Raw genomic sequence first — 144179 nt, 5'->3', positions numbered from 1 at the left:
TTCTAATACAAACCTCTAAAAATCTAATCATTGATACACTGACATTCAAGAATCATTTCTCTCCTGGCTATTTTTCTTGTGATTAGCAATGAAGCTATGAAAAGAATCACTCCTGCTCTATCTCATTTTGCAATATAAATTAATCTCTAAATCTCGATCTGCAATATATATTAACCTCTGAAGACAGAGACTACAATATAGACAAGATATAAGTCAGACGGTATATAATGATTATGATTAATATGATAATGTCAATTTTTTGTTGAATATATTGAGCATTTTATTAATTTCAATGTTGATACAACAATCATCAATGCACATATATATAGATTCCAATGGATTCCTTCCAAGATAGGTCACAATCCTTCAATATCAATCATCACGAGTTTCCAATTTGATTAGTTAGTATTAACTAATTAATTTGATCTTCTATAGGATTGAATTAGTTAGTACTAACTAATTTGTGACTGATATGTTATTCATAAAGAGACATATTGGATCGATCAAGACCATCATATTTTTGGTATCGAATGTAAATATATATATGTATAGGTTTCATTTTAGTTTGATATGAAGTTCTTGATCAGATTTAAGATATATATAATTAGACTAAGATTATTTATATATGTAAGTGTATGTAAAACATACACACACATACATGTACAATCTATAGTGTCTAACTAACGATATTCAATAACAATGGCCCTTGACATGGTTTGAGCTTGTGATTCTGATGCGGATGCTAGTGCCCTATGGATGCAGATGTTGGTGCCCTACAGATGTTGGTGCCCTATGGATGGTCTTGAAATATGCTTTCAATCATGGAAACCTTCCTTCTCAATTACCAAACTCTTCATTATAACTCACAAATCCCCTTTAAACTTCTTACTCAACATGCCTAGCCCTTGGGTGATCCTATTCATCATGTCAAGGTACCCTACACATCTCACCCCTATGAGGTCTATTTTCCTCACCCCTATGAGGCCAACAAATTGAGAAAAAAAATGCCTAAGATGTGGACATTCCTAACTATGGTAGAGAATAGCATGCCCTTGGCTCTACAAGACTTGACAACCCCTTGAATAATGATATCTCAATGTGAAGTCATGGGAGGAAAAACAATATTTAACCATATGAACTAACTAGAACACAAATTGACAATGAACTTACATTAACATGTAATTCTGGTCTGATTGTTGATACTGAAAAATTAGTGAACAAGAAGTGTGTGGACAATACTTTTAGATTGGGGAGATGGTATTCAAAAAAATTGTGATCACTCAAGGACTTAATTGGTAGTATCAAGGAAATTCACAACTCCTCTTCAATCACAATAATCAGTATAAGATCAAATCAAAGTAGACCTTGGACAATCATGAGTTGTTTTAGATATTGAACATGACAAAAAAATAGACTTGCCAATCTTGGATACTAGCATTGGACTTTTCGATTAAGATACATACCACTATGTCTTTCACTATGTAACCTTGGAAATATTTAGTTGAAGACATTCAACGCACTATTGTATGTGTGATCTCCTGTCCAATTTTTATAGAAACATCTTGCAATTCTTCCTTGATAAAAACCATCACTCAAATGCTTCATTCAATCTATTATGGCCAGAAACCTTGAAAAGACTCTGTCATAGTCAAGTTTTTCTTCAGATTCTCATGCTAGGGCTTACCATTTTTCCTTGCACACAAATCTAATCAATATGAAACAAAAAAAATAGTAAATTATATTGAAACTACTAAAAAAATACTATAAAACTAAAAATTTAGGATAGTTAAATAAAGGGATTTTAAAGAATTTGTATTAAAACCTTTAAAGGTGAGGGTTTGAAAGTGGATTTTGGAAAGAATGGATGGATCTCTCTTCCTAGATCACATCAGGACATGATACTTTGACTTGTTAGGAAGATAATTCACCAATCTACCTTCTCCAGTTGAATTTGTAAAGAAATCAAACCATCAATACAAGATCCATGTGACTATTATTAAAAGTTTGCAGAAAAATGATATAAAAATAATGTTGTTCTTATTCAAACTTTTACTCAATCACCAATGTTTCTAGTCCCAAATAATAGGAGTTATTTTTCCAAGAGTTTAAGACAATTTCAAACCATTTTAATCAATGTTGGACTTGGATGTTGGTTGTAAACAAACTAATTGTTAATGCAAAAATTGCAAAATTGTTATTGACAACTTTTGCAATATTTGAACAACTTTTACTCTTTTATATCAAATGACCTTTGAAGCCTTACAAATATGTGTAATATGGTGAGGAAAAACCTATCTAAGACTATCTAGATGCCTTATTAGCCTAATTTGAACAAGTTGACCTCTTTGACCGGTCTTTGATCAATTGGATTCAATAGGCCAATTGAGTACATTGTTGGCTCTACTGCTAAACATGGCCTTTACATGGCCTTATTACAAAGATTTGCATGGCTTTGACTTATAGGCCTCTACGAAGTTCTGAAGCTCGTGCATGAACTTTATTTTGTATATAAACTATTAAATTTTCAAATATATAGCTATTTAACATTTCTATCTTAATGGTTCAAATTCATCTTATATTATAGCTTTTTTATACATCTTCTATTATGTTGTTTGAATTTTTTTTAAGTAGTTAAAACCCATTCTACTCTATTCAATTTAGTAGTCAGTATTAGATTGATGAATCTCATTTAGTATTATTGAAATTGATTGTTTACTTGGCTGGAGTCTGATGTTGATTGTGTATCTTGAAAGTGGTTGTGTGTATTTTTAAAGATACCTCCATTATAGATATGTACAAGGTGTTGGTAAATCTTAGATGGAAATATCCAATGAATTTGTTCATTTTTTGTACAAATAATTTTGGGTATAATACTTGTAAGTTTGGAAAAATGCTTGTAAAAGTTGAGATATCATGATGAATCCAATTATTCTATTTATAGTGAATGTTATGTGTTTGTTGTGCTTTTTCTCTGCCTCCTTTGCCACAACAATGGCACTGCTACAAAGGATTTCAAGCATTATTAGCAAACATCTAGTAATGGTTCATTGGTGCTAGAGAATGAAGTGAAGGCTATAGCGAAATGTGACTTGTTCAGGGGAATGAGTCTAATGATTTCTAAGTCATCAATAAAATCCTTGAATTTTCTTAATTTAATTTCTTGGTTTCACGATTGCTCTTTCTTTAATTTTTCAAAAGGGAAATGGGAATAAAATTCTAGTTAGAATAAAATTTAGTTCATGCATATATCATGGTGAATCAAATTATTCTATTTATTTTGAACATTATGTGTTTCTTGTGCTTTTGTTCTACCTCCTCTACCAAAACAATGACACTGTTACCAAGGATTTTGAGTAGTATCAATGAACATCTGGTAATGGTTCATTGGCCATGGAGAATGAAGTGAAGGCTACAAGGGAATGTAACTTGTTTAGGGGATTATGGGTGGATGATGATTCCTATCCTATTTACGACGTTGTCCAATGCCCTTACATTGATTTGAAGTTTAACTATATAAAAAATGGGAGGCCAAGTTTTGACTATCAAAAATGGAGATGGTAGCCATATGGAATGGTTTTTTGTATGTTCATCTTTCTCTCTTCATCTTTTAGGTTGGTTACAAAATAGATATATCATATTCTATCAACATATGTAGGGCACTCTTTTGGGCCATTTTATAATGACATTATTTAAATGCACTCTCCATGATAGTATGCATTCATAGCTTATGGCTGGTAAAATTTGTTCACACATTTAAATCCAGATGCTATCAAAATAGCAATATTAATCTAGGGTTTCGCCATAGTAGTCCCATCTGAAGATGAGATTTGAATATTGAATCATAACATAATCCATAGTTCCATTTGACATTCTTAATATGATCTATTGGTGTTTTTTTAGTTATAGATTCAATGCAAGGGTTATGCTAGAAAGATTGAGAGGAAAGAGATTAATGTTTGTTGGGAACTCAACAAGCCAAAATCAATGGAAATCAATGGCAATCCATGGTCTGCCTACTAAGCACAGTGATTCCAAATGACAAGAGATCTTTCACTGGTGGACAAAATTTACAAGTAAGAAGTCTTGAGCTCCTCACATTGGTGGATTCATAACGACTCCCATAAGGTGTAAGGAACCCAAGATTATGAAATTGGTGATTGAAGGTTTACATAGTAGATATTTGTTGTTATATATATATATATATATATATATATATATATATATATATATATATATATATATTTGGGTAAGATTGTGTTAAAATTTCTAGCCATCGGTTTCTCTATATAACATTCCATCTTTCTGGATTAGGAAAGTCAAAACAAAGCTAACTAGATCTTTTTGTAGACTTCATGGATTGAGAGATAAAACTAACTGTGTCTAAAATTGTAAATCCTTTTGTCCACTTAATGAGTGTGTCTAAGGAAAGAAATAACTGCTTTGTTGGAAAAGAAAAAGTAAAGCCAAGTTCCAAGGCAGATGCACTCAACTTCGAAGTGTAGGGCCAGGCGGAGGTGTCCATATAATAGTAGTAGTTTTGGAAGGGGGATAGGGAGGAGGTAGAATGGGAGAAGGGAGACAAGAGATGGAGAGAGGGAAGAAAAGAACAACCCTTGATAGTCAAAGTTTCATATAGCCTTAAAAGCTCAACTGGCCTACCAGAACCATTGGATTGCATCTACCTCCCTATACACAACCTCCTACCCTTGCTATATTTAGATACTCCAAAATTTTTGAAATGATTAAAAAATACATGCCAATCCCAACATGTTTAGAATACAATCCCAATATGCAAACTATACAAAACCTAACATTCTCTCACCTAAATAATCCTCTATATTAGCCTTCACAATGCGTCCATTAGGGCCAATACCTTTTATGCTTGAAATAGGAACCTACACAGTGGTATCAAGGAGGAAGTACCCACAATAAGAAATACAAACATTAATAAGAAGTGCACATAACTTATTCTAAAATCTCAGACAATTAATACTAAATAGTATAGAACCGAATTGTGTTACTTGAGTAGCTACAACACTTAGACAACCAACCTTATGATCTTCTAACACGATGTCTCTATATATTATGCTACCTTCTCTCCTACTGCCCTAGATGTCATTACCTTTGTTGCATCTATATTTTCTAGATGCCTTCCATGAAGAGGCTATAAACTATCATGTTCACTTAGCACAAATGCCTCTGATTTCTCTGCAATGAAATCAAAAAGTTCTTGCACACATTTAACAAATTAATAGAATTAAATGAGTAGCTAAATGCAAGATATTTCAGAATATAGAACTAGGAAATCTGCTGAAGTGTGAAGTGTGAAGGTATGATGCACAAGAGAGTTAGGAATCACGTCATTTTCTAAGGCATATTTTCAATTTTCCACTCAGCGTATGCTAGCTCTGCAAAGCGAAAATGGGAGGAAAAAGGCAATGCTTGTGGTCTTTCACCATTGAAGGAAAGGGAACTTAGATACTTTCAGACCATGCCCCTTGCCCATGCCTTGCAAAATCAAAATTTTGGAGGACTTCTCCTAAGTCTCCAGCGATATGAAAATAAATTACTATTTCACACGAATGAAGCCCCTCATGCTTTTACAAAGCTTTAGAAATATATTGCTTCATAGCATTATAAAAGTTTTTCTTTTTTTGTTATTATAACATAATGTCATTTTGAAGTTGGTCGAAATGAATACATATGTTGGTCAAAAATTTCAACCAAAAAGGGTATAATTTTTTATTTTCGACCAACGCAGGAATGAAAACCAAAAAAAAAGAAGGAATCATAGCTTTGGTTGAAAACTTTGGTAGAAAAACAAGTGAAAATGTACTAGTGTGATGTGATAGAGGAATATGCTATTGAGGAAATGTATTAGAATAATTCTTGTCATTAAGTGAAACCCAAGCATTGTTGGAGATGTCGAGAGCCTGAGGAAAGATAGTGCCTTGCTGCATAGTAGGAGCTTGTAGATTTTAGGGCACTAATGTATGACCTGTGTCGGGACCAATCTCAACATGAATAGGTTGTCTAGTATTGTGCATGTCACTGGGTGAAGGTATTTGTAGTGAGTGATTTGAAGGTGCTCGTGGATGAAGTATGGATTGCATACCTTTGTAATATTCTTCATCATAAGGGGTGAGAGCTAAAGTCCTTGTCTGAACACCCCTCTCTGTCATTGGGGCATCCTATCAAGTAATGTCAAGGATGCATGAGCCGTGGGTAAGCTCCTGTCTACTTGCTTTTAATTTTGCATAACTAGTCTGACTGTCGGAGAGCTTCTCATGTGATGATGTTTTGAACTGTTGTTGCATCCTATCGGCTCATGTCATGGGTAAGCTACTAACCCAATTCATGCTATGTAACATGATCCAAGGGAAGGCTTAGTTCATTTGTTTGAACATGCTCTGTGTGACTTGTTAGATTTCTATGGTGGTGAATATGGGGATGGAGGGTAGTATTAGTAATGATATCCTATGAAACATGATGGGGAGTTGGAGAACCATGGGTGGGCAAGCCGTCATGTTGGGCATGTTGTCTGCCAACATTTTCTCCTACATCGCAGGCTACAGTGGTGATTAGGACACTTTGAGGGAGTCTTTTCCCATGCATAGTGCGGTGTAAGGTAGACGACGGGTGAGGCTCCTATGTGGAGTCCACCTCATTCGTGAATGTAAGGTTTGTTGATGTGTGTTTTATGACTCACCAAACAGTAGAACAAAATACCAAAATATCTTATCCTCTCTTGAATAAAGTCTTGTGTATGCTAAGATCGCTAGAACATCATACAATCACTTCAAGGTTCCTTTAATGCTAGGTCTTGACTATGGATAAGATCGATGGTTGATGTGATTTGTTGATGATCACAAGAGGCCTTACATGTTTATTTAGATTCATTTCAAGCCATACTGGATGTGGGAGCTATCTTAAGGTTTTGCAATGAAGTGCTTTTTTGGAGTTTTCACAAAATATGCAAAAATTTAATAAGATAGGGTTCAGGAACTCTATTCTAATCCTAAGGGTAGTGATAACAACAAATAGTATTCTAGTGGACAAATTCCTCAATTTACCAAATTTTGCTTCGCCAAGTTATACTACAACTACGTGTGAATAGGTGCAATCTTCAAGGGTTATGCTAAAGATTTTCACATCACCGCATATGCCATCATAAAGAACAATGCATACGAATGATAGAAGTTAAGCATATGCATGAAAGGGGTTCAGACTAACTTTGCACGATGAGTTAGAATCACCAAAATGTCAAAAGTATGAACCAAAGGAATTCATCAATACACCATCATATTCTTCATTGTAATCACCACACGTTAACTAGGCTAAACTTAATCTAATTGAAGAAAGTTAGGAGAACAAGCAAGCACTAAGAAACTTCAAGTATTCACCAAACTCCAATGAAAACTTTATTATCTCAGTAACTCATAACAACAATCTCATAAAAAATCTCCCTTTACAAATGAGAAATGAGGCCTTTATATAGGTCCTCGATTACAATAGGTGGTCGGGATGATCACAATAACCGATGGCCAAGATTGTACAACATCAGCCCTAATTAGGGTTAGGTAAAAGGAAAGGAATCTACATTAATGCAACAATGATTCCATTACTGTAGTGGGTAATAAATGCCCACTATGCATGCACATTTAGGAAGGAGTGGGGTGCAATAAATATCCACCATGCATGTTCATTACTCAATAAATGCTCAGTCTTCCTTGAATAAATTATTCTTGATTCCATTCTCTGAATGCATAGAAGTTTGACTTGGAGACCTCAGTTCTTCATCAAAGATAATTGGATGCCATGAAATGATGATGGAGGTCATGTAAGCTCGATTCTTTTTCAACTGCATCATTTTAACTAAGATCCAACTTTGACTGACTTTTCAGAAAATCTCTCTTCGAACATTCTTGTCTTCCATGTACTTGCTTGGAAATTTATCTCCCTAAAATGGATTGGAATCCCTTGCTGATGATTATGTTACTCTAGAATTTCTTCATATTGAACCCCCTTCACCATGTTCTTGGATTTTTGGATTTGAACTTTGATCTTTGAACCTTGAATGTCTGGGACCGGATCACTTAGTACTTTGATCTTGGTACTAGAATTTTGGATTTGAGTGTCTTTCTTGAATTTCTAGAACTAGAGCTTTCTCCTTCTTTTTCTTCAAATGCTTTCAATTCATTGTTATGCCTTTTCTTACATTTTGAAGAATTCCCCCTTTTTTAATCATCATCAATCATTTTTCCAATCTTGCATACACACTTGAGGAGGGCGAAATTCAAGATCTAGAGGAGAAATTTCTAGCACTTAATCCTTTTTCATTTTTCCATGAAGGAGAAAGTTTCCAACACTTAGCCATTTATTCTTCCATGAAGGAGGAATTGCCAACACTTAGCCAATTTTTCTTCCATGAAGGAAAAACTTCCAACGCTAGCATTTTTTCTTCCATGAAGGATAAATTTCCAACACTTCACCATTTTCTGCTTCTATGAAGGAAAAATCTCCAACACTTAGCCAATTTTGCTTCCATGAAGGCGAAATTTCCAACACTTAGCCATTTTTGCTTCCATGATTTCTAATTCTCCTGCTCGTGGAAATTTTGAGTGGTCATGGATTTTGTCCATGACGGAAGAATTCCGTAACAACCATTTTTCTCCAAGGCAGGATTTTTTGAGTGATCGTGGATTTTGTCCATGATGGAAGAATTTTGCAACAACCATTTTTCTCCAAGGCGGGACTTTTTGAGAGATCGTGGATTTTGTTCATGATGGAAGAATTCTACAACAAGCATTTTTCTCCAAGGTAGGATTTTTGAGTGATCTTGGATTTTTGTCCATGATGGAAGAATTTTGCAACAACCATTTCTTTCCAAGGCTGGATTTTTTGAATGATCGTGAGTTTTGTCCAAGATGGAAGAATTCCGCAACAACCATTTTTCTTGATATTTTCATGCCTTTCTACTTTTGGATATTTCATGGGTTATTCCAAACTTAACCATTTTTTTCTTGATTAACTGTCATGCTTCCTCATTCTTTTTGATATAGACACATGTACCATTTTGTCTCTTTATCAACCATAGCTCACTTGTTGCAAAAATAGACCTGCCAAAAATAGACATTCTAAAAATAGTAAGTTGTCCCAAAGTCAAAATAAGGCCAATCTAAGAGGTAGTGAAATTTACTAAAAATAGACTTACTAAAAATAGACTTTCTAAAAATAGTAAGTTGTCCCAAAGGCAAAATAAGGTCAATCCGAGAGGTAGTGACATTTACTAAAAATAGACTTACTAAAAATAGACTTTCTAAAAATAGTAAGTCAAGACAATCAATTCTTAAACAAGCAAACAATTTTCATTCTCAGAGCCACATGCGCAACACTTTCCAGATTTGGCCAATTTTACCAATTCTCATTTGAAAGAGGGAACTTTAGAAGATCGATCCCAATACTACCAAGAACTAAAGCCAAAAGGACAAGACCAAGAGACAAAAGGGGCCCCCCCATTTGTAATGGGGCGATGGTGTGAAAAGCCCACAACAAGGTTCTCATCAAAAGAATTCCTATAACCAAATGTATTGGCAGGGGGAGTGCCTTGCTCAGTATGGTTTTGAGTTTTCCTATACTCAAATAGAGAATTATCATCTCTATTTTGACTATCTAATCCATCAATACTCTGTTCACCAGTAGTATTTGAATGATTCCACATGCTAGTACAAGAAGAGGATAGAGAGGTAGGGGCTAAGATTGAATTGGGAGATAAAACACTTAAAGGAATATTGTTTTCAATACTATTAACATTAGAGTTTTTATCAAAAGTAGAGAAAGGGGCATTTTAACATACCATTTTTTCTTCATTGTGTAATGCTAGAAATACCTTCTCATTGAAGACGACAAATCTCTACTTCTGATGATTTTCCTCCTAACTGGATCCCATATTCTGAAACTGAATTGGTCTTCACCATAGCCCACAAAAATGTCTTTTTGTGATTTTGGATCAAGCTTCTTTCTTTTCTCCTTTGGAACATGTACATAAGCTTTGCATCTAAACACCCAGATGTGTGAATATAAGATTTTTTTTTCATTCCATTCTTCCTCTAGTATGCCAAAGTCCAACCGAGAAGAGGGACTTTGGTTGATTAAGTATACCGTTGTATTACATGCCTCTACCTAAAACTCCTTGCCTAAGCCAACATTAGAAAGCATACAACAAGATTTCTCAAGGATTGTTCTATTCGACCTCTCCCTACTCCATTTTATTGCAAGCTGAATGGAACAATCTTAATTCAATGGATGCCATTGTCTGCACAAAATTAATCAAACTCCAATGAGAAAAACTCTCTACCATTATCTATTTGCTAGCACTTTATTTTGTGGCCAGTATGATTCTCAACTAAAGCCTTAAAATTTTTAGACTTGCTAAAAACATCAGATTTCTTATGTAATATCTAAGTCCATACCTTTCTTGTGCAATCATCAAGGAGGGTGACAACGAATTTTTCTCCTCCAATAGAACTTTCCTTGGTGGGTCCGAACACATTGAAATAAACAAGAGCCAAAGGAGTACCTTTCTTTTCATGTCCGATCCTCAAGAAGCTAACCCACTTTTATTTTCCATAGAGACAATGTTCACAAAATTGTAAGTCAACTGATTTCAGCCCTGGTAATTGCTCCCTTTTATGCATAATGACAAGGCCCTTTTTGCTCGTGTGACCAAACCTATGATGTCATAATTCTAAATTGCCATCTTCAACTGACATGGTAGCCCCCACTTCACTGATATTTTATACAATATACAAACTCCCAATCTTGTCTCTTTTTGCAACTAACATGGATCCTTTTGTGAATTTCCATGAATTGGTTGGAGAAGTGACAAAACCCTATGCATATAGTTGACTTATAGAAATCAAATTTCTCTTTGGTTTTGGAACATGACACACGTCTTTTAATAGCCATTTAACACCTCCTTTCAAAGATAATAAAATATCTCTTTTTCCTACTATTTCACATGCTTTATTATCACTCAAGTATACTTCACCAAACTTACCTTCTTGATAATTTAAGAAGTATTTTGTCATGAGGCTAAAGTAGTCTTGGTTGTAGATAAAATTAACAAACTATCATCTTTGTCATAGATGGTGTTGGCTTGACTTTCCCACACTCATTCTTGTGCTCTCTTGTAACCTCTACAATCCTTTTTCATATGACAACTTTTGCCACAAAATCAATAGTCTCCTCCTTTCCTTTCCCTTGACTTCGAGCACCTTGCTAATTTTGATCTTCTATGATGATTGTTCCTTCCTCTATTTTCAGTGTTGACTATTGTCAAGGCTTTTCCATATGAGGATTCCTTGTTGCTTCTCCACATATCTTCACTAAGTAGAGTTGTCATAACTTCAACATAGACCGGGTTTCTCTTTGAGGAGTTAGAAGTACTAACTGTTGTAACAATGAGATCTTAGCTATTAGGTAATGAACACAACAAGATGATAGCTTTAGATTCATCATCTTGTGTCATGCCAACCGAGGTTGTTTGACATAGCAAAGTGTTCAAGTCATTTATGTGATTTGACATCACAGTCCCATTCTTCATTTTTAGCTTGTAGTAATTTGAAGTTTATCCTAAACTTCCTTGGTCGAAGATTCATTATGAACATTGAATAAAACATTCTATGATAGAGATAGAAATATTGTTGCCTTTGTTTTCTCATTAGTTTTATCCAACTCTTCATCCTTCATTGCAGCCGATTTCTTTGCTTTTCCATCAATTGCTATCACCAAGTCTTGCTTGACTAGCAACAAATGCATCTGAACTTTCCACAAACTGACATTTTGTCTTGAGAATTTCTGCACTCGCAAATCTTCCATGACCCTGGATTTTCAAACACCGAAATCATTTCCAGTATCTATGCCACACTCTGATACCAATTGTAAAGTTCGTTGAAAGTGCACACTGGAAAGAATAGAATAGAAAAAAGAAATAGAAAATGTAAACACATGATTTTGTCATGGTTCACTACAAATTGTGGCTACGCCCACACATGGAAGATCTCTATTATTGTAAATATTTGAACTTTACATCACAGCTATAGCTTCAGCTCTTCGAATACAATGCAATATAATGAACCTCCAATACATATTTATAGTGTCTCAAAGGAAATGAAAAGATGGACAATTTGGAAGAAAACAATAATAAAATGTGTATGATAAAAGAAAGACTGTTGGGCTTCACATATACACCCAACAGTATAGAAGAATTGAAAGGACTGAAGGAGATGATTTTTTCCGATGCTCCTTCAATATGTTCCACTGAAAAGTTGTAGGTTTTAAAACAGATATGTATATTTTCTCATTAACTTGTCCATTATTTCCATTTAGTTTAGTTGCTCTTTTGCCATATCTTGTAATTTTTGAAACGGTTGCATCTGTATAAAGTCTGTCAGAATAATGCTGAAAATATTTTAGTATTTCAGAGATTGCCGTGGAAGATTACAATTCTGGTGGGGAGAACGGCTAGAGAAGATGAAGATGAAGACTCATTACCCATTCTATTCTTAAATGTAGATAAAATTTATAGCACATTGTTAATGGTGGATGATATCTATGAAATAGATCTGAGTACGGAAGAAGTAGAGGAGATGATCCATTCGTTTCATATAAAAACCCAACATTCCTTCAGTACGTTTATCTTTTGTGCTATCCTTTGGGGACCCATTTTAATGAAGAGAGACATTTGTAATGGAACTGAGATTATCTTTGATGGGGATTTTCGGTTGAAAGAAATAGAACTCTGCAGTTATCATGCAGATTGGGTATACATTTGCGTTGTAAATGAGGAAAGGTTCTTAAAATATGACTCTTGGATGGAGAAGAGGTTTTTGATGGGAGTGAAGGAAAGTGAGGAAAGGAAAGCCCTCGACATGATACAGAGTTTATTTACTCAACTATGCATTAGCAATGGCGACTATCATGGAAATTTTGACGAAGCCCATAGCGGGCATTATGCTGACTGTGAGGATGTCATTGACATTGATGATTTGCATGAGTATGATGACAAGGATGATGACTATGATTGCAGTGATGATGGTCATGATGATGATGTAAGTTATAAGTGAAATTTTCTTGTAAATAAGACTAGATATTAAAAATTGAAAACATTTATTTTTAATTGTAGAGATTATATGGAATCATTATTAATATTTATGAAATATAATACTTAAAATTTTATGTATATCATTTGATTATTATTAAATAGGATATATTTAATAATTATAAGTAATATTGTAATTACAATCAAGGTAGTAAGGTAGTTTTGCAATTAAACTATTTAAATTTAATGTTTATATATATATATGTTATTTTAAACTTTGAAAAAGTTATTAAATATCTTGAAAAATGAAATTTATTTGTCTAAATGTTTATCTATTGTGAACACAAATAACTTACTTTTATATTGATCTACAATTACCCAAATAAATGTATTTTATGTTTTATTATTATATTTTAACATACTATAATTTGATGTGTTGTTAGGGTTAATGTTACATCATTGTTAGTGTTATCGTTGGGTGTGGATTAGGTAAGGAGTTACATCATAGTTATTATTATGCTTAGGCTTAACATTTTGATTATAGTGAGAGTTGAAGTTAAGATTAAGGTTAGATTAAAAAATATGATCAGTTTTATGGCTCTAATTATTATTTTTATTAAATTAAGGGTTAGGATAAGGGTTTATTTTTAGGTTAGAAGCAGAGTTAGGTTGTATTTATGATTATAATTTTATGGCTATAGTTATTATTTTTATTAAAGTAAGGGTTATGAAAGGGCTTAGTTTTAGGTTAGAAGTGGAGTTAGGTTGTATTTATGATTAGAATTATGTTTATTATTGTAGTTTTAAATGCTTTGATAAAATTTTAGGTTAAGGTTTATAAAAATGCAACAAAATTATCTTCTTAATTGACAAATTTTTCAAAATTATTTGTGTAGCTATCACTACTCTATTCAAACCTATCTTGTGCAAGCATCATCAAATTTATTTGTGTAGCTATCACTACTCTATCAAACCTATCTCGTGCAAACATCATTCACCAATAACCAAGGTTATAAAAAAATTCCTCTCTTTGACCTTCAATTTCCCAAGTTAAATGGTAAGAAATGTTCTCTTCTAAGAGTCTTGTTGGTCTAGGAATAAGTAAATAATTTTTTCTTTAATCAATCTCTCAATTTCAATATGGGATGGATGCTCATGGACAATAGTAAATATTGGGTTAACTTAATGAAGACTAAGTACCTTCGTAATAGGGTGGGAAACTCCTCCTTATCTGATTCCACCTCTACATTGATTTTCTCTCTTTAGAAAGTATTCTCATAACTCAACATATTTTAAGACTAGAAAGTACCAAAAAAATTAGAAATATAAGTACTATCATCTTTAGGGAGGAAATATGGCATCTCAAAAAACCTTTAGGAGATCACAATAACCTTAGTATGGTTAAAATATGACTCATAAGAAATAATAGAAATCAACTTAGAAGTTACATTATCTAGGAAAATGGAAAGGATTACTATTACTATTTTTCAAATAGGTAGAGAAATGTGCTAACATTTCCCCTTCATACCAACAATAGTCTCAAGGAATGCTTTTTTCCATGAGCCCCCACCTTCCAGAACACTGCCTCTTCTCTCAGACAAGTAAAAATATGTGGATATGGATATTTTTTGCTTGAGTATTGGTTGAGTTAAAGTTTATTTGGTGAAGATTGGTAGTAGACCAATATATAGGAAATATCATCAGAGACAGATGTTGGAAAATTAGGTTGAACTTATCAATGAAGTGCAATTAAAGATAGTGATCTTGGATTGTAGTTGAAGACATATTCGTAGAGATATGTTTGTGTTACCAAGTCTTATAGATCATTTTTCTAATTTCTTAGCTCTCTCTTTAACATCCTGATGGTGGATCATAGAGTATGATCCGAAATGTTGATGCTAAAAAATCTTACACAATCTTGCCCAGAAGCTCGAATACAAACGTCAATAAAGTAAAACATGTGATATATTCTATTTTGCTTGTGTATTTATATTTATCCTTATTGAAGATTGTGTTAATAATATTGTAACATGTGGAAACTTTATTATAATAATTATAATTATGCTTTAGAAAGTGTGTATGCCTTAATAGACCAACCTAATTAGTTATTTGGGTAGGGTATAAAGGAAAGGCATTTTTCCTGGATGTAATCATCATATCACATGTAATATTATGGATGTGACCAGCATGCAAGTTTTTTCAGAGCATAAAAAAGATTGAGTTGATTGATGGTCTTGAGCTTCAATGGAACTATATTAGCAATTTAGTTTCAATTTTGGCTAATTCAATTGATGTAGGAGCATCTTGGGTCAATAAGCAATCTTGCATTGACAAAAATATTTCTTTATTTTATATACTAGTTTTTTGTTCAAGGAGTAGTCATTGTTGATCATGTTTTGAAGTTATGTGAAGTTGGCATCTTACCGTGGCATCTTATTTAAAGGACCAATAGTTTCTCACTTGTACATGTTTTTTGATATGACATGTAGTTTGTACCCACTTACATAAAGTGGCACTCTATAAACATACTTTTTAGAAAAATAATATAATTACTTTACTTGTGAAACTAGCCATGTGTATTAATCAAATGAGGACCAAATGTGGTTCATTTTTTTATCAAATACTTAATGCAATATTGAACATGTGTTAGGGGTCTAATTTTTCTTTTTAGCTTAATTATGTATTGCTATCCACAATTAATTATTATGGGTGGTTACTAAAGAAAAAAATGAATTTAGTTATTAGACCTTAGTTTACTATTGGGTATCTTCCCCTATTACTAGGAAATAATTTTTAAATACCATGTACCAATTGTGCAATCTTTGTTACACTTGGCAAATTATGAGTATGTTATACAACACAAAATCAATGTTTTCTTTTTAATGTATATTAATTACAAATTTAAAAAATTGTAAAACACAATGAATTATTTGGAAGAGGAACTCTAGAAACCCTCAATCTCAAAGGACGTAAGGATTGTGATGCTCCTTTATTGTGAAAAAACTTCACCAAATGAATTCCATTATTCTAGTGTGAGTATTTACTTTATCTTTTGCTTTTCATGCATAATATAACATGATCTTCCACCAAACAAATGTCATAAATAAATACAATAACCACTCTATCAAACAATGTATATATTTTATTAGCTCCTTCCTATTTTGCATATCAATCTATAGAGCTTTTGCAACCTTAGAAAAAATTTCTTTTCATTATTCTTTTTGTGATGTCCATGCCATATTCCGGAGTTCCTAATTAGCCTAGGTGAGAAGGATACAATAAAAAAAGGTCATAGAAATTGGCTTTATGCTATAATTAAATTTTCAAAAAAAAAAATTGAAGTCTACTTAACAAATCCATTGTGCAAATAACTTGCAATCATTGCAAACCATGAGATTGTATTTGTTAATGGTATGTTTTCAAACATCCAAGTGCATTTTATGTTCTAAATTATGCATGCATGTCCACTTACAATAATATAAGGTCATCATACAAGTATTTTATTTTAACTTGCAAATTTTATATCCTCTCAAAATTGACTGAAGTGTTGAGAAACCTTCACATAGTTCAAATATTAAATTTATTCAATTGACTTATCAATACAATGATTCTAAATAAAAGGAAATAGAATTTAGTCTTATTATCTTTTATATAAAAACAAGAACTTCTGAAGTATAATTTTTTATCATAGAAATCAACGAAGAATGATCTTATTATTAGGTGAAAAAAGAAAGCAACTTTTTCATTACTCTATGACTAAAACAGATTTAGTATTAATATTTCTTATTTAAATCTACTCATATTCACTATGTTATATAGCTCTCTGACATTAGACTACTTCACTTACAACTACAATCTACAACAAAATTTGTTTATTATTTGCATTTAATGGATGTCCGTGCCGTATTCGAAAGTTCGCATTTTAAAACACAAGTAGAATTACGCTAGTTATGCTAATTAACAGAGCTGGGATCTTCAGAAATAGGCTCAAGGCTAGGTTTCCACTCAGAAAACCTTTGTTGCTGCCTCTCCATTGTCGACAAGGAGAAAGAAGGCACAAGCCCCTTCATTATTACCTCTTTCCCATCGATACCCAAAAGAGATGCGGCCTCTTTTTGGCTCAGTCTAATTGTCAAAAGCACAATCGATCCATTCTCACACGCCGAAACAATCTTGGATGAAACAATACTTGATTTCAGCTTGTCGGCCATTTCTTCCTCACACAAGTCTTCATTTTCTCCAGAGACGAGAGGAATAAGAAGATCGAGGTCAACAGTTCGCAGCTCCGCGGTGTGAGGAAGAGGCCGACTGAGATGAACCGGTCGACGAACAGAACCCGGATGATTTGGATAATCACAGACTACTTCCTTCACATACGAAGGACTCCGCAGATTCATCACCGTTCCGTCGACTTTCTTGATCTTTATAAGTCGACGCCCTCCTTTTGAAAGTCCTCCTAGAAAATTACCCATCACGGACTTACAGATCTTCTCTGCTTGCTCTCCTGCAATTGAAAACAAAAACTGTGATCTTGTGCTCAAAGCCAGAAATGGCTTGAAAGAATATAAAAAATTGGAATTTTTTTCTATGCAAGAAACGGGCAAGTCTGAAAAAAGCAAGCCCAAACTCATTAATTTTTGCTTTTCGAATGGCGGGACGTTTAAACTTAATTCAAGGACATAATTTATTTTCGTGGAATTCAACGGGTTGTTGGGAAGTGACAAATGCGGTCTGGGTTCATTGCTACCCGACGACCAATGTTTCTATCCACACATGGCGATTGACTAAGCAGGTGGAAACTTACACAATTAAATGGGTTTGGTGGGGCAGTAAATGCGAGAAGTCGAGTAACATATAGCTTTCTTTCGCCAAGTGAAGTTTTATGATGAGTAGGTGAAGTGTATTAATTTCCAAACTCGAGTGGTTGACAGTAGGAAATTTCGCGGTTCGTCATTCGCTCAATTGAAATGTCCCAATTGAAATTCTGGTTTGATGTGGGAGAGATAAATCAGAGAATGCCGTACGTATGTTTTGTTGTGGATATTAATTTAGTATGATACGCACTTGCGCCGATTCTTATCGACTCCTCGACCATTTGTATCAACTGCGGAGAATTCACTAGTTCGGCATTTAATTTTTATGATAATGGATTAAATGAGTGGTATCTGTTTTCATGGGTTAAAATTTTATTACAAAACTAAAATACAAAATATAGACATTTTAACTTAAATTGATGTTAACTAACATGTTAAATGTTAAATTAATGGACATATTTATAGCTCTAGAGAACAATTTAAACCAACAGAATTTGCTTTAAAATATCTTCATTTTGCAGGTCGAGAAATGATGATAGTCATTTCCGATAATGAAAAAATATCCCACCTTGCTTTATACAACCCGTCACTAGTAAGCTTATTCAAAAAATTATTTCAATTTTTTAAAATTCAATATATTGATTTCATTGGTTTTATTATTTTAAAAAAAATGGAATATTTTGGCTACTCTATGACTAAAACAATTAAATATTAAAATTTTGTATTTAAATCTACTGATTTTCACTATGTTGCATAGCTCTCTAACATTAGGCTACTTCTCTACTTCCAACTACAACCTACAACAAAATTTGTTTATTATTTACATTTAATGGATGGCGATGCCATATTCCAAAGTTCCCATTTAACACACAAGTAGGAAGGATGTTGGATTGTAGAATTTGGTTTTATGTCTACCAATAGAATCTGTTTTAAAATATCTACATTTTGCAGGTTGAGAAATGAGGACAATCATTGTCAATAAGGAAAAACCATCTCTTCTTGCTTGGTACAACTCTTAACTAGCAAGCTTATTCAAACATTCATTTCATTTTTTTTTTAAAGTATAATCTATTAGTTTAGTTGGTCCACTTGGAAATTCTATAAGTACAATACAACTTCAGATCTCTTCTTCTTTGATTTCATCCAAATATAATTAATTAAATGAAAACCAATAAAAAATAATATAAAAGGGCATTCGCTAATCTCCATAGAAAATTCAATAAAAAAAATTATAAATACTAAAGACATTATTTTTAACACAGTTTTTGGTGAATTAATAATACAGGGAGGGCATGCCATAGAGATCATATGCTGATAATAAATAAATAAATTATCCAAAATATATTTTGTATAAAAGGTAACCACATTATAAATACCTTGGCATCGATTTCAACAAAAAACTAAGCTGGTCTAGTTGCAGGTATAAAAGGACATTAGGTGGATGGAAGGCTTTCTACGCTCTTCAGAATAGCTGCCGTGAAGCAGAGTTGTGGGATTGAAAAACTATTCAAACCTTGTTTGGTCTTCTTGTGCTGCCAGTTGTTCTTTATGGGTGTGAATTATGGGCCAGCAACACTACTATAGCACAATGGAAACAAATCGAAGGAATCCAAAAGCGCTTGATTACAAGCAAGTTTAAAATTAAAAGCACTGTTCCATATGACATCATGCTAAGTGAAATGGGGGCTGCGCCTATTGAGGCACTTGCTATGGTTCGCCTTTTAAGCTATCTAAAAAGAATCGAAAAAATGGAAGAGGATAGATGGCCGAAAGTTGTCTTTAGTGACACACTATGTAAGCGAAAAAGGACATGGATGCAACAAAACACCAAGTGGATGAGTAAATGGAATATTCATTTCAATATGTGCCCCACAAGTAATAAAGAAATAAAGGTCTTTGTTATGGAGAAATTCTACAAGAGAAATTGGGGAAGCGAGATTAGGAGGAAGAAACTATATTATATAAATGAGTTCAACCCCACTTGTGATCAACTCGAAAAAGTGTACATAGGAGCCAACATTTCTTGGAGAGCTAAAATTCTTATTGCTCAGCTGAGAACCAACTCTCACCAACTTCGTTGTGAGACCGGGCGTTGGAAGAGGCCAAAGGAGGCTTGGGAAGAGAGAATTTGTAGATTTTGCAATTCTGGGAAAGTGGAAACTGAACAGCACTTTATTCTAGAATGTGAGGCCTACAAGGATAGCAGGGATAAGTTTGCGGATACTATATGTGACAGTTCTTGGCATAACCTGTTCAACGAAGAGTACATTGAGCAATTGGGGGGGCTCATCATTAGTCTACACAAGAGGCGAACAGCGCTACTTAAGTTTGCTTGAGTTGTCTTGCTGTCCCATAAGCTATTTTTGGCCTCGTGGACGTTAAAATTTTATCTATCTATCTATCTTATGTAGAAACTAATTATCCAAAATATAGTTTTTATAAAAGATAACCACATTATATAGAAACTTCTAACATAAGGAATATTCTTTATTTCCAAAAAGCTTAACTATTGTAGGGTCCCCAGGCACATTAATTTCTTCTTCTTTTCATATACTATATTCCATGATTTTCCACAGAATAGATGTGATGAAGGGCCATATGTTTTTCCTTTTCGTACAGAGAGTTTATTGATTGCACAGCCGTGCCCACTTTTCTTGGTCATTGCAACATAATAATGTGAAAGCACAGCCAATACAACTCTACTTCTTTTATTTGTGGAGTTCTTCCCAGGCAAGACCGTGGAAACAACGAAAAACATCTCACCAACTACATACTCTGTTTGAAAGACTCGATTGCACTAGTGCGCACACAGAGCATCAAATTCTTTGCCGACTTTGAAATATTGGAAAACAGTAATCGAAACCCTCGAAGCAAGAAAGAAATATCATGATTTTCCTCTTTTGTGAAAAAGCCGAAACAAACGAAGGGCCATTGTGATAGAGTGGGTATCTTTCATGACTTTCCACTAAATGGAAAAGACTGGGCCTACTCGCGGTATTTTCTTCGTTATTGCAAGGCCATCACAACAGCCTACACGAATTTTCTTGGTCATTGCAAGCTAATAACGCGGAATCACCGAATTCACTTTTGAATTCTGTCGTGATGAGGAACGTGCAAAGAGCCCTATTTGATTATCGGCTCTTTTTATCTCCATGCTTGTTACCCTTCGAAGCACTGCATTCCTTGTTTTCAATTAGAGGGTTTTTCATATGCATTCTAGATTTGTTTGCTTTTTCACCTTAGCATCAATTTCTTTTACTGTTAATGGCCTCCACTTCCACATCTGGTCGAGAAGACCAGGCAACCGATCCATTTGTGGTTCTTGAACCTCCCAAGAAAAAGATGAAGTCCTCCTTGCCTGTTAAACACTTTGATGTTTTCATCAACCATCGAGGCCCAGACACCAAAGCAAATCTGGCTCTGCAGATCTACAATTCTCTGACGAAATCTGGGGTACAGGCGTATCTTGATTGTGAAGAGACTCAACTGGGAGACTCAATTTCTTCCGCCATAAAGAACGCCATTTTCTCTGCCACAGTGCACATTGCCATCTTCTCACCGAGATATGCAGAGTCTCCCTGGTGTTTAGCCGAGCTTGCTTTAATGTTCGAAACCAAAGCCAGAATTATTCCCCTGTTTTACCATGTTGAGCCTTCAGACTTCCGCCACATCAAAGGAAGAGTTGCAGATGCGTTTTCCAAACACGAAGAGAAGGGTAGATACCCGGATCATGAAATTCAACGGTGGAAAGATTGCCTGCAGAACGTCTCGGGGATCAAGGGAGACGAAATCAAAGGGCAGAATTAGTAAGATTGTTAAATGCCTTTCTTAATGTATTTCTTTTATTGACAAAATGTTTTTTTTTTTGGTATTTAGAATATTATATTTTATACTTTAGAACAAGGGAAATTTGGGAAAAATTTGGGGAAGTGAGACGAAATTACCTTAAATACTCGCAGCCCTTTTGAAATTCGATCTTTTGTTTCTGCTTTTCCCATTTTCAGCGATCTGAATAATCTCTGTTGCAAAGTCGTGTCCGCGGTGGTTACAGAGAAGGGAAAGAGGAATATTCCTCGCCAAGTTACAAAGTATGCTGTGGGACTTGATGAGCTTGTGAAAGATTTCCAGTATCATTGCCAGAGTAATGGGGAGATGAGAGACACGATAGTTGGCATCTATGGAATGGGAGGGTCTGGGAAGACCACTCTCGCCAAAGATTTTTTCAATCGCAAACATTCAGAGTTCAGCAGATCAACTATCCTCTTTGATGTGCGGGAAAATGATGTCAAAGGTGCCCTTACTTCTTTGCAAAGTAAACTTCTCCGTGATCTATTTTCTGAAAATCATCATTCATTTAATAGTATAGAAGATGGAGTTTCTGTGATCGAGGATAAGCTTCAAAAGAGCCGCGAATCAAGTTTCCTCATAGTCATAGATGACGCTGATCATCGGAAGCAGTTGGACGCCCTGGTAGCAATGGATGCCCTGAATCCCAAAAGTTTGGTGATCGTCACAACCCGTGACGAGAGGCTTCTTACTCAGGCAGGAGTAAGAGTCCGCTATAAGATGAAACAAATGAATGAACAGCATAGCAAAGAGCTCTTCTGTTGGTACGCGTTTCATAGAAAATCTTGTAAGAATGGATTTGAAATTTTGGTAGACAGCTTTGTAAAAGCGTGTGCAGGTTTACCTCTTGCTCTTCAAGTATTGGGCGGCCATGTTTTCGACAGTGACAAGGCTTATTGGAAGTTGCAACTAGATGCTGTTAAAGAAAGACCAGACAGAGACATCAAAGAAAGGCTTAAAATAAGCTATGATGCTCTGGAAGAGGATCAGAAACAGATCTTCATGGACATAGCGTGCTTTTTCATAGGGAAAGAGGTGAGCAAGGCCATGAGCGTATGGAAGGCTTCCAAGTGGAGAGCTGAACATGCACTTCAGACCCTCCAGGACAAGTGCCTCCTTGAACTGCAACTTCGTTTCGATTATTTTCTTGATTTTGATCATGATGAACCTCATGAGCCGGGATCTGTTTTGAGAATGCATGACCACCTCCGTGACTTGGGCAGAGATATGGCAGACAATGCCAATCCTTGTCGGCTGTGGCGTCGTACAGATCCTGTATGTGTTTGAGTGCCCTCAATTTCATGCTTATCAAAATGATTTCTTTTCTATACGATGTTAAAACATTTACATTTGACTTATTCTAACTCCATAGAAATTTAAATGCAGACTGAAATGCAAAGCATTATAACGGCAGCCAAAGAAAAGAATTTCAGATATTTTAATGATTATTCTCGAGAACTTGGATACCTTCTGGAGATTTCAAACACATCCACAGATTTACAATGGCTTCGAATTACAGATAAACCTGGTAGCAGTGAGAAGGATATTCCTGACTGGATTCCTCTGCAAAATTTGCAGTCTTTAAGACTTAATGAAGTATCACCTGCGAGATTGTGGCAAAGGGACGACCAGGTATATTCTTTTTCTTGATAAAAAACTGCCTTCTAGTAGAATCCGCTTAAAGTCCGTTCTCCTAAGACTTTTTACCATTCAAAAGCATTAGTTTGAACCAATGTAGTGATTGTAAATTTCAGATTCCACTCAAGCTTAAAGAGCTATATATGGTTGACAGTCCTTCCACCAATCTGCTGAGCTTGATTGGAATGCTAAAACATCTTGAAACTTTGCACGTGAAATTTTGGAATACAGGGCCTTTTCATTGGAATTGCTTGCTAAGATCTCTAAGAAAACTGACCCATCTGAAGACTTTAAGGTTGAGACTTTCAAGCGAGGAATTCACATTTAGTGATGATCTGTCCCGTATGATATGCCTTGAAGCCATAACTCTGTCCTCTGATGGATTATCTACAAGGAAGGTCTCAATAAGTGGACAGGTTTGTCCAGCCCTTAAATCTCTGAAGCTTTATTCTATGAAGGATGTAATTACAGTGGATTTAACAGAGGTAACTACACTGGAATGTCTGGTGTTGCTCGGTTGTAAAAAGTTAAGAAAAGTATTGTGCAGTGATTTGGTGCAGCTTGAAATGGTCCGCATAAGAGGCTGCCATGCTATGAGTAAGTTGCCTAATTTTGGGGGTTTCAGGTGTCTCAAGAGGATCTATATTAAACATTGTCAGAACCTGCAGGATATGTCAGCTATTGAAAGATTTAAGGGGTTGAAGAAGATCTCAATTTCAAATTGTCCACAGCTGAAGGATATAAAAGCTATTGAACAATTGAAGGGATTGAACAGAATCTGGATTGAGTGGTGTGACCAGCTAAAGGGAGTAATTGGTTTTAAAGAATTGAAAGGGCTGAAGAGAGTTTTCATTGGCCAGTGCCCAAGGCTGCAAGACATACAAGGCATTGAATCTTTAATATGCCTGGAGAGCTTTATCATTGCTGGATGTCCGAATCTGCAGAACATAACGGGTATAGAAGAATTGGAAGGACTGAAGGAGATGGTTGTTTCAGATGCTCCTTCAATAAATTGCATTGAGAAATTGCAGGTACCAAACCAGATACGTGTATTTTCTCACTTTTCCATTATTTCAGTTGCTCTTTTGCCATTTCTTATAATCTTTGGAACGGTTCATTTGTATAAAATATTTCTTAGTGTTTCACTATCAATTTACTGCTGAATGAAAATAATTTAGTGAGAGCACTATGATTTCAGAGATTGCCGTCGGAGCTTACAATTCTGGTGGGAAGACCGGTCAAGTCAGATCTAATAGTAGACGGAGATAATGAAGATGAAGATGAAGACGGAGATGATGAAGATGAAGATGAAGACTCCGTGCCATTTTTAAATGCACATAAAATTGGCAAAACATTGCGTATGGCGGATGATTTCTGTGAAACAGAGCCTGGGTATCCAAGCCGACAAGTAGTGGAGATGATCCATTCGTTTCATATAAAACCCCAACATTCCTTCAGTACGTTCATCTTTTGCGCTATGTATGAAATGCCTGTTTGTATGGGAAGAGACATTTGTAATGGAACTGAGATTGACCTTGAAGGGTGTTATGGGCTGAGAGAAATATACCTCTGCAGTGATTGTTGTGTTGGAAATAGGTGGATATACATGTGCGCTGTCAATGAAGAAAGGCTCTCAAAATATGACTCCTGGATGCCAACTAATGGGGTATTAAAGGCGTATTTTATGGGAGTCGAGAAAGGCGAGGAGTGGAAAACCCTCTGCATATTGCAAAGCTTATTCACTCAACTAGGCCTCGGCAAATATCGTGAAATAACTGAAGTCATTGACTGCGTTGATTTGGAGATTGGTGAGGTTGATATTGATGATTTGCATGAGTACGATCGCGAGGATAATGACGACGATGAGTATGGTGATGATGATGCAATTTAATTTTAATTTGCATGAGTACGATCGTGAGGATAATGACGAGGATGATGATGATGAGTATGATGTATGATGATGCAATTTAATTTTAATTGAAATTTCAGTTGTAAATAAGATTATGGTTATTAAAAAAAGTTATTTATTTCTAAGAGTTCATAAAAAATCATTATTAATATATTTTATTGTGTGAGCTATTAATAAATTGATTAACTTTTATTTTAATAGAACATTTTCAAATATGAAAATAATTAAATATGAATTGTTTAAATAGGTTATTTTTAAAGTACATAAATATGGTATTATTATATTTTATAAGTCAAAAATATTATAAAGAATGTAAGTTAATAAAATATAGATTGAAGAAAGTCATTAATAGAACTAAAACATGTGCAAAGTCGCATAAAGTTTTACTGATTTATTGAAAGGGTAAACTTGAATTTTAGTCATGCAACATTTGAAAGCACTTGAGCATTGATGATTTTAGATTCACATCCTCTTTGTCTAGTAATGTAAGGTCTATTAGGACCATTACTCTTAAGATGGTGAAACGTTGGGGAGATTGTGGGGAAATAGGGTAAAATATTATAGTGAATAATCAAACAAATAGTGAACAAATTTGATTTGACTATTAAAGTAGAACATGACCAATCATTGATGAAATAAGAAACAATGTTATTAAAATTAGCCAAAAAGTATGAAAGGAAACATTATAATCATGTGGTGAAACAAATAATCAAAGCTTTACCTCACATATCCAATTCAAAAAGGAAAAATGAGAAAAAACGTGAATTCTTTCATAAAATCATGTGCCATCAAAACAATGATCCAACACACAGAAAGAGAGAGAAATAGAGAGAGAGAAGAGTGACGAGGAGATATATGCGATGGATAATTAGGGGTCAAAATAGATAATGATATTGATCCCATAGAAGGGAGATGTGAGAGAGACAAATAAATAAGAATCAAGAATGTATACCAATATATATACATATATCTATAGAAATATATATTTGCATATTTACAAACGTAGACATGTATTATATACATAAATCTATATATATAGTGTAAGCTTAATTTAGAAGCATGTATTTTTATGTCTTCATATCTAATATGAGTTATTAAGAATTTGAAAATATATATTTTTTCATTTCAAAACTTGAGTAGGTTATAAAGAATTTGAAAATGTACTTTAAAAAAAAACCTACATGGGTTATTTTGCACATTAAAATTCGTACAAGTTTTGGATTGCTAAGAGGGTTCAAAAATGATCCTAAGAATTCGTAAGCCCATTTTCCATCCATCTTTGTCTCTTTACACATTTTTATTACCTTTCAACATGATTTCTCAACTTCATCACCATGTTTACAAATGATCAAGTGAGCATCTTTAAAACTACCATCGTAATCTCACACATATCATCTTTTTGACCATATATAAGTTTTTCCATTTGTGGACAACATTAGCAAAGCAAACTTTAATTTTACTTACCAGTGTCTTGATAGTCCTCACAGATATATGTCTAGCATTTTTTTAATAATTTTTGTTATACTTGATCAAATTCAAACCAAATTACATACTACAATTCTATAGTAGATAGTAAACAATTTAAAAAAAAATAAAGTTAAGACTTTTGTTTATTTTGATACACGTTATGTCCAACACATGATCAGATACCAAAGTTCGAACATACCCTCAATTTGAAAAATTAAATTGAAAAAATACTTAATGAAAAATTATAAAAGTATCCAAAAATTCTATATATCACTCTTAACTATCGTCCTACCAAAAGGTTTTTCAAATTATTAAATCCAACTACATATTTTCTGAAGTGCATAGAAACAACTATGTGATGTTTTTCCCTTAAAACATCAAGAATAGTTTTTAGTGAGAAAGAGGTTTTTCCACCTCTTAATCTTATCCATTTTTTAAAATAATAATACTTTAGAAACTAGATTTTGAGTAGTATAATTTATATTCTTTCCAATAGTTTGAGTTTTAGTGTATGGCCCTCAAATATCTCTTTGAAGTTTAAGTTTACTTGACTTCAAAAAAAAAAAAGTAGCCACTTATAAGTAAAAGCACAAACCTGTGTCACCTTTTATAAAGAAAAAGGATCCTAGAATGTGAACTATTCAACTTTAATGACATACAATTGTATTTGTGTTTATAATTTGAAGATGCTATCAACTGATGAAATGTGTGAAATTGGATGAATTTTATGCCTATATAATTTAATTTTAAAACTTTTTTGAGTAAGAATGTATTGATTTTTTAATTTTTTTTAAATTGAAGTCATTTTTTGAACTCCAAAAATTTTAGGATGCAGTTCCCATCAAACAAGTATATGCAAATCCCTTTTATTTTCTATGATTCAAAAATATGTTATAGATGATAGATAGGACACAAAAAAATATTGGGTTTTTTTTGTATATTTTATTTGTTCTAAGTATTTGAGGTCGACCTTATCAATAACCAATAGATTTTTCCTCCCGTCAAAACTTCTATATCAAATCTACACACTTTTAAAAGTAAATTACATATTCTTGAAGAGGACTCTCTCCTCTAGGGATAAATTAGTTAATTAGTTAATATGATTTACTATTTTTTCCCTTTTTTGCGGAAGCATCTTTCAAAATGATAAAATATCCACCTATAATATTTTGAAATTATAACATATTATAACTAAACAAAATATAATGAAAGTTATATAATGATGATATTAACTCTAAGACCTATAAAATGGTATTTTAAGTTTTTCCTTCTTCTTTTTTAATGTAGAGATTTGATAAAGAAATGAGATTTGACCAAAATAGGTTTAGAGGTCCTAAAAGGTGGCACAGACCTATGCTTTTACCCTTATACCCACTATTTGCGCACCATCTTGAAGAACTTACTCCCCATTTTTTTCTTAAAAGTCAAATTCATTTAGTGTATTACTTCTCATGGTAAAACTTTAATTTTTTATATTTAAAATAGAAGGGGGTAAACCTTGGTTAATAGGTGTGTGCTTTTCTACATAGATTGTGAATTTATTCAATACTTTTGGTTTACATTGGTCCCATATTAGGAAGTTGTGGGATTCATTATTAGCATGGACTAGGTTATGTAAAACACTATTAGAAATATATAATACTGAGAGGGGAGTGTGAATCAATATTTTTAATCTTTTTGCCTACAACTGGATATTATTATTTACTTTACCACATGCATAAGAAAGTAAACCAATAATACTGAATAGTATAAACAACCATACACAAAGAGAGATCATAACGCCATATTTTGTTAACTAGGGAAACCCTAGCCAAGGGAAAACCTCGGTGGGGATGAAACCCACTAGATGATTCACTATATAAAGGATCTGGTTAAGGATATTGACCCTATTAGGAGTCTATGAAGAATGTATTGTGTTTTGAGTCCCTATTAGGAGACTAGGCCTTGTTAGAAGCCTCAACCCTATTAGGAGTTGCTTCAACCCTGTTAGGAGTTGAAGGATCATATTCAAATGTATGCAAGAAGAGCCCACTGCCCTAACATGCAACTATACAATAAGATCTTTAAGAAATAAGTATACATACAATACTGAGATAATTGTTGTGCTTCACAAATCTTTTGGTTGAAAATTCTTCATACAAGAGTGACTGCATACATATCAATCTACATCATATCTCACATAACAATTCTTCACATCATATGTCATAATATTGCATTCACTTATTACTTTAATTTCACAAGATCATATCGTAGACCCTTAAAATCGTCCCAAAACACTATATTAATTTATTTAATATTTCCCTTGACATTATAATTACTAATTAATTAATTAATATTCATTTTCCTAAGATATTTAAATTTAATTTAAATAATTCCATCCCTAATGTGTTAAATTTATTTAATACATGACCCTCCAAAAATCCCCTTTTAAACAAATCTTATTTATTTAATCCCATCCATCTCATTAATTTCTTTAAACCTATGAGAGAGAGAGAGAGAGAGAGAGAGAGAGAGAGAGAGAGAGAGAGAGAGAGAGTTGAAGTTTTGTCATGTGCATTGTGTGTTGGGTATCTTTTGTCGTGTCATAAAATCATGTGCCATCAAAACAATGATCCAACACCCAGAGAGAGAGAGAGAGAGAGAGAGAGAGAGAGAGAGAGAGAGAGAGAGAGAGAGAGAGAGAAGTGAGGGGGAGATATATGTGATGGATAATTAGGGGTCAAAATAGATAATGATATTGATCCCATAAAAGGGAGATGTGAGAGAGCAAAAAAAATAAGAATCAAGAATGTATACCAATATATATACATATATCTATAGAAATATATATTTGCATATTTACAAACGTAGACATATATTATATACATAAATCTATATATATAGTGTATGCTTAATTTAGAAGCATGTGTTTTTATTCTTCATAACTAATACGAGTTATTAAGAATTTGAAATTTTTTTTTTTTTATTTCAAAACTCGAGTAGGTTATAAAGAATTTGAAAATGTACTCTTTTAAAAAAACCTACGTGGGTTATTTTGCACATTAAAATTTGTACAAGTTTTGACTTGTTAAGAGGGTTAAAAAATGATCCTAAGAAAAAATGAGGTGGCTCTAATATAGACTATAATATACAAGGAGAATGAGAAGCAAAGGTGCGACTAATATAGCACAATCAAATGGTTGAATAAGAAAGTAGTGTCACAATATAAATGACATAAGAAATGGAGTTAATAATAATATAAAGCACAAGAAAGAAGTGAAATGAACAAAAAGATAGTATCAAAGTCACTTATCTAAATATGCACCATCAAATTTGTATTTGCATAATCCACATGGTAACAATGAACATGCAAACATGAAGTTCAGAAAGAAAAAGTATATCAAATGGTTTCTATTTTTTATGTCATGTGCAATGTTAAAATATGGTATATGATAGTTAACAAGATTTATATCTTTATGTGCATGCATATATTATATATTATCTACCTCATCAAATGATAGAGTTTGTGTATTTTGATTATGGTCAATGTTTTATCTTCTCTTTATCTATAGGTTCTTGTATTATATTGCCATGTTTGGCTTATTAGTAACATTATGACAACTTCACATATTTTAGCAATTACATTGATTTTCTTGCATTTACTATACAACTTATGACTTAATGACCTCATAAAACCTACCTAGGATCCAAATACACCCCATGGACTATTGCATTACATGAAATGACTTCCTTATCCCATATTTTAACTTTTTAGCCATTTAGGCCTCTTTATGGCAATTTGTTACATTATTTGTACTTTTTAACATTTCAATGGCTCAAAGGCCATGATACAACATTAAATTCCTTCATGGATCCTTACTAGGTCTTCATTCCTCCTCTGTATGCATATGCCACCTCCTTGGGTCTTGGTAGGGAACTTGTGTCATTCATCCTCGTGGATGCCTCTACATCAGCACTTGATTCATGAGCCCATTCTTTTGGTCCTCCTTTGAAAACCAAGCCTTTTAGGGACCTATTAGGTCTGTGTACTTTGGTGGATCCTTGGAGTGTTAGAATGGAACAAGTTTTGGTCTTGGGATATGTTGTTAGGGATATTAAACTCTTATGATCCCAAATTAATAACAATAATAGATACTTGGGATCCTTAGTACTTCATAACATTCAAGTGCTCAACATGATGAGAAGAGGTTGGGGCTAGTGTTTACCTAGCCACCCAAAGCTAATAGAATAGGCAATTTGATCCCAGGATGAAAGGTGAGATAGATTTAGCAGTTGGCAACTTTGTATCGGCTAACACTACAAGTTTTAGCATCACCTAAGATGGCATCAAAAAATAAAAATGAAGTAAGATCTCCAAAAAGTGAGAGAGCCTAGTATAGGTCTCTACAACACAGTCCTATAGGAACTCAAATCCCATCTATACCTCACACGAGCTCCGAGATATGCCATGTCAAAGATCACAACCCTATGGCATTTAGTGACCCTTAGTGACGTTCCAGTTCGGCGTGCTCGAGAATGTTCAAGAACTGAAGGGGATAGGATGAGGTTGGGGATAGGGTTTACCTTGCCCCCTGAAGCTAACAAAGCAAAGTTGTCATCCATTTTGCAATTTTGCTTTGACAACTTTTGCAATTTTTGACATCTTAACTCCTAGACATGTAAAACTTAACCTAATGACCCTAGGGACCTTTATAAGCTTCTAAGAAAAAAATAATTTCTTTGAAAATCACCTATATTGCTCATTTTTATGACTAAAAAGTGGCCCATAGTGTAACAGCAGAGACTTGGCCCAAAACAATGATACCTCATCTTTTGATATGTTATAGAAGAGCGAAATGGGTATCCTAATCTTCAAAAAAAAAATTGATGTTATGTAAAAATTTGGAAGAAAAAAAAAAAAAAAAAAGCAAAAGGACAACATTTTACGCATTTTTCTCCATTCTCAACAGTGCCATGAAACTTGTGTTTAACATATTGTTTGATCCTAATTCTTGGGTTTTACTAACATATTGAATCCCTTATCATGTTGTTCAACTCTATTTGTGAGGATCCACCATTTTTGGGGAGTTCAGTCAATTTTGAAGTTACATGGATTAATGCTAAGTGCTGCATTGTTTGGACAAAACTATGAAATCTGAGTTTTGGTTGTTGTTGGGCCTTGATTATTGGGTTTTGGTGCTATCTTGAACCCCCTTAACATGCTAGGAGTCCTAAATTGTGAAAATCCATCATCCATGGGGTGTTGGTTCAAGTTGCTAAGTGTCTAGTTGTATGAATTAATGCTAATCCATTTGCATTGTCATTGTATCACAGTGTAGAAGTTGGGTGCATGGTCTATCCTTGTGGATTGAAACCAGCATTTTTCTTCTTCTCAAAATTGTAATATATTAATGTAAATAAATTTTATTTCATTTCAACTATTAAAATAAGTCCATTAGTACTTATGGTTTTGTGTTTTTATTTAGGAACTGGTTGACTAGGATAGATGAGTATAGATTACTAGATGGAAAATATTAAAGTGGATACGTATGATCTTTCAAATGCTATCAGAATGCTCTAGATAAACCCATAATCATCTTTCGAAATGAAGAAAAAGGATAGTTCTCCATTGTATTAAGTATATGGATGGACATACCACTATGTTTGAATCTTTAAAATTTACAGTTTGGTCAACTAGAATTGCATATCAAATGGGTTGATCTAGCCTATTTATCCCCTTGTTTATCTTTTTAAGAAATAATACCTCTTTATTAGATGGTAGTTTATGATGTTGGGAGGAAGATCTAGGGTTATATAATAATAAATGGATCATCCCACATCAATATGTTATGCATAATCAAAGGATGCTTTAACTATTTAACACCTTATTTATAATAAGGAGAGGTCATATATAGTTGTTACAAATGGTGTATTTGTTAATAACTAGTCATTGTGAAGGTTGAGTTTCTACATTTTACTATAGCTAATGCATTTATACAAGTACCAATGATTGCAATATTTTATATGCATCATTATTATAAGTGGTTGTGTCATCAATAAGAAATAACTTGATGCAGAGCACCTAATTAAAGTGTTTGTTTTGTTCAATGTAATAAGGCCTTGGGACTGATTAAGAAATCTCCTTAAGGCCATCCACCCATCTAATGGATTTAAGACCCCAAGGTGTCAATATAAACCTATGCATCATTTGGTCCAAAAGGTGGAATTTTGGTTTATTTTATGTTTTTTAGGGTAGTTTAGGTGTTTTCAATATTAGAACAATATTTTAGTCAAAATGGAAAAAAGTGAAAAAAATTGCAAAAGTTGCATTAGCAACTTTTTCAAAACAACCACTCCCAACGGCTAAAACTGCCATGAGATGGTTCTACCCATTTGTAATGGCCTATAAAGGCTCTAGAAACCTGAGTGGAGAGATAACATGAAGAAACATATGTACTTGCTCTTCATAATCAATAAAATATGTTATTTCAGGATGAGTTTTACTAATTTTCCCATACAGCATGGCCCAACATGATTGGGAAGTGAACTTTTTTGTACTGGATAGCTAGACCTACTAATTTGTGAAGCATTGGAATTGGTTTCAAGTTTTTAGCAATCAAGAAACTCAAGATATTGAATTTTCTTGACCAATGCCTTGTGAAACCCTCAAAATTAGGGTTTGGCCAAATAAATGGCCCTAACTTGAGATCCTTCCATTGGAATTTGTGCGAAATGGGTAGGGAGCAAGTTAAGGTGATTTACTTTCATACTTCAAAAGTGTTAAAGCAAGAGGTTTTAGCAAATATTTTTAGGAGCAAACCCTAGGTCTAATATCCCTCATGTATTAGACCAAATTTTATGCAAATTGATGAAGTAATTTCTTTAAAGGAAGTAGGGGACTTGGTGTGAAGGAAAAACATATTTTTTTTGGTTAGAAGAACACTCTAAAGTTGGTGGCTTGATTCCATGAACCCATCTCTTGGCCATTTCCTTGTAGACCATGCCTACAGTTGCTAATTAGGCGTGAGTACATGGTTTCAGTTAAGTTATGCTGGAGGGAGTGGAGCCTTAAGAATTTGAAGTCTCTTAATAATTTTAAAAGGGTATCTAAAACTATACTTTGATTTCCTAGTCCTTTGGAAGAGTTTTGAGTTATTGCTGAAAAATCGAACTAAGAGACCTAATTGCCTAGTAGGTCAAATGTTGCATTCTATTTTTTGGGTTGTTAGCAGTAGGTTAAATCAATGATTTTCCTTGTTTTGGTCATGTTGAGATTTCCTCAAGACATCATTGGTGTTAGAAAGGTTGGGAACACCATAATCACACTTTTTACTAAGTTGGGGGTAGTATGCCATTGTTGAACCGAGTAGGAAGAAGTTGGATTCTTGTCTTTTTTTGGAGAGTTGGGTTTGTAAACCTATTGAAGAGTTGTAATATCAAATTATTATCCTTTTTTAAGTGAATCATAACCCTCACTTAACCCTTTGTGGATTTTGGAGGTTTGGGTGGTAGAAGGTTGTTTAATTTTTGATTCCTTGTGCTTACTCTACATCAGAACCGGTCTAGCACACAAGAAACAAAAGTAAAACTATCCCACATGCACACAAGAGAGCTATGTTCAATATATCTACACTTCATAGTTTATTTTTTTTTCTATGAGAAGATTTGGTATTTTAATCTCTATTTTGCACCTCTTTTTAAATATCATTTTATTATTTAACTACGTGGTCACCTCAAGAAGTTGGTTTTAATATCTTTTTGAATTCTTAACTAAATGGTAAATTCTTTTTTAATATAATTTTATCTCTATTTTTCACATTTTGAAGTTGGTTTAATAGACTGATTACAAGAACAATGCTAACTGTCCTGAGTAACACAGTGATTTCTTCACAATTTTGATCTAATATAATGGAAAGATCATCACTCCATGAATGATAAAAAATTTATTCTCATGGAATGATTTATCCTTGATATGTAAAATTTAATTTCTAAATTTTAATGTGTAGATGAAAGGTATTTGGTTGATGATCACCGAGAAGAGTAGTGGAAGGGTTAATGGAAGTGGATGGTTGGGAGTAGCAGCGAGAGATCTTCTCGAAGGTGGTGCACTATTTATGGTTTGAAATGTCTAGAAACATAAAATTAATGGTGTATCCACCCTCAATTTATCCTAGAAAGGTGCAAAAAGTAGTTTATTGAGAGGCCCTAGTTTTGAGGCTTGTTTATGACCAATTTGGAGCTTTTTTACTTGGAAGCATCCAAGACCCCAATTGGTGAAATATTTGGAGGATTTTGATCATCTTTGGAGACTTTCTAGAGTCTTGAGATCAGGGAGTAAAAATAAATTGCATTTCCTTTGTAAAGTGACATCTTTGTGTCTTTAAAGACAGCGCTATTGTGTAGAATGACCATATCGGTCCAAAACAACCACCCTTAAGTTTTATATATGTTATGTATCTTTGAAAAGGGTATCCAAATCTGGTTTTTATTTTCTAAGTCCTTTGGAAAGTGTTGGAGTTAAGGGCTAAAAATTGTTGCTCCTCTTATGATTTGAGGTTAAGGCCTAGAAAGGCCAGTTTTCAGTTTGCCATCATCTCACTTCATATGAAATTTTTGCAATCTAGTTGATCTTAGTTTTTGCTTATAGAAATTCCCCAATAAACCTTCTATGCACAACTTGGGGTTAAATGAGTCCCTTGCTTCAAATGCATATAGTGTCACTTAAGCCATTTCAATCTATTTAGCATTTGCAACATGAAGAGTACAGCAAACATGTTGGAAAATATTGTCATTGATATTGAAGGGTAGAGTTATGAGGCAAGTTAAATATAGTAACTTGCATAATTATCTTTGCATGGGCCAAACCATGCCTGGAAGGAATTATAATAAAAGCATGTTGGCTACCCATTGGCTTTTGGCAATCCCTCTTAATATACCCCACCCAACTCCCCCCCCACACCCAAAAAAAGAAAATGAAGAAACCTCAATTTGAGTGCCTTATTGGGCGAATGTAAAAAGTGAATAATAATGCACTTGGACGACCTCATTAAGGTGGCATGATTGTTAAGTGAAAGGGTACCAATGACTACAATATTTTATATGCGTAATTATTATAAGTACACTTCATAATTCATTATTATCATTATTGTCAATATATCTACACTTCATAGTTCTTGTTTTTTCTATGAGAAGATATGGTATTTGAATCTCTATTTTGCACCTCTTTTTTAATACCATTTTATTGCTTAACTGAATGGTCACCTCAAAATCATAGTATGGAATAATTTCAAAAAATCCGACATGGACATATTTAATGTGCACAATCTAAGAAACCTCTTTAAATGTATTTTTCATTGACTATTTTTAGGGATCTAGACATGCTTAAACAAAACTACTAAGTTCAACTCATAATATTTGGTTTCATCAAGTGTTGACATTATTGCAAATAACATCCCAAAAATATCAAAATATTGAAAGTCTTTTGGTTCTATCAACTTATACATTAGCTGATCAACATTATCCTTAGAGAGAACTATATTTTTTACTGCCCCATTATCATCAGATCCAGACCTATTTTCCTTCTTACTTTTTGATGATTGTGATCTTCCACAATCCCAGGAATAAGATGATTAACACGCAATGGTACTTGAACAAAAAGCACTAATAGACATTGAGGATGTGAATTGATCATACCATTTCACATATGATTTTGGCCTCTCACCCTTTATCACTAGTGCTTCGACTTTATTCGCCCTCTTCTTTCGTGACCTGAAAATGAAGAATTAGCACAGTAAAAAATATAAGATAAGATTAGTCCACTAAAATTAGAGAATGACAAAAATTGAATCTAGCTTATCATTAAGAATTATCCATTTGTATAAATCCTTGCTTTCTGAGTTTTATGATAACCCTTGCTTGATGAGTATTGAAAACTTCTCCCATTGTATCCTTGCTTTCGCCAGTTTGAAGTTACTAGTTACATGTACACAATCATGACTTTACATCACAAAGCATTCACATTCTAACAATTTTCATGTTCTTTCATTACATTTTGATCTAAATCACAAATTCTAAACTTTCACTTATTCAAATGACTAATCTAAAAATGGGTCCTATTAAAGAATCTAATATAAATTCAAATAATGTATGTAGATCCTAAACAAATCAAAACATAAAATCTATGATTTAAACTTATCTCATCACTTACACATAATAACAATACCCACCTTGTCAAGTGGATAGTCTTGGGGGAGAGGTTGGAACATTGTATTTGGATCCTGGAATTGATCACTCTTTCTCTCTCTTCCTCTCTCCCTATTCAATCTAATGAGCCAACTAGATCTGCTCGACATTTCTATGTCTCAAGTACTGCCTCGTGGTCTAACTCAAAAACTTTCCAAAGAATCTTACTGTGTGATTTTCCACCACATTATAGCAAGTGGACCTTTGATGTGACAACAAGGTTTGAATAATGAAGAATCTTCCTCTTTGTTTACCAATCCTCGAATAACCACAAGTTAGGGTTAGACTTCATAGAATATCATCTAAGCCATGTGTCGGTTACAACCATCACACCGACATGCTACTCTAAATCTTCACCATTTATAACTGAATGATCAAATTTTTTTTTGTCTTAGAAACAACGACACAAATAATAATATGTGTCTTCTTCATTGTCTTTAGGTGCAATAATAGCAAAAACATGGCCTGCAATGACAAATGTACAAAATGCGGTCATTAATTTAGAAAATACTTAGGTAAAAGCTATAAAGGTACATATTGATATTACAAATATATATATATATATATATATACATACATATATACATACATATATACATACATATACATATATATATATATATATATATATATATATATATATATATATATATATATATATATATATATATATATATATATATATATATATATATATATATATATATATATATATATATATATATATATATATATATATATATATATATATATTATCAGGTTGCACTAGATCTGACGAGTGGTCAAAGTCAATAGACGAATCCATCTCTACCATTTCTAGTGCTTGTGGGGGAAGATAGGTGTCAATTGGGTCCAAAACCTATATATCCCATTTGTCCACCCATTCAGTTGACTCAAAATCATCCCAATTTTTCTCTACAAATGATGAACAATAGCATGCCCTTTTTCATGTGTGGATGCTCCATGAACCTACATTAGAGCTTCTAAAAGAGTGCAACTCACTAGATCCTATTAGTGTGCAACAATACTGATATGGTGCAATGTTAGTATTATCTATCAACCAAAAAAATCTACGAACCATAGATTCACCTTCCTTACTTGGCCCCATTGTATCGTCACACCATTGGACGATGGATTTTGCATATATAAATATTGTTCCATCTTTTTACTTTAGTTCTTCATGAGCTAGGGCTCTTTTCATGCATGCGCTTGCACCATCATTTTATCCCTTTCCATGACTAGCTTCTATGAAATTCCACATATATTAAATTCTACACAACCTGTGCATCCTGCTCAACTAATAGAATATCTGTACATTCTTGAATTAAGATGCATAATTGTCTGACCAAATAATGTGTTGATGATATGTTATGCCCCCATTATCCAAATCTCCATAAAATAGTTGAAAAAAACCATGTACGAAATTCGTAGAATGTGATTGATCACCACTGATGTAAACATGGTACTCCCTCAAATTCTTCCTATCATCCTTTGTACTTGTAGGTGAATGCATGAATGTTATGTGAACAAACATGGAAACCTATTGAAAAGTATAATACTTTTCTTGCACCTCATTTTGTGGTTGTAGTGTGTAGTTCTCTGTGAAATCTACAATCAAAATAATGGTATCCAGTGGAAACGTATCCTTGCACAACTTGAATTGCAAATCTAGCCATCTAGCTCTATGGGTATGCCTTGCATACTCGTAAATAATCTTTTCATGAAAAATCTTCATGAGCTCATACACTGGAATCTTTTCAATGAATAAATCACATCTTTTATTCTATTTCTCATCTTTTAGAGCATATGTCACTGTCTTAAATTTTCCATAATCTACTATTTCATTTCCAATTGAATGTGTACTATCCATATGTTGACAAGTTGATAAAAGTTCCAAAGAACCACAAAATAAGCACATACCATCCAAGCATGATGTCTTGTAAAATTGTTGGTCATCCCCTATTTCATATAAAATGTTGGATATGAATTCCCTTGAAGATGTTGGTGGCTCATTCATGTCACAATCTTGCAAAACAAACTAAGAATGCAAAAACATGCATATATGCCTAAAAACATCAAAATGGTTAGAAAATTTAATATGTATGCATTATAGCATGTACACACTATAAATCACGTACGCACTATAGTGTGTACGCACTACATCAAAACACATCACTCTCTATCATCCCTAGCCTCTCTCTCCCTACTCTCTCTCCCCTCTTCTATCCCCTATACTCCCTCTCTCCCTACTCTCTCTCCCCTCTCCCATCCCCTACTCTCTCTCTCTCTCTCTCTCTCTCTCTCTCTATTTCTCTCTCTCTCTCTCTCTCCCTCTCCCTCTACCTCCTCTCCCTCTCTCACCCTCCCTCCTCTCCCATCCCCTACTCTTTAGATCTCTCACACACTCCCATCCTCCCTCTCCCACTACCTACTATCTCTCTCTCTCCTCCCCATTCCCCTACTCTCTCTCACACTCTCTCCCATCCCCTACTCTCACTCACAATCTCTCCCATCCTGTTCTCTCTCTCTCTCTCTCTCTATCTCTCTCTCTCTCTCTCTACCACCTCCTACTGTCTCTCACACTCTCTCTCATCCCCTACTATCTCTTACACACACTCCCATCCCCCATCTCTCTCTCCCTCTCCCACCACCTACTTTCTCTCTCCCATCTGCTTCTCTCTCTCTCTCTCTCTCTCTCTCTCTCTCTCTCTCTCTCTCTCTCTCACATCCCCTAAACTCTCTCTTTTATAAATACACACTCCCATCCCCCCTCTCTCTCCTATCCCATCCCCTACTCTCTAGATCTCTCACACACACTCTCATTCCCCCTCTCTCTTCCCCTCTCCCACTCCCTCTCCCACCACCTACTATCTCTCTCTCTCTCAAATTCTCTTTCTCCCTCTCTACTCTCTCTCTCTCTCTCTCTCTTCCCCCATTCCCTACTCATTATTTCTCTTTCCCATCCCCAACTCTCTCTCTCTCACACTCTCTTCCATCCCCTACTCTCTCTCACACTCTCTCCCATCCTTTCACTCTGTATCTCCCATCCTGTACTCTCTCTCTACCACCCCTACTCTCTGACACAATCTTTCCTATCCTTTCACTCTATTTCTCCCATCCAATACTCTCTCTCTCTCCCACCCCCTACTCCCTCTCACACTCTCACACTCCCTCCCATCCCCTACTCTCTCTCTCTTTCATAGACACACACACACACACACACTCCCATCCCCCCTCTCTTCTCTCCCATCCCCTACTCTCTCTCTCTCTCTCTCTCTCCCCTCCTATTCTCTCTCTCTTCCACTCCCTCTTCCACCACCTAGTCTCTCTCTCCCATCTGCTACTCTCTCTCTCTCTCTCTCTCTCTCTCTCTCTCTCTCTCTCTCTCTCTCTGACACATTTACATTCCCCCTCTCTCTCTCCCTCTCCCACTCCCTTTCCCATCACCTACTCTCTCTACCATCCCCTACTCTGTCTTCCCCCTCTCCCATTCCCTACTCTCTCTTTCACACACATGCACTCCCATCCTCCTCTCTCTCACTCTCTCTCTCCTACTCCATTCCCCACCACCTACTCCCTCTCTCTCCCCCATCCCCTACTCTCAATCTCTCTCTCCCACCCTATAATCTCTCTCTACTACCCCTACTCTCTCTCACACTTCCTCTCTCTCCCATCCCCTACTTTCAATCTCTCTCCCCCATTTTGTACTCTCTCTTTGCCACCCCTACTCTCTCTCTCACTTACTCTATCCCCCCTCCCTTACTTTCAATCTCTCTCCCCCATCCTGTACTCTCTCTTTGCCACCCCTACTCTCTCACACACTTCCTCTCTCTCCCATCATGTACTCTCTCTTCAACCCCTACTCTCTCACACTTCCTCTCTCTCCCATCTCGTACTCTCTCTTCCACCCCTACTCTTTCTCACTTCCTTTCTCCCATCACGTACTCTCTTTGCCACCCCTACTCTTTCTCAATTCCTCTCTCTCGAATCCCCTACACTCTCCCCTCTCCCATCCCTTACTTTCTCTCTATCTCTCTCTCTCTCACATACACACATAGCCATTCCCCCCCCCCAACTCTCTCTTTCTCTTGCATTGAATCTCTTCAATTTTCCCTCGTAGAGAAAAGGGTGTTCTACATTACTAGATTCTCCTAGTTGGGTGGTCTTCATGAGTAATATAATGTCAAAGATGGAGACTTTTTTTAGCTTCCAAAATATGTTAATGATCATTTAACAATGATATTGAATCATGTTAGTTGGAACAAAGGGAGGGAAAACTAACATATGAATAAAAGTCTCATTTATGTAAATATAACAATCAATACTTTGAAAAAAGTTGAAGATTTTATTCAAAAAATAGTTAAATTGGTGTATTACAGATAATTGCAACATACCTATTGCACACTAAGGTGCACTTGCTAGTTGTATATTTCTTTTAGTAGGAGCTCACATGTGATGTCCCCAATATTATTAAATAATAGTATTTTGTTATGTGGCCAAAAATGAATGTTTTTAGTCTCTTGGTCTACTATTTATTTTAGTTTAGTACTTGTTGGCCTATTGACATTTTTGTGATCCTTCAAGAAGCTTCCCTGAAGTCCTTTATAAGGCCTTCTTGTATGTTGTTTTAGGCATGCGATTTGGATTATTTTATTGTATGTGAATTCTTTTTGGAGTTCTATGTTATTTTTCATTTCAAAAGTGAAATATCTTCCCTCCTTAGCTTTCTAGTTTTGGTGGTATTCAAATCCACCCTATTCCATCCTTTACTCTAGTTGTTTGGATCTAGCAAGTCCAAGTGTCATCTTTTTTTGCAATATAATATTGAGAATTGTCTATAATTTATTACATCTCTATATGTGTCTTACTTTTGGTATCTAGTTAATATCTAGCATTGCATATCTTCTTTCCCCATGGACTTCACTTTCCTTTTTATCGCCTTCAGATTCCTATCGTATGATCTCAAGTTCCCTTTCATGTGGCCCTTGGCTCCCTCTCATGTGGCCTCAGCTAGTTCTAGTGGTTTTCCTCGAGCACTTGTTCCTTGGGTGGTTTACCTTGAGTGGTTTCCCTTAGACACTTGCTCAATGGGTGGTTTCCCTCAAGTGGTTTCCCTTGAGTTGTTTCCTTCAAGAAGTTGTTCCTCAGGTGGTTTCCCTTAGGTGATTTCCCTCGGAACTTATCCCTCAAGTGATTTCATTGAGGTCATTTCCCTTGGGAACTTTTCCCTCAAGTGGTTTCCATTAGGTACTTACTCTCAAGTGCATCATCGAGAACATTATAATAGTATCAAAGATGGTGATCTTGCCAACCTATTCAATGACATTGGATGCTGCCAAGATCCCGTCCAATAGGAAGAATGGGTGAATCAAGCATAGATATGATTCAACCTCTAAGGGAGCTAACAAGAGGACAACAAAAAATAAGTGTAACCTTTTTGAAAAGACAATGACAACTTGGTGAGACCTTAGCGAAGGGACAAGATCAAATTGGTGAGACCCTTCAAATTTTGGTAGAAGGAGTGACAAATGGAGGACACAATGAGCGTGGTGATAATTTTTTCAATGAGAGGCTTCACATAGAACATTCCCACACAAAACCCCTAGCAGTTGGAACAACCCAGGGAAAAAGATCCTACTTTCCTTGAGATGCAAGATCAATTTTGTCAAAGATTGATTTGATGACAAATTTTGTGCAAAATTGTCCTTCAAGGCCTGATTATGTGGATTTGCAAATGAGCTATTCTAGGAGGTAGAGAAATTATAATGAAGACATTAAATGAAGGATTGGAAAGATAAACTTATCATGATTTGATGGATTTAGGTATACATCAGCATGAGCATGGGTTCACAAGCCTGATACACACTTCTAGCTCAACCCCATGCCTAGAGAAGAGGCAGTCAATTTTATGACACTCTACTTGGACAAAATTTCTCATGAATGGTGGCACCATGGGATGGTCACCCTCAGACATAATCAAATCACTTCATATGTTGATTTCAAGGAGATATTTATTGATCACTTTGATGAAAAGGATTTGGAGCTCAACTTCAAGGAGTTGGCACAACTAAAGAAAATTCAAGCAATAGAGAGCTACATTGTAGAATTTCAAAGGCTATCAGTACTAATGAAAAACATTTTAGGGAGAAAACTTGTTATCTTATTCATGCATGCATTGACCGAACCCTTAAAGGTTTGGGTGAAGGGTTTTAACCCTAACACACTTGTGTTAGGGATCAAGATGGCACGAGACATGGCAACATCCTCTTCTTCCTCTAAAAGTTATTCACATGTTGGGTTACCCATCTCTCCAAAGGAAAAAGACAACAAGCTCCCTCCAAAGAAGAAATCAATGGATGAATCTAAAAGACAAAATTTGATTAGGAGGAAGCTATTTTTTAATTGTAAGGAATCATGGGAACTAGGAAACTGATCCTTAGGAAAGGGGAAGATCCATTACATAGAGGTAATGTCAAACAATAAAGGGGATGAGGAAACAAAAGTCAAAGAAGATGATCAACAAGTTTCCAAAGAGGTTAATATAAATCGTGTAGAGAGCAGTGTTGCACTAGTACATTGAGGATCCACCATTTCTCTTGTGGGTACTCTAAGGTGTATTGTATTTCATGTATGAGGAAATATCTAAGAACAATGGGCTATAGTCATGCTGGACAGTGGGGCCACATTCAATTTCATCAATTCATCACTTGTGAAATGAAGAGGTTTATCTACGAAAGCATATGCAAGATTCCAAGTAAAGGTGGTAGGAGGAAACCTCCTATCATGTACCCATTTGGTCCCACAACTTAGCTTTACCATGGGAAACCATATGGTGGCCAAAGATTTCTTTGTAAGTCATTCTTGGCATCCAATGGGTGGAAACTTTGGACGAATAGACACAAAGCTTCAAATGAATGTAGTTTTTATTTTAAGTGGATGGAAAAAAGGTGGTTCTTAGGGGACTGTCAAATGGAGGGCCAAAGGAAATTTAAACACAATCAATAGAATCCATTCTTTGACATGATGGCATTGTTTAGGCAACACAATGTTTGATCTCAATGAAACCAATGAAGGGACAATAGACTAACTACTAGGATGATGACCTTCACACAGTATTGGATAAGCATATTATGATCTTTTTTGACATCCCTCTGGGAATCCCTCCATGCAGAGGATTTGAGCACACCATTGATTTGGAGGAAGGAGCCAAACCCATCAGCATTACATCCTACCACTATCCTAAAAAGTTTAAGAATGAGATAGAAAAAATAATTCAAAAACTCCTAGAGAAAGGATGGATTACGCCTAGTTCAAGTCCTTTTGCATTGTCAACAATTTCTGTTAATAAGAAGGATGGAACCCTCTAAATGTGTGTGGACTACCATCTACTAAACAAGGAAACCATTAAAAATAGGTACCCCATTCCCAGGATTGATGAATTATTGGATGAGTTATGTGCGGTGCACTATATTTTTCCAAAATATATATTTTTCCAAAATATATATTTTTCCAAAATATATATTTTTTCTTGATACCATTAGATCCACATGAGGGATGCAGATGTGGAGAAGGCTGCCTTTTTTTGCCATTATAGCCATTGTGAGTTCATGGTCATTGTCATTTGGTGTGACCAATGCTCTAGCTATTTTCCAGTCATGCCTGTGTTAGATTGTGGTGACTGATCAGGAAAGTACTGTACATACTTCATAAATAGTAGCCGACATATTATGGCCGACATATGGCCGACATGTTATAACCCTAAAGCGGTTTAATGCTTGTATAAAAGGGGCTTAGGGTTGGGTATTTTTTGTGTGGTGATACGAAATTGGTTCTTGCAGCAGTATTGAGCTATAAGGGATTATGGATTGTAATCAGGTTGTAATCACTAGATTGTAATAAGATCGGACTTGCTGTTTGGTGGACGTAGCCCAAGGATTGGGTGAACCACGTTAAATCTTGGTGCCTTGTGTTCATTTCTGTGTGTTCTATTATTTTTGTTATTGGTTATATTTGCATGTAGTTTTTTTCTTTCTGTCCGTGGTTTATCCTAACAAGTGGTATCAGAGCCTAGTTGTTTCTCAGTTATCCTCTGCAGGAAAGTCTCACGGTTAAGTGGGAGTCTCACGGTTGAGTGGGAGCAATGGCAGATGATGGTGAGCTGAGGGTTGATAGGTTTAATGGGCAGAACTTCCAGTTATGGAAGATGCAAATGGAAGACTATTTATATCAGAAGGATTTATGGAAGCCGTTGGAAGGAAAAGCCAAGAATCAGGGAACTATGTCAGAGGCTGAATGGGATCTTTTGGACAGAAAGGCACTCGGAAGCATTCGGTTATGCTTAGCACCATCAGTGGCATTTAATATTACAAAAGCAAAGATGACAGAAGATTTGATGAAAACCCTAGCGACACTGTATGAAAAGCCCTCCGCTTCAAATAAGGTATTTCTCATGAAGCGTTTATTTAATATGAAAATGGCAGAAGGTCGATCTGTTGCAGATCATTTAAATGAGTTTAATACTATTACTAGTCAATTATCTTCTGTGGGTATCAATTTTGATGAAGAAATTAGGGCTCTCTTGATTTTGTGTTCTTTGCCTGAAAGCTGGAATGGCTTGGTAATGGCGGTGAGTAATTCTGTTCCTAGATCAAGTACCCTAAAATAAGATGATGTGATCGGTGTTATTTTAAGTGAGGAAACTCGTAGAAAATCCTCAGGTGGATCTACATCAGGAAGTGCTTTAAATGCACAAAGCAGGGGCAGAACGACTGAAAGAGGAAGTAACTCTGGAAATCGTGGGAAATCAAGAGGAAAGTCAAAGGGGAGGAGGTCTCAATCGAGAGGACCAAATGATTGCTGGTACTGTGGGAAACCAGGGCACAAAAAGAAAGATTGCTGGACTCGAAAGAAAAATGAAGGTGATAAATCAGATGGACACAAAGAGGCAAATGTGGTAAGTAATAAATCCGAAGAGGATGCTTTGCTTCTGTCTTTAGAGAGTGTTGATGATTCATGGGTTTTAGATTCTGGTGCTTCTTTTCATGCTACACCTCATAGAGGTTATTTCATTGATTATGTCCAAGGGGATTTTGGGCTTGTTTATTTGGGGGATAATGAACCCTGTCAGATTGTTGGAAAGGGAAAAATTAAGATTAAGTTGCAGAATGGGAATCATTGGCTACTACATGAGGTAAGACATGTTCCAAAGCTGAGTAGGAATTTAATTTCAGCAGGGCAACTCGGTGATGAGGGTTGTGTAATTACTTTTAATGATAAAAATTGGAAGGTTTCAAAAGGTTCCCTTGTAGTAGCAAAAGGTGTGAAAGTAGGCACCTTATATCTTTGTACAGGTCATATTGTTCCTTCTACTTTGATTGTTTCAGAGAAAAATGAATATTCAGGAACAATTACTGCAGTTGAGCAGGGAGAACAAATAGCTGCTGTAGATTCTGATACAGCACTGTGGCACAATAGACTTGGGCACATGAGTGAGAAAGGTATGAAAGTACTTCATTCAAGGAAAGTTTTACCAGGTCTAAAATGTGTGAATATGGATTTCTGTGAAAGTTGTGTCTATGGAAAACAAAAGAGAGTGAGTTTTGTAAAGACAGGGAAGGAAAACAAAAAGGAGAAATTAGAGCTTGTGCATACAGATGTATGGGGACCGGCTCAGGTATCTTCCCTTTGTGGCTCTCATTATTATGTTACATTTATTGATGACGCAACTAGAAAAGTATGGGTTTATTTCCTTAGACAGAAATCTGATGTATTTCAAACTTTTAAGAAATGAAAATGCTTGGTTGAAAATGAGACTGGTAAGAAATTAAAATGTCTCAGATCTGATAATGGTGGTGAGTATTGCAGTCATTAATTTGAAGATTATTGCTCCACTAATGGTATTCATAGACAAAAAACTGTTCCAAGGACTCCACAGGAAAATGGAGTGGCTGAACGCATGAACAGGACTATAATGGAGCGTGCAAGGAGCATGAGGTTGCATGCTGGGTTGCCCTTACACATGTGGGTGGAGGCTGTCAATATTGCAGTATATTTGATTAATAGAGGTCCCTCTACTCCTTTGGGCTGTGGTATTCTAGAGGAAGCATGGACTGGTAAGAAGGTGAGTTATTCTTTTCTCAAGACCTTCGGTTGTGAAGCTTTTGCTCATATAGACTCTGAAAATAGAACCAAGCTAGAAGCGAAATCAAAGAAATGTGTCTTTGTTGGATATGGCATTAATGAATTTGGCTATAGGCTTTGGGATTTTGAAAATCATAAAATTATAAGAAGTCGGGATGTCATATTCAATGAAAAAGTGTTGTACAAAGATCTGTTGCAGCAACATGAGAAGAAAGAAGATGATTATGTAGTGCTGGATGATATTCCAAAAGCTGATGTTCCAGCCATTCCTCATGATGTGCAACAACTGCAACAACAAATACCACACACACCAGTGAATGTTAGACGGTCAACAAGGCCAATTAGACCTCCACAACGGTTTTCTCCCTCTTTGTATTCTATTTTACTTACTGATGCTGGTGAACCTGAAAGTTATGATGAAGCTGTGCAGGTGGATACTAAGATTCAGTGGGAGTCTGCAATGAAAGATGAAATGGACTCTTTGCTGAAAAATAAGACATGGGATTTGTGCAAGTTGCCTGCAGGTAAAAAGGCTTTACAGAATAAATGGGTTTACAGGTTGAAAGAAGAGGAAGGAGGTAAGAAAAGATTTAAGGCCAGGTTAGTTGTAAAAGGATTTGCACAGAAAAAGGGAATTGATTTTGATGAGATATTTTCTCCTGTTGTTAAAATGACTTCTATTCGTACTGTTTTAAGTCTTGTGGCTACTGAAGATTTGCATTTAGAGCAGATGGATGTTAAAACAGCCTTTCTTCATGGTGATTTGGATGAAGAAATATATATGGCTCAGCCACAGGGTTTTGAGGTCAAAGGTAAGGAGAACTTAGTGTGCAAATTGAAGAAAAGTTTATATGGCCTGAAGCAAGCACCTCGGCAATGGTATCTGAAATTTGACAGTTTTATGCATGAGCATGGATATAATAGGTGTCATTCATATTACTGTGTTTATTTTAAGAGGTTGGATGATGATAGCTACATTATTTTATGTCTATATGTTGATGATATGCTTATAGCTGGGTCTAACATGCATCATATTAAGGGGCTAAAATGTCAGTTAGCACATGCATTTTCTATGAAGGATTTGGGGGCAGCAAAAAAAATCCTTGGTATGAAGATTTGCAGAGATAGGAAGAACAGAACATTGACGCTATCTCAAGCTGATTATGTTGAGAAGGTGTTGCAACGTTTCTCTATGGAGAATGCTAAAGCTATCAGCACACCTTTACCTGGTCATTTGAAATTGACTAAGGAGATGTGTCCTGAGACATAGGAAGAGGAGGATAAGATGTCCAAGGTACCCTATGCTTCAGCTGTAGGAAGTTTGATGTATGCTATGGTATGCACTAGGCCAGATATTGCACATGCAGTAGGAGTCGTTAGCAGGTATATGAGTCATCCAGGTTTTGAGCATTGGAATGCTGTCAAGTGGATTCTCAGATATTTGAGAGGAACATCCAATAAGTGTTTACACTTTGGGGGCTCTACTACTGATTTACAGGGCTATGTTGACTCAGATTTGGCTGGGGATCTTGATACCAGGCGGAGTACTACAGGTTATGTCTTTACTGTTGGTGGGGCAGCCGTTAGCTGGGTTTCTAGGCTATAGAAGATTAATGCTCTCTCCACTACAGAGGCAGAGTATGTTGCTGCTACAGAGGTAGCCAAAGAGATGATATGGCTTCAGTTCTTCTTAGAAGAATTGGGACATCCTCAGAAGGATAATTATTTTTTCACAGACAGTCAGAGTGCCATTCATCTTGCTAAGAATTCAGCTCTGCATTCTAAGACCAAACACATACAGTTGCGGTACCATTTCATTCGGTCAGTTTTGGAGGATGGACAGTTAAAGCTGGAGAAGATACATACCAATGAAAATCCAGCAGATATGTTGACAAAGGTTGTCACAAGGGAGAAGCTGAACTCCTCTTCAGCTTCAGTTGGTCTTTTAGACTAAATGTGAATAAAAGAACAGCAGAGTCCAGGGTGGTTTGATCCAGTGGGAGCCCCATGCGGTAGTTGTATTGCTACAGGATCAGTCTCCAAGTGAGAGATTGTTGTTTAGTGTGGAGCCTGATCAGTCCCCAAGTGGGAGATTGTTAGATTGTGGTGACTGATCAGGAAAGTACTGTACATACTTCATAAATAGTGGGAATTTTTTATTTTTTTTGGAAGTAGCCGACATGGTAGCCAACATGGTAGCCAACATATTATGGCCGACATATGGCCGACATGTTATAATCCTAAAGCGGTTTAATACTTGTATAAAAGGGGCTTAGGGTTGGGTATTTTTTATGTGTGGTGATACGAAATTGGTTCTTGCGGCGGTATTGAGCTGTAAGGGATTATGGATTGTAATCAGGTTGTAATCACTGGATTGTAATAAGATCGGACTTGCTGTTTGGTGGACGTAGCCCAGGGATTGGGTGAACCACGTTAAATCTTGGTGCCTTGTGTTCATTTCTGTGTGTTCTATTATTTTTTTTATTGGTTATATTTGCATGTAGTTTTTTTCTTTCTGTCCGTGGTTTATCCTAACAGCATGAACCACATCTTCAACAAGAAACTGCAAAAGTACCTACTAGTGTTTTTTTGATGACATACTTATTTACAGTAGGACATGGGATGAACATTTGAGGCATTTGGATGAAGAAATTGAGATCATGGAGTCATAATCATTGTTTGCAAAGAGATCTAAATGAAAGCTTTGACAAACACAAATATTGTAACTGGGGCATATAATTAGTGCTCACAGGGTTTAGGTGCACTACGAAAAGATACAAGTCATCATGGATTGGCTACCTCCCAATACTTTCTCTAAGCTATGTGGATTCCTTGGATTGTGCAGTTATTACAGGAGGTTCGTGAAGGGGTTCTCACAACTTAGTGCACCACTGACAAATCTGCGAATTTTCATTGGGATGTGAAGGCACACCACATTAGTGAAAAGTTGAAGGAATTCATGAGTTCTTGCTAGTTGTTGGCACTACCTAATTTCAATATACCCTTGGTGATCCCATAATAACGGGTTCCACTTTTTGACCTATGTTGACACTGAAATCAATATTTTTCAAACAAACCTCACATTCAAGTGACTATATCTCTAAAAATATAAATTATATTGAAGATGATGTAAACTAATGATTGTTAGTACTTTGTTCCTACTTTGTAATCATATTTATTAATTAAAATATATATATTTAAGTCAATTTTTTCTTCTCCTTCGAAAAGTGGTACATATAAAAAATCAAAATTTTTAAAGAGTGGCACTAGGCTTGACAAGCATAACTTTTTTTTTCTATAAATGATAATGAGGTAATTCTTTCAATGTTGTATTTGTAATATCAATATCTAGAGGTTATATTTTGTTTGATTCAGTTTGGTTGAATTTTGTATATTTTATGAAGGTTTGAAGTGACATCAATTATAATTTAAACATAAATTCATTTTGACTAGGATAACTTGAAATCAATATATCATAAACCATTTTTTTTAAAATAAAAAGTTATCTCAGTAACCTATTTCATAGATATTTTTCAAAAAATAAATTGACCTAATTCACAATTTTTTGCAAATTTTCAAAGTCAGTTGATGTTCAATCATTAATAAACCGTTAATGAGTTAAACTCGTTTTTGAAAATCTTAACAAATATAATACCTATTAAAATTATAGGCATTGGAAAGCTTGCTCCAAAAAGCACAATTTGATATTAATTGACTTACAGTAGGAGATCATTTGATCCCAAATTTGAGGATCAAAACACCTTTTTTTCTTTCTTTTCAAAAGAATATAGAAATTTTTTTAAAAAATATGAACATATGTTTTGATAAAATGGCAAGTTTATGATGAAAATAGTAACTTTTGTATGTTCACATGAACATTTATAGCACTTATGTTGGCACAAACGTGCCCATTTATATTTATTTATGTTTGCACAAACACAAATGTAGGGAATGTTCAAGTGAACATTTCCTTAATGTTTGCATGAACAATTAAAAATTGGAAATAGCACTTATGTTGGCTCCTTTATTGTGAAAAAACTTCAACAAAAAAATTTCATTGTTCTAGTGTGAGAATTTTGTTGTTCTTTTTCTTTTCGTGCATAATATATCATGATTTTCCACCCAAAAAATGTCATAAATAAATACAAAACCACTCTATCAAATAATGCATATATTTTATTAGCTCCTTCCTATTTTGCATATCAATCTATAGAGTTTTTACAACCTCTAAAAAAAATTCTTTTATTATTCTTTTTGTGATGTCCATACCATATTCTGAAGTTCCTAATTGGCCTAGCTGAGAAGGATACAATTAAAAAAGTTCATAGAAATTCACTTTATGCCATAATTGAATTTTCCTCCAAAAAAAAAAAGTCTACTTAACAAATCCATTGTGCAAATAACTTGCAATCATTGCAAACCATGAGATTGTATTTGTTGATGGTATGTTTTCAAACATCCAAGTGCACTGTATGCTCTACATTATGCATGTATGTCCACTTGCAATAATATAAGGTCATCATACAAGTATTTTGTTTTAACTTGCAAATTTTATATCCTCTCAAAATTGACTAAAGTGCCAAGAAACCTTTACATAATTCAAATATTAAATTTATTCAATTGACTTATCAATACAGTGATTCCAAATAAAAAGAAATAGAATTTTGTCTTATTATCTTTTATATAAAAACAAGAACTTCTAAAGTATGGTTTTTTTATCATAGAAATCATTTAGGAATGAAGAATAATCTTATTATTAGGAGAGGGAAAAAAAAAACACAACTTTTTCTTTACTCTATGACTAAAATAGATTTACTATTAATATTTCTTATTTAAATCTACTCATATTCACTATGTTATATAGCTCTCTGACATCAGAATACTTCTCTACTTGCAACTACAACCTACAACACATTTTTATTATTATTTGCATTTGATGGATGTCCATGCCATATTCAAAAGTTCCCATTTTAAAACACAAGTAGGAAGGATATTGGCAAAGATTGCCTACCAATAGAATTTTCTTTAAAATATCTACATTTTGCAAGCTAAGAAATGATGATAGTCATTGCTAACAATGAAAGAATATCCCTCCTTGCTTGATACAACCCGTCAATAGCAAGCTTATTCAAAAATTCATTTCAATTTTTTAAAAGTTCAATCTATTGGTTTCATTGGTCTTATTATTTAAAAAAATATGGAATATTTATGCTACTCTATGACTAAAACATATTTAATATTAAAATGTTGATTTAGATCTACTAATTTTCACTATGTTATATAGCTCTCTAACATTAGGCTACTTCTCTACTTCCAACTACAACCTACAACAAAATATGTTTATTATTTACATTTGATGGATGGCCATGCCATATTCCAAAGTTCCCATTTTAACACACAAGTTGGAAGGATGTTGGCAAAGGTTGTAGAATTTAGTTTTATGCCTGCCAATAGAAATTGTTTTAAAATATCTACATTTTGAAGGTCGAGAAATGAGGATAATCGTTGTCAATAAGGAAAAACCATCTCTCCTTTCTTGATACAAAATGTAACTAGTAAGCTTATTCAAAAATTCATTTCAATTTTTTAAAGTATAATCTATTAGTTTAGTTGGTCCACTTAGAAATTCTATAAGTACAATACAACTTCAGATCTCTTCTTCTTTGATTTCATCCAAATAACATTAATTAAATGAAAGCGGATAAAAAATAGTATAAAGAGACATTTACTAATCTCAATAGAGAATTCAATTTTTCAAAAAATTATAAATACTAAAGACACTATTTTTAACATAGTTTTTGTGGGAATTAATAACACAGGAAGGGCATGCCATAGAGATCATATGCCGCTAATAATAATAAATTATCCAAAATATATTTTGTATAAAAGATAACCAATTATGTAGAAACTTCTAACATAAGGAATACTCTTTATTTCCAAAAAGCTTTAACTATTGTAGGAGGGTTGCTAGGCACAGTAATTATTTCTATGATGAAGGGCCATATGTTTTTGTCCTTTTTGTACAGAGAGTTTATTGATTGCACAACCATTCCCACTTTTCTTGGTCATTGCAACGTAACAATGTGAAAGCACAACCAATACAAACTTCACTTCTTTTATTTGTGGACTTATTTTATTTGTGGACTTCTTCACAGGCAAGACCGTCGACTGCAAGCTAATAACGCAGAATCGCCGAGTTCACTTTTGAAGTCTGTCGTGATGTTGCGATGAAGGGCCTTATGTTTTTGTCCTTTTCTTTATTTGTGGACTTCTGATTAATAGTTGAATTTGTTAAAAAGGTTAAGATAATCTAAGGACTCAGTTGAATTGATTGAACATATTTATTTATTTATTTTATATTATTGAAAAAAATGTATTTCAAAAAGTATAGATTGAAAATAAAATTCTATAAGAAATTGGACATAAAATCTTATAATATTAACTAAAATTTAAATTCAAAATATATAATAAATACAAAATTTTATAGACATGATAATGCTAATAAGAAAATAACTTTACATTTTTTATCATTTTTTAAAAATTACTAAAATTTCTAAATATTACTAAAAAATGATTTAATAGAAATTATATTTACATAAATATTCTTTAAAATTCTACATGTATTTTTCATGTTCATTATGTTTCATATTTTCATTGGTTTGTAATAGATAATTATTTTATATATTCCTTCAACATTTTTTTAAGATTTCACTTATCTTCAATAAATATCATTCCCTTTTCTATGATCGACTATTAGTATGATCATTTATTGGATTAGTTGGAAAGAAAATGCGTACTATAATATTAGTTTATTATGTATAATTTATCAATTCACATTTCAAATAGACATGATCTCTTGATGTTAGACATCTATTGGCTGATAAAAGAATTAAATCTGAATGCCACGTATCTAACAAAAATTTGAAATTTTAATGGCATAATATGTATAAAGATCTAAAAATTTGAGTCACTTTATTAAATATTACAACTCAATGAAAAGAGGATTCAAGCAAGTACTTGTGCATCTAGAATCAAAATTCTTGTAAGTCAACAAATCTATCTTCCTTCTTCTACAAAAGGCAGGGACTCTAGCTTCATCAGAGCTCTTGTTTTAATAGTCTAGATATTTTAATAAATGTAAATTAATAAAACATAGATTGAATGAAGTCAATGATATAACTAAAACATGTGCAATAAGTCATATGGAGTCTTTGATATTTCTTGAAAGAGTAAGGTTTAAAATTGTGGTCATTTAACTACTAAAAACACTTGAGCATTGATAATTTTACATCCACATTAGGATGTGTAATGGGGAATTAAAATTAGCCAAAAACTATGAAAGTCAACATTATATTATGTGGTGAAACACTTTTGAGAAAACAATTAGCATTAAAGGGAGAAAAAGTAAATAAGATTATGAATATCAAAAAATGAAATAAAATTTTTTAATTGAAGATGTCATATGAATTCATTATTAATATATTTTAATATGTGAATTATTAATGAAATGGATTGACTTTTATTTAATAGAGTTTATTAAAAAAGAAAAATAATTAACGCTAATTATTTAAACATGTCATACGTACAGTATATTAATAAAGTATTATTTTATCTTATCAGTCAAAATATTTTATGGAATGTGAGTTAATAAAAAAATAGATTGAACCAAGACATTGATAGAATTAAAACATGTGCAATAAGTCATGTGAAGTCTAGGTCTGTTTGATGGGAATATGAGTGGAATAGGCATATGTAAATTCTTAAAATTTCAAATTCTTTGTTTGGGTGCACCAAATCGCAATTGTGAATAGGAATACGTATTCTAATTTTGGCCCAAAAATGAACATTTTCAATTCCATGTAAATAGGTGTAATTGGAATATGCATTCATATTCCAGTTTTATTTCTTAGAAAACATAAATTTCAAAGTCTATGAATTCCCCATCAAATTTTGACTGAACCAAACAAGAATAGGAATACATTGTCCTATTTCCTATTCTAGAATATGTATTCCTATTCCCATATTCTTATTCCCACAACCAAACAACAGATTTCTTGAAAGGGTAAGATTTGTGAATTGTAGTCATGCAACTATTGAAAGTACTTAAGTATTGATGATTTTAAATTCACATCTGTGTCTGCCTATGTAAGGTGTGCTAGGACCAATACTCCTAAGATATTGAAAATTTAAGGAGATTGTGGAGAAATAGGGTAATCATGTAGCCCAAACCCCTTTCAAAGTAATACTTAGAAAATAATAGCACAACATAGATTTTCAAAATACCAGATTCTTCATTGAACTTTTGCAACACGATTTTACCTTACAATGAAAGAAAACACCTACTTATTACATTTCTGAAAATTACCTTATTTGGCAAATTTTTTGGAAAAAATAAAAAATTTCATTTTTGGTAATTTCCAAAATCCATCCTACGAATCTCAATTTTTCCCAAGAAAAGCCCCCAACTAAGGCAAGATGAATTGCCAACTAATCTACAAAATCAAGAGTATGGATTTTGGATTTATTAAAAAAATAACTTTCTAAAATACTGGAAGAAAAAAAACCCAAAACCTTAATTTCGGAGGTCAAGATGAAATTTCAAGGTTCTGGATAAATGTTGAAACAAACATCTATCAAGCTAAGCTCATTGACACTCCAAATAACTCCTCCTTTCACATCTGCCTACAAAATTTCAGCCAAAACCTATATCTGAGTCAAAAGTTATGGCTCCTGGAAGTTGATGCATCAGGCACAATTTTATAAATATAATCAACTAATAGCTAACAAATTTTATTTGACTATCAAGGTAAAATGTTACCAACCATTGATGAAATAAGAAAAGGTACTATTAAAATTAGCCAAAAAGAATGAAAGGAAGCATTATACTTATGTGGCAAAATACTTTTGAGGAAAAAATTGACCGTTAAAGAAATTTTAGGATGATTATTTCTTTTTAAAGTATATTAATCACAAATTTAAAAAATTGTAAAACACATTGAATTATTTGGAAGAAGAACTCAAGAAACCCTCAATCTCAAAGGACGCAAGGACTATCATGCTCCTTTACTATGAAAAAAATTTACCAAACAAATTCCACTATTCTAGTGTGAGAATTTACTTTTTCTTTTTCTTTTCATGCATAGTATATCATGATCTTCCACCAAATAGATGGCATAAATAAACACAATAGCCACTCTATCAAACAATGTATATATTTTATTAGCTCCTTCCTATTTTGCATATCAATCTATAGAGCTTTTGCAACCTAAGAAAAAATTTCTTTTCATTATTCTTTTTGTGATGTCCATGTCATATTTTGGAGTTCCTAATTGGCCTAGGTTGTAATGCCCCGCCAAGGGATCCAAAGAATTAACCTAGAATTTCACTAAGTTTGGTAGCAATTTTTTTTTTTTTTTTAAAACATGAAAGCAAATATCATATATAACTAATGCACAATAACAGAAGCAATAGCAATGTCCATCTGAAAGTAAACATAACATACATAATAGATTACATTCTTTATGGATCTCTTAACGTTGAATTACATCTAAGTCAACTAAAATTATTGAATCCATCTAATATAACAGCCACATGCAATAATAACGATAAGTCCAATGTTTATACATTGCATTTCCAAATGCTCAATCATCCAATGTACATGTCATAGGGTATTAAAAGCTTAAGAGAATATACATATGTAAAATAAAGTACATCATCCTATTCTAATCCATGATACATCAAAGTAAAGATAATCACATGATACACATGATACATGATCATAGAAGATATACATCCATCATAAAAATCAAACATAATAAACTAAGTGCATGGTTCCTCCCAACCATTAATAGTATCATTAGACCATCGTGGGCCCTAGCCATCCCTCTGTGCGTAACATTCCAAATCACTAAAGAGATCATCGGTATTATCATAGTAGGAATGTCACTCCTAACATATACTATATCATATGCAGAAAGTAATCTAACATGCAAATATAAGCATAAGATAACATCATCTAACATATGCTAATCATCAATGAAAGGATACATATCCACCATCATGAAGGACGCATCAACCACGATGTCTCAATAGATCTCAAATGATAAGAGTGAAAAAAAACTACCACCCGATCGCGTGGTACCTAAGTGGTCCACTCCCACCGTGCTGAGGAGATAATCTCAAGTCCCAAATAGGCTATCCAAACACATAGCATAAATCTCTGTAAGTCTAGGAATCCTAAAAGTATACTAACTCAAAGGTTCCATCACAAAATCGACATCTAATTTCCAGAGGCACACAATGACATGTAGGAACCTACTATGCAAGCGAAAAAGTGTCATCGCATATATCATGTACAAGTTACCTTGGCAATTAGCTAAACTCTATGGGTCCATACTAATCTCATGTGGCCACTTGTATCCTCTCATACTGACAAGGCATACTATGGAATGCAAGGTTGCAACCATGCGTTCTCTCTACTCCCATCCTAGTCTATACAAGCACTCAAGGCATGGGCGAGAACAAAACACTTATCTTTTTAGGTTCATTTAGTTAGTATTAGGTGTGAATGTTTTCACTTATTAATCCAACTTACAATGAGTTACCCTGGCAGCCTCTTAGGGCCCCGGCCCCCATTGCAAGCCACTTCCCAACACTACATGAAGATATCCTACCCTAAGCTCATGGAATCATAAATCTCAAAATCACAAAAGATAATCCATAACAAAATCATCAAATATGCATAAAAGCATCAAATCTCCATGAGCAAGCATCCATAGAAAATCATGACCACAATAGCTCTCTATTGGCAACTGAAGTGTCACTGATAATCAAAAGTATCTAATGGTTCTCAATAACCAAAATATATCTCAATCATACTGATCGAAGACTCCAAAATGGTTGAGTCAATACATGTCACAACATGACATCATCAAGAAATAAATTAACATTTTAGTCCCATCATGGCGACTAGAAAATAACCAAGGATAATTGATCGATGAACCAAAAATGGTTAAGTCAAGTGTCTCGTAACAATCAGTAATTACACACATTTCATAGAGCATTCCATCACATAACCATGGTTGGGTTCATAAAGATCAAGATTAAAAACATCATCATGACATAACAATCACATAACCCCCAAGCCTCTGGTAGACGTCCTGTAACTGGTCAACACTAGTCAACCCAAAAACTCAAAATAGTAGCATAAAGAATACACAATGCAAACACATGTTTTGATTTTGCTAAATTTACAAACTTGAATTTAAATGTAGAGGTCTCAGTTTACGTTTTCAAGTTGGAGGAACATTTTGAATGTTTTTCCCAACCCATGTATCTATATTGAAGGATAAAGGTTTTTCCCTCTAACTCTTAGAACTCAATTTTCTAAATGTTCTAAATGTCTTTTATATACACATTTTGTTGATAATAACCCCCATCATTTTGAAATATACATCTTTCCAAATTAAAAAGATTCAACTATAACATTATAAAATAATTTGTTATTAAAAGAAATAGTCTCTTAATACAAACCATTTATTATTTATTATTATTAATGTTTATACATACATACATATATATATATATATATATATATATAAGTAATATAAAACCTTGCATATAAGAAAAAATTGAATGTTTCAATAACAACCAATGGTGGACTCAATACCGTACGGCGATCTTAAATGAATCGCATTGCCGTGCATAGTTTTTAAATAACCGCGTGACCTCATACCTAACGTCGCAGGCCTGCGACGTTAGTCACAGTACCTGCGACTGTAGGTGTGTCGTCATACGACATATAGAGGGTGTGGGGTGGGTATAACCCGCCCCTCCCTTAATTAATTATTATTTTTTTTTTTCCCAAATACGATTTCAATAACGTTTATAATAAAACGTTTACAGTTTGCGGTTCGAAATTTTTATTAAAGTTTCGACACTGCGATTTATCAATATGATTTTTCAATATATGTGTGTGTGTGTGTGTGTGTGTGTGTGTGTGTGTGTGTGTGTGTGTGTGTGTGTGTGTGTGTATGTGTATTTATATATATATGTACTTGCAAAATTTAATCGAATATCACAGCATATATATATACACATGTATGTAGATGCGTAAATTATAAACATGTATATTTTACAATGAGCAAATACACATTTTATTTAAAAATTCTAATTTTTAGAATTTTCCTATAAACTATTTGATCTCTAAATTTACCCAATACTTCATCTAACGGGTTTGGCTACAATTTAAACCCTAGCCCCATGTTCTTTTCAAATCTATGCATATAATGATTCTCAAATAAATATTAACTTCCCATATTGAGAATGCATATAATTAAAAATAGGAAAAACCCTCAAAAGACATATGGAAGACACGAAGAAGACAAGGAATGCAAGATGCGAAAATGGCATAAATAAAATCACAAGAATCTACCCAGATTCTGATGCTAATTTGCTCTTCCTCAGATAACCCGCAGAGCAAGCTCCTCCCTTCTTCAGAGTTCCTGAGTCCTCCAATGCTCCAAAATGCTCTCCACGCTATATCTAAGCTTCTAGGAATGCCTAAATATAATGAGCTCTCAGGAAACACCTAGAATGTCTTTAGAAACAGCTAGAAGGTGTCACCAACTAAGCATGTGTCTTTTCCAACCTTCTAGATGATTCATAGAGTTGTAGACACCATGTGCTTAATTGATGCACTAACCCCCGTGTTGTTGACATATGAGAAATGAAAAGGTGTGTTAACTCGTAGACAAGCTTATAACTCCAATTTACTTTTTATATAATTTCTATTTAAATTTTTAATAACTTTCATTTTAATTTTTATAACTTTTATTATTATTATTTATTTATTACTTTATTATTATTTTATAATTATTATTAATTTTAATTTCTAATTTTCTTTTATTTAATTCTTAATTAATCCTCATTTAATTAATTATAATCAAATTATCAAAGATCATGATATTTTATATTAATTTACTCAAATAATTAATTTATTAATTAAATCTATTTATTAAGACTTAATTAATAGAAAATTCACCATAGACCTCCAAGATAAAATATGAAAACCCATCATAGAACAATTCACACAAAATCAGTCTTAAGGGTTAAAAATCATGAATTATGTCATCCGACACATTTGGTGGGTAACATATCCAAATACTTGTCCTACCTCACTAGGACAATTGGTTTAAGGGTTTGGGATTTGGACTTGAGAATTTATCTCCCTTCTCTTATCATTGAGATAGCATAATAGGGTACGCTCATCCTGGCAAATTCAGGGAACTCGATACCCGATACCTGCAACCTGCAGAAAAACCATGCATGTACATACAATATATATATAATGCTAAGCTAAACATGCAATGGCAGGAAGTGGTGCATCGTGTAGATCTCGACTAAGAAGGTGACTGCGACTCCCTTCCTTAACCATATCAGGAATGCCATACAATAAGAAAACACACACACCATACACATGCAAGTATGGGGTAAGTATCCATAATAAAACACATGAGACAATAAACCACCTAACTAATCATCAACAATAACTGAAAGCAATGTAATGATCATCATGCATACATGAAATGTAAAGTCTAAATGATCTCATCATATACCAACTGAATCCATAACATAATGTCTGATAATCTCAAAACAATACCACTAATCCATCATCATAAGGCTAGTCTAACATAGTCTGATAATAATAGCAACAATGTCCAGAAAAGATGTGAACGAGGGTAGGCACTACATAGGTGGGAAGGATACAATAGAAAAAGGTCATAGAAATTGGCTTTATGCCATAATTGAATTTTCAATAAAAAATTAAAGTCTACTTAACAAATACATTGTGCAAATAACTTGTAATCATTGCAAACCATGCGATTGTATTTGTTAATGGTATGTTTTCAAACATCTAGGTGCATTGTATGTTCTACATTATGCATGCATGTCCACTTGCAATAATATAAGGTCATCACACAAGTATTTTATTTTAACTTGCAAATTTTATATCCTCTCAAAATTGACTAAAGTGCTAAGAAACCTTCACACAGTTCAAATATTAAATTTATTCAATTGACTTATCAATACAATGATTCCAAATAAGAAGAAATAGAATTTAGTCTTATTATCTGTTATATAAAAAAAAGAACTTCTAAAGTAAGTTTTTAATCATAGAAATCATTTTCAAACTAAGAATAATCATATTATTAAAGAAAAAGCAACTTTTTTGCTACTCTATGAGTAAAATAGATTCACTATTAATATTTCTTATTTAAATCTACTCATATTCACTATGTTATACAGCTCTCTGACATCAGGCTACTTCTCTACTTGTAACTACAACCTACAAAAAAATTGTTTATTATTTGCATATGATGGATGTTCGTGCCATATTCCAAAGTTCCCATTAGAAAAAAGTAGGAAGGATGTTGGAAAAGATTGTAGAATTTGGTGTTATGCCTGTCAATAGAATTTTCTTTAAACTATTTACATTTTGCAGGCCAAGAAATGATGATAGTTATTGCCAATAATGAAAAAATATCCCTCCTTGCTTGATACAACCCATCACTAGTAAGCTTATTCAAAAATCCATTTCAATTTTTTTAAATTTCAGTCTATTGATTTAGCTGGTCCACTTGAGAATTCTATAAGTGAAATACAACTCGAGATCTCTTCTCCTTTAATTTCATCCAAATAAAATTAATTAAATGAAAACCAATAAAAAAATAGTAGAAAGGGACATTCACTAATCTTCATAGAGAATTCATTAAAAAAATTGTGTGAAAAAACCATAAATGCTAAAGAAGCTATTTTTAACATAGTTTTTGGTGAATTAATAACACAGGGAGGGCATACTATGGAGATCATATGCTGATAATAATTTTTTTTAATCTAAAATATATTTTGTATAAAAGATAACCACATTATGTAGAAAGTACTGTTAGAAAAATTTCTAAGGAATATTTGTTATTTCCAAAAAACTTAACTATTGTAGTGGGGTCGCTAGGGACATTAATTTCTTCTTCTTTTCGTATACAATATTCCATGATTTTCCACAGGATAGATGTTGTGATGAAGGGCCATATGTTTTGTCCTTTTCTTGGTCATTACATATGTTGTGATGAAGGGCCATAATAATGTGAAAGCACAGCCAATAATTCACTTCTTTTATTTGTAGAGTTCTTCCCAGGCAAGACCGTGGAAACAATGAAAAATAAATAAAGGAAAAGAACATGAAAACATATCACCAACTACATACCCTGATTGAAAGACTTGATTGCACTAGTGGGCACACACTGCATCAAATTCCTCTCGAAACCCTCGGAGTAAGAAAGAAATATTATGATTTTCCTCTTTTGTGAAAAAACCGAACCAAACATTGGGCCATTGTGATAGAGTGGGTAGCTTTCATGACTTTCCACTAAATGGAAAAGACTGGACTATCGACTTCACAGCCCACTCGCGGTATTTTCTTCGTTATTGCAAGGCCATTACAACGAATTTTCTTGGTTCTTGCAAGGCCATCACAAGAGGCTACACGAATTTTCTTGGTTATTGCAAGCTAATAACGCGGAATCGCCGAGTTCACTTTAACGCGGAGTCGCCGAGTTCACGAATTTTCTTGGTTATTGCAAGCTAATAACGTGGAAACAGCCCCCAACTTGCGCCCTCTTTGATTATCGGCTCTTTTTATTTCCATCCTTGTTACCCTTCCAAGCACTGCATTCCTTGTTCTCAATTAGAGGGTTTTTCATATCCATTCTAGATCTGTTTGCTTTTTCAGCTTGGCATCAATTTATTTTACTGTTAATGGCCTCCGCTTCCACATCTGATCGAGAAGACCAGGCAACCGATCCATTTGTGGTTCTTGAACCTCCCAACAAAATGATGAAGTCCTCCTTGTCTGTTAAACACTTTGATGTTTTCATCAACCATCGAGGCCCAGACACCAAAGAAAATCTGGCTCTGCAGATCTACAATTCTCTGAAGAACGCTGGGATACAGACGTATCTTGATTGTGAAGAGACTCGACTGGGAGACTTAATTTGTTCCGCCATAAAGAACGCCATTGTCTCTGCCACAATGCACATTGCCATCTTCTCACCGAGATATGCAGAGTCTCCCTGGTGTTTAGCCGAGCTTGCTTTAATGTTCGAAACCAAAGCCTTCAGACTTCCGCCACATCAAAGGAAGAGTTGCAGATGCGTTTTCCAAACACGAAGAGAAGGGTACATACCCGGATCATGACATTCAACGGTGGAAAGATTGCCTGCAGAACGTCTCGGGGATCATGGGCTACGAAATCAAAGGGCAGAATGAATAAGATTGTTAAATGCCTTTCTTAATGTATTTCTTTTAATGACAAAATGTTTTTTTTTGTATTTAGAATATTATATTTTACACTTTAGAACAAGGGAAAATTGGGAAAAATTTGGGGAACTGAGACGAAATTACCTCAATTACTCGCAGCCCTTTTGAAATTCGATCTTTTGTTTCTGCTTTTCCCATTTTCAGCGATCTGAATAAGCTGTGTTGCGAAGTCGTGTCCGCGGTGGTTAAAGAGAAGGGAAAGAGGAATATTCCTCGCCAAGTTACAAAGTATGCTGTTGGACTTGATAAGCTTGTGAAAGATTTCCAGTATCATTGCCAGAGTAATGGGGAGATGAAAGACAAGATAATTGGCATCTTTGGAATGGGAGGGTCTGGCAAGACCACTCTCGCCAAAGATTTGTTCAATCGTAAACATTCAGAGTTCAGCAGATCAACTATCCTCTTTGATGTGTGGGAAAATTGAAGGAGGTGGATAGAGTGGATCACAGGCAAACATGAATGCAATGATAAACATTCAAATAAATAAGCAAAACACAAAAACATCAAGTTGTGCTACAGCACTTCATACTCATTAACATATCTAAAATCTATTACAAATCCATAGAATGCTACAACATTCCATCCACTCATGATCCACCATGATCAGATAAACATCTGATGCTCAAATCATTACATAATACCTCTATTTATAGAGGTCTGAGAACTCTCTAGAATATTAAACACATGTATTGCATGACATATAATAGTAATATATATCAATTAATATATGCAACTACTAGTAGTTGAAGACTGATTCTGAAATGACTTTGGGCGGCTGTATGCGGCTGTTTGTCTGCTTTTAATGTGGACGGTGCTGGGTTGGGCTGCCGACGATAGTTGTTGGATAGAAATTAATTCTTCCAACACTCCCGCTTAATTTCTATCACTAATGCTACTGCATTTATATTGTTTTCCCTTGTCATAATTACTTTGAGTTTTACGGCTTACCCCTAACCAATGCAATTCTGAAGTGGTTTCAAGCTCACCACGAACTTCTCAAACATTACGCAAATGGTTTCAAGATCACCATAAACTTTGCACTCCAATGATTTACAAACCAAGCATTCATTGGTTCTACTGACCATGAATCATCACTACGGGAAAATTATTATCACTTTGGCTTTTCTCCTTCTTGACCTGCATCAGACTGATTATTGAGTCCATATAAAAAGAAATCCATCTACCCAGATACATGGGTACCCAGCCGCTGTACTCGCTAGTTCTATAGGAATCCTTTTCAGATACATGGTTCATCAATATGTCAAACCAAAAAACCTTTAGGGTGTCGGGTACAACCGATAATGCACCCCTTACAATAGATTATTAACAAGTAATCCTCATTCAATCTTCATCACTTGATTGGGGGATATCAATTCAGCAATCTACTATTACATGACCACATTTGATATGACAAAGTCTTAAACATTTTCTCATCCAGATTCCAACACTTAAACTCCAAATCAGCACACAGAAAGACCTTTGCACTATGACAACAAGCTTTAGCACACCATCTCACCTTTTATTACACCTAAGATAACTAACTTAACTTTAACAACTAATGCATAACAATTAACACACATATTTCAAACACAAATATAATAAAAATTTTCATGATCAATATCTTCCATGTCATGTGTATGCATTCTTTGGCACTCCCGCTTGCACAAAGATGCTCCACATGCTTCTAATCTATGAATGATAGCGTCACACAATGCTAACTCAAACACACTTCAACTTTGGCTTTCTTCTTTTCACAGCTTCTTTGTTTCTCATAGCAATCTCTTGACTTGTTCTTCTCTTTATTCTTGCAGAAGATAACTTCAAATGCCATTGCTTGTTGGGCTACATTGCCACAACACTCTTTACCAATTTTAAACTTCTTGAGCTCTCCATGATCTCTAGGATCATATTCCATTAGCTCTGATACCACTTGAAGGAGGTGGATAGAGTGGATCACAGGCAAACATGAATGCAATGATAAACATTCAAATAAATAAGCAAAACACAAAAACATCAAATTGTGCTACAGCACTTCATACTCATTAACATATCTGAAATCTATTACAAATCCATAGAATGCTACAACATTCCATCCACTCATGATCCACCATGATCAGATAAACATCTGATGCTCAAATCATTACATAATACCTCTATTTATAGAAGTTGAGAACTCTCTAGAATATTAAACACATGTATTGCATGACATATAATAGTAATATATATCAATTAATATATGCAACTACTAGTAGTTGAAGACTGATTCTGAAATGACTTTGGGCGGCTGTATGCGGCTGTTTGTCTGCTTTTAATGTGGACGGTGCTGGGTTGGGCTGCCGACGATAGTTGTTGGATAGAAATTAATTCTTCCAACAAAAATGATGTCAAAGGTGCCCTTACTTCTTTGCAAAGTAAACTTCTCCTTGATCTATTTTCTGAAAATCATCATTCATTTAATAGTATAGAAGATGGAGTTTCTGTGATCGAGGATAAGCTTCAAAAGAGCCGCGAATCAAGTTTCCTCATAGTCATAGATGACGCTGATCATCGGAAGCAGTTGGAAGCCCTGGTAGCAATGAATGCCCTGAATCCCAAAAGTTTGGTGATCGTCACAACCCGTGACGAGAGGCTTCTTACTCAGGCAGGAGTAAGAGTCCGCTATAAGATGAAACAAATGAATGAACAGCATAGCAAAGAGCTCTTCTGTTGGCACGCGTTTCATAGAAAATCTTGTAAGAATGGATTTGAAATTTTGGTAGACAGCTTTGTAAAAGCGTGTGCAGGTTTACCTCTTGCTCTTCGAGTATTAGGCGGCCATGTTTTCGGCAGTGACAAGGCTTACTGGAAGTTGCAACTAGGTGCTGTTAAAGAAAGACCAGACGAAGACATAAAAGAAACGCTTAAAATAAGCTATGATGCTCTGGAAGAGGATCAGAAACAGATCTTCATGGACATAGCGTGCTTTTTCATAGGGGTAGAGGTGAGCGTGGCCATGAGCGTATGGAAGGCTTCCAAGTGGAGAGCTGAACATGCACTTCAGACCCTCCAGGACAAGTGCCTCCTTGAACTGCATCTTCGTATCGATCATTTTCATGATATTGATAATGATGATCCTTATTTTGATACTCATGAGCCGGGATCTGTTTTGAGAATGGGCAGAGATATGGCAGACAATGGCAATCCTTGTCGGCTGTGGCGTCGTACGGATCCTGTATGTGTTTGAGTGCCCTTAATTTCATGCTTATCAAAATGATTTCTTTTCTATACGATGTTAAAACATTTACATTTGACTTATTCCAACTCCATAGAAATTTAAATGCAGACTGAAATGCAAAGCATTATAACGGCAGCCAAAGAAAAGGATTTTAGATATTTTAATGATTATTCTCCAGAACTTACATACCTTCTGGAGATTTCAAACCCATCCACAGATTTACAATGGCTTCATATTACATGTCCCTCTTATAGCAATAAGAAGGAAATTGCTGAGTGGATTCCTCTACAAAATTTGCAGTCTTTAAGACTTTATGGAGTATCAGCTGCGAGATTGTGGCAAAGGGACGACCAGGTTTTTTTTTTTTCTTGATAAAAAACTGCCTTCTAGTAGAATCCGCTAAAAGTCCGTTCTTCTAAGACTTTTTACCATTCAAAAGCATTAGTTTGAACCAATGTAGTGATTGTAAATTTCAGATTCCACTCAAGCTTAAAGAGCTATATATGGTTGACAGTCCTTCCACCAATCTGCTGAGCTTAATTGGAATGCTAAAACATCTTGAAACTTTGCACGTGGAATTTTGGAATACAGGGCCACGGACTTTAACTGATTGGAATTCACATTTAGTGATGATCTGTCCCGTATGATATGCCTTGAAGCCATAAATCTGTTCTCTGATGGATTATCTACAAGGAAGGTCTCAATAAGTGGATTTAACTCTCTGAAGCTTTATTCTATGAAGGATGTAATTACAGTGGATTTAACAGAGGTAACTACACTGGAATGTCTGGTGTTGCTCAATTGTAAAGGGTTAACAGAAGTATTGTGCAGTGGTTTGGTGCAGCTTGTAATGGTCCGCATAAGAGGCTGCCATGCTATGAGTAAGTTGCCTAATTTTGGGGGTTTCAGGTGTCTCAAGAGGATCTATATTAAACATTGTCAGAACCTGCAGGATATGTCAGCTATTGAAAGATTTAAGGGGTTGAAGAAGATCTCAATTTCAAATTGTCCACAGCTGAAGGATATAAAAGCTATTGAACAATTGAAGGGATTGAACAGAATCTGGATTGAGTAATTGGTTTTAAAGAATTGAAACGGCTGAAGAGAGTATTCATTGGCATTTGCCCAAGGCTGCAAGACATACAAGGCACTGAATCTTTAATATGCCTGGAGAGCTTTATCATTGCTGGATGTCCGAATCTGCAGAACATAACGGGTATAGAAGAATTGAAAGGACTGAAGGAGATGGTTGTTTCAGATGCTCCTTCAATAAATTGCATTGAGAAATTGCAGGTACCAAACCAGATACGTGTATTTTCTCTCTTTTCCATTATTTCAGTTGCTCTTTTGCCATTTCATATAATCTTTGGAACGGTTCATTTGTATAAAATATTTCTTAGTGTTTCACTATCAATTTACTGCTGAATGAAAATAATTTAGTGAGAGCACTATGATTTCAGAGATTGCCGTCGGAGCTTACAATTCTGGTGGGAAGACCGGCCAAGTCAGATCTAATAGTAGACGGAGATGATGAAGATGAAGATGAAGATGAAGACTCCGTGCCATTTTTAAATGCACGTAAAATTGGCAAAACATTGCGTATGGCGGATGATTTCTGTGAAACAGAGCCTGGGTATCCAAGCCGGCAAGAAGTAGTGGAGATGATCCATTCGTTTCATATAAAACCCCAACATTTCTTCAGTACTTTCATATGGGAAGAGACATTTGGAATGGAACTGAGATTGGCCTTGAAAGGTTTTATGGGCTGAAAGAAATACAACTCTGCAGTGATAGTTGTGGAGATTGGTGGATATACATGTGCGCTGTCAATGAAGAGTGGAAAACCCTCTGCATATTGCAAAGCTTATTCACTCAACTAGGCCTCGGCAAATATCGTGAAATAACTGAAGTCATTCGCTGCGTTGATTTGGACATTGGTGAGGTTGATATTGATGATTTGCATGAGTACGATCGCGAGGATAATGACGACGATTAGTATGGTGACGATGATGCAATTTAATTTTAATTTGATGAGGATAATGACGAGGATGATGATGATGAGTATGATGTATGATGATGCAATTTAATTTTAATTGAAATTTCAGTGGTAAATAAGATTATGGTTATTAAAAAAGGTTATTTATTTCTAAGAGTTCATAAAAAAATCATTATTAATATATTTTATTGTGTGAGTTATTAATAAATTGATTAACTTTTATTTTAATAGAACATTTTCAAATATGAAAATAATTAAATATGAATTGTTTAAATAGGTTATTTTTAAAGTACATAAATATGGTATTATTATATTTTATAAGTCAAAAATATTATAAAGAACTTAAGTTAATAAAATATAGATTGAAGAAAGTCATTAATAGAACTAAAACATGTGCAAAGTCGCATAAAGTTTTAGTGATTTATTGAAAGGATAAACTTGAATTTTAGTCATGCAACATTTGAAGGCACTTGAGCATTGATGATTTTAGATTCACATCCTCTTTGTCTAGTAATGTAAGGTCTATTAGGACCATTACTCTTAAGATGGTGAAACGTTGGGGAGATTGTGGGGAAAGAGGGTAAAATATTATAGTGAATAATCAAACAAATAGTGAACAAATTTGATTTGACTATTAAAGTAGAACATGACCAATCATTGATGAAATAAGAAACGATGTTATTAAAATTAGCCAAAAAGTATGAAAGGAAACATTATAATCATGTGGTGAAACAAATAATCAAAGCTTTACCTCACATATCCAATTCAAAAAGGAAAAATGAGAAAAACCATGAATTCTTTCATAAAATCATGTACCATCAAAACAATGATCCAACACATAGAAAGAGAGAGAAATAGAGAGAGAAGAGTGACGGGGGGATATATGCGATGGATAATTAGGGGTCAAAATAGATAATTATATTGATCCCATAGAAGGGAGATGTGAGAGAGACAAAAAAATAAGAATCAAGAATGTATACCAATATATATACATATATCTATAGAAATATAAATATATATAGAAATATATATCTACATATTTACAAACGTAGACATATATTATATACATAAATCTATATATAGAGTGTAAGCTTAATTTAGAAGCATGTATTTTTATGTCTTCATAACTAATATGAGTTATTAAGAATTTGAAAATATATATTTTTTCATTTCAAAACTCGAGTAGGTTATAAAGAATTTGAAAATGTACTTTAAAGAAAAAACCTACATGGGTTATTTTGCACATTAAAATTCGTACAAGTTTTGGCTTGCTAAGAGGGTTCAAAAATGATCCTAAGAATTCGTAAGCCCATTTTCCGTCCATTTTTGTCTCTTTACACATTTTTATTACCTTTCAACATGATTTCTCAACTTCATCACCATGTTTACAAATGATCAAGTGAGCATCTCTAAAACTACCATCATAATCTCACACATATCATCTTTTTGACCATATATAAGTTTTTCTATTTGTGGACAACATTAGCAAAGAGAACTTTAATTTTACTTACCAGTGTCTTGATAGTCCTCACAGATATATGTCTATCATTATTTTAATAAGTTTTGTTATACTTGATCAAATTCAAACCAAATTGCATAATACTATTCTATAGTAGATACTAAACAATTTTTTTAAAAATAAAGTTGCAAGACTTTTGTTTATTTTGTTTATTTTGTGGATTTTGGAGGTTTGGGTGGTAGAAGGTTGTTTAATTTTTGATTCCTTGTGCTTACTCTACATCAGAACTAGTCTAGCATACAAGAAACAAAAGTAAAACTATCCCACATGCACACAAGAGAGCTATGGTCAATATCTACACTTCATAGTTTATTTTTTTCTATGAGAAGATTTGGTATTTTAATCTCTATTTTGCACCTCTTTTTAAATATCATTTTATTATTTAACTAAATGGTCACCTCAAGAAGTTGGTTTCAATATCTTTTTGAATTCTTAACTAAATGGTCACCTCTTTTTTAATATCATTTTATCTCTATTTTCACATTTTGAAGTTGGTTTAATAGACTGATTACAAGAACAGGGCTAACTGTCCTGAGTAACACAGTGATTTCTTCACAATTTTGATCTAATATAATGGAAAGATCATCACTCCATGAATGATAAAAATTTGATTCTCATGGAATAATTTATCCTTGATATGTACAATATAATTTCTAACTTTTAATGTGTAGATGAAAGGTATTTGGTTGGTGATCACCGAGAAGAGTAGTGGAAGGGTTAATGGAAGTGGATGGTTGGGAGTAGCAGCGAGAGATCTTCTTGAAGGTGGCACACTTTTTATGGTTTGAAATGTCTAGAAACACAAAATTAATGGTGTATCCACCCTATTTTTATCCTAGAAAGGTGCGGAAGGTAGTTTATTGGGAGGCCCTAGTTTTCAGGCTTGTTTATGACCAATTTGGAGCTTTTTTACTTGGAAGCATCCAAGCCCCCAATTGGTGAAATATTTGGAGTTTTTTTATCATCTTTGGAGACTTTATAGATTCTTGAGATCAAGGAGCAAAAATAAATTGTAGTTCCTTTGTAAAGTGACATCTTTGTGTCTTTAAAGACAGCGCTATTGTGTAGAATGACCATATCGGTCCAAAACAACCACCCTTAAGTTTTATATATGTTATGTATCTTTGAAAAGGGTATCCAAATCTGGTTTTTATTTTGCAATTCCTTTGGAAAGTGTTGGAGTTAAGGGCTAAAAATTGTTGCTCCTCTTATGGTTAGAGGTTAAGGCCTAGAAAGGCCAGTTTTCGGTTTGCCATCATCTCACTTCATATGAAATTTTTGCAATCTAGTTTATCTTAGTTTTTGCTTATAGAAATTACCCAATAAACCTTCTATGCACAACTTGGGGTTAAATGAGTCCCTTGCTTCAAATGCATATAGTGTCACTTAAGCCATTTCAATCTATTTAGCATTTGCAACATGAAGAGTACAACAAACATGTTGGAAAATATTGTCATTGATATTGAAGGGCAGAGTTATGAGGCAAGTTAAATATAGTAACTTGCATAATTATCTTTGCATGGGCCAAACCATGCATGGAAGGAATTATAATAAAAGCATGTTGGCTGCCCATTGGCTTTTGGCAACCCCTCTTAATATACCCCACCCAACTCCCCCCAATAGCCAAAAAAATAAAATGAAGAAACCTTAGTTTGAGTGCCTTATTTGGCAAATGTAAGAAGTGAATAATAATGCACTTGGACGACCTCATTAAGGTGGCATGATAGTTAAGTGAAAGGGTACCAATGACTATAATATTTTATATGCATCATTATTATAAGTACACTTCATAGTTCATTATTATCATTATTGTCAATATATCTACACTTCATAGTTCTTGTTTTTTCTATGACAAGATATGGTATTTGAATCTCTATTTTGCACCTCTTTTTTAATACCATTTTATTGCTTAACTGAATGGTCACCTCAAAATCATAGTATGGAATAATTTTAGAAAATCTGACATGGACATATTTAATGTGCACAATCTAAGAAACCTCTTTAAATGTATTTTTCATTGACTATTTTTAGGGATCTAGACATGCTTAAACAAAACTACTAAGTTCCACTCATAATATTTGGTTTCATCAAGTGTTGACATTATTGCAAATAACATCCCAAAAATATCAAAATATCGAAAGTCTTTTGGTTCTGTCAACTTATACATTAGCTGATCAACATTATCCTTAGAGAGAACTATATTTGTTACTGCCCCATTATCATCAGATCCAGACCTATGTTCCTTCTTACTTTTTGATGATTGTGATATTTTGTAATCCCAGGCATAAGATGATTAACAAGCAATAGTACTTGAACAAAAAAACTAATAAACATTGAGGATGTGAATCGATAATACCATTTCACATATGATTTTGGCCTCTCACCCTTTATCACTAGTGCTTCAACTTTATTCGCCCTCTTCTTTGGTCACTTGCAAATGAAGAATTAGCACAGTAAAAAATATAAGATAAGATTAGTCCACTAAAATTAGAGAATGACAAAAAATGAATCTAGCTTATCATTAAGAATTATCCATTTGTATAAATCCTTGCTTTCTGAGTTTTATGATAACCCTTGCTTGATGAGTATTGAAAACTTCTCCCATTGTATCCTTGCTTTCGCCAGTTTGAAGTTTCTAGTTACATGCACACAATCATAACTTTACATCACAAAGCATTCACATTCTAAAAATTTTCATGTTCTTTCATTACATTTTGATCTAAACCACAAATTCTAAACTTTCACTTATCCAAATGACTAATCTAAAAATGGGTCCTATTAAAGAATCTAATATAAATTCAAATAATGTATGTAGATCCTAAACAAATCACTTACACATAACAACAACAACAACCACCTTGTCAAGTGGACAGTCTTGGGGTAGAGGTTGAAACATTGTATTTGGATCCTGGAATTGATCACTCTTTCTCTCTCTCTCCCTCTCTCCCTATTCAATCTAATGAGCCAACTAGATCTACTCGACATTTCTATTTCTCAAGTACTGCCTCATGGTCTAACTCACAAACTTTCCAAAGAATCTTATTGTGTGATTTTCCACCACATTATATCAAGTGGACATTTGATGTGACAACAAGGTTTGAATAATGAAGAATCTTCCTCTTTGTTTACCAATCCTCGAATAACCACAAGTTAGGGTTAGACTTCATAGAATATCATCTAAGCCATGTGCTGGTTACAACCACTGCATCGACTTGCTACTCTAAATCTTCACCATCTATAACTGAATGATCAATTTTTTTTTTGTCTTGGATAACGACACAAATAATAATATGTGTCTTCTTCATTGTCTTTAGGTGCAATAATAGAAAAAACATGGCCTGCAATGACAAATGTACAAAATGCGGTCATTAATTTAGAAAATACTTATGTAAAAGCTATAAAGGTACATATTGAAATTACAAAGATATTAAATATATATATTACCAGGTTGCACTAGATCTGAAAAGTGGTCAAAGTCAATAGATGAATCCATCTCTACCATTTCTAGTGCTTGTGGGGGACAATAGGTATTAGTTGGGTCCAAAACCTATATATCCCATTTGTCCACCCATTCAGTTGACTCAAAATCATCCCAATTTTTCTCTACACATGATGAATAATAGCATGCCCTTTTTCATGAGTGGATGCTCCATGAACTTACATTAGAGCTTCTAAAAGAGTGCAACTCACTAGATCCTATTAGTGTGCAACAATCCTAATATGCTGCAATGTTAGTATTATCTATCAACCAAAAAAATCTACGAACCATAGACTCACCTTCCTTACCTGGACCCATTGTATCATCACACCATTGGACGATGGATTTTGCATCTATAAATATTGCTCAATCTTTTTACTTTAGTTCTTCATGAGCTAGGGCTCTTTTCATGCATGCGCTTGCACCATCGATTTATCCCTTTCCATGACTAGCTTCTATGAAATTCCAAATATATTAAATTCTACACAACCTGTGCATCCTACTCAACCAATAGAACATCCGTACATTCTTGAATTGAGATGCATAATTGTCTGACCAAATAATGTGTTGATGATATGTTATGCCCCTATTATCCAAATCTCCATAAAATAGTTGAAAACAACCATGTACGAACTTCATAGAATGTGATTGATCACCACTGATGTAAACATGGTATTCCCTCAAATTCTTCCTGTCATCCTTTGTACTTGTAGGTGAATGCATGAATGTTATGTGAACAAACATGGAAACCTATTGAAAAGTATAATACTTTTCTTGCACCTCATTTTGTGGTTGTAGTGTGTAGTTCTCTATGAAATCTACAATCGAAATAATGGTATCCATTGGAAACGTATCCTTGCACAACTTGAATTATGGGTATGCCTTGCATACTCATAAATAATCTTTTCATGAAAAATCTTCATGAGCTCATACACTGGAATCTTTTCAATGACTAAATCACATCTTTTATTCTATTTCTCATCTTTTAGAGCATATGTCACTGTCTCAAATTTTCCATAATCTACTATTTCATTTCCAATTGCATGTGTACTATCCATATGTTGACAAGTTTATAAAAGTTCCAAAGAACCACAAAATAAGCACATACCATCCAAGCATGATGTCTTGTAAAATTGTTGGTCATCCTCTATTTCACATAAAATGTTGGATATGAATTCCCTTCAAGATGTTGGTGGCTCATTCATGTCACAATCCTGCAAAACAAACTAAGAATGCAAAAACATGCATATATGCCTAAAAACATCAAAATGGTTAGAAAATTCAATATGTATGCATTATAGCATGTACACACTATAAAGCACGTACGCACCACGTCGAAACACATCACTCTCTATCCTCCCTAGCCTCTCTCTCCCTACTCTCTCTCCCCTCTTCTATCCCCTATACTCCCTCTCTCCCTACTCTCTCTCCCCTCTCCCATCCCCTACTTTCTCTCTCTCTCTCTCTCTCTCTCCCACTACCTCCTCTCCCTCTCTCACCCTCCCTCCTCTCCCATCCCCTACTCTTTAGATCTCTCACACACTCCCATCCTCCCTCTCCCACTACCTACTATCTCTCTCTCTCCTCCCAATTCCCCTACTCTCTCTCACACTCTCTCCCATCCCCTACTCTCACTCTCTCTCTCCCATCCTGTTCTCTCTCTCTCTCTCTCTCTCTCTCTCTCTCTCTCTCTCTCTACCACCTCCTACTCTCTCTCACACACTCTCTCATCCCCTACTATCTCTTACACACACTCCCATCCCCCATCTCTCTCTCTCCCTCTCCCACCACCTACTTTCTCTCTCCCATCTACTACTCTCTCTCTCTCTCTCTCATCCCCTAAACTCTCTCTTTTATAAATACAAACTCCCATCCCCCCTGTCTCTCCTATCCCATCCCCTACTCTCTAGATCTCTCACACACACTCTCATTCCCCCTCTTTCTCCCCCTCTCCCACCACCTACTATCTCTCTCTCTCTCTCTCTCTCTCAAGTTCTCTTTCTCCCTCTCTACTCTCTCTCTCTCTCCCCCATTCCCTACTCATACTTTCTCTTTCCCATACCCAACTCTCTCTCTCTCACACTCTCTCCCATCCTTTCACTCTGTCTCTCCTATCCTGTACTCTCTCTCTACCACCCCTACTCTTTGACACAATCTTTCCTATCCTTTCACTCTATCTCTCCCATCCAATACTCTCTCTCTCCCACACCCTACTCCCTCTCACACTCTCACACTCCCTCCCATCCCCTACTCTCTCTCTTTCATAGACACACACACACACACACACACTCCCATCCCCTACTCTCTCTCTCCCCCCTCCTATTCTCTCTCTTCCACTCCCTCTTTCACCACCTAGTCTCTCTCTCTCCCATCTGCTACTCTCTCTCTCTCTCTCTCTCTCTCTCTCTTTGACACATTTATATTCCCCCTCTCTCTCCCTCTCCCACTCCCTCTCCCATCACCTACTCTACCATTCCCTACTCTGTCTTCCCCCTCTCCCATTCCCTACTCTCTCTTTCACACACATGCACTCCCATCCTCCTCTCTCTCACTCTCTCTCTCCTACTCCATCCCCCACCACCTACTCCCTCTCTCTCCCCCATCCCCTACTCTCAATCTCTCTCTCCCACCCTATACTCTCTCTCTACTACCCCTACTCTCTCTTACACTTCCTCTCTCTCCCATCCCCTACTTTCAATCTCTCTCCCCCATTTTGTACTCTCTCTTTGCCACCCCTACTCTCTCTTTCACTTACTCTCTCTCCCCTCCCTTACTTTCAATCTCTCTCCCCCATCTTGTACTCTCTCTTTGCCACCACTACTCTCTCACACACTTCCTCTCTCTCCCATCATGTACTCTCTCTTCAACCCCTACTCTCTCACACTTCCTCTCTCTCCCATCTTGTACTCTCTCTTCCACCCCTACTCTTTCTCACTTCCTCTCTCTCCAATCCCCTACACTCTCCCCTCTCCCATCCCTTACTTTCTCTCTATCTCTCTCTCTCACACATACACACATAGCCATTCCCCCCCCCTCCAACTCTCTTTTTCTCTTGCGTTGAATCTCTTCAATTTTCCCTCGTAGAGAAAAGGGTGTTCTACATTACTAGATTCTCGTAGTTGGGTGGTCTTCATGAGTAATATTATGTCAAAGATGGAGACTTTTTTTAGCTTCCAAAATATGTTAATGATCATTTAACAATGATATTGAGTCATGTTAGTTGGAACAAAGGGAGGGAAAACTAACATATGAATAAAAGTCTCATTTATGTAAATATAACAATCAATACTTTGAAAAAAGTTGAAGATTTTATTCAAAAAATAGTTAAATTGGTGTATTACAGATAATTGCAACATACCTATTGCACACTAAGGTGCACTTTCTAGTTGTATATTTCTTTTAGTAGGAGCTCACATGTGATGTCCCCAATATTATTAAACAATAGTATTTTGTTATGTGGCCAAAAATGAATGTTTTTAGTCTCTTGGTCCACTATTTATTTTAGTTTAGTACTTGTTGGCCTATTGACATTTTTGTAATCCTTCAAGAAGCTTCCTTGAAGTACTTTTTAAGGCCTTCTTGTATGTTGTTTTAGGCATGCGATTTGGATTATTTTATTGTATGTGAATTCTTTTTGGAGTTCTATGTTATTTTTCATTTCGAAAGTGAAATATCTTCCCTCCTTAGCTTTCTAGTTTTGGTGGTATTCAAATCCACCCTATTCCATCCTTTACTCTACTTGTTTGGATCTAGCAAGTCCAAGTGTCATCTTTGTTTGCAATATAATATTGAGAATTGTCTATAATTTATTACATCTGTATATGTGGCTTACTTTTGGTATCTGGTTAATATCTAGCATTGCATATCTTCTTTCCCCATGGACTTCACCTTCCTTTTTATCACCTTTAGATTCCTATTGTATGATCTCAAGTTCCCTTTTGTGTGGCCCTTGGCTCCCTCTCATGTGGCCTCAGCTAGTTCTAGTGGTTTTCCTCCAGCACTTGTTCCCTGGGTGATTTACCTTGAGTGGTTTCCCTTAGACACTTGCTCAATGGGTGGTTTCCCTTGAGTTGTTTCCTTCAAGAAGTTGTTCCTCAGGTGGTTTCCCTTAGGTGATTTCCCTCGGCACTTATCCCTCAAGTGATTTCCCTGAGGTCATTTCCCTTGGGAACTTTTCCCTCAAGTGGTTTCCATTAGGTACTTACTCTCAAGTGCATCATCGAGAACATTATAATAGTATCAAAGATGGTGATCTTGCCAACCTATTCAATGACATTGGATGCTGCCAAGATCTCGACCAATAGGAAGAATGGGTGAATCAAGCATAGATATGATTCAACCTCTAAGGGAGCTAACAAGAGGACAACAAAAAATCAATGTAACCCCTTTGAAAAGACAATGACAACTTGGTGAGACCTTAGCAAAGGGGCAAGATCAAATTGGCGAGACCTTTCAACTTTTGGTAGAAGGAATGACAAATGGAGTACACAATGAGCATGGTGATAATTTTTTCAATGAGAGGCTTCACATAGAACATTCCCACACAAAACCCCTAGCAGTTGGAACAACCCAAGGAAAAAGATCCTACTTTCCTCGAGATGCAAGATCAATTTTGTCAAAGATTGATTTGATGTCAAATTTTGTGCAAAATTGTCCTTCAAGGATTATGTGGATTTGCAAATGAGCTATTGTAGGAGGTAGAGAAATTATAATGAAGACATTAAATGAAGGATTGGAAAGATAAACTTATCATGATTTGATGGATTTAGGTATAGATCAGCACGAGCATGGGTTCAAAAGCCTGATACACACTTCTAGCTCAACCCCATGCCCAGAGAAGAGGCAGTCAATTTTATGACACTCTACTTGGACAAAATTTCTCATGAATGGTGGCACCATGGGATGATCACCCTCAGACATAATCAAATCACTTCATATGTTGATTTCAAGGAGAGATTTATTGATCACTTTGATGAAAAGGATTTGGAGCTCAACTTCAAGGAGTTGGCACAACTAAAGAAAATTCAAGCAATAGAGAGCTACATTGTAGAATTTCAAAGGCTATCAGTACTAATGAAAAACATTTTAGGGAGAAAACTTGTTATCTTATTCATGCATGCATTGACTGAACCCTTAAAGGTTTGGGTGAAGGGTTTTAACCCTAACACACTTGTGTCAGGGATCAAGATGGCACGAGACATGGCAACATCCTCTTCTTCCTGTAAAATTTATTCACATGTTGGGTTACCCATCTCTCCAAAGGAGAAAGACAACAAGCTCCCTCCAAAGAAGAAATCAATGGATGAATCTAAAAGACAAAATTTGATTAGGAGGAAGCTATTTTTTAACTGTAAGGAATCATGGGAACTAGGACACTGATCCTTAGGAAAGGGGAAGATCCATTACATAGAGGTAATGTCAAACAATAAAGGGGATGAGGAAACAAAAGTCAAAGAAGATGATCAACTAGTTTCCAAAGAGGTTATAAATCGTGCAAAGAGCAGTGTTGCACTAGTGCATTAAGGATGTACCATTTCTCTTGTGGGTACTCTCAGGTGTACTGTATTTCATGTATGAGGAAATATCTAAGAATAATGGGCGATTTCATCAGTTCATCACTTCTGAAATGAAGAGGTTTATCTATGAAAGCATATGCAAGATTCCAAGTAAAGGTAGTAGGAGGAAACCTCCTATCATGTACTATTTGGTCCCACAACTTAGCATTACCATGGGAAACCATGTGGTGGCCAAAGATTTCTTTGTAAATCATTCTTGGCATCCAGTGGGTGGAAAGTTTGGACAAATACACACAAAGCTTCAAATGAATGTAGTTTTTATTTGAAGTGGATGGAAAAAAGGTGGTGCTTAGGGGAATGTCAAATGGAGGGTAAAAGGAAATTTAAACACAATCAATAGAATCCATTCTTGTAGATGATGGCATTGTTTGGGCAACACAATGTTTGATCTCAATGAAACCAATGAAGAGACAGTAGACTAACTACTAGGATGATGACCTTCACACAGTTTTTGTGGGAATTAATAACACAGGGAGGGCATGCCATAGAGATCATATGCCACTAATAATAATAAATTATCCAAAATATATTTTGTATAAAAGATAACCAATTATGTAGAAACTTCTAACATAAGGAATACTCTTTATTTCCAAAAAGCTTTAACTATTGTAGGAGTGTCGCTAGGCACAGTAATTATTTCTCCTTTTCGTATACAATATTCCATGATTTTCCACAGAATAGATGATGAAGGGCCATATGTTTTTGTCCTTTTCGTAGAGTAAGTAAGTAAGTAAGTTTGTTTTATAGTCCACGACACTATGCCATAGTTTTTGGGTTTACATATGGTGATAGTGATATGGGACTACCTCATACTCTTTTTCGAGAGGCGCTTGGCGCTACAAACGAGGCATACATACCCTACCCCCCAGAGAGAGTTTATCGATTACACAGCCGTTCCCACTTTTCTTGGTCATTGCAACGTAACAATGTGAAAGCACAACCAATACAAACTTCACTTCTTTTATTTGTGGACTTATTTTATTTGTGGACTTCTTCACAGGTAAGACCGTCGACTACAAGCTAATAACGCGGAATCGCCGAGTTCACTTTTGAAGTTTGTCGTGATGAGGAATGTGGAAATGTGGAATTGGCTCTTTTAATCTCGATCCTTGTTATTTGCATCTTTCATGACTTTCCACTAAATGGAAAAGACTGGGCCTACTCGCGGTATTTTCTTCGTTATTGCCACAGTCTTACAATAGGGTCACCAGGCACATTAATTTCTTCATCTTTTCTTATACAATATTTTCCATAGAATAGATGTTGCGATGAAGGGCCTTATGTTTTTGTCCTTTTCTTTATTTATGGACTTTTGATTAATAGTTGAATTTGTTAAAAAGGTTAAGATAATCTAAGGACTCAATTGAATTGATTGAACATATTTATTTATTTATTTTATATTATTGAAAAAAATGTATTTCAAAAAGTATAGATTGAAAATAAAATTCTATAAGAAATTGGACATAAAATCTTATAATATTAACTAAAATTTAAATTCAAAATATATAATAAATACAAAATTTTATAGATATGATAATGCTAATAAGAAAATAACTTTACATTTTTTTAAATTACTAAAATTTCTAAATATTACTAAAAAATGATTTAATAGAAATTATATTTACATAAATATTCTTTAAAATTCTACATGTATTTTTCATGTTAATTATGTTTCATATTTTCATTGGTTTGTAATAGATAATTATTTTATATATTCCTTCAACATTTTTTTAAGATTTCACTTATCTTCAATAAATAGCATTCCCTTTTCTATGATCAACTATTAGTATGATCATTTATTGGATTAGTTTGAAAGAAAATGCGTACTATAATATTAGTTTATTATGTATAATTTATCAATTCGCATTTCAAATAGACATGATCTCTTGATGTCAGACATCTATTGACTAATAAAAGAATTAAATTTGAATGCCACGTATCTAACAAAAATTTGAAATTTTAATGGCACAATATGTATAAAGATCTAAAAATTTGAGTCACTTTATTAAATATTACAACTCACTGAAAAGAGGATTCAAGCAAGTACTTGTGCAACTAAAATCAAAATACTTGTAAGTCAACAAATCTATCTTCCTTCTTCTACAAAAAGCAGGGACTCTAGCTTCATCAGAACTATTGTTTTAATAGTCTGGATATTTTAATGAATGTAAATTAATAAAACATAGATTGAACGAAGTCAATGATATAACTAAAACATGTGCAATAAGTCATATGGAGTCTTCGATATTTCTTGAAAGAGTAAGATTTAAAATTGTGGTCATTTAACTACTAAAAACACTTCAGCATTGATAATTTTACATTCACATTAGGATGTGTAATGGGGAATTAAAATTAGCCAAAAACTATGAAAGTCAACATTATATTATGTGGTGAAACACTTTTGAGAAAACAATTAGCATTAAAGGGAGAAAAAGTAAATAAGATTATGAATATCAAAAAATGAAATAAATTTTTTTAATTGAAGATGTCATATAAATTCATTATTAATATATTTTAATATGTGAATTATTAATGAAATGGATTGACTTTTATTTAATAGAGTTTATTAAAAAAGAAAAATAATTAACTCTAATTATTTAAACATGTCATATGTACAGTATATTAATAAAGTATTATTTTATCTTATCAGTCAAAATATTTTATGGAATGTAAGTTAATAAAAAAAAAGATTGAAGCAAGACATTGATAGAATTAAACCATGTGCAATAAGTCATGTGAAGTCTAGGCCTGTTTGATGGGAATATGAGTGGAATAGGCATATGTAAATTCTTAAAATTTCAAATTCTTTGTTTGGGTGCACCGAATCGCAATTGTGAATAGGAATACGTATTCTAATTTTGGCTCAAAAATGAGCATTTTCAATTCCATGTAAATAGGTGTAATTGGAATATGCATTCATATTCCAGTTTTATTTCTTAGAAAACATAAATTTCAAGGTCTATGAATTCCCCATCAAATTTTGACTGAACCAAACAAGAATATGAATACATTGTCTTATTTCCTATTCTAGAATAACAATTCTAGAATATGTATTCCTATTCCCATATTATTATTCCCACAAACAAACAACAGATTTCTTGAAAGGGTAAGATTTGTGAATTGTAGTCATGCAACTATTGAAAGTACTTAAGTATTGATGATTTTAAATTCACATCTTTGTCTACCTATGTAAGGTGTGCTAGGACCAATACTCCTAAGATAGTGAAAATTTAGGGAGATTGTGGAGAAATAGGGTAATGATGTAGCCCAAACCCCTTTCAAAGTAATACTTAGAAAATAACAGCACAACATAGATTTTCAAAATACTAGATTCTTCATTCAACTTCTGCAACACTATTCTACATTATAATGAAAGAAAACACCTACTTATTACATTTCTGAAAATTACCTTATTTGGCAAATTTTTGGAAAAAAATAGAATTTTCCATTTTTGGTAATTTCCAAAATCCATCCTACGAATCTCAATTTTTCCCAAGAAAAGCCCCCAACTAAGGCAAGATGAATTGCCAACTAATCTACAAAATCAAGAGTATGGATTTTGGATTTATTAAAAAAATAACTTTCTAAAATACTGGAAGAAAAAATAACCCAAAACCTCAATTTCGGAGGTCAAGATGAAATTTCAAGGTTCTGGATAAATGTTGAAACAACCATCTATCAAGCTAAGCTCATCAGCAATCCAAATAACTCCTCCTTTCGCATCTGCCTGCAAAATTTCAGCCAAAACCTATATCTGAGTCAAAAGTTATGGCTCCTAGAAGTTGATGCATCAGGTATAATTTTATAAATATAATCAACTAATAGCTAACAAACTTGATTTGACTATCAAGGTAGAATGTTACCAACCATTGATGAAATAAGAAAGGTACTATTAAAATTAGCCAAAAAGAATGAAAGGAAGCATTTATACTTATGTGGCAAAATACTTTTGAGAAAAAAATAAACCGTTAAAGAAATTTTAGGATGATTATTTCTTTTTAATGTATATTAATCACAAATTTAAAAAATTGTAAAACACATTGAATTATTTGAAAGAGGAACTCAAGAAACCCTCAATCTCAAAGGACGCAAGGACTATCATGCTCCTTTACTATGAAAAAACTTCACCAAACGAATTCCACTATTCTAGTGTGAGAATTTACTTTATCTTTTTCTTTTCGTGCATAATATATCATGATCTTCCACCAAATAGATAGCATAAATAAACACAATAGCCACTCTATCAAACAATGTATATATTTTATTAGCTCCTTCCTATTTTGCATATCAATCTATAGAGCTTTTGCAACCTCAGGAAAAATCTGTTTTCATTATTCTTTTTGTGATGTCCATGTCATATTTTGGAGTTCCTAATTGGCCTAGGTGGGAAGGATACAATAAAAAAAGGTCATAGAAATTGGCTTTATGCCATAATTGAATTTTCAATAAAAAATTAAAGTTTTCTTAACAAATACATTGTGCAAATAACTTGTAATCATTGCAAACCATGAGATTGTATTTGTTAATGGTATGTTTTCAAACATCCAGGTGCATTGTATGTTCTACATTATGCATGCATGTCCACTTGCAATAATATAAGGTCATCACACAAGTATTTTATTTTAACTTGCAAATTTTATGTCCTCTCAAAATTGACTAAAGTGCTAAGAAACCTTCACACAGTTCAAATATTAAATTTATTCAATTGACTTATCAATACAATGATTCCAAATAAGAAGAAATAGAATTTAGTCTTATTATCTGTTATATAAAAACAAGAACTTCTAAAGTAAGTTTTTTATCATAGAAATCATTTTCAAACTAAGAATAATCATATTATTAAAGAAAAAGCAACTTTTTCGCCACTCTATGCGTAAAATAGATTCACTATTAATATTTCTTATTTAAATCTACTCATATTCACTATGTTATATAGCTCTGTGAAATTAGGCTACTTCTCTACTTGTAACTACAACCTACAAAAAAAATTGTTTATTATTTGCATATGATGGATGTTCGTGTCATATTCCAAAGTTCCCATTAGAAAAAAGTAGGAAGGATGTTGGAAAAGATTGTAGAATTTGGTTTTATGCCTGTCAATAGAATTTGCTTTAAACTATTTACATTTTGCAGGCCGAAAAATGATAATAGTATTGCCAATAATGAAAAAATATCCCTCCTTGCTTGATACAACCCGTCACTACTAAGCTTATTCAAAAATTCATTTCAATTTTTTTAAAGTTCAATCTATTGATTTAGTTGGTCCACTTGAGAATTCTATAAGTGAAATACAACTCCAGATCTCTTCTCCTTTAATTTCATCCAAATAAAATTAATTAAATGAAAACCAATAAAAAAATAGTATAAAGGGACATTCACTAATCTCCATAGAGAATTCATTAAAAAAATTGTGTCGAAAAACCATAAATGCTAAAGAGGCTATTTTTAACACAGTTTTTGGTGAATTAATAACACAGGGAGGGCATAATATGGAGATCATATGCTGATAATAATTTTTTTAAATCTAAAATATATTTTGTATAAAAGATAACCACATTATGTAGAAAGTACTGTTGAAAAAACTTCTAAGGAATATTCATTATTCCCAAAAAGCTTAACTATTGTCGCTAGGCACATTAATTTCTTCTTCTTTACGTATACAATATTCCATGATTTTCCACAGAATAGATGTTGTGATGAAGGGCCATCTGTTTTTGTCCTTTTCGTACAGAGAGTTTATTGATTCCCAGCCATTCCTACTTTTCTTGGTCACTGCAACATAATAATGTGGAAGCACAGCCAACACAAACTTCACTCCCTTTATTTCTGGACCGTGGAAGCAATGAAAAAATAAAGAAAGGAAGAAAAAGATCATGAAAACATCTCACCAACTGTACACTAGTGCGCACACGGAGCATTAAATATCATGATTTTCCTCTTTTGTGAAAAAGCCGAACCAAACAAAGGGCTATTGTGATAGAGTCGGTATCTTTCATGACTCCCACTAAATGGAAAAGACCGGGCTATCGACTTCACAGCCTACTCGTGGTATTTTCTTGGTTATTGCAAGGCCATCACAACAGCCTACACGAATCTTCTTGGTTATCACGCGGAATCAAGCGGAATCACCGAGTTTACTTTTGAAGTCTGTCGTTACGAGGAACACGTAAACAGCCTCTTTGACGAGGAACGCGGAAACACCCTCCCACTTGCGCCCTCTTTGATTATCGGCTTTTTTATCTCCATGCTTGTTACGCTGACAAGCACTGAATTCCTTGTTTTCAATTAGAGGGTTTTTCATATGCATTCTAGCTTTGTTTGCTTTTTCACCTTAGCATCAATTTATTTTACTGTTAATGGCCTTCACTTCCACATCTGGTCGTGAAGGCCAGGCAACCGATCCATTTATGGTTCTTGAACCTCCCAACAAAATGATGAAGTCCTCCGCGTCTGTTAAACACTTTGATGTTTTCATCAACCATCGAGGCCCAGACACCAAAGCAAATCTGGCTCTGCAGATCTACAATTCTCTGACGAAATCTGGGGTACAGGCGTATCTTGATTGTGAAGAGACTCCACTGGGAGACTCAATTTCTTCCGCCATAAAGAACGCCATTTTCTCTGCCACGGTGCACATTGCCATCTTGTCGCGGAGATATACAGAGTCTCCCTGGTGTTTAGCCGAGCTTGCTTTAATGTTTCAAACCAAAGCCAGAATTATTCCCCTGTTTTACCAGGTTGACCCTTCAGACTTCCGTCACATCAAAGGAAGAGTTGCAGCTGCATTCTACAAACACAAAAAGAAGGGTAGATACCCAGATCATGACATTCAACGGTGGAAAGATTGCTTGCAGAACGTCTCGGGGATCATGGGCTACCAAATAAAAGGGCAAAATGAGTAAGATTGTTAAATGCCTTTCTTAACCGTACTTCTTTTAATGACAAAATGTTTTTTTTGTATTTAGTATTTTATATCTTGTACTTTAAAACAAGGGAAAATTTTGGGGAAGTAAGACGAAATCACCTCAATTACTCGCAGCCCTTTTGAAATTCGATCTTTTGTTTCTGCTTTTCCCATTTTCAGTGATCTGAATGAGCTGTGTTGCAAAGTCGTGTCCGCGGTGCTTAAAGAGAAGGGAAAGAAGAATATTCCTCGCCAAGTTACAAAGTATACTGAGGGACTTGATGAGCTTTTGAAAGATTCCCAATATCATTGCCCGAGTAATTGGGAGACGAGAGACAAGATAATTGTCATCGTTGGAATGGGAGGGTCTAGCAAGACCATTCGCAGACATTTCAAGTTCAATAGATCAACTATCCTCTTTAATCTGTGGGAAAAATATGTCAATGGTGTCTTTACTTCTTTGTGTGTTAATATTGCCATTGACATTAAGACATCCATTTGCAGCAAAAATGGAAATTATATTTTCAATGTTGTCATTACTTCTTTGGATGCTAATATGGGCATTTACATTACATACATTGACATTTGTAATAATGTAATGATTCAATTTCAGGGGGAAGCTAACAAAGTTGTCTTTGAGATTGCTCACCTACAAGAGCCGCTGAATCACTGGGGCAATGCCCCTTGCACTATTGCTAGAGTTTCTCCAAATGCCTTGGCAGATACTTCGACACCTCATGGCCACCACCCATGGCGCCATTCCTCAAGTCGCCACTCACACACCCAGACACCCCACACTCCCAGGATTCCTGCCACCACTCTCCCAGCAGTGGCAATGGTGGATCAAGGCGCCACTCAGCTTCCCCGCCCTCTGGTGGCTCTGGTTGGTGCCCAGCTCATCCTGCTAGTGCTCGTTGGGTGCATTCTAAATAATGGCTTCACCTAGATCTGGCAATTTCTCCTCCATAGCCAGAGATCAAAGATGCCGAGACTACCACTGATCCTCTTGTTGCTGCTACTAAAAATGGTTGGATTGTTTCCAGCCCGCCCCCCAATCCCAAAGATGATTAGGGTTTCCATGATAGAAATGAACCACCACCCTCGATTGGCACTGCTTTGGCCGCTCGAGGTTGCCTTATATATGTTTTTTCTTATGAAGAGTATCTGATTCCGGCTCTGGCCGTGTGTTCTTTTTTCGGTTGCGGTCCTCTGAACTTCTTCGCGAGGTGATCTTGTATCCCCCAACCTTTTTTTGCGGATTGTAATCTTTGTATTTTTTTTTAATAGAAAAGAACTATTCATGAAAAAATTGATGATGAGCCAAGATTTGTTTTAAGAGTGCATGACCACCTCCATGACTTGGGCGAAGATATGGTAGACAATGCCAATCCTTGTCGGTTGTGGCATCGTACAGATCTTGTTTGTGTTTGAGTGCCCTTAAATTAGTGCTTATCAAAATGACTTCTTTTCTATACGATGTTAAAAAATTTACATTTGAATTATTCTAATTTCTTAGAAATTTAAATGCAGACTGAAATGCAAAGCATTATAACGGCAACCAAAGAAAAGGATTTCAGATATTTTAATGATTATTCTCGACAAGCTTGTGTAACCTTTTATAAAGAAAAATGATCCTAGAATGTGAACTATTCAACTTTAATGACATACAATTGTAATTATATTTATAGTTTGAAGATGATATCAATTGATGAATTGTGTGAAATTGGATGAATTATATGCCTATAATTTTTTTAACTTTTTTGAATAAGAATGTATTCAAATTTTTAAAAAAAATTTGATGTCCTTTTTTGAACTCCAAAAACTTTAGGATGTAGTTCCCATCAAACAAGCATATGCAAATCCTTTTTTTTCTACAATTCAAAAATATGTTATAAATGACAGATAGGACACAAAAAATTATTGGGTTTTGTTGTGTATTTTTATTTGTTCTAAGTATTTGAGGTCGACCTTATCAGTAACCAATAGACTTTTCCTCCCGTGAAAACTTCCATATTAAATCTACACCTTTTTAAAAAAAAAATTACATATTCTTGAAGAGGACTCTCTCCTCTAGGGATAAATTAATTAATTAAATAATATGTTTTACTATTTTTTTTCCTTTTTTTGGAGGAGCATCTTTCCAAATGTTAAAATATCCACATAATATTTTGAAATTATAACATATCATAGCTGACCAAAATACAATGAAATTTATATAATGATGATATTAACTCTAAGACCTATAAAAGGGTATTTTAAGTTTTTTATTTTAAACGTACAGATTCGATAGAGAAATGAGATTTGACCAAAATAGGTTTAGAGGTCCTAAAAAGTGGCACAGACCTATGCTTTTACCCTTATACCCACTATTTGCACACCATCTTGAAGCACTTACTCGCCATTTTTGTCTTAAAAGTCAAATTCATTTAGTGGATTACTTCTCATGGTAAAACTTTAACTTTTTATATTTAAAATAAGAGGGGATAAACCTTGGTTAATAGGTACGTGCTTTTCTACATAGATTGCAAATGTATTCACTACATTTGGTTTACATTGGTCCCATATTAGGAAGGTGTGGAATTTATTTTAGCGTGGACTAGGTTATGCAAAACTCTATGAGTTGTTGTTAGTGTAATTAATTAATTACAATTACACTTTACTTAAGGTTACCAATGATAATGCATTTGCATATTAATTTTTATGTAGACACCTAAGATTTTAAATTTCATTTTAGCATATGGTGTAGGAGAAATCCAGTTGAGATGGAGATAGTGTTAGAGTAAAGTATTAATTTAATTGTATAAATTAAATTAACTTTACTCGTTTCTTAAGATTTCACTTTCATGCTCTTGCATTAGTCATTTAATAATTAAATTAATCATTAAATATCTATTTTCCTATTAAGGTTTACTATTAGGTTTTCTTTATCTCCTTCTATAAGAATTGGTTTATTGTACTTTTGATTCATTATTTTGGCTGATAATTCAATCTTGGATATTGTCAAAGGAAATTCCTTGTACTTTTCTTCTCTCATTCTTTGTGGCATGTTATTTGCATGTTGATTTCTTGGGCATAGAAGATTTTCTTTTCATCAAATCTTAGATGGTATTAGAGTTGAGTTTGTTGCAACGTGTTCAAAATCTTTGAAGGGACAAAGATCAATGGTTTGTTGGATCATATCTGGCCTTTTTTGGATTTTTTTATGGAAATTAGAGCGTCTCTGAATCTCGGGGAACTTTAATTCCAAACAGACATCACAGTTGGATTTAGAACATATCAAATCCCCTATTTTTTATGTAAAAAACTTCAATTTTGGCCACAATTGACAGAGGAGGCAAACAAATTTAGCATACCAAGGTTGTATGCCTCTAAGCACACAAAACAATAAAATCTTTAAAAATAAAAAATAAAAATGCATTGTTTGAAAAAATTCCTCCGATATTGTCTTTGCCACACATCTGAGTGACTATCCAAGTGCCACCTAGTGGCCCCCATGACACCCAAACCCCACCACAGCTCCCTTCCACTCCAGCATCACTCGACCTTTGTTCCAGTGCAACCACTACTAGTAGACACTACCACTGCGCCACTCGCAACCCACCTTGGCCTTTTTTGATAGCGAGTGTTCATATTAAAGAGTAAGGGGGCTTACTTTCTTTCTCTAAGGGGGTTTATTTTTATCTTATTTTCTATCTTGGGGCCCTGTCAATTATTTTTCTATATTAGGAACATATTGAGGTATTTTTTGGCAAATGCGATAATGTTGGAGAGCTTATTTTGAGATGGACCCGATGTGTTGATCTCTAAGCCTATGTTGTCTATTAGTGTCCAAATACTTAGTCATTTACTAGGCAATATGACAAGTTCATCACTATGACCAAGTTATCTAGTAAAGGCCGAGCATACAAATCTTATACTAAGAAAGACAATGATTGCCAAGCAATCAATAGAGACTGAGCAGATGAATGAGTCGAGCAATATAATGAAGACTGGGCATATTGATGATTTATCAAGAGCCAATAAAACATGTTATCAAGAGCTGATAAAATGGATATGTAGAAACTAACAACATAAAGGTTTATTCAAGACTAAGCATCAGAGTGTTCAAGTTTCAAGTAGTTCGGTTTTAATATATTAGTTTGTAGTTGCACACACTCATATGTAAACCATTTGGGACAAAATTTCTATGACATTTAATATTTGTAGAGCCAGATAAGATGTTGATTATGCATCATTACAAAAGGTAATGATACCAAGATGAACAATTCAACCAACTAGAAAATGGGAAATAAATGGAAAAAAGATGATGAAATGTAAGCCATTGATCAAGATTTAGAAACTTCACAAAACATCTATTTAAGTTGGATTCTAACCCTAGAATCAATTGTTCTTGTTGTTGAGGAGTTAAGATGTGAATGCACAAATGAAAGAGTAAGACAAAGTTTTAGAGATAGATCCAGCAAAGAGAAATTGGAGTAGTGAAGGACTAAGTATAGGAGAATCAGATTAGAGATATATAAAAGAGGAGACCCAATATCATCTTGCAGAGAAAATTGATGGTCAATTACTAAGTCAATTATTCTTAATTGAGATAGGGTAAATCTCTTAACAAAGTTGTCTTAAAAGACCTATGTAAACCTTCTAACATAGTCCTTACTTCATTGTGAGTGTAAAATCCTTTAACAAGGTGAGACCAAATAATCTCTTAAGATTTTAAGAGGGTATGCCTTTCATAGGGTAGATAATATCTTATGATCAAATAATGTAACCTTAATTGGTTAACTTTATTGTTGCACCGATAAATATTTGTGGGTTTCATCCCCACTTCAGTTTTACCTTCATCTTCAAGCGTTTTTGGGTTACCAAATTAGTGTATTATATGTTGAACTTTTATGGATGTGATGTATTTCATTTATGTTTTAGCATTATAGTTTTAAATGGTAAATCTAATGTACGTGATGAATTGTGTATGAATAAATGAAATTAGTTTTGAAGTCAAAAGTTTAAGATCCTAAGTCACTGCCTCTCTCGGTATCTTCTTTCCCATTTATTCATTCCAACAATTGGTATCAAAGGGTAGTTCTCTTGTCAAGAAGCCTAACAGCTTGAGAGGATAAGATCATAAAGATGGAAGTGTACAAGATGGGAAAAAGCATTGAGAATTAGATCATTGAAATCTAGATTGTGTTGCAATAATTAAAAGCATCAAGAGAGGAGCTAAGGAAAACTCTAAAGAGAAGAAGAGAGATAGATATTTAGCTAAATGGCACTCAATACATAGAAGTTCATACATAAGGATTGTTGGATAGTGAAAAGACTGGAAATAATGATGAAACAATGACAAAACTACTAAAGAAGAATAGTAACTTAGTGAAAGAAGAAACAAATCTCAAGAAATACATATAATCCAATTAGTTGCACTATGTGAAGGAATCAAACAAAAGAAGAAATAAATGGAAGATAAGCTCCTGGCTAAAGAAGAAAAAAGGCAGATAGCTAGAAGACTTGAAGAAACAAGATTTGAAGTTTTGAAGCATGCAAATAATCATCTTGATATGATAAATCAATTAGTGATTCCAAATAGGAAGCAAACAGAAAATATTTAGAGATAACAAATTTAAGGCTACAAAATAAGCAATTGAAGAATGAGTTAAGGCATGAAAAGGAACTCATGGAGAGTTTGAACAAACCAAGTGAAGCAATCAAGAACATTGAAGACGTGATGAAGTCACCTAGAGAAAAAGATACCTCAGGACATGGATATAACAAGCAATCTTTATCTACTGAACAAGGAGAATCATCCAAAAGTGGTAAACAAAGGAATGAAAAATCAAAAAGAAAACCTACATTTCATTACTATGAAAAACTCAAACACATAGCCAATATTTGCAGAAGCAAAAATGGTAAGAAAATTCTTAAACCTAAACCAAGTGGTAATTGTTTTAAATGCAAAAAAAAAAGGACATAAAGAACATGAATGTAGAGCAAAGAACAATGATTCAATGAGAAATGTATCTAGATGGTAAGGTCACTACTACAATTTTCAAAAGTATGGACATAGGGCTCATGAGTGCAGACTTTAAAAAAAGCCAACTTGGTTACTTGAGAAACAAACTCATATAATAAGGAAAGGAAATTCCTACAATTGGGATTACAATACATGGTATAGTTGTCACTATTATGGAGAGTACAAACACATTTCAAAAAATTGCATCAAGATAAATTTTAGAAGAAATTACAAGAAATGGTTAAATGGAGAAACAATATGTTTTAGTTGTCTCAAAGTTGGACACATCAACAATAACTACAAAACCAGAACACCAACACTAATACTAGGGAAAGTAAATGACAAACATGAAGGAAATAAGACATGGATAGAAATAGTAAGAGTTGGAAGCAGTAGAGTTGATGATACTGTGATCACCCAATCTAATGGATCTAGTGATCACATCACATCTCACTAAAGAAAGAAGGTATGATGTAGGAACTGTACACTCAAATGTTATATCTTACATCAATTCCTAGTATAGAAGTGATAAAAAGTTATATCTACATAAATAGAGATGCATTAAAAACTATTAGAAATAGAAAATCAAAAAGTATCAAGCATCAGTGGTACAGTCTATATTGACCAAGCCTTTCAATATAGACTGAGTGATCAAAGAAGAACAAATACTAATTTTGAGTGAATTGTTAATGGTTGAGTGAGTAACCTTGATCGAGCTAAAGTGGAGACTGAGCTAGCTATCAAACATTAACTGAGTGTGATGACATTAGTTGCAAATCTAAAATGAAAGATTGAAGGTATATATCAAATTTGAGCATTCATTTTACTCACCAAGTGAAGAAAGATCACAAAAGAAGATTTAAAGGAAATCAAAGTGATTTCAATGACCAGAGAAAAGAATCTAAACATATTATTAGCCAATTTGTGAGTGGAGTAAGTATCACTACCAATATCGAGTAAAATATTTAGTGAAGGCATTATTTGAAAGTTTTTTTCAAAACTCTAATTCACAATGGCATATGGATGTGAAATTATGAAGGATAGTAGTGTGCAAATCATTAGGAATGATTAGAGACCTCCACCCAACTTCAAAAATTTAGTTAAATTTGAAACGCCTATTGATGATGTTGGAGAATTTTCATCTATTTTACCCAAAGTCCTGATTGTTCAAGATATCAAATCATGTTATCAATGCAAGGTTTGAGAAATTTGAGATTTTGAAACATGGGCGACATATGACAAGCTATGCATTGATGGAATTCTGAAAGATGAATTCAAGATTTTTATTGACAAAATGATTACCTGTGCCCTAGGATTTTTGAAAGTTTTCAAGGTCAAATGGATCAAGATTGTGCTAAGATGAGTTCAACACATGAAATTTTTATTAGAAGGTGGGCCAATAAAGATCAATAGGGAAATCATTCAAAGGTTAATTAGGTACCCTGCATTGGATCAACCAAAGAGAATAAGGAGTGGAACTCAAAATAAAATTTGAAATGTAACCAAGGTGAAGTGGAATGGTCATAGTATGTTAATTGATGGAAGTGAGGATCCATTAATTGAATTTGGTATTTGTGTAATTACACACAAGTTTTATCAATTGAGTAGATTGAATGGCATGGCATGTGTAGTAGTAGATTTGGGTCACAAAATTATGAAGAAAGATCATACATATGATCTTGTCGAGCTGCAACCTCACCTACTTATAGAGAACCTAGATGTAGTGAGAAAAGAAAATAACACCTCTTGTAAGTTTGGTTCCCTACTAGTTTGTATATTTTTCTATGTATAGAATTTTTTTCCTACCATTGTAAGGATTGTATGGGATAGGAATAGGATTGTGGTGGAACAATTAAATGACTTAATAAATAGGTTGGGAGATACTTTTCAGGAAGTGTTGGACAACTTCTTTGAATAATTCAAAGTTAAAATGAAAAATAGAATGAGGATTGCAAAGTCAATTGTGTTAGAAACAAATAAGGCAGGCGGGGGGGGGGGGGGGGGTGGCGGGTGGGGTGTGAATCAGTATTCTACAAACTTTTGCTCACAACTAAATATTGTTAATTACTTTATAACTTCCATATGAGAGTAAAACAACAATTTTGAACATTAAATTTAACCATACATAAAGAGAACTCATAACACCATTATTTTTTAACTAGGGAAACCCTATCCAAGAGAAAACCCCAATGGGAATGATACCCACAAGATGATTCACTAAACAAAAGAATCATGTCAAGGATATTGACCCAGTTAGGAGTCTCTGAAATACATATAGTGTCTTGAGTCCTTGTTAGAGGACTAGGCCCTATTAAAAGCCCCAACCCCATTAGGAATCTCTTCAACCCTATTAGTAGTTGGTGGATCAAATATAATTTATGCAAGAAGAGCCCACTACCCTAACATGAAATATACAATTAAGTTGTTCACAAGAATAGGTATACATGCAATATTGTCTTACTATTGTATCTCATATTTTTCTTATCATACATAAAATTTTGCATCACATAAGGCTCACATATCAAATAAGCTTTCTTCACAATAGCTCACATCTCATACATACTTCACTCTTTTTGAGACTTGATACAATCTTTACTTATATCTCACAAATTAATAAATCTCTAATCAATTGACCTTAATGCTTTCACACGCTTGACCAAATATAAATATGACTTTGAGAAAACATCTAGGATGTCAGCCCATCATGATCTAGTAATTATTGTTTCACTAAAATAATTCCTTAAGTCGTATATTCTAATTCTCTGATATGCTCTGTTCTATTTTGTTAAATAACTGAACTAGTATTTTGACTGTAACTTGCATGGTATGATACATATAGGTTTGTGTAGTGACATACGTCATCACCATGTTTTCATCTATTGATCCTCAACCGTGCATGTCCTAACTCAAACACAGTCATTTGTACATGCCATATCTATCTCTACACTGTTGCAATCTATCTAACATTTAGACAATTTTCTAACTGCGATTGCATAACTAAAATACTAAATACATGTTACCATAAATGATAATACTTCAAACATCTAACTAGTCATATTACCAAAAATCTCCTCCTTTGGCATTGATGAAAACATTTGGAAAAATTGACTAAGTCTCAAAATGATGTCACACAAAAATGAATATAAAAAGTGATTACACAAAATTGCCTTCAAAACATAAAATATTTTACTCATGTTTTGATAGATCCTTACATTCCTTATCACTCCTTACAATAGTACATAGGTAAAATCCCCCTTACATATACATACTTCTCTTTACAAACATATACATATACACTTTCTTTGCTTAAACTTCTCCCTTATGCATATACAATTTTCCTTACTTATATTTCTCCCCCAAAGTTGTCTTCAAACATAAAATATTTTATTCATGTTTTGATGGATCATTACGTTCCTTATCACTTCTTACAATAGTACATAGGCAAACTTCCCCTTACATATACATACTTCTCTTTACAGACATATACATATATACTTTCCTTAATTAAACTTCTCCCTTATGCATATATAATTTGCCTTACTTATATTTCTCCCCAAAAATTGCCTTTTAAAACATTAAATATTTTAATGTTAATGTTTTGATGTATTATTACATTCCTTATCACTCCTTACAATAAGACATAGGTAAAATCCCCCTTACATATACATACTTCTCTTTACAAACATATACATATATAATTTTTTTATTGGAACTTCTCCCTCGTGCATATACAATTTTCCTTACTTATATTTCTCCCCCAAAGTCGTCTTCAAACATAAAATATTTTACTCATGTTTTGATAGATCCTTACATTCCTTATCACTCCTTACAATAGTACATAGGTAATATCCCCCTCACATATACATACTTCTCTTTACAAACATATACATATACACTTTCTTTACTTAAACTTCTCCCTTATGCATATACAATTTTCCTTACTTATATTTCTGCCCCAAAGTTGTCTTCAAACATAAAATATTTTATTCATGTTTTGATGGATCATTACGTTCCTTATCACTTCTTACAATAGTACATAGGCAAACTCCCCCTTACATATACACACTTCTCTTTACAAACATATGCATATATACTTTCCTTAATTAAACTTCTCCCTTATGCATATATAATTTGCCTTACTTATATTTCTCCCCAAAAATTACCTTTTAAAACATTAAATGTTTTAATATTAATGTTTTGATGTATTATTACATTCCTTATCACTCCTTACAATAAGACATAGGTAAAATCCCCCTTACATATACGTACTTCTCTTTACAAACATATACATATATAATTTTTTTATTTGAACTTCTCCCTCGTGCATAAACAATTTTCCTTACTTATATTTCTCCCCCTTTGACATCAATGAAAAAGGTGTCAAAAATTGTATGCAAAAATATATTTCCTTTTCTTGATCAACTTGTTATTCTAGTTATACAATTTGCAAAGTCATGTTTCAGCTTGTCAAAGTTCTTCTTCTAGTTTTCTTTGATTGTGTTAGATATAATAATGAGTGCACAAAGTGCATATGATGCCACTTAGACTGTGCTCAAGTCAGTATAGGAAAATTTATCATAGGATGCCTTAGTTGAAAGAAATTCCTCCAATTACCTTTGCAAAATGACAACTTTAGGTGATAAGAATTCTCTGAGGATAGAGAATCTCCTTAATATCTTCTTCTTTTCAAACTCAATGCTTATGATAGCATTGTGGATCTTCTCCATTTCTACTCCAAAATTTTCAATGTTTTCCTCTAGTTGCTTCAATTTGGTAGTGAGTGTTTGAAGCTCACTCATTCGTCCATTGATCTGATTATCAAAATCTGATGGGTAATTGTATGACATTTCACACTGTCCATACAACTTCTTTCCTTAATATATGCTCTTACTCAATTCCTTAATGCACATATCTAATGTCTTCAGATCATTTCAAACATTTATGCATATTGTATCGAATATAAATACATCATGCTTTTCATGTGCTTGTACAAAAGCTATTTTAGACAATTCCTAGTCCATTGGTAGTCTTCTTGACCCTTTTCTTTGAAGGTGGTGTAGGTTCTTGTTTGACCTTTACCAATCTCTCTGACTTTCTCTATGCAATAGGTGTATCATCCTCTGATTGCTTTTTTTTTTATCACATTGTAATCTAATTGGTTGCACTTGCATAATTGTTGCATAAGGTGCAGTAGGTCTTGCAACTATTACACCTTCAGATGGTGGTACAATAGTAATAGGTGTAGCTATTAACACCTTAGACTATGCACTAGCTAGACTACCCACTAGCTTTTATCTCCATTTCTATCCCTTTGATTTCATTAAATTCTTCTCTTGACATACTAGATTTCGTAAGAATGGATTCTATTCTCTTCTCCACATTCTTCTTAATCTCCTTTCTATGAACCTTAGAATGAACTTCCCTCATCTTTTCCTCATAAGTACCCCATCTAGGAAATCCAGTGTCCTTCTCTAATTATAAAATGATCTTCACGTAGCCTTCAATGAGTTCTTCACTTATTTCATATCCCATGGGCTCAATGAACTTTACCATAGGTTTAACCACTTCAATGCATGTGGAATTAGTTTCTACCATGAAAGACTACTACATTTGGGCCCAAATTTCAATTGTGATGGCCACCCATTGCCCAAGCGACACCATCATGATTTGGCTCCTGCCAAATAGGCATCATACTTTTGTTTTTGTAAATTGTGATTATAGAGATGCCCCTAACAATTGCGATGGCTAAAGCTATTGTCAAGTGGAAGAAGACCATGACAAGAGTTCATCTTTAGAGCATCACAATTGTAATGGATAGTAATTGGGAACACCGTAGCAAGTGCAACATGAAAGCGACAATAATGTTGTGGGAGCAACGAGTAGATGTCGGCAAATGTAGTTGCCATATCTATAGGTATGTGACAACAATTCTATGGGACTGATGACTACTCATCTAAATGCATCATCATAATTGTGATGGATTTCTATATTGATTAAAAAAAATTAGAGCAAAGCCATCTATGATGCTCTCATAGCTTGCAGTAGATTCACATAGTTAGTTGCCATGCAATCATAGGTTAATATTGAGCTTCACTTAGTTTTGAGAATAGTTTAATATTCTCTACTTATCAAGGCCAACCATGTGAAGGTGGAAGCTAATTCCCCTACCCCCAACATCTAAATTCTTGTTACCATCTAAAATCTTTAAAGTACAAAAAAAGGTTCCAGCCCTACAAAAATGTTATCATTTTAGCATCTTCTGGTGCATGCCATTTTCTATCCCATTCAAAATAAGATTATGCCACTTTGAATCAAGAATGCACATGATAATGGGAGGATAAGAAGTCGGCTAAATGTATTTCTTGAAATGATAAATCAAGCTATAGAGGGTATGACTATGGAACAAACTAGGGCTAGAGAGAATGTAAGCTACCTAACAATGTCAGAGTAGTGCCAATTTAAGTCACTTCAATAACAACAAGCAATAAAAACATATACTAAACATCAAGCCTTAGCTTCCATGGACAGTGGGATTCACCTGAATAATCCCATAGGTACACCTCAGTTGAGTTTGAAGGAAGTGATTGAAATATATGCACAAGAACATGACATCCAATTCTCTCCTAAAGTGGGATGCACACATGATGGTCTTCAATTTTATGGCTTTGGAACTCTCAATATCTATATAGATTCTATAAAATAACAAGTTCTTGCATAATCTAGAGATAGATGGGTGATTTCATCATTGGAGCAACTAGTTTAGATGCACTGTAATCAAACTAGAGGAAATTGTTGATAAACCAAACATTTAATGAAGAGGAAACATTAAAACCTGAATGTTGAGATGCTAAAATAAAAGCTATTGATTACTACACAATGTGAAGTTGATTTAGATATTTAAAAATAAATAAAAAATAAAATTATGACATAAATCATTCCTGATTTTAAGTTCAAAACTCAAATGCTCTACTATGGCCTAAGCTAAAACCTTCATTACTGCATCCAAAATTAAGGAATAAAATATGATTATGTTTCCAACGAAGAATAGAAATATAAAAAAATTAGATTTTGCTTAGTATTGTGTCAATAAATTCAAGAAATTATACTACCATGCAAATTAACTTACATTGATTCTAGATCTTAGGCCCTAACAACATTCAAAATGTAGATTGCTGTCAAAGAATATGCTAAAAACAAGCAAGAGTACATATTTAGAATAAACATAGATATGGGCAGCAATGAGGAAAAATATAATTGTCTTATACATAACTAAAATTATGTCAAAGATGAACTCAAGAAATTGAGCAATTGAGTAATCCAAATCTAACCTTTCAATTAATACACTATGTCCATCATTATCATTTTATCAAATTGAATAGTAGTTCCAGAGTTTTATCCAAATAATAAATTACACTCATACATAAAGCTCATACCATAATAGATATTCAAACTTGTGGACTATTTGGAATTAATACAACTTTGCCAGTAAGATGATACTATAATGGAGCCATAGAGATATACTTCTGACATGAAGCATATTCTATGTTAGTAAAATTCAGGTCTGTAGTTATTTGCATTTTTTTTTCAATATTTAGAGTTTGTAATGCATTGGATTATTTTTGAACATGTTATCCAATACACGTTTGGTGTAAAGTCTTTAGAATGATGTGTAAGATATGAAAAGTATAGAATTGAAAATGAAATAGGCTCCATGGATGAGATAGTATGGTATTGAATCATTCTAAAATCCCTTTACATTCATTAGATTCTTGACCCTACTAGCCTTTTGGGTTGAGATTGATGAGTGGAAAGTGACAAGATTATAGTGGATTATAAGAGAAGACATCACTCTTTGGATAGAATAGGAGGTGCTCAACCAGATATTCTAACCATCTTGGGTGATTTGGTGAGAGGCTTCTGCAATGGAATGGGCCTCATGATTTAACAAATAATTTCTTAAAATAGTTAAGTGCTACCTAACTATGTCCAATGCGTCTACACATTGGAGGCATACTCTACCTACCAAGCTTCCTACATAACTGTATCTATGGGATTAAGACCCTTGAACTACTCACTCTAACAAGTATGTAGAGAATAGTTTCTATTTTTTTTTATGTATCTATATATTTCCTATAACCACTAGTGAACTTTACTCACCTAATACATCTCTTCAACATCTTACACCCACTTGGGTAAGTCATGTGGTTTTCTATAATTATAATACAGTAATACCCTAATGCAACCTTTTTGTTGCAGTTTATAGTTAATCACTCCTTATACAATGTAAGGTTAACTAATCACAAATTAGACCAATTTAACTAGGTTATGACTTGTTTCTTTCTCAAAAATATCTTCTATGATATGTTTTTCTAAAATTTCTTGTGAACTTTGCCCATTTTTCCTATTCTGCATTATTTTTATGCAGGATCTTGAGCTAAGTCACTTAGCATTGGTTGAGTGAGTTTTATCGTTTTATTATTTGAATTATGGAAAATGTATGTAGCTAGATCAATTATTTATTGTGCTAATATGTAATAAGTACCCTAAAAATGATCTCTCTATATACAAAGCATAAAGTTTCTTACCAAATTTCATATTTGAGGCTGGCTGATACACAACTTTTATTGTAGGGTGATCCCACAATAATGGGTTCCACTTTTTGACCAATTTTGACACTGAAATCATTATTTTTGAAACAAACCTCATGTTTGAGTGACTATATCTCTAAAACTATAAATAATTTCAAGATGACATAAACTAGTGACTTTTAGTACTCTGTTCCTACTTTGTAACTATATTTTTTAATCTAAAAAAAAATTATTTATGTCAATTTTTTCTTCTCCTCCAAAAAGTGGTACATAATAAAATTCAATATTTTTAAAGAGTGACAGTCTGTTTGACACACAACATTTTTTCTACAAAAGATAATGAGTTAATTCTTTTGGCATTGGATTTGTAACATCAATATCTAGAGGATGCATTTGGTTTGATTCAATTTGATTGAATATTGTATAGTTTATGAAGTTTTGAAGTGACACCAATCGTAATTCACACATACGTTCATTTTGACACAGATAACTTGAAGTCAATTTACCATAAATTTTTATTTTTTTTGAATAGAAAGCTAACTCAATAAGCTATTTCCTAGATATTTTTCAAAAAAATTTTGACCTAATTTACTAATTTTCCTAAAGTGTCGAAGTCAGTTGATATTCAATCGGTAAAGAACCTATGATGAGTTAAACTCATATTTGAAAGTCTTAATGATTAAAATATGTATTACAATTATAGTCATTGAAAAGCTCTCTCTGAGCAGCACATTTTGGCATTTTTATTTTTTATAGTAGGAGATCATTTATCTATAATTATGGGTGTCGAAAGAGAAAAAAAAATTTAAAAAGAAAAAAGGGCCCAAAAAAATGTGATTTTGTATGTTCACAGTGAACGTAATGTTTGCAGTGAACATACTAGGTATCGAAAATGCGGCCCAAAAATTTCTATAGAAAATGACAAAAATGAGTGAAAAATGGCATTTTACATATGTTCACTGCGAACATACACAATTATTTTTAAATATGTTCACTACGAACCTAGTTTAAAAATATGTTTGTAGTGAACATATTAAGTATGTTCGTTGCGAATGTATGCTAAATTCAATTTCGCATTTTGCAATTTTTTTTGTTTTTGTTCGTCCCACTAAAGCGGAACCCATTATTGTGGGTTCACCCTGTAGGTATTAACACTAATGTCAACGAAAAGATTTTCTCCAAAATCTGTATATGTTAGTACAAAAATGACAGAGATAATAAAATGTTCTTGAACTTCAAATGTAAATTGATCCCTTGATTTGTTTGCATTAGTTGACTTCGATGCCTTGTTATTTCAAGAAGATCAAGTATACATATCACACAAAGGGGTGTGATGGTGAATGGGCATGTCTCTGAATGGAGACATGAACATTCATAATCAAACCAGTTCAGTGATGGTTTATCAAACCCAATTTGTATAGAATTAACACAAGTCTTAACCATGTATTACAGATCATTATGAATTATATCTCGATATAATATAGATCGATAGTGATCTAAAATCAAACGAATCAAAATAAGTTTCGATCATGCCTTAAATGAGATCTTAGATACAATATATATGATCACTATGTATTGTTTCATATACATCTATTATACATACATACATACCTACCTACGTACATACATACATACGTGTGTGTGTGTGTGTGTGTGTGTGTGGGCGCGCATCATACTAGTATACATATATACATATGTATATATATGTTGATCATAGTTATTGTCAAATCAAAGCTACATGTTTTAACATAAAGGCTACAAGTTGTGCAATTTGTCATGTATTGCATCTGCATTTTTTTTTTCATTGCTTGTTAGAGTGTTTCAAGATTGGAAACCACTTCAACATCCTTTGCATAGTTTAGAGGTAATGTCATTGTGGTAGAGAGAATAACTTTAGTGAATAGTTGAGTGTAAGCAGTTACTACCTTGAATCTATGTTACAAATTCCTAGGAGCCAAGGGACCCTAGACCTATCCTACATTTTTGAGAGACATTGGAGAAGTTACTACCAGCTTCAGTACTTCATAAGATTCTGGATCATATAGTGATGCCCAAATTAACTTCAATACGTGCATGATTACATCCTTGGCTTCCATTGTTGGGCCAATGTATGAAGCCTTTATATCCAACCATTCGTTATAAATTGAAGAATGTGCTTAGGCCTAGAATACAAGTGATGCATCTACATATGCAATTTTATCACCTTGGAAAACTCTATTTGATCTTGCTAGCTAGGAACATCTGATTGTTCATTTTATTGTACCTAATCTTATGAAAGTTCTATAAGAATTTGTAATCAACCCAACTAATCAGTAACTAGATAAATTTAACTAGGTTATGGCTCAAGCATGTGCTATTCCCATTTATCATATGGTTGCAATTTTGGAGGCAACATTTTTTCTCAAAGTGGTAGTAGTTTTTGTATCATTGGCTGTGTTTAAGTCCTTATTTTAATGAAGTAACAAAGTGGATTTTAGGGTGGAAAGGACTATAATGAAGAGGAAACTTGAAAGCTTGAATGTTGATATGTTGAAATGAAAGCTATCAAGGATCAAACATCTATGCCAAAGTTACAACAAAATGTGAAGTTGATTTTAGATATAAACAAACAAAAAAAGAAAACATGACATAAATCATTCCCCATTTGTTTTGATTATGAAGAGTTGTGCATGAAAGAGGGTGTAGAATTTATTGTTGTGCCATTTTGATCATTTCCATGCCCTTATGATCGATGTGTTTCATTATCGCATACTTGGTGGAGATCAGTGGAGATCTACAATTTCATTGTTGTGCCCTTTTGATCACTACATTTCATTGACATTCCCTTGTGATCTTTACATTTCTTTGTCATGCCCTTGTGATCTCTAGGACCTTGCTCTACGATTTCAATTTCATGTTGTACCCTTGTAATCTATGTACCTGTCATGTCCCCTTTTCAAATTTTTTAAAAAAAAAAAATCTTTGCCAAGGCAGGCAGGCCCAAGAAAGTAAAGTTTCAAAAAAAGGGGGTTAATCTTTGGAAACCGTTGGACTAATAAATGAAAATTATTATTAAAATATGTTTCATTAACCTCTCTTGGACGTGAGTTACGGTTATGCCCTCTTTTAAGGGGTTTTGGAGGCATTTTGGGCTCATTCTAGACTTGATTTTCGCTCATTCTTTGTTATTCTTCAGAGGCTGCCAAACTTGTGGAGAAGGAGACCCAAGAACGGGAGTTTGCAGGTTTCCAGGGAGACCCAAGAACGGGAGTTTGCAGGTTTCCAAGAAGGCTAAGGACGGGAGTTTGAAGCCATTCCATGTGCATGCTCATACAGAGTTTGCTTTTGTGCTGAACAATGTAGATTTGTGGATTTTTGGGTGTGTTTTTTGCATGAGTTTGGTGTTTTCAGTTGAGCATTTCATATCAGTTTTGGTTGCTGCTGTATTTCAAACTTTAAGCTGTTAAAATAGAGCTGAATATATATATTGGGACATGATTAAACTTCTGAGATATTTTATTAGTGTTTTTGTGGTGTTTCCGGGCATTTTTGTGTTAATTTCGGGAGCCCGATGAGCATAGTTTTTGTCCTACATTTGTGAGCTGTTGTGTAAAGGCTATATAGATCTGGAAATGTCATTTTGTAGGCTATTATGCTGCTGAAATTTCTGTAAAAATGTCCATTTTCAGACTTATTAATAATAGGTGAAGCTGTGAAGCTTTTGGCACCATTTCTGGCATACCCGATTTGGGGTTTCTTGAGAAATTTGGAGGATCTTTGTGATATTAGTTGTTTGATCTTAAAGATCTGATTAAAGGTTGGAAATATCATAAAAAATCAGTAAAGGGACATTTCAGTGGTATCAGAGCCATGATCTTGCCAGCCTGAGGGTTTGTAGAAGTTGCAGGTCAGTTTTGACAACTACCCAGATCTTGCATGTCAGTTTTGACAACTACCCAGATTTTGCATGTCATAATTTATGATTGCATGTTGCTTCTAATCAGCTGCATGTTAAAATTTATGGTTACATTCTACTTCTAATCATTTTCATGTTAGTTCTTGGTGAATTTGGTGGTTGTAGAAGTTTGCATGTCAGTTTTGACAACTACTCAGATCTTGCATGTCAGTTTTGACAACTACCTAGATCTTGCATGTTAGTTTTGACAACTACCTAGATCTTGCATGTCAGTTTTGATAACTACCCAAATCTTGCATGTCAAAATTTATGGTTGCATTCTACTTCTAATCATATGCATGTTAGTTCTTGGTGAATTTGGTGGTTGCATGTTGCTTCTAATCAGCTGCATGTCAAAATTTATGGTTGCATGCAACTAAGTGAAAGAGAAAAAAGATATTTGCAGCGAGAAAAGAATAAAGAAATTTTGATCAAACCTCCAGTTGAAAGAAAAAGTACAAAATCCAAGGAAGGGAAAAGTATGGCTGATCCAGATGAGATGGCAAAGAAATTCTTCCAAGACATCCAAAATACTCAGAAGCAAACAGTGGATAGTTTGGCAGAAACTAGAGAGGCTTTGCGAATATTGACAGAAAAACTACAAGGAGTTGCATCTATTAATGAGAAAGGGAGCACTTTAGAGGAGCCAAGAAATCTGAAATCCACACCATCTAAATCAACCAAAACTATTTTCTTGCCTGCAGATGAGCCACTAGTACCAAATCCAGCCATTAATCCTATGGAAGAGGTTACAGGTAACTTGATTACATTAAGAGCTACTTATAATGGCTTAGATGATGACTTTTGTAGTTCAGTTCCTTTTAGAGAATATGTGGATATGATGAACACTTTGATGCCCAAGAAAGAGTATAGAAGGGAGCATGACATAAGTGGAAGAGAGCTCAAAAATAAAATAAGAAAGTTTATAGCACCTACTTTTGATGGAACAAATAAAATTTCAGCTAGAGCATGGCTACAAAAATTACCGACCTTCTTCACACTTAACCCCATGAAGGAGAGTGATGTTGTTCAAATTTCAAGTCTACACTTGGAAGATGCAGCCTATGATTGGTGGTATCATGGAATGACTACTCAAGGCCATGATCAGGTAACTACATTTGATGATTTTAGTCAAAGAGTGATAGATAGATTTGACCTCAAGGATGATGATTATGAGGATGTTTTTGTGCATGATGGTGAGATACCTGGTGTAGATGAGCAGACATTGAGCATTCATGACTTTTTTGAGAGAGAGTACCAGGCACAGTTAGATGCTTTGTCACATGAGGTTGAGGCTAGTAGTACTTCACATGATTTATCCCGCCAGCTGAAGGTGTGTGAAGACAGTATTGCCACTACATTATCTCATCATGACAGGTATGTGGAGTTAGTTGGTATTGGTCATATTACTCAAGTCAGGATTTTTCTTGAGTTACCAGCTAATTCTAGTTTACATATATGGACTCGAGATTCTTATATTGGCATTTGGGGTTCAGTTGACTGTAAATCATTAACACTTTTTGGTAGCAGTGATTGTTTGGGTGCTACCATGGATTTGATTAGCAGATTGCACGGTGTTGTCTTTTCTTGTGCCAGGAGCTTATCCGATGTTGGTATTAGTTTTTATACACTGGTGTTGGGCTTTGTTCATATATCTAGTCGACCATACTTGCTGGAATGTGTTGATGATATTTCATATTTGGCAGTGTGTACAGATCAGTCCCAGGATCATATTGGCATTGATGACATCCAGGAGGATGTAGTGGGTAGTTTTGAAAACTTAGTTTCCTTGGGTGCAGAGGAGTTGGACAGCAGTGCTAATGTTTTTGATACTCCGTATGTTGATATGAGCTTTAGATTTGATTCACAGGATATGGATTGTAATACTCTAGAGACTAGTGACTTTGATTATACTCCTTTAGACAGTACATCAGAGGAGGTTTGTAGGAGACAGTCAAGCCAGTGCCATCATGTGTCTAATCAGTTGAGAGTTAGTGACCGAGACATTGCTATCACTTGCCAAAATTTTGATGCTGCTCGTCAGTTGTTAGCAGTTTATGGATGGGGTTCTCCTACTAGTGATGAGTAGGAAGGAAGTTATCTTTCCTTGACAGAGAGATCCACTCTTTATGGGAGGCTATTCAGATTTTGAGACAGAATTATATGCAGTTGGTAGCTGACAGAGATTATCTTATGGAGTGGGGTAGTACAGCATATGATGCATTGTTGGCCAAGGAAGATGAGGTGAGTGAGCTTACTGAGCAGCTTGAGGTGACTTCTGAGATTCTTGAGAGTACACAGTTGGCTTTCAAGGAGTCACAGTTTCATTTGGCTAAGGTGACCATGGAGTTAGAGCGACTACAGTCTTTACCTGATTCTATACAGTCACAAGCTATGGTGTTTGGTGATTCGAGGATGTCCATGGCCGAGATTGTCAGAGACAGTGGAGATGGGGATGCATCCATCCTTGATACTAACATTGGCATATCAGGTTCATTCCCACTAGAGTCAGGTTTAGTTGAGTTGGGTGTTGTAGCAGATTGTTGTATGCCTGACAGGGTGGTGGCCTCTAGTACTAAAGGCACGGAGACTAGAGATGTATCAAAGATCATGTGTGATGTTGGTGAGTCGACAGTTGGCATGGTTCTTGCTAGTAATACTACTCCCTTGGTGATATCTTCGGAGGTAGTAGTTAGTTCCAACATGGTTAATGATCAATTGCAGTTAGTTTCATCTGGATTACAGTCTGAGCCACTGACTGAGATTGGCGCATTCTATCGGCATTACACTATGAGGTACACTCATCAATTTACCTTTGATGACCATGTTGATGAGATGATGATACAGAGATGTACTTTGGTTCCTAGTGCTTATCATCAGTTATGGGACAGTTTGATGCCTCAAGATGAGAGTTGTGATGGGCATGACATGGTGATAGGTTCTGTAGTTGATAGCTTGATAATATGTGACTTAGAGCAGGAGTTTGGGAGTGATGCTTTAGTGGGTGTTGTTATTGATTCTACTCCTTTGGCTATGACATCTCTTGACTTAGTTAGTGATCAGTCACAGTGGGTTGTATCACTTGTTCATGCAGTGCATGGGAGTTATGGTTATGAGATAGTGGCCGATGATTTGCAGAGTTGTGTTGACTGTAGGATTTGTACAGTGTGTAGATTCTCCATACTTGGTACAGTTTCATTCGAGAGCATTCACCATTGTTGCAGAGTTGGATTGTATATTCCGTATAGGCCAATGGGATGCGTTGATGGTATTTACTATGTTGGTAGTTTGATTTGTCCACTTTACTTGGGTTTTGATGTTCTAGAAGTTTTTGTCTCATGGGTTTTTGACTATGGTAGTGGTGATTTTGGAGTTTGGTTGAGCTATAATTGTCAGTTTGATTATGGATTCCTCTTGGTCATATTGCAGAGGATATTGCAGGAGCTTGTGTTAATTGGTAGTAGTATAGTTCATGACTATATTTGGGATCTAGGTGGATTGATTGGTTTATTGTTTAGCCATTGCTTGAGGACAAGCAATGTTTGGGAGGGGAGGACTTGTCATGTCCCCTTTTCAAATTAAAAAAAAAAAAAATCTTTGCCAAGGCAGGCAAGCCCAAGAAAGTGAAGTTTCGGAAAAAGGGGGTTAATCTTTGGAAACCGTTGGACTAATAAATGAAAATTATTATTAAAATATGTTTCATTAACCTCTCTTGGACGTGAGTTACGGTTATGCCCTCTTTTAAGGGATTTTGGAGGCATTTTGGGCTCATTCCAGACTTGATTTTTGCTCATTCTTTGTTATTCTTCAGAGGCTGCCAAACCTGTGGAGAAGGAGACCCAAGAACGGGAGTTTGCAGGTTTCCAGGGAGACCCAAGAACGGGAGTTTGTAGGTTTTCAAGAAGGCTAAGGATGGGAGTTTGAAGCCATTCCATGTGCATGCTCATACAGAGTTTGCCTTTGTGCTGAACAGTGTAGATTTGTGGGTTTTTGGGTGTGTTTTTTGCATGAGTTTGGTGTTCTCAGTTGAGCATTTCATATCAGTTTTGGTTGCTGCTGTATTTTAGACTTTAAGCTATTAAAATAGAGCTGAATATATGTATTGGGACATGATTAAACTTCTAAGATATTTTATTAGTGTTTTTGTGGTGTTTCCGAGCATTTTTGTGTTAATTTCGGGAGCCCGATGAGCATAGTTTTTGTCCTACATTTGTGAGCTATTGTGTAAAGGCTATATAGATCTGGAAATGTCATTTTGTAGGCTATTATGCTGCTGAAATTTCTGTAAAAAGTCCATTTTCAGACTTATTAATAATAGGTGAAGCTGTGAAGCTTTTGGCACCATTTCTGGCATACCCGATTTGGGGTTTCTTGAGAAATTTGGAGGATCTTTGTGATATTAGTTGTTTGATCTTAAAGATCTGATTAAAGGTTGGAAATATCATAAAAAATCAGTAAAGGGACATTTCAGTACCCTTTGGCACTACAATAATTGGGGTCAAATTGCTATGTCAATTTGCGAAGGTGGTGTAACATGTGGTGTATTCAGGCCCAAATGTAGTAGTGCTCTACGATTTGCTTCAAGGGGAGAAGAGGTATCTATGTAAATGTTTTGTTCTTTTCCTTATAAACATGTATCTCTTTATATTTCCCCACATATGTGTGTGTCTATGTATGTATGTATTTATATATAAAGAGATCTATCTATTTATATACATACGTACACACACAGAGGCACATATGTGTGTATATATGTATATATATACATATATACATATACATATGTATATATAGATACATATACAAAGATCACAAGGGCACAACAACGAGATGTGGAGATACATATATACATATATACATAAATGCATGCATACATACACACATGCATATATACATACATGCATTTGCATATGCAATTTTATCATCTTGGAAAATTGTATTGGATCTTTACTCAATCACCAAGAGATAATATAATCTATAAGTATAGATTTTCGCATGCTTAGTTTGTATAAATAGTTTTGATTGAATTTGTTTGAGAAGAGTGAGTCTACTCATGATGATAATGACTACATGTATTGGGTCTTTAGAGGAGAGTGACTTGCAGAAGATTAGATGTTGTTTATGGATATGGGATGATCTATTTATGATGCTAATATATCCTCCATATTGAATTTCTATATCATCAAATTGCTAGATACAAATCATTGGACTTGGTCTTCTAAAATGATATGGGCTACTTGGAATTGTCAAACTTCAACCATTGAACTATCCATTCAGATTGATGAACCAACACTTTGAATCACTAGGTTCATGTTTAGAACCTTTGTCCTTTGAAATGTGAAATTTGAATTTGATTCCTGGTGCATGGACTATTATGAGCCAAAATACACCTAAATGTTAGACATATTTATGTTTTATTGATAACAAATTTGAGGATCTTGAAATTAAAAAAGATAACTATGAGAGATCTATATTTGTGTTTTAGTGATAAAAAATATACAATCTAATTTTAAGTAAAATAATAGTCTTAAATGTATATGATTAAATAAAATAAACATGAGTACTAGTTGTAGCTATATAATTCTAGTATTACTAATTATGTTAAACAAAATGTTCAATAAAACAAGTATGAAGTAACATAAATGGATCATCTGCTCGATCCTATTATGACTTAATGTGAATGCATCTAATAATTACCTAGATGATATTATGCATGACATTGTTACTCAATCACTAAGAGATAATATAATGTATAAGTACAAATTTCTGCATACTTATTTTGGTATGAATAATTTTGATTAAATGCAAGGATAATTTCTTATGTGAATTCAAGGCATGAACGATTAATTTAATTTAGCACAAGTGCTATGTAAATGTTTATGTATGCATGTAAAGAAGTTCACGTAGTGAACTGATATACATACATGCATGCACATATGCATACAATCATCATAATTAGTTGGGTAAAAGCACAAACCCATGTCACCTTTTATAAAGAAACGTGATATCAGAATGTGACAGTTCAACATTAGTGACAAAAAAAATGGTATTTGAGTTTAAAATATGAAGATGCTGTAAATTGATTAAATGTGTAGAATTGGATGAATTTTAAGCTTATAATTTTTATAATTTTTTTGAGTAAGAATTTATTCATTTTATTTTATTTTGAAGTCCCTTTTTTAACTATAAAAAATATAGGGTGTAGTTCCCATCAAACAAGTATATGCAAATCATCTTTTTTTGTTTTGATTTGAAAATATCTTATAGATGACATGTATAGCTAGTGCACAAAAAAAGAAATAATTATTTTTGATGTATATTTTCTTTGTTATGAGTATTCAAGTTCGACCTTATCAGAATCCAACAATTTTTTCCTCCCGTCAAAACTTTCCTATCAAATCTATACCTTCTTGAAAAAAAATTACATATTCATGAAGATGATTCTCTCCTCTAGAGATAAATATAATTTTCAAATTTTTTGATATGATTTACTTTTTTTTTCTTTTTTTGAGGGAGCATCTTCTGAAATGTTGAAATATCGACTTATAATACTTTGAGATTATAACATTTTATAACTAATCAAAACACTGCAAAATTTATATAATGATGATATTGAATCTGAAATCTATAAAAAGGTATTTTTAGTTTTTGAAAAAAATTGAGTTTTGATAGATAAATGAGATTTGACCAAAACAGGTTTTGGTATCACAAACGGTGACACAGATCTATGCTTTTACTCAGTTAACCTCGAATTTGACCAAAGCTATTATATATGAACAAGAGATACATGTTAAGAAGGGATAAAAAGAACATTTACATAGGTACCTCTTCTCCACTTGAAAAAAATTGTAGAGCAAGGCACAAAGATCATAAAAGTATAGCACAACAACAAAATGCAATGATCACAAGGGAATGACAACAAAATCATAGATATCCATTGATCTCCACCAACATTCTGAGCTCTCCACCCTCTTTCATGTATAGCTCTCTATAATCAATCAAAACAAATGGGGAATTATTAATGTCATGTTTTCTTTTATTATTATTTTTATAATATATAATGCACAATCCACAACATTTGTCTGTATACATACATACATACATACATATATGAAAACAATAATGCACTTTCTAAAAGTTTACAATTGATCGACAAAATTAATGTTTTACAAGAAATGCGCCTAAAGAACTATTATCTCAAAAGTAAGAACATGGTATTAAAATAGTACAAAAAGTGCTTGACATGAGAGGTCCACAAGTGACGGTGTTGACCAATCTTGAAAACTTGAATGTTGAAATGAAAGTTATCGATGATCAAACACCTATATTAGAGTTACAACACACTATGATTTTGATTTTAGATAAGGCAAAGTTAGATATTGAGAAGTTTGATAATCAAAATTTAAACCACAAGAGAAAAGGAGGAGCAGCTTTAGAAAGAGAAGAAGAAGGAGCGGCTTTAGAAAGAGATTACATGACATAAACAATAGCTAGACAACATAGAGAATATTATGGGAGTCACTAGATGGAATCTAGGAAAGTGTTGCAATAGGTACTATGACATTGGAAATACTAGTTAGATTGGTCTAGTTGATATGTGTAGGATCATGGTGTGCCAAAAAGTGGTGTTTTGAAAAATATGTAGTTTTGAAATGCCTCAAAGGATTTAAAAATTTATTCCAACTTGTTTCCCACCCATCCTGATACTAAATAAAAATAATTAGTACCTTTATAAGGCCTACTATATCTTCAATTCCAACCCTATATGGTCAACTTAAAAAATGTCCTGAAAAGGTGTTTTTGGCTTGTTCTTTTGTGTTTTTAACTTCAAACGTAGCTAACAACTTTTTTTCCACCAAAATTTGATGAAATAAAAAGGCTTTCTTAAGAATGTTCTTAGTTTTTCATATATGGAAGGTTTGTCAAATTATGAGTTCATTAATAATTATCATTTATTTTCTAATAGACTTACATATAAAGTGTTGATTGACACACTACTTGAAAAAAAACTATAACTTTCAAATGGTACAACATGTTTGAAATCCAAAAGATGCATCACATTCTATGTTTCTTCTACTATAAGGAAAAAATGAGAAAAATTAAAGTTTGTAGAGTTTTGAATTTGTTAAGGTCGCTAGACACGAGAGTTTTTATATTCAAAAAATACTAAAGTAGAAAATTAATAATTATTTATTTAGAATAAAAACACTCAAAAATATGTGTCACATCCAGGCATGAGTCTACTTCTTATATCTAGAATATTATTAAAAAAATTATTATTTGATTTTGATTAAGGTGGTTAGACATACGTCTACTTCCTATTTTTGTCTTAAAATTTTTGTACTATTGCATTAAAATTCAAAATTTTGACCAACTAATTTTTATTTTTTTTTCAGATAAGGCATAGTATTTTAGAAACTAAATTCAATTTCCTAGAGATTATTTTCTCTTAACTCTTTTTATACAAAGTTTAAAACAAGTAGGAATTGCACATCAAGTTGACATAACCCTGATTTGCTAAAACTTTTATTGCCACTTAAGATAATAGGTTGGTTGACCATGATCCTACACATACCCTAGTAGTTGATTATTTGGATTGATTACTTCATTACTACATGATCCAATGGTAATTTTAGTTATTCTTTTTACACACTTGAAATCATTATTATTATTCATTATTGTATATACATATATACATGAAGACAATAAAGCACTTTCTAAGAGTTTACAATTGTTCAACAAAATTAAAGCTTTGCAAGAAAATGCACTTGATGAACTATTAGCTTAGAAAAAAGAACATCGTGTTGAAATAGTACAGAAAATGCTTGACATGAGAGGTCTACAAGTAAGGGTGTTGACCAATCTTGAAAACTTGAATGCTAAAATGAAAGCTATCGATGATCAAACACCTATGCTAGAGTTACAACATAATATGAAGTTGATTTTAGATAAGGTAGAGGTAGATATTTAGAATTTTGATAATCAAAATTTAAAGCACAAGAGAAAAGAAGGAGTGGCTTTAGAAATAGCACCTAGACAACATAGAGGATATTATGGGAGTCACTAGATGGAATCTAGGAAAGTGTTATGGTGGGTAATATGACATTGGAATCATTTGCAATTGTCTTTAAGAATTTACAGTTCAAATATCAAATGCTTATAAGAATGTTTCAAGTATTGGCACAGTCTCCCTGCGATGATCTCAAGTATCAAATTCTTATAAGAGTGTTTCAAGGTTGGGAACCACTTCAACATCCTATGCATGGTTTAGAGGTAATATTATTGTGGCAGAGGCTTCTACAAGAGAATGAGCCTTATGATTATGGTATTTACACAAAAGAAAAACTTGCTTCTTCGACTCCTTACACTCAACTCTTCATTGAAGTTATTCTTCAAGTCCTTGCATATGCAATTTTATCACCTTTAAAAATTATATTTGATCCTACTAGCTAGGAACAACTGATTGTTCATTTTATTGTACCTAATCTGATGATAGTTCCATAGGAATTTTTAATCAACCCAACTAATTAGAAACTAGACCCATCTAACTAGGTTATGGCTAGTTAATTTATAAAAAAATATTTGCTATGATACGTTTTTGTAAAAAAAATTGAACTCTGCCCATTTTTCCTAATCTGCATTATTTTTGTAGAGGATCTTGAGGTAAGTCACTTAGCATGAGTTGAGTGAGTTTTATTGTTTTATTATTTGGATTCTAGAATATGTATATAGTTGTCAAGTATGTGAAATATCTCAAACTATTTCAAAATCTATTCCAACTTTTTTTCCACCCACCCTGATGCTAAATGAAAACAATTAATATTTTTATAAGGTACACTATATTTTTTGATACCAAACCTATATGGTCAACTTTAAAAACATCCTTAAAATGTGCTTTTGGCCTATTTTTATGTGATTTTTATTTCAAACATGTAGCTGACGACTTTTTTTCACCAAAATTTGATGAAATGAAAAGGGTTTCTTAAAATTGTTCTTACCTTTCCATAAATGTAAGGTTTGTCAAATTATGAGTTTAGTCAGTAATTATTACTTATTTTTTAATGGAGTTACGTATAAAGTGATGACTGACACACTACTTGAAAAACAACTATAACTTTCAAATGGCACAACATTTTTTAAATCCAAAAGATGCATCACATTCTATGTTTCTTCTACTATAAAGAAAAAAAATAAAAAATTGAATTTTATAGAGTTTTGAATTAGTTAAGGTGGTTAGACATGAGATTTTTTTTATTTCAAAAATACTAAAGTCAAAAATTAATTATTAATTATTTATTCAGAATAAAAATACTCCAAAGTATGTGTCACATCTAGGCATGAGTCTACTACTTATATCTAGAATATTATTAAAAAATATTATCATTTTATTTTGATTAAGGTGGTCAGACATATATCTATTTCTTTTTTTTGTTCTAAAATTTTTGTAATATTGCATTAAAATTAAAACATTTGACCAATCAATTCTTTTTTTTTAAAGATAAGTCCTAGTAGTTTAGAAACTAGATTCAATTTGCTAGAGATTCTTTTCTCTCAACTTTTTGATGTAAAGTTAATAATGAGTAGAAAATTACACGTCAAGTTGACATAACCCTGATTTCCTAATTTTTTATTGCCACTTAAGAGCATAGTTTGATTGACCATGATCCTGCACATACCCTGTCCATCAATTTTTTTGTTGTGTCAAGATGTAATAAGTACCTCAAAAAAAATCTCTAAATATACATGTTTAGAAGGAAATACAAAGAGATACCTCTTTAGAAGGAAAATAAATGAACATTTACATAGCTCCCTTGAATAAAATTGCATAGCTAGGGCACAACAATGAAATCACAAAGTGAGGGCATGACATGACAATGAAATCACATCACAAGAGTATGATATGGCAACAAAACCATAGAACAAGGGAACGATAATAAAATCATAGAGCAAGGGAAGGGGAAAAAAATGCAGAGATCACAAGGGGATGACAACCAAATCATAGAGAAAGGACACAACAATGAAATTGTAGAGCAAGGGCCTAGTTATTTTTGTTATAGATAGTTACGAAGAGCTGAGAAAATAACTATATAGAATTCAAGTAACATCATATCTTATGATCAAACATTATAACCTTAATTGGTTAACTTTATTGTTGAAACAATGAAGATTTGTAGGTTTCATCCCCACCCCACTTTTGCCTTCATCTTGAAGTGTTTCTGGGCTACCAAATTATTGTGTTATGTGTTGAACTTTTATGGATGTGATGTATTTTATTGATGTTTTAACCTTACAGTTTTAAATGGTAGATCTAATGTATGTGATGAATTGGGTATGAATAAATAAAATTGGTTTTAAGTCAAAATTTTGAGATCCTAAATCACCCCCCTTGCCCTAGTATCTCATTTCCCATATACTCATTCCAACAGTGATGGTGCAAGATTTATTTGGTTTTTTTTCCCTGTAAAGTCTGATGATATTTTTTGCATTCCAAGGGGCATAAATTTCTCATTTTTTTTCTATTTAAATCCAAATGAACCATTAGAAAGGTCTCTTCAAACTCTTTCCAAACTCTTTCTATATTTTAGACTACATGCGTAGTGTTTCAAATTGTAGAAATTTTGTATGTTTTCAATGTGTAAAAACACATCAAAGTGTCATGCAATATTTTCTCATTCATGTCAACGACTTTAGCTATTATCATTTCCAAATCAAGGTGCCTACAAAGAAAATTATACCACCATGATTTTCCTAGCATAATATTATAGAATGGGTTCAACCCATCCTTAACAATTCTAGCAATAATAATTTATAGTTAACTGACTTGTATGATGTGCACCATCCTTTATATCATTCTCTTCATATTTTGATAAAATGGTAGTTAATCCCCTAATAGTTATTTATGTAACCCCTATCATCTATAACCTCAAACTAGAATTAGGGACACTACATCTGACTGATGAATCTTTGATTGGCATCCCCTTATCTTGTACTAAGGTGATTTCCTTTCTCATGTTTGTTCTATTTTCCTCTTGACATTACCTAGGTTAAAAGATCTACATTTTCAAGTACTAGCTCTACCTGCACATTATGTTGATTGTAATAACCATACTTTATTTCATTGTTTTGAACACAAGTATTTAATTGTTTGTTAGAGATTGTATCTATTATTTTTATGAAGTGTACTCCACAAGTCACTCAAACTCTATCTCTATCATTTTTTACCTATGCCTCAACCCTTTCATCTACCAATACCTTTACTTTTACCTTCACCTCAATCCATGAATGTAAATTGACCTACATAAGAGCACTCAAGTTACACAACATAATATAAATACAAAATCCTAAAACCCTAAACAACATTTATAAAATGATAAACATTGAAATAAATGGTTGGTAGACACAACAAGACCCAAAGATTGTAATGTAGAGAAAGAATGGTTACGGAGCTAAGATTGAGAGCCTCATTGTAGACTCAAATGAAAAAGAAAGAGTAACTTGGCCAAAATGGTTTAAAGTGGTCTTGAAAACATTTTTTTGGGCTCCCGAATGACTCAACATTATGCATATGTATACAAATCTATGCCAAATTATGCATGTGTATGCAAAATTATTCAAAAGTGTGCATTTGTATACAAAATTTTGTATATATACATAATTATACATTTGTATGTGCATAACTCCACACACACACACACACACACACACACACACACACACACACACACACACACACACACACACATGCACGCACGCACACACAGACGCACACACGCACACACACACACACAATTGTTTATATCCAACCATATTTACACACTTGGATAATCATTTTAAAGAAATGCGATAACCCCCAATGACATTTTCAAAATAAAAAACATTTTTTGGGAAATAGAATACATTCAAATAAATGATTAGAAAAAAACCAAATACATGATTAGAGAAGGAAAATCTATCATTATAGTAACTATTTTTACATACAGATGATTAATTTAGAGAAATTTTAAAATGCTCAATGACAATTTTTAAATAATATATACATACATAGCTTTCTAAAAACTATAATAAATATAAATATAGTTACCTATATACAAATATTATTTTAGTAACCCTAGAAGCAATATTGATCATTTAATTGTAATCCTTAATATATATGAATAGTCATTTTGGAGATATTTAAATACCCATGATTCTATTTGTAAAATAATAAACATTTCTCAGGAAATGTGATGTATTTGAATAAGTTGTAGCATAATGTAAAATGCATTGAATCCATTTTAGTTAAATGTAATATTTGGGACAATTTAAATTAATTGCACTAATATGCATAAAGATAGATTTGCATGCATAACAGTATATATATCTACATTAAGTTTGTAACCTCTGAAGAAACACATATCATTTTATTACAACCCTTTACGCACATGGATAATCAATAGGAAATATTTCAATTAATTATACTATTAATGTATATGTGCATATTTGTATCCATAATAATTTATTTAATGATGGCTGAAAAATACAAAATGCATGAATGGTGAAAGAAAAATAATTGTTTAATTGTAGCCCTTTGAAAATTAATAAACATTTAGAGGAATTGAAATTCATTCCAATAAAATGCAAGAGTTACATGATAACATGGAACCATTTGAGTAAAATGATGACAAAATGTTAAATGCATTAGAATGTATTGTAGTATAATAAATTCATTATGCCAATAGGAAGCATTTTCGTTAAAATTGTACTAACCTAAAACATATCTAACTGAAAAAAAAATTAGCATAAAGAAATTCCCCCATCTAAATTTTCTAGAGAATATTTAGACAAACCAAGTGTATAATTAATTTTGGACTAGTGAAGGCATTTATGAATTATACTTCATTTCAATATGGACATGTTCAATTTGAACTTTGAATATTGGTAGGAAACAATCAATCATTTCATACTTAATTAGGACATAAGAAGTATAAGTTGAATTGAAGTTTCTTGTATTCATTCAGTCCTTTCATAATTAATAATGATTTTTTATTGCTTACATGAATTCAATCCTTTCATACTAAATACTAATTTTTTATTGCTTCCATTCATTTTCTCCTTTCAATTTAATCTTTCATTTTTTTTAAAGTGGTCATAGCCACTGTATTATATTTTATTATATTTGTATAATTTTTTTTACAAGAGTTCAAAAAGGGCTCATAGAGGAAAGAACTTGGCAAAAAACCCTCCACTTTTGCCCATCAAAGACAAGAGAAGCTATAGAGTACATAAAGATAATAGTTGAAGATGAGTTACTACCCCAATAGTCCTAAAACTAAAAATGTTTATAGATTTAGCCATATGGAAAAAGGCCAATGATAGAGAAATTTGTAATCTAAAATTTTATACAATATGATAATGTATGCCTTTAAATCCACCCCCATCGTAATTACATATAAGAAAATGCAAAAAAGAACCCCAAATAAGATGTTGGTACTACCACAGAGGAAAATGTAATGCCTTTTCATACATAAAAAATGTTACAGCCACCAATGTAGAACCAACTAGAACTAATGCCCAAGACAAGCCTTCCAGATGAAATGCCCATGTGGGAAGAGGAGCCAAGAGAAAAATGTTGCAATGATCCAAGATGTGAGACAAAGATATGGAGCCCTATAAAACAACTGAAGACATCCAACCAAGTATCCAAATCAAAAAAGTAGCGTAGTATATATGAAAACCAAGATAGAAACTAGCATCAACAAAAAAAGTATACCTTAATTACTATTGATCATGAAAACAAACCTTTTGCTCAGCCAACCATAAAAACATTTGCTAAGAAAAACTCAACCCACCAAAACTATGCAACACATGAAATAATTTAATGAGATTAAAAGTCCAACAACACACTTTGCAAATTGAAAACTTCATCATCGAGGTTAGGCAAGAGATTGTCTATCATTATGAAAATGATAAACTAATCCCTCATTAGCATTGAACACATAAATTAAAAAAATATTTGTATTCCAACTAGAGATAATTCCGAGAACAAACTTTAATATTTATAAAACTTAAAAAAGAAATACATAAGATGAAATGTCATTTGAAAATTGTACTTTGAAGCAATTAAATCATGCTAACACAAGTGGTATCAAAGCTTCCTCACAGGTTCCAATCCTCAGACCTTGGGGTAACACTAACGAAGAGATTGTTGGAAATTTGTTCAGTGCTCCCTTTGGGATTCATGACAAGGGCTAAAATGTCTCCTATGTACTATAAGCTAAGTGGTTGTATCAAGCATTGATAGATTGGTCTTTTGGTGCAATGACAACCCCACTCTAACAAAATCAACATATTTTAAGACTAGAAAGTACAAAAAAATAAGAAATAGAAGTACTACAATCTTTAGGGAGGAAATATGGCATCTCAAAAAACCTCTAGGAGATCACAATAACCTTAGTATGATTAAAATATGACCCATAAGAACTAATAGAAATCAACTCAGAAGTTACATTATCTGGGAAAATGGAAAGGATTACTATTAATATTTTTCAAATAGGTAGAGAAATGTGCTAACATTCCCCCTTCATATGAACAATAGTCTCAAGGAATGCTTTTTCTCATGACCCCCCACCTTCTAGAACACTGCCTCTTCTCTCAAACAAGTAAAGATATGTGGATATGGATACTTTTTTTTTGAGTATTGGCTAAGTTAAAGTTTATTTGGTGAAGATTGGTAATAGACCAATATATAGGAAATATCATCAGAGACAGATGTTGGAAGATTAGGTTTAACTTATCAATGAAGTGCAATTAAAGATAGTGATCTTGGATTGTAGTTGAAGACATGTTCGTAGAGATATCTTTGTGTTACCAAGTCTTATAGATCATTCTGGAGAGGTCAATAAAGTAAAACATGTGATATATTTTTTTTGCTTGTGTTTTCATATTTATCGTTACTAAATATTGTGTTGATAATATTGTAACATGTGGAAACCTTATTATAATAATTATAATTATGCTTTAGAAAGTGTGTATGCCTTAATAGACCGACCTAATTAGTTATTTGGGTAAGGTATAAAGGAAAGACATTTTTCCTAGATGTAATCATCATAACACATGTAATATTATGGATGTGATTAGCATGCGAGTTTGTTTAGAGCATAAAAAAGATTGAGTTGATTGATGATCTTGAGCTTCAATGGAGCTATATTAGCAATTGAGTTTCAATTTTTGTCAATTCAATTGATGCAAGAGCATCTTGGGTCAATAAGCAATCTTGCATTGGTAAAAATATTTCTTTATTTTATATGCTAGTTTTTTGTTTAATGTGGCATCTTATTTAAAGGACCAATAATTTCTCTCTTGTAGATGTTTTTCGATATGACATGTAGTTTGTACCCACTTACATAAAGTGATACTCTACAAACATACTTTTTAGAAAAATAATATAAATACTTTACTTGTGAAAATGGTCATGTGTATTAATCAAATGAGGACCAGATGTGGTTCATTTTTTTATCAAATACTTAGTGCAATATTGAACATGTATTAGGGGTCTAATTTTTCTTTTTTTCTTAATTATGTATTGCTATCCACAATTAATTATTATGGGTGGTTACTAAAGAAAAAAGTGAATTTAGTTATTAGACCTCAGTTTACTATTGGGTATCTTCCCCTATTATCAGGAAAGAATGTTTAAATATCATGAACTAATTGTACAATCTTTGTTACACTTGGCAAATTATGAGTATGCTATACAACACAAAGTCAATGTTTTCTTTTTAATGTATATTAATTATAGATTAAGAAAATTGTAAAACACAATGAATTATTTGGAAGAGGAACTCAAGAAACCCTCAATCTCAAAGGACGTAAGGATTGTCATGCTCCTTTATTGTGAAAAAACTTCACCAAATGAATTTCATTGTTCTAGTGTGAGAATTTTGTTTTTCTTTTCCTTTTCGTGCATAATATATTATGATTTTCCACCAAACGTCATGAATAAATACAATAACCACTCTATCAAACAATGTATATATTTTATTAGCTCCTTCCTATTTTGCATATCGATCTATAGAACTTTTGCAACCTTAGAAAAAATTTCTTTTCATTATTCTTATTGTGATTTCCATGCCATATTCTAGAGTTCCTAATTGGCCTAGGTGAGAAGGATACAATAAAAAAGGTCATAGAAATTTTCTTTATGCGATAATTGAATTTTCAAAACAAATATTAAAGTCTACTTAACAAATCCTTTGTGCAAATAACTTGCAATCATTGCAAACCATGAGATTGTATTTGTTAATGCCATGTTTTCAAACATCCAAGTGCATTGTATGTTCTACATTATGTATGCATGTCCACTTGCAATAATATAAGGTCATCATACAAGTATTTTATTTTAACTTGTAAAATTTATATCCTCTCAAAATTGACAGAAGTGCTGAGAGACCTTCACACAATTCAAATATTAAATTTATTCAATTGACTTATCAATACAATGTTTCCAAATAAAATGAAATAGAATTTAGTCTTATTATCTTTTATACAAAAACAAGAAATTCTAAAGTATGCTTTTTTATCATAGAAATCATTTTTGAACTAAGAATAATCTTATTATTAGAATAAAATAAATAAATAAATACTTTTTTCGCTACTCTATGAGTAAAATAGATTCACTATTAATATTTCTTATTTAAATCTACTCATATTCACTATGTTATATAGCTCTCTAACATCATGTTACTTCTCTATGTGCAACTAGAACCTACAACAAAATTTGTTTCTTATTTGCATTTGATGGATGTCCATGCCATATTCCAAAGTTCCCATTTTAAAACACAAGTAGGAAGGATGTTGGCAAAGATTGTAGAATTTGGTTTTATGTGTACTAATAGAGTTTGTTTTAAAATATCTACATTTGGCAAGCTGAGAAATGATGATAGTCATTGCCAATAATGAAAAAATATCCCTCCTTGCTTGATACAATCCGTCACTAGTAAGCTTATTCAAAAATTCATTTCAATTTTTTCAAAGTTCAATCTATTAGTTTCATTGGTCTTATTATTAAAAAAATATGGAATATTTTCACTACTTTATGACTAAAACGTATTTAATATTAAAATTTTGTATTTAAATCTACTAATTTTCACTATGTTATATAACTCTCTAACATTAGGCTACTTCTCTACTTCCAACTACAACCTACAACAAAATTTGTTTATTATTTACATTTGATGGATGGCAATGCCATATTCCAAAGTTCCCATTTAACACACAAGTAGGAAGGATGTTGGATTGTAGAATTTGGTTTTATGCCTACTAATAGAATTTGTTTTAAAATATCTACATTTTGCAGGTTGAGAAATGAGGACAATCATTGTCAATAAGGAAAAACCATAACTAGTAAGCTTATTCAAAAATTCATTTCAATTTTTTTAAATTATAATCTATTAGTTTAGTCGGTCCACTTGGAAATTCTATAAGTACAATACAACTTCAAATCTCTTCTTCTTTGGTTTCATCCAAATAAAATTAATTAAATGAAAACCAATAAAAAATAGTATAAAGGAGCATTCACTAATCTCCATAGAGAATTCAATAAAATTTTTTTATAAAAGCTAAAGACACTATTTTTAATACGGTTTTTGTGTGAATTAATAATGCTAAAGACACTATTTTTAATACGATTTTTGTGTGAATTAATAACACAGGGAGGGCATGCCAAAGAGATCATATGCTGATAATAATAAAAAAATTATGCAAAATATATTTTGTATAAAAGATAACAACATTATGTAGAAACTTTTAACATAAGGAATATTCTTTATTTCCAAAAGGCTTAACTATTGTAGTAGGGTCGCCAGGCACATTAATTTCTTCTTTTCCTTTGATGGATAGTCTTTTTCTATTAAAAGAATATACTCATATTACAATTCACAAAAAGGGGGTTGGGGGATACAAGATCACCCTGCGATAGAGTTCACATGGCCAAAACTGGACTAAAAACTCGGCCATAACCAAAAATAGAAACTATTCATCAAAAAAAATACATAAAGCAACCTCAGGCTGCCAAAGTAGTGGTAGCTAAGGGTGGTGGAACATTTTTATCATGAAGACCCCAATCATCTTTGGGATTAGGGGGTGGGATAGGAACAATCCAATCGTCATTAGTAGTAGTAGTAACAAGAGGATCAGTGACAGCCTCTACATCTTTAACCTCTGGCCGCAGAGGAGAGATTGCCAGGTCCAGGTGAGGTCACTTTCTAGAATGTGCCCAATGAGTACTAGGAGGAGGAGTCGAGGACCAACTAGAGCCACCATTGGATGGGGAAGCTGAATGGTGCCTCCATTTGCCATCACCACCACTGGGAGAGTGGTGGCAGGAAGCTTGGGAGCATGGGGTCTGCGAGTGGCAACTTGAGGAATGGTGCCGAGGATAGCAATCACGAGGTGTTGAGGTATCTGCTGAGGCATCAGAAAGAACTCTGGCAATAGTGTAGAGAGCATTGCCCCAGTGGTTTAGCAGCTCTTATAGGTGAGCTACCTCAAGGGAAACTTTGTTAGCTTGCACCTGAATCTGCATAATTACATTATTACAAATGCATGCCTTAGTTTACATAGAAATGTTAACATCCAAAAAACTAAGTGTGAAAAGAATAGCATTTCTGTCTTTCCACAGAGAAAATAGAATTTCCATCCTCAAGGTATGCCAAATCTAGGTGAACTTCCAAGAAATTCTGGGGGATTCACCTAGCAAAATCATGTGCCAAGAAAAAAGTTTAGGCCTAAATGGCTTGAAAAAATCATGAATCTAGTGCCAATAATTTTGAGCATGCTTAGAAAACCAGAAAATATGCAAGAAAGGCTCTGGTTGTCCACAAAAGAGGCACCTGGGATCAAGAACCCTAATGTGTTTGATTTGAGGCCCCAAGGGAAGACCTTGGAAGGACAAGCACCAAGCAGAATGCACAATCTTGGGTTTAGTTATAGCATTCCAAATGGTATCAAAACATTTTCTCCATTGAGAAAGAGAAGACTGTAAATGCCATCTTTGTTTGATCATGTCCACCATTGGAAGATGGGGTGAAAGCCATCTGTATCCCAAATTTGGCTTGTAATTGAAAAATGGAGTGGCAGGATACCACTTCCAATCAAGCCACCAAGGTCAAATAGATTGAATCCCCACTTTATGAACTAAGTGAATAGGGATGGAAGAGAGTAGAAGGTCAAAAGTCTACCGATTTGAATGGATAAGGCAGTATTGTACTTGCATATCCTCCCAGGTCCTAAAACTCATGGTGACCCTTGAAAAGAGGTCCTTAGGAGTTCTGATGCTACCTTTGAAAAAATGTAGAGCATTGGCACCTTGAGTCTTGGCAAGGGGAGTACCCTAAATGGAAAACAGGGAAGACCACCAAATGTTCTACTGATTAAAGGAGTGGCCAATGCAGAATTCATCTCTAGCCCATCGAAGCTAGGGCTTAATAGCCTCCCATGCTTTCCATATGCTCTTGATGACAAATGAGCCCTGTATGGCCACTAGTTCATGCATGATGAGAAGGGTTTGGAAACCAATCCCCTTCCATGTGATGCAGAGCCACACCTTGGAAAACTCAAGAGGAATCAGTCACTCAACTGAGTTGCTTCAAGGGGCATCTACAACCTTCAGGATTGAACATTTTCCTTTTTTTTGTATTTCACCATCAAAATGATGAAGAGACGCATCGATGACATGAATCAATCTGCATATTCCTTACTCCTGGACCGCACTGTGTGCCATCTATTTCACCACTGCTTAAGATATTGTTCATAACCACTTCCTGACACAGATGTATTAACAACAGCAGTTCCTATAATTGTCTCACCAGCTGATAATTTATCAAAACTGAACAAGTCATCTTCATACATATCATCTTGCCGCATAGGGGAACGTCCATTTTCAGTCAAAACTGCATTCTCAATAGGAAAACCATTTGTAACACCAATCCTTCTTACCCCAAGTCAGCAATCGGGTTCTTCAATTACATTATTGCATTGAAAAAACGTAGAAGATCAGTAACTTAAAATGACTCATAACTGAATTTAGACCCGGTCAAATGTTTCAGCCCGAGTTTTTGATAAAAGGAACCTTGCAGACTCTGGAGCATTTCGATCTAAAACTTACATGTAGTCTCCATATGGATGGCAATTGGGTGCAACCGAACCATACCAATAATAATGGTTCTTAAAGAAGCGCCATGTTTGAAACATCAAGATATATATATATATATATATATATATATATATATATATATATATATATATATATATATATATATATATATATATATATATATATAACTGAACATTCTATTCATGACGGAAAATAGGAATCTCAAAACCTTGGAGAGTTTTAAACAAACAATTTCATTCTAATCTGAAAATGCAGGAAGGCAATATATAAGACTAAACATACTCTCAGGCTTTCAAATATGGAAAGAGAGTTAAAAAGGATGTCGTAATCTCTGCTGAAAAATGCAGAAGAACACCACAAGAAAATCGAAACTTGCACAAAAATGAAAAATTATTCCATTCTCTCCAAATTCGATGATTCTCTTACATAGCCGACTGGCTTTATTTAAAACTGACTTTCTTTTCCTAATTAAAGGATGTGAAACATTTTCTTCTTATTTAGAAAAGAAGAACGTCTTCTATCCAAAAAAAGGATAAGAATCTGAAATGTTCTTTTCCTACCAATATTAGACAGTCGTTTTCTAAATCAGGAATATTCCAAAAAACTGCCTACTACCTATTATTGGATTCTGACAATCATTTAAACACTCCACCTATGAATTAAAAACTATTCTAATTTTAAAACCACACACCTGGTCCTAGGTGGCTATATCTGGAGAGCTCATTGAACTGCTACTCTAGGTATGCCACCACATGTAGGACGTTATTGAAAACATTTAAATTTAAAACACACACAAAACGTAAAACATTACTTATCATATTTTCCACTCTACTACTGCAGCACCATGTTGGCCTATTAATAGGAAAGCTGAAATAAAGGTAGTGCTGAACTAGAATCTTCCAAGATTCATCTCCAAAAATAGCTCGGCTAATCCATTTTGCAATGAGAGCAAGGCCTTGTTTCTAGGTGAAAAGCATGCCAAGACCACTAGATTCTTTTGGGAGACAACAAAAACCCCAAGCAACTCTGTGAAAGCCATGATGATCAGAACCAGAGACCCAAAGAAAATCCCTGAGTAATCTTTCTAACTTCAGATATGAAGCTTTGGAGGGAGCCCAACAAGAGGAGTAATACACATGAGTGGCCTTTAGAATCTTTAACCAAATCTAGAATTTCGTAGGAAGGGAGAGCAGTTTTGTGATCCAATAATCAAGCTTCTTGCTAATCTTGGCCAGAACAACATTCCAAAGTTCCAAAGGCAAAGCTTAGAATGCAAAAGGAATGCCAAGAAAGTGGAAGATTTTTTCGTGTGTGACCCATTTTCACTCAAACTGGCTGAGCCAAGGTGGAGCGGGCAAAAATGACTGCTAGAAGCAGTGCATTTTATGCCATTGAATGGTAGAACTAGAGGCTTGACAAAAGATGTCCAGGCAACTTAAAGCATTATTGATGTTTTCTTCATCCTCTAAAAGAGTAAGAAAAGAATCATTAACAAAGTGTCCATTGACTAACTGGGAGGATGATTTAGGCAAGGAAATGCCACAAACCAGTCCTAAGGACATAAAATGAGCTAGCAAATAGCCAATACCTTTAGTAGAAAGGACATAAAGTGTAGGAACTAACAGGCAACCTTGCTTGATTGAACAAAAAAGTCCAAAACCCTCATATTGCAAATTATTGATGGTAATGTAAGCATTAGCATCTCCAAAGAGCATCTCCATGGACTAAAAGAAATTGGGACCAAAACCCAAAGCTTGGAGCATAGCCAAGAAGAAGGGCCATTCAATATGATCATAGGCTTTAGAAAAATTATCTTTAAAAATATAGCCTTCTGATTTGACTTGTGAGCCCATTCCATTCCTTCCCAGACAGCAATGATGTTATCAAGAATATATCTGGACTTGATGAATCTAGTTTGCTCAAGTCATACAATTAAAGGAAACATGTGCCTAATTTTGAGAGAGAGTGCCTTGGCAATAATCTTATAAGACACATTCATAAGGGTAATGGGTCTCCAATTGCATATGTCCTCTGGATCACCAGCTTCAGGTATGACTTTGATATTTCCTTTATTTATAATGGCTCCTAAGCTTTTAGAATGATAGACTTCAAGATAAACTTTGTGCAGATCAAGATCTATATGCTCTCAGAGGTGTTTGTAGAATTCACATGGAAACCCATCACACCCAAGGGACTTGTCATCAGCCATGGAATAGACCACCTCTTTAAGGTCTTGGAAGGAAAGAAGTTTCTCACAGAAAGCACATTGCTCAACTGCTAGGTGGTTTGGAGTAACAAAAATACACTTTCTGAGAGCTTCCTCCTAAGCAAGCAAAATTCCCTACGAAGCAAACACGTTCTCATAGTGATGAACAAATGCTTGTAGGATGTCAGGGAGACTGGATAGAACAACATTTCCTTGTTTGATCTTTTTAATCCCAACATTGGTATGATGGGCTCGAAGAGCTTGAAAAAACTCCTTTGAGGCTTTGTCGCCAACCTCCAACCAGTGGAGACGGGCTTTGATTTGGGCTCTATGAGCAGCATAGTTATCAGCAATTTGTTTGTCATGGCAAAGCTTGGCAAGCTGAATTTGTAAATCCACATCAAAGGGATTTGAGGGTGAGAGCCTCAAAGGCTTTTTTGAGGGCAAGCGAGTTGGCTTCATATGACCGTTTTGTGAACATTACCAATTGACACCCATAGATGCGTAGGAACCAAGCAGTTTTGGTAATGGCATCATTCCACCATTGAATCCATACCCTTTGAGAATGCGAACGTGGCTCCAAATTCTAGACACATAGGATGTGTGAGATGGTGGAAGCATGCATCAACACAAACGTGTTGAGGAAGAACTGAGACTTGGCCACCTTTGGGATAGCTGTTTGTAAAGAAATGACAAAATAAATGGGATAGTGGTCAGATAACATCACATCTAGCAAGGGAATGACAGGTAGATCTTGATCCTCAGAAAAAGCGAAAAAAGATTGTAAGTGATCATAGCATGATCAAGGCATTTTAATATGTAGTCAGAGCAAGCTCAAAAGTTGGACCAAGTGTGCCAAACCCCACTATCATGGTGGCGGTTGGTATTGGGATCAAAAAGGCCCAATTTATTGCACATGTAGGACTAGGCTTGTCTTTCCCTAGTTGTCTAGTGAAAAGGCAGAATACCATCTTTATCAGAGGCCACTTCAACCATATTGAAGTCCCCACACATGACCCCAGTAGTTGGAGGAAAATTGTCAGCTAGCCAGGCCCACATCTAGGATCTTTCTACAACATCATTGGAAGCATAAACATTAATGACTCCAAAAGAATGATTGTTAATGGAAAGAAAAAGCCAAATAATTCTATGCGTGGGGTTAGAACCGTGTGAAATAATAGCAGAATGAAGGCGAGGTGATAGGAGAGTAACTACACCACCTCGGCCAGCTTCGTGCTGAGAGGAAAACATAACGGCATCCTGCCAAATGAAGTGGCATGCCGAAGAAAACATGAAACCAAAAATCTTAACTTCTTACAGATAGAGAAAATCTAAATTACCAAGTCTATGACAGATATCCCAGACATAGTACTTTTTGGGGAGGTCTGTGAGACCTCGAACATTCCATGATAGGAAGTTCACGTAAACTCTTCCATATCATCTTCGTCCTCAAGAGAGGAGTAACTATTTTGCAAGAAGGTAGAAACATGGTTGAAATTAGATGGAAAACTCTTTGAACTTATAGCTTGTCATTTCACCTCTAGTATCTCCACACGTATAGGAGGACTACAAGAATGTCGCATCGCTAGTGGCACTATGGAAGAAGCAGCAAGAGGAGTACGCACCTCAGCCAAGGTAGGAGCCCTGGTAGTTACCTTTATCCCATGCATACCAGCAAGGTTTGAAACCTGTGAAACCCCCAGAGTAGGTCTTTTTTCCGTTGCTTGCATCCCTACGCTAGCTGGAATTGATGCTCCTATGGGGATAGGAGGAACTGCAGCAACCATTGCATAGGATTTCTTGGGAGGCAAGGGATTCAAGGGAGCCTTCCCCTTGCACCCAACGATAACCCATTCTTCCTTTTTCCCTTCGGTCTATTTGGCAAGCACTTCTTTAGGTGTGGGCTTGACCCTAGGCGTAGCCAAAGGGCAGTCCCTGATCTGGTGTTCTACGGATTGGCACATATAACAAGTGTTGGGGAGGTTCAAGTAAAGCACCTTCTGGGAGAAGGTTTGAGCCCCAATATTGTTTTCCATAGAATCCTTAAGACGCTTGGAAAGATCAACCTTGATGCAAACGCATCGCTGTGGGTGAGCATTAAAAAATTTCTTAGGCTCCTTGGTGACAACTTTGCCAAGGGCTTTGGCAATGGACTCAATGAAAGGCTAGCATGGTAGGGGTAGACCTAGGAACTCGACCCACACAAGAACCCTAAGCTTTTTATCATTCAAGACTGTGACGTCTTGTGACCATTTTTGAAAAACAAGCAGAGAAGAATGCACAGACCGAGGTTCATTGTTAAAGACCGCATCTATTTGCGATAAGTTAGCAAAGCAAAATTAAAAAAAACCTTTGGTAAGATTTTGCACAGCATCAAGGCAGACTCCATGAGAAGTCCAACTTTTGTTAACCCATTCTCAGAACATAGCTTCAGGAGGAGTCCTACCCACAAAATAACCTATTAAGGTGTGTTGTTCTAACTAGTCACATGCAACATCAAATTCTTGCAAATGAAGGATAATGTTAGGATTAACTCATGAAAAACCTTCGAGAAAAAATTGCGTAGGTGTTTGTTCTGTGGTGGCACCATGGCAAATCAAAGCAACAATGTGAACACTAGAAACAACTAGTTCACCGCTGGTCGGAGCCATTATATCCTAACCTAAAAGCTCCTGCAGTAAATACAATGTGACAAGTGATGTTGACAGAAAGAAATCTCAAATGAAAAGTTGTACACAAGAAAATTGAAAGTTTGCATGAAATAAGAAACCCTAGCATATCGAAAAACCAAGAGGGTAGCCAATTTCTTCTTTTCGTATACAATATTCCATGATTTTCCAAAGAATAGATGTGATGAAGGGCCATATGTTTTCGTCCTTTTCATACAAAGAGTTTATTGATTGCACAGTCATTCCCACTTTTCTTCGTCATTGCAATGTAATCATGTGAAAGCACAACCAATACAAACTTCACTTCTTTCATTTGTGGACTTCTTCTTAGGCAAGACCGTGGAAACAATGAAAAATAAAGGAAGGAAAGGAACATGAAAACATCTCACCAACTACACACTCTGTTTGAAAGATTCGATTGCACTAGTGCACACACAAAGCATTAAATTTGCCTTCTTTGAAGTATTGGAAACAGTACTCAAAACTCTCGAAGTAAGAAAGAAATATCATGATTTTCCTCTTTTGTAAAAAGAATTGAACCAAACAAAGGGCCATTGTGATAGAGTGGGTATCTTTCATGACTTTCCACTAAATGGAAAAGATAGGGCTATTGACTTCACAACCTGCTCACGATATTTTTTGGGTTATTGCAAGGCCATCACAATAGCCTACATGAATTTCCTTGGCTACTGCAAGCTAACAATGCCGAATCGTCAAGTTCAATTTTGAAGTCTATCGTGATGAGGAATGTGGAAACACCCTCCCACTTGCGCCCTATTTTATTTTTAGCTCTTTTTATCTCCATCCTTGTTACCCTTCCAAGCATTGAATTTCTTGTTTTCAATTAGAGGGTTTTTCATATGCATTCTAGATCTGTTTGCTTTTTCACCTTAGTATCAATTTATTTTACTCTTAATGGCATCCACTTCCACATCTGGTTGATAAGACTAGGTAACTGATTCATTTGTGGTTCTTGAACCTCCCAACAAAAAGATGAAGTCCTCATTGTTTTTTAAACACTTGATGTATTCATCAACCATTGAGGCCCAGACACCAAATCAGATTTGGCTCTGCAGATCTACAATTCTCTAAGGAAATCTGGGGTACAGGCGTATCTTGATTGTGAAGAGACTCAACTGGGAGACTCAATTTCTTCTGCCATAAAGAATTCCATTTTCTCTGGCATAGTGCACATTTGCATCTTCTCACCGAGATATGTAGAGTCTGCTTGGTGTTTAACCGAGCTTGCTTTAATGTTTCAAACCAAAGCTAGAATTATTCCCCTGTTTTACCATGTTGAGCCTTCAGACTTCCACCACATCAAAGGAAGAGTTTCAGATGCATTTTACAAACAGCAAGAGAAGGGTAGATAACTGGATCATGACATTCAACAGTGGAAAGATTGCCTGCAGAAAGTCTCAGGGATCATTGGCTACCAAATCAAATGGCAGAATGAGTAAGATTTATAAATGTCTCTCTTAATGTACTTCTTTTAATGAAAAAATGTTTTTTGTGCTTAGTATATTATATTTTATACTTTAAAACAAGGGAAAATTTTGGGGGAGTGAGACAAAATTACCTCAATTACTCACAACCCTTTTGAAATTCGATCTTTTGTTTCTATTTTTCCCATTTTCAGTGATTTGAATAAGCTGTGTTGTGAAGTCATGTTCGTGGTGGTTAAAGAGAAGGGAAAGAAGAATATTCCTCCCCAAGTTACAAAGTACACTGTGGGACTCAATGAGCTTGTGAAAGATTTCCAGTATCATTGCCAGAGTAATGGGGAGATGAGAGACAAGATAATTGGCATCTTTGGAATGGGAGGGTTTGGCAAGACCACTCTCACCAAAGATCCGTTCAATCGCAAACATTCAGAGTTCAGAAGATCAACTATCATCTTTGATGTGCACAAAAGTTATGTCAAAGGTGCCCTTACTTCTCTACAAAATAAGCTTCTCTTTGATCTGTTTTCTGAAAATCATCATTCATTTAATAGTATAGAAGATGGAGTTTCTATGATCAAGGATAAGCTTCAAAAGAGTCATGAATCAAGTTTCCACATAGTCATAGATGATGTTGATCATTGGAAGTAGTTGGAAGTCCTCATAGCAATGGATGCACTAAATCCCAAAAGTTTGGTGATCGTCACAACCCGTGACAAGAGGCTTCCTACTCAGGTAGGAGTAAGAGTCTGCCATAAGATGAAACAAACGAATGAAGAGCATAGCAAAGAGCTCTTCTTTGGCACGTGTTTCACAGAAAATCTTGTAAGAATGGATTTGAAAATTTGGTAGATAGATTTTTAAAAGCGTGTAGGTTTACCTCTTGCTCTTTGAGTATTAGGTGGCCATGTTTTTGGTAGTGACAAGGCTTATTGGAAGTTGTAACTAGATGTTGTTAAAGATAGACTAGATGAAGACATAAAGAAATGCTTAAAATAAGCTATGATGCTCTGGAAGAGGATCAGAAACAGATCTTCATGGACATAGCATGCTTTTTCATTGGGAAAGAGGTGAGCATGGCCATGAGCATGCACGTCAGACCCTCCAAGATAAGTTCCTCCTTGAACTGCAACTTCGTTTTTATCCTTATATTGATGATGATGAACCAGGATTTGTTTTGAGAATGCATGACCCCCTCTGTGACTTAGGCAGAGATATGGCAGACAATGCCAATCCTTGTTGGTTGTGGCGTCTTACAGATATTTTATGTGTTTGAGTGCCCCTAATTTCATTCTTATCAAAATGATTTCCTTTCTATACGATGCTAAAACATTTACATTTGACTTATCATAACTCCATAGAAATTTAAATGTAGACTAAAATGCAAAGTGATATTATGGCAGCCGAAGGAAAGAATCTCAGATATTTTAATGATCATTCTCAAGAATAGACATACCTTTTGGAGATTTCAAGCACATTCATTGATTTACAAGGGCTTCAAATTACACATCCCTATGGTAGCAGTGATAATGATATTCCTGAGTGGATTCCTCTGCAAAATTGTGAGAAATATTATAAATTTAAATTACAATTCACAACCCTAAGCCTATAAAAAATTTCGGCACTTAAAAACTGCTCGACACATGAAGGTGTTGACTGCCAATTTTGCTCGGCACTTGAAAACTGCTCGGCACATGAAGGTGCCGAGTGCTAGTTTTGCTCGGCACTTGAAGGTGCTGAGTGCCAGGAAATAGGAGCTAAGTAAGCTCAACACACAAAAGATAAAGCTCAGCACCAATGGATGCCGAGTGAGCTCAGCTCACAAAGAAAATGCTCGGCACCCACAACAAAGTGAAGGGGATGCCGAGTGTTCTGTTCCAAACTAAAAAAATTATAACTTAGAGAAATTCAACATGAATGCTTTCACCATCAAAACCAGAAAGCCAAAGCTTTAACCTTTCAACCAAACATGTCAAATGCAATGAATAGAAGAGGAAGATAGATTCAAGTATGCTTTCTTACTTTCTATTCAATCTTTCATTAAACTATTACAAAATCTAGGAGCATTCAGCTTCAACCAGAAAACCTAAAATAACCCTAAACCGGTAATACTTCAAAAACTTTAAACTTGCAACTCTAATGGCTGCATACAATGGTGTCTGGAGCAATCACTGCTTCAACAAGACAAGTTCAACAATAATAAACTTACAGATAGAACAAGGGAAACATGTGCAACTGCAGGCACGAACTTCTTTTCTTCTTCCTTCTTCTATTCTGCTGTACAACTACTGATCTGCTTGATCTGCTTGAACTCCCTCAATGAATGAATAAAAATTCCTTTTGTCACATTCTATTTTCCCCCTCTTTTCTGATTTCAAAAAATCTCACCATCGTATTTATGTTTTTATTTGTTTTGGACGTTAGGGGGGTTGGTGAGTGTTTGGCTCAAGGGGCAAACGTCAACTACCGCATTAAATATTCCAACACTCCCCTTTTGTCCTGAGCCAAAAAAACAAGGATCAGTGCTGATCCAAATCAATTACACTAAGACACTCTCTTAGGTGTACAAAAGATCCAATGCCTAATGGCTTTGTGAAAATGTCTGCTAGCTGCTGCTCAGACTTACAAAAATTTATTTTGATATCCCCATTCTCCACCAACTCTCTGATGAAGTGATATCTGATTTCTATGTGTTTGCTTCTCCCATGGAAGACTAGATTCTTGGACAATGCAATTGATGAGATGTTGTCACAATAAATTGTGGTTTCATCCTCTTGCCTTTCATTCAAATCTGTCAAGATCCTCCTTAACCAAATAGCTTGACATGTTGTTGCATTTACTGCTATGTATTCAGCCTCTGTTGTAGATTGAGCAACAATAGGTTGCTTCTTGGATACCCATGAAATTGCACCCGATCCCATATGAAACATCTATCTTGAAGTGCTCTTCCTATCATCTAAACTTTCAGCCTAATCACTATCTATGTAACCAACCAAATTGAAATCATCATTTGCAATATACAAAATCCCAAATCTTTTGGTACCTTTCACATACCTTAGGATCCTCTTTCCCTCTTACCAATGGGAATCCTTTGGTGTTTCCATAAATCTGGAAATCAAACTTACTGCATGCATTAGGTCTAGCTGAGTTGCAGTCAAATACCTTAAATTTCCAACCATACTCTTATATAGTGTTGGATACACTCTCTTGTTAGAGTCTTCCTTGCTCAAATTCAGACCTACTGTTGTTGGTGTTGGGTCTGCCTTACTGTTTTGCATTTTAAATCTCTCCAAGATCTATCTTGCATATTTTTTTTGAGAGATAAAAATACCATCATGCATTTGTTTTACTTTTATGCTTAGAAAGTATTTCAAGAGACCTAGATCTGTCATTTCAAATTCACTTTTCATGGCCACTTTAAACTCACCAATTAGAGCCTTGTCATTTCCAAAAAAAATTAAGTCATCTACATACAAGACAACAATCAATACATTACCATTTGTTGCCTTGATGTAAAGAGTGGGCTCACTATTGCTTTTGCTAAAGCCATTGCTCATCAAATATGAGTCAATCCTATTGTACCATGTCCGTGGAGCTTGCTTGAGCCCATAAAGAGCTCTCTTCAATCTATATACTTTATTCTCTTCACTTGCAACTTCATAACTAGATGGCTGCTCCACATATACTTCTTCTTTCAATATACCATTTAGGAAGGCAAACTTCACATCCATTTGAAATACCTTCCATTTGTGCTAAGTTGCAATTGCTATGGCAGCACACACAATTTCCATTCTTGCAACAGGGGCATAGGTCTCATCATAGTCTCTTCCATACTGCTGTTTGTAGCCCTTGACTACCAGCCTTGCCTTATGCCTATCAATCTTGCCTTCTACATTGCATTTGGTCTTATAGACCCATTTCACTCCAATCACTTTCTTCTTGGGAGGCAATTCAGTTAGCTCCCATGTCTCATTCCTTTCTATAGCATCAATCTCCTCATCCATGGCTTTACACCATTTATTCTCCTTAATAGCTTCTTTAAAATATATTAGATCACTATGAGAAAATAATGCAAAATTAACACTCTCATCATAAACTTCATACCTTTCATCTTGGTATATCTCCCCAAGACTCTTGGTCTTTCTTGGTAATAGTGAGGAGAGTGTGGGATTAGAATTTTCACTGCTTCTTCTTTGCCGACCAGCTCGGTCTTCTCTGTTACTCGGCACTGACATACGGTCATGCCTAGAAGATCTTGGCAAAGACTAAGGTTGCTTGCCTTTTCTTCTATTTGCTCCTTCTTCTTGCTGTTCATCAACATCCTCTTCATTCATAATTGGAACTTTACTTGAAGTGCTCGATGACTCATCAATTGAACCATACCAAGACTGATTTTCAAGAAATTTCACATCTCTTGAAAGAGTCATCTTGTTGTTCAATGGGTCATACAATCTGTATGCCTTTGATTCTGAGTTGTACCCTGTGAAGATGCACTCACACCTATGTCATCCAATTTTTGCCTTTGCTCTTTAGGTACATGTGCATATGCAACACATCCAAACACCCTTAGGTGTTCAACTATCCATCTTCCTCGTGACCATACTTCCATTGGAATTCTATTACAGACTGCCTTTGTAGGACACCTATTAATTAGGTAAACTATTGTTGCCATAGCGTCTCCCCAAAATTCAGTTAGGAGACCTTTCTCTTTCATCATGCTCCTTGCCATTTCTACAATGATCCTATTCTTTCTTTCAGCCACTCCATTCTACTATGGTGTATAACTGGCTATGAGCTCTTTCTTTATGCCATGTTTCTTGCAAAAATTTACAAAAGAATTGGAGGTATACTCCTCTCCTCTATCTGATCTTAGAACCTTGATATAGTGTCCACATTTTTTTTCAGCCTGGGCTTTAAATTCTACAAATTTATCAAATGCTTCAGATTTATTCTTTAAGAAATACACCCATGTGCTACGACTAAAATCTTCTATGAATGTCATAAAATAAGTACTCCCCCCAGTGGAAGTAACTTGCATAGGATCGACTAAGTCAGTATGCACTAACTCTAATGGATATCTAGCCCTCCTAGAATTTTCAGAATTAAAGGGAAGCCTATGTTGCTTACCCAAAATACAAGCCTCACACTTGTCACATGAATTTCCTATACATGGAAAACCATCTACTATTCTTTTATTTGATAATAAATTTAAACCAACATAGCCAAGATGACCGTACCTGAGGTGCCATAGCCGTGAGGGGTCTTCAATCATACTCCTTAGAGCTGATTGTGTGGGAGGAGCAACACTAACTTGAGATGAGAAACATGTCTCTATATTCAAGGGAAACATTCTATTCTTTGTCATTTGAACTACTGCAAGTAAGTTTTTGCTCTCATCCTTTTCATGAATGACACACGTGTCATTCCCCATCAGCACTTTATATCCATTTGAATGAGTTGACCAATACTCATCAAATTGTGCTTCATACCAGGGGCAAAATATACATTTTGTATTTCCTTCTTCTCACCTTTTTTGGTGTGGATCATAATAGACCTTTGCCCACTACTGGTAGGGTTTCATTGTTACTCATTTTAATGTCAGATTTGAAACTCTTGTCAATGAATGAAAAAAAGGTTTCATTACCACTCATGTGGTTCCTACATCCATTGTCGAGGTATCAAATCTTAGAGTTTCCTTCTTCATCAACATTACACATGATGAAGGCAGTGGCATTGTTTTCACTTCCCATATTCACATTAGCCACATTTGCTTGTCCTGACTGATCATTTTGCTTCTTCCAACATTCACTTGCATAATGCCCATATTGATGATAGTAGTAGCATTTTATATTACTCTTATTTGAGTTGTAATTTTTCTTACCTCCTCTTGAGGTATTTTGTGAGCTACTTGCTCCATCTGCTCTTCTTGAGCTTTTTGCTATAGCATTTCTTTGTTCTCCATTACCTCGGCCTCTGCCTCTTGAGTTTCTGCTTGAGCCATTTCTTCCTCTCCCCCTTCCTCTTGGATTTGACTGAGCCTTGAATGCTTGCTCTTGGGTAGAAGAAGATGTGGATCTATTAATCCTATGCTCATGGGTTTGAAGAGTACCCATCAACTCATCCATTATCAAAACAGTGAGGTCTTTTTCCTCTTCTATAGTTATGACCAAATTGCCATATTTATGAGTAAAATCTTCAATATTTTTTCCACTATCCTCTGCTTTTGATAGTCTTCTCCATTTGAATTCAATTGGTTAATCACATTAGAGGTCCTTGAATTGAAATCTGCAACTGATTCATTTTCCTTCATCTGAAGGTTCTCAAACTCCCTCCTTATATTTTGTAGCTTTACAGTATGAACTTTATTAGTTCCATTGAAGTTTGTCTCAAAGATATCCCAAGCTTCCTTTGCATAATTTGTTGCTGCAATCTTTGGAAATACAGTCTCTATCATTTCTGCTTCAATCAAACTTAATGCCTTAGCATCCTTCCTTCTTGACTCCTTCAAACGAGTCTTCTGTGCATTTGTGAGAGCAACATACTGAGTTGGATCAGACACATCATTGAATCCATTAACCAAAAAATTCCACAAATCATTTCCAACCATTATGGTTTTCATTTTCTTTGCCCATATATCATAATTTTGTCCATTGAAGGATGGTGGCTGCTACCATATCTTTCCTGTATCTACTACCATGTCAAATATCCCAAGAAAAAAAATGCCCTAACTCATTGTGGATGTGGGGCCTCAAAGCTCTGATATCATGTGAGAAATATTATAAATTTAAATTACAACTCACAACCCTAAATCTTAAATTTTGTTTGGCACTTAAAAATTGCTCGGCACATGAAGGTGTCGAGTGCCAATTGTGCTCGACACTTTCTCGGCACTTGAAAATTGCTCGGCACATGAAGGTGTCGAGTGCCAATTTTTCTCAGCACTTGAAGGTGCCGAGTGCCAGGAAACATGTGTCGAGTAAGCTCAGCACACAAAAGATAAAGCTCAACACCAATGGATGCCGAGTGAGCTCAGCTCACAAAGGAAATGCTCGGAAACCCACAACAAAGTGAAGGGGATGCTGAGTGTTCTGTTCCAAACTGAAAAAATTATAACTTAGAAAAATTCAACGTGAATGCTTTCACCATTAAAACCAGAAAGCCAAAGCTTTAACCTTTCAACCAAACTTGTCAAATGCAATGAATAGAAGAGGAAGATAAATTCAAGTATGCTTGCTTGCTTTCTATTCAATCTTTCATTAAACTATTACAAAATCTAGGAGCATTCGGCTTCAACTAGAAAACCTAAAATAACTCTAAACTGGTAATACTTCAAAAACTTTAAACCTGCAATTCTAATGGTTGCATATAATGGTGCCTGGAGAAATCACTGCTTCAATAGGACAAGTTCAACAATAATAAACTTACAGAGAGAACAGGGGAAACATGTGCAACTGTAGGCACAAATTTCTTTTCTTCTTCCTTCTTTTGCTCTACTCTGCAACTACTGATCTGCTTGATCCGCTTGAACTCCCTGAATGAATGAATAAACATTCCTTTTGTCACATTCCATTTTCCTCCTCTTTTCTAATTTCAAAAAATCTCACCCACCGTATTTATGTTTTTATCTGTTCTAGATGTCAGGGAGGTAGGTGAGCATTTGGCTCAAAGTGCAAACGTCAACTGTCACATTAAATATTCCAACAAAAAATTGCAGTCTTTAAAACTTGATGGAGTATTAGCTGCAAGATTGTGGCAAAGGGACAACCAGGTATTTTTTTTTTTGATAAAAAATTGTCTTCTAGTAGAATCCACTAAAAGTTCGTTCTTCTAAGCCTTCTTACCATTCAAAAGCAATAGATTGAACCAAAGTGATTGTAAATTTTAGGTTCCACTCAAGCTGAAAGATCTATATATGCTTCACGGTCCTTCAAACAACCTGCTGAGCTCGATCGGAATGCTAAAACATCTTGAAACTTTGTACGTGAATTTATGGGATAAATGGCTACAACCTTGTGATTGCTTATCAAGATCTCTAACAAAACTGACCAGTCTAAAAACTTTAACATTGAAACATTTAAGTGGGGAATTCACGTTAATAGGGGAAAGACAATTGGTGGTGATCTGTTACCTATGAGATGCCTTGAAGCCATAACTTTGTCTAGTGGATTATCTACAAGGAAGGTCTTAATAAGTGGACTGGTTTGTCCCACCCTTAAATCTCTGAAGCTTTATTCTTTGAAGGATGTAATTGCAGTGGATTTAATAGAGGTAACTACACTGGAATGTCTGGTGTTGCTCAATTGTGAAGAGTTAAGAAAAGTATTGTGCAGTGATTTGGTTCAGCTTGAAATTGTCCGCATAAACGGCTGCCATGTTATGAGTAAGTTAACTAATTTTGGGTGTTTTAGGTGCTTGAAGAGGATCTATATTAACAAGTGTAGGAAGCTAAAGGATATATTAGCTATTGAAAGTTTGAAGGGGTTGGAGAGGATCTCAATTTCAAATTGTCGAGAGCTGACGAATATAAAATCTATTGAACAATTGAAGGGGTTGAACAGAATCTGGATTGAGCGGTGTGAGGAGCTAGAGGGTGGAATTGGCTTTAAAGAATTGAAAGGGCTAAAGAGAGTTTTTATTGGCAATTGCCCAAGGCTGCAAGACATATAAGGCATTGAATCTTTAACATGCCTAGAGAGCTTTATCATTGCTGAATGTCCGAAGCTTCAAAATATAAAGGGTATAGAAGAATTGAAAGGACTGAAGGAGATGATTGTTTCAGATGCTCCTTCAATAACTTGCATTGAGAAATTGCAGCTATCAAACTAGATATGTGTAATTTCTCATTAACTTTTCCATTATTTTAGTTGCTCTTTTGCCATTTCTTATAATCTTTGGAACGGTTCATTTGTATGAAGTATTTCTTAGTGTTTCAGTATCAATTTATTGCTGACTAAAAATAATTTGGTGAGAGCACTATGATTTCAGAGATTGCCATCGGAGCTTATGATTCTGGTGGGAAGACCGACCAAGTCAGATCTAATAGTAGATGAAGATGAAGATTCGTCATCCATGCCATTATTTAATGCAGATAAAATTGGCAACATATTGCTTATGGCAGATGATTTTTGTGAAATAGAGCGTGGGTATCTTAGCCGGCATCAAGTAGAGGAGATGATCCATTCGTTTCATATAAAAACCCAACATTCCTTCAGTACATCTATCTTTTGCACTATCCTTTGGGGACCCATTTTAATAAAGAGAGACATTTGTAATGGGATTGAGATTGTCTTTACAGGGACAACGAGCTGAAAGAAATAAAACTCTACAATTATAGTTATGATGAAGTTTGGTCGATATCCATGTGCACTGTCAATGAAGAAAGGCTCTCAAAATATGACTCTTGGATACCAACTTATTTTCATCTAGAAAAGGCGTCTTTTATGGGAGTGAAGAAAGCCGAGAGGAAAACCCTCTACATATTGCAAAGCTTATTCACTAACTATGCCTCAGCAATGACAAATATCATGAAATAACTGATGTAGACTATATGGGTTTTGCTGACAATGCTGATTACGACATTTACATTGATGATTTCCATGAGTACGATCATGAGGATAATGATGACGATGAGTATGATGATTATTATGATGAGGAGGAGGAGGATAATGATGAGTATGATGATGTAATTTAGTTTTAATTGAAATTTCAGTTGTAAATAAGATTATGGTTATTTTAAAAAGGTTATTTATTTCTAAGAGTTCATAAAAAATCATTACTAATATATTTTATTATGTGAGTTGTTAATAAATTGATTAACTTTTATTTTAATAGAACATTTTCAAATATGAAAATAATTAAATTTGAATTCTTTAAATAGGTTATTGTAAAGTACATATATATAGTTTTATTAGATTTTATAAGTCAAAATATTTTAAAGAATGTAAGTTAATAAAACTTAGATTGAAGAAAGTCATTAATAGAACTAAAATATGTGCAATAAGTTGCATAAAGTTTTACTAATTTATTGAAAGGGTAAACTTGAATTTTAGTCATGCAACATTTGAAAGCACTTAAGCATTGATGATTTTTTTTTGATGAATAGTCTTTTTCTATTAATAATTAATATATTAAGATTACAATTCACAAAAAAAGGGTGGGGGATACAAGATCACCCCACGAGAGTTCACACGTCTGAAGTTGGAATCATATACTATTCATCAAAAAAAACATATAAAGCAATCGTAGGCAGCTAAAGTAGTGCTTGTTGAGGGAGGTGGCTCATCATGATCATGAAAACCCCAATCATCTTTGGGATCAAGGGGCAGGATTGGAACAGTCTAGTTGTCATCAGCAGTAGGATCAGTGGCCTAGTCAGCATCTTTTATCTCTAGCCGAGGAGGCAAAATTGCTAGGTCCAGGCAAGGGCATTTCCCAGAGAGTGCTCGTCGAGCACTAGGAGGAGGAGCCAGGGACCAGCCAGTGTCACCACGAAGTGGGGAAGCCAAACAGAGCCTCCAACCACCATTGCCACTGCTGGGAGAGTGGTGCCAAGAAGCCTGGGAGTGTAGGGTGTGTGAATGGCGCTGCGTAGCCTCTAGGTGTCGAGGTATCAACCGAGGCATCTGGAGGAACTCTGGAAACTATGCAAGGTGCAATGCCCTAGTGGTTAAATAGCTCCTGCAAGTGAGCCACCTCTAAGGCCACTTTGTTTGCTTGAACTTGAATCTACATAGTTACATTATTACAAATGTAAACCTTAGTGTACATAACAATATTAATATCAAGAAAATTATGAGTGAAAAGAATAACATTTCTATCTTTCCATAGAGTGAACAAAATCTCCATCCTAAAGGTATGCCAAATCTGGGTAAATTTTTGAGAGATTCTGGGGTAATCACCCAAAATAGCCATGTGCCAGGAAAAGGGTTCAGGCCTGAATGGCTTTAAAAAGTCATGAATCCAGTGCCAATTATTTTAAGCACATTGAAAAAACCAAAAAATATACAAGAAAGACTCTATTTGCCTATAGAAAGGGCATCTAGGATTTGAAACCCCAATATGCTTGAGTCGAGGTCCTAGCGGAAGACCTTGAAAAGCCAAGCACCAAGAATAATGGGCAATCTTGAGTTCTATAATAGCACTCCAAATAGTGTCAAAATGCGTTCTCCATTGAGAAAGGGAATATTGCAAATGCATCTCTGGTTGAGCATGTCCACCATTAGTAGATGGGGAGAAAGCCATCTATAACCCAGACTTGGTTTGTAATTGGTGAAAGGAGTGGCAGGATACCACTTCCAATCATGCCACCAAGGTCTAACTAACTGAATTCCCACTTTATGAATTAAGTGCATTAGAATTGAAGAGAGCAATAAGTCAAAAGTATGCCAATCTGAATGGGCAAGATGATACTAGACTTGCATATCTTCCCAAGATTTGAAACTCATGGAAACACTAGAGAAAAGATCTTTAGGAGCCTAAACACCTCATTTGAAAAAATGCAAAGTACTAGCACCATGAGTCTTGGCAAGGGGGGTGCCCTGGATAGCAAATAGGGGAGAACACCAAATGTTCTATTGATTCAAAGAGAGTCTATTGCAGAACTCATCCCTAGACCAGTGAAGACAAGGCTTGATAGCTTCCCAAGCTTTCCATATGCTCTTAATAAAAAAAGAGCCCTATATGATCACTGGCTCCCCCATGATGAGGAGGGTGTGAAAGCCAATTCCTTTCCTTGTAGGCTTATTAACGGGTAATTCAGAAGAAATGCAATGGCAAACCAAAATCTTCCAGGCTTTATCATCAGTGATAGCACAAATAATCCATTTGGCACATAGAGCAAGGCCCTACTTCTGTGTGGAAAGCAGGCCAAGGCCTCCAAATTCCTTTGGGAGACAACAAAAATCCCAAGCCACTTTGTGAAATCCATGATGCTCGAAACTAGAAGCCCAGAGAAAATCATGAAGCAATCTTTCCAATTTCTGATA

At 34.4% G+C, this 144179-nt stretch overlaps 1 protein-coding gene and 3 pseudogenes across 4 annotated transcripts; all 4 read left to right on the top strand.

The window, feature by feature from the left end:
• Positions 1-12209: 12209 nt before the first annotated feature.
• Positions 12210-13127, top strand: LOC149541637 (uncharacterized; annotated as a pseudogene).
• Positions 13128-20660: 7533 nt separating this feature from the next.
• Positions 20661-68875, top strand: LOC149541635 (TMV resistance protein N-like). 3 transcript variants are annotated; one of them, XM_089796814.1, is made up of 6 exons: positions 20661-21722; positions 21921-23037; positions 23149-23394; positions 23517-24431; positions 24599-24942; positions 68481-68875. In XM_089796814.1, exons 1-6 carry the CDS (start codon positions 21181-21183, stop codon positions 68719-68721), a joined length of 3405 nt encoding a protein of 1134 aa, XP_089652940.1. In that variant the 5' UTR covers positions 20661-21180; the 3' UTR covers positions 68722-68875. The 3 variants fall into 3 exon arrangements, with proteins under 3 accessions (XP_089652940.1, XP_089652939.1, XP_089652937.1); XM_089796813.1 differs by lacking the exon at positions 68481-68875 and adding an exon at positions 25337-25399 and having other exon boundaries at positions 24599-25266; XM_089796811.1 differs by lacking the exon at positions 68481-68875 and having other exon boundaries at positions 24599-25399.
• Positions 62685-68464, top strand: LOC149541636 (disease resistance protein Roq1-like; annotated as a pseudogene). Its single transcript, XR_016355311.1, has 6 exons — positions 62685-63460; positions 63656-63922; positions 65858-66722; positions 66834-67079; positions 67202-68018; positions 68186-68464. The product of XR_016355311.1 is annotated as a disease resistance protein Roq1-like (transcript).
• Positions 68876-85650: 16775 nt separating the features above from the next.
• On the top strand, positions 85651-141886 carry LOC149541634 (disease resistance protein Roq1-like; annotated as a pseudogene).
• Positions 141887-144179: the final 2293 nt, after the last annotated feature.

Source organism: Cupressus sempervirens, chromosome 8, assembly GCF_028749045.1.
Source record: "Cupressus sempervirens isolate cs-2001-9-10 chromosome 8, ASM2874904v1, whole genome shotgun sequence".
Taxonomy (NCBI): Eukaryota; Viridiplantae; Streptophyta; class Pinopsida; order Cupressales; family Cupressaceae; genus Cupressus; species Cupressus sempervirens.
This window is presented reverse-complemented; position numbering and strand designations above follow the sequence as displayed.

What these genes read in the sequence shown, in the direction of transcription:
- LOC149541635 (XM_089796811.1), top strand. Translation starts at nt 21,181, where the DNA reads ATGGCCTCCACTTCCACATCTGGTCGAGAAGACCAGGCAACCGATCCA. An exon ending in GAAATCAAAGGGCAGAATTA is followed by an intron (nt 21,723 to 21,920) that starts GTAAGATTGTTA and finishes TCCCATTTTCAG; the next exon opens with CGATCTGAATAATCTCTGTT. An exon ending in ATTGCATTGAGAAATTGCAG is followed by an intron (nt 24,432 to 24,598) that starts GTACCAAACCAG and finishes CTATGATTTCAG; the next exon opens with AGATTGCCGTCGGAGCTTAC.